The sequence below is a fragment of the Geotrypetes seraphini genome, chromosome 19 (genome assembly GCF_902459505.1).
Source record: "Geotrypetes seraphini chromosome 19, aGeoSer1.1, whole genome shotgun sequence".
In the NCBI taxonomy this organism is placed as follows: Eukaryota; Metazoa; Chordata; class Amphibia; order Gymnophiona; family Dermophiidae; genus Geotrypetes; species Geotrypetes seraphini.
The window spans coordinates 29,946,124-30,090,302 of record NC_047102.1 but is presented as its reverse complement, the minus strand read 5'-3'; the positions used below and the strand labels follow the sequence as shown (position 1 = coordinate 30,090,302).

At 43.0% G+C, this 144,179-nt stretch overlaps 2 protein-coding genes across 2 annotated transcripts; one reads left to right on the top strand and one right to left on the bottom strand.

The window, feature by feature from the left end:
* Positions 1 to 56,171: 56,171 nt before the first annotated feature.
* On the bottom strand, positions 56,172 to 62,791 carry LOC117352047 (histone-lysine N-methyltransferase SETMAR-like). The gene is made up of 2 exons (XM_033928059.1): positions 62,473 to 62,791; positions 56,172 to 57,738 (listed from the first exon to the last, which is right to left on the bottom strand). The coding sequence occupies exon 2, from the start codon at positions 57,563 to 57,565 to the stop codon at positions 56,513 to 56,515; it is 1,053 nt and encodes a 350-aa protein (XP_033783950.1). The 5' UTR covers positions 57,566 to 57,738; positions 62,473 to 62,791; the 3' UTR covers positions 56,172 to 56,512.
* A 130-nt stretch (positions 62,792 to 62,921) lies between these two features.
* Positions 62,922 to 143,626, top strand: RRAS2 (RAS related 2). Its single transcript, XM_033928060.1, has 6 exons — positions 62,922 to 63,218; positions 124,593 to 124,680; positions 133,022 to 133,124; positions 134,351 to 134,459; positions 141,557 to 141,675; positions 142,606 to 143,626. The coding sequence occupies exons 1-6, from the start codon at positions 63,117 to 63,119 to the stop codon at positions 142,688 to 142,690; spliced, it is 606 nt and encodes a 201-aa protein (XP_033783951.1). The 5' UTR covers positions 62,922 to 63,116; the 3' UTR covers positions 142,691 to 143,626.
* The last annotated feature ends 553 nt before the right edge of the window (positions 143,627 to 144,179 follow it).

Here is a 144,179-nt window from a genome sequence, read left to right as displayed (position 1 = left end):
CCCCTTTTTTTCAGCACTCTTTCCCCCCCCCCCTCTCCCCACTGGCATCTCAGGGCCCCATCTGGAGGGCCTTCGCGCATTCGTGGATGTCAATGTGATGACATCACACATGTGCGAGTTGTCACTGCGTCAACGTCCACCCACTTCCGGATGCCCTCGAGCCACCCCCCGAATTTAGTGTGCCACTGGCTCGTAAAGTTTGCGAGACACTCTTCTAGATGTTTCAGCTGATGTGGCTCCCTGTAGATAGCCAAACACAAAAGATGTTTCATAAAAACTCACTTGTATACCGCCACTACCGTTAAGTTCTATGCGGTTGAGGGGTACAGATAGGGATTGAGGGGTACAGATAGGAGTAGAGGTAAGGTTATAGGGACAGGATTAGAGGTAAATTACAAAATTAGTCAGAGACCACTGTTCAGGCAGTGGGCCTGATGGGCCGCCAAGGGAGCGGACCGCTGGGCAGGATGGACCTCTGGTCTGCCCCAGCGGAGGCAACTTCTTATGTTCTTATGTTCTTAACTGCCAAATGATTCTATAAAGAGATGCGTTTTTAGAGCACATTGAAACTGTTGACAAGAGTTAGAAAATGTGAATATGAGTCAGGTCCCCAATCCATGAAGCTGCCTGAAAGGACAATAGATGCTCCTGGAATTTTTTTATATTTACATCCCATAGCACATGGAAATGAGAATTAACGTATGAGATTTCCTGGAATGTTTGGAGTTCGCAATGATAAAAGATTCCATAAGATACTCTGGGATTAAACCTGTTAAAGCCTTAAAGCAAATAAAGCCCTACTTAAATTGAATCCGTGCTTCAACCGGAAGCCAATGCAATTGACGATAGAAATAGATGACATGATCATACTTCTTCAAATCAAAAATTAATCTAACTGCTGCGTTCTATCGGTCTTTTTATCCACCAATTAGGCTACAAGTTCAGGACCGATTATAGACAGAATGTGCCACTGGGGCTATGGCCCAACACAGCATCAGAAACTAGAGAGCTTGGAGGTGGGGGCCAGAGATTTGTTTGCTGGACTCCTCCCACCAAAAAGGTGTTCGGCTGCCTCTGTTCTCCGCCATGCATATATTAGTAGCCTGAGAGCTGAATAGAACAAATTTAACAAACACGGATCATCATAGAGCAGTCTGAATTTTAAAGGTTCTGCCATTGGCACCGGCACCTTTTTCATAGTAAACATAGTATATGACGGCAGATAAAAGACCTGAACGGTCCATCCAGTCTGCCCATAAGTTATACTCATCAAAAAATACATGATTAGATTAACTTGTCTCTCCTTTGATATTTCTAGGTCGTAGACTGTAAAGTCTGGTATAGTCCTAGGTTCCAAATGCTGAAGTTGCCATCTAATCAAGCCATTGTGACATCACTGCTGAGGTTGGCTCTTAGGCATTGGTGGAATAAGGCATTATGACATCACAATCTCAGCCCTGGAATGTTGCTACTCTTTGGGTTTCTGCCAGGTAACATAGTAAATGACAGCAGATAAAGACCTGAATGGTCCATCCAGTCTGCCCATAAGTGATACCCATTAAAAAATACATGATTAGATTAACTTGTCTCTTCTTTGATATTTCTGGGCATAGACTGTAAAGTCTGGTATTGTCCTAGGTTCCAAATGCTGAAGTTGCCGTCCCAGCTCACTCCAGCCTATCCAAGCATCCCGTTGTGTGCAGGATATCTAACGTAAAGTCTGGCCAGTAGCATCTTCCTGTTCCATATTAGTGGAGTTCCCTTTGATGCCCACCCCAGCCCATCCTACACGGGATCACCATATATGGGACACAGACCATGAGGTCCGTCCAATCCTAGCCTTAGTTCTTTGCTTTACCTCCTTCATTTTCTAATTAGAGATCCTCTATTTTTATCCTACACTTTTTTGAATTCCATCACCGTTTTCCTCTCTACCCCTTCCCTCGGGAAGACATTCCAGGCATCTGCTATTTACAACAACCTGAATTCAGATCTCAGATTGAGTGCATGGAGCATACATATATGCACAGTTCACTTTTTCTTACCATTAATGAGGAAAATATTAAAAACAACAATGAGAAATCGTGATTATTCTATATATCCCACGACTGTAATATATAATCATTAACACTTAAAAAAGGCTGATGTAATACCTCTTATAGAATGACTTATGCCTGAATTAACTTCTGAATGTAGAGTTTATTGGATTTTTATTCAGACCTGTGGAAATGGTCGTTCTTCCACAGAGCAGATACTTAAGACTACGGCTAAGAAATACAATGTGCTTCTCTTTAGAAATATAAATTATGAAATGTGCCATCAGAAAAGAAGTTACAGGAGCGAAAAGTTAATATGTAACAGTAGTCAAGCAAAAAATTACAGGAAAAAACATGGGGCCAGGTCAGACTTTATTACACTTTATCTGTAGTAAAATAATGGCTGGTTATTACAGTGAAGGAGAGAGAGGCATCAAAAATAATAATAATAATAACTTTATTCTTCTATACCGCCACAATCTTGCGACTTCTAGGCGGTTTACAATCAAGAGAGCTGGACATTCAGCGAAACACAATATGCAGATATACATAGGAAATACAGATAGCATAGACTTAGAATATAGAAATACAATTTGCTTAGCAAGAGTATAAGATGTACATTTTGGTAGGTAGTGTCCGAGCGGACCAGCTTGGAATAAGCCGCATATTTTAGAAAATAACAACGAAAAATAACGATATTATAAAGATAATAGTTTATATGTATCACAGTTCTGTGAGATTCAGATGGACTAAGGAGGTAGGGGTAGGGGTAGGGGTAAAGGTAGGGGTAGGGATTGCGAGAGTTGTCCTCAGAGACAGAGACAGAATCTGGCCTACTGGTTAACCCTTTCAGGACCATAAGGATCGTAGGCCAATTTTTGTGGTTTTGACGACATTTTTATGGTAAAAAGGGCTTGCAGATGCCAAAAAATTGATTTTTTTTGTGAAATATCATTATTTTTTTTTTTTTTAAATCACACTTCTGGCTTATGGACAGTGTGGCAAGTGAATCTTCTCGTCAATCTGGCAACGACGCTAATGAATGAATGTCGGAACCAGTTTGTTTACATAAAGGCAGTATCATATGGAATCCGTACATATCAAATTTAGAACTGTAGACTATCCCAATCAAAATTTATAGGATTTTAAAGTTATGGGACAAATATGTCCCATGGTCCTGAAAGGGCTACGTGCTGCCGAATATGATCAGTTAGCCCTGATCAAGTGATTTAACCAGCCAGGAGTCCCAGGAGCCACTTCTGGCCAGTTAATTTGCTTTGAATATCGATCCCTTTATTTATTAATGTAACAATCAAGCAGAATACTTATAGTGGACCCTATTTAATATTTAATCTTGTGTATTAAATATGAGTGACAAGTCGTGGTGAACACTGCGTCTATAAGTATGCAGTGAATACAAATTGTTTCATATTTCTTGGATAACTGATGCATAAAATGGTGCAAATATTTCAGTTCCAGCTGTAGGTAGGACACCTTGTTTATTGAGATTTCCATTTTTGCGTTTTCCTCTCAACTGTAAGCTTTTTCACGGGTGAGGCAGAGAACCTTGTGACCATTGGGGGGGGGGGGGGAGGAGGAAAAACTAGGAAGTGAAATCTAAGATAGTGCATCACACATGTATGCTATAAAAACACAGAGACATAAAAAAAATGTTTTATTCCTTGAATGGATGTACTGGAAGGGAGGGGGAATTCATTTTGCATTGTTATTGATTGATTGTAAGTGCTGATTCTGATTATTAATGTATGTATAATTTTATGCACTTTGTATTAGCTTTGAAAGATTACTGATTTGATTGTCTCTGTGAAGAAACCACGCGGTGGACTTTCTTGTCTGTTTAGCCTCATTGTAAGTTGTGTATTGTATTGCGATAGTTGTACGATTTGTTGTACTGTAAAAATTCCTAAATAAAAAGATTACCAAACCCCCCCCCCCACAAAAAAACATTGGAAACCATTTACATAATGGCAATGATTCATCTAAATATCGCATTGGCATGTTAATTGATGATCTTACAAATGAGGACAGATGACTGAATTTAAATGTGGATTCTCAGCTTCTGCCGAGTTCAGTAAATGATGCATCGTTGAATTATACACGGGTTTCACCTTTGAACAATTATCTGTCAAGTTGATTATATTTTTTAAGAACCCTTTCCCAGTAACGTACAGTAATGGTAATCAGTGGTTACTGGAATTTCAGGGAGGGAAAATGCTCTGTTTTGTGACTACTGTATTTGCTGCATGTAGGAAAGTCAGCTTCAAATAAGCGTTTATATCCAAGTCAATGATATCACAAATGGCATTGCACAAAGATACATTTTACTAAGTCCGTGGGTGGATGGGCTGTTTGTATGACGGGTAATTGCAGAGGCAATGAGCAATTGGTAGCTTCTTTGTGAAGGGTGGTGAGTGGCAGAGCTAGCACAGTAGGGAGCCCATCCATATCATCTCATTCTCTGGCTTCTCATTGTCTTCCTTCCCTCTCTTCTTTCTCCACCCTCTCCTCTGTCATCCTCTCCTTATGTAATAATAATGATAGACTTCATTCTTATATACTGCCCCACCGCAAAGTTCTAGGCGGTTCACAACAAAACAGACTGGACAGTCAATAAGAATACAAATCATAAGGAAATACAAAACAATGACTCAGATATCAATGAGTAAATTTATCAAATAAATAGGTTTTCAATAATTTCCTAAACAAGTAATAAGTCTGAGCCAATGGAATAATCTTAGCCAACCAATCGTTCGTTTTTCCTGCCTGAAAAGCAAGTATCTTATCCAAGTATCTCTTGTAGCAACAAGATTTTATTGTCGGATAAGCAAACAAACGATTGATCCGGGTAGATTTGGTCGTTCTATACAGTTCAAAATGAGAGGAGAGGTAAACTGGAGCTAGGCCGAACAATATTTTAAAGCAGACGCAAGCGAATCTGAACATAACTCTTCCCTCATCACAAGAGTTCAAGTTCAAGTTTACTTTATTTTGATGAATCGCCTATTTAAAACATTCTAAGCGATGTACAATTAAAAAACAAATTATAAGAGAACATACAATCATATTAGTAATACATTAGTAACAACAAAATAAATATTTGTTAAATAATTACCTAAAACAAAAAACATCTCTATACATAATGTTAAAAACAAACATGAAAAGAGGGAAAGGGGGGAAAAAGTTACAAATTTTTCTCTTGATGAAGACACACCTACTCTTCTGCTACCCCTCTTTCTCTACTGTCTGAAGTTGAGCACCTTGGCCCCGATATGCAGAAGTCCGCCATGCACATAAGTCTGCTTGGAGGCAGTCTTACATGCACAGCAGCTCATCCTCCGATGCTAAAAGGGTTCTCGGGGGCTTTTACCAATTGCCATAGCAATCACCGAGAACCCTACGCAAGGCCCTCTTTTACTAAGCCAAGTTTCAAGTTCAAGTTCAATGTAGTAGACATACCGCCAACATAAAACCAAAGTAAAAATCCAAGCGGTTTACAATATCATAGAAAAAAGGAGGAGGGAAACAAGCACAAACCGTTGACAAATATAGCCACTACAATCATCTATGAGAACATGGATTAATTACAATAAAATCTAGGGTATGGGGAAGAGGAAAAAAATTCATTGAAAGATGTTAAAGGTTTCTACCACGGCTCAGGGTGCTAAATGTTCCGACACTGGTCCAATGCTCATACGAATTCTATAAGTGTCATACAAATTCTATAAGCTCTAAGTATTTAAATGAGTTCTTGTGATTAATGTAATGTAATTTATTTCTTGTAATGTAATTTATTTCTTATATACCGCTACATCCGTTAGGTTCTAAGCGGTTTACAGAAAATATACATTAAGATTAGAAATAGGAAAGGTACTTGAAAAATTCCCTTACTGTCCCGAAGGCTCACAATCTAACTAAAGTACCTGGAGGGTAATAGAGAAGTGAAAAGTAGAGTTAGAGGAAAAATAAAAATAAAATAAACATTTTAACAAGACAGCATTGATCTAAATACTTTGGGAGGTAGAAGAGAGGAGAGAAAGGAATAGAAGCAGAAGGGGGAACGTCCATCTCTCAATGGGCACATTTTTCTGGGAGGTCTGGAGTTGCTGGTAGCTGTTTGTGCATCTGTTATGTGCATGTGCGTCCTGCACCTATGAATAGAATGTAGGTGTTAGGCGTGGGATAGAGAATAAGGGGACAAATTTGTCCCTGTCCCAGCAGGAACTCAATTTCCCCACTCCGTTCCTATGAGTTTTGTCGCTGTTCCTGCCCCATTCCTGTAAGCTCTGCCTTCACCGCACAAGCCTCAAACATTTATGATTTTAAAGCGTTTGAGGCTTGTGCAGATGAGGACGGAGCTCAGGCATTGGTGGAATGAGGCATTATGACATCACAATCTGAGCTCTAGAATGTTGCTCCTTATGATTTTAAAGTGTTTGAGGCTTGTGCAGATGAGGACGGAGCTCAGGCATTGGTGGAATGAGGAATTATGACATCACAATCGGAGCTTTAGAATGTTGCTTATCAGGATTTTAGAGTGTTTGAGGTTTGTGCAGATGAGGACGGAGCTTAGGCATTGGAGGAATGGGCAGGGGCAGGAAAAGAACTCGCGGGGACAGGAAAATGAGTTTCCACGTGGACGGGAAAAAATTTGTCCCTGTGTCATTCTCTAGCATGTGACCCACACTCACATAACAGATGGACAACAGCTAAACAAAACAAAAAACATTTAAATAAAACTGCATATGAGCTGTACTACGCCTGTATTTGCTGTATTGAGAGTTGTACTGGGCCTGTGCAGAGAGCATACAATGAAAGCAGTGCATGCAAATAGATCTCTTGCATATTCATTGGGGAAATCCTGAAAACCCGACTGGATTGTGGCCCTCAAGGAGGGACTTTGACACCCCTGTCTTAGAGAGAGGAAGAGATATTGGTTACTGTGGATGGGCAGACTGGATGGGCCATTTGGCCTTTATCTGCCATCATATTTCTATATTCTCAATGCATATGGTTCAGAACTTCCGTGAAGCAGTTGTGTGGGTGAGAGGCCAGCAGGAAAGTTTCTTATACTTTCCCTAAGATGATCTGCGACAGTCTTACTGTGTTGAGATATAAAGTGAGTATCCAGCTTGTGAGTCATGCTTCTCTTCATCTGATGGCTGTGTCAGAAGTGCTAATCAGGGGCTGAGTCTTGCCTGACTCAGATTTGAGCAAGCAATAATGCCTTGGTTCAGATATGGTTTAAAATCAGAGGAGACAACTTGTAAAATTTTGGGGGTGCTAAACTAAACACAGAAGCAGCAATTTCTATAAATTGATTCCTCATTTTAGGCCAGATGAAACAGCAGTGACAAGCCAAACATGAAGAAAGGACAACCAAGGGATCCAAATGTAAATGTCCAATGTTTGTTGCCTAAAGACCTGATGGCCGTGTCACTACTACTACTTATTATTTCTATAGCGCTGAAGGGTGTATGCAGCGCTGTACATTTTAACATACAATAGACAGTCCCTGCTCAGAAGAGCTTACAGTCTAATTTAGGACATTTCAGGGTTGGGGAGGTTATAGTGGGTCTAGGTATTTGACAGCAGTGAGTGGGAGTTAAGAGTTGAAAGCAGTTTTTTTTTAAAGTGGGCTTTTAGCTTGGATTTGAATATTGCCAGGGATGGAGCATGATGTATTGATTTAGGCAACCTGTTTCAGGCATACGGCACCGCAGGAAAGAAGGGACGGAGTCTGGAGTTGGCAGTGGAAGAGAAGGGTGCAGATAAGAGGGGCTTGCCCGATGAGTGGAAATCACGGGGGGGGGGGGGGGAAGGGGGGCATAGGGGGAGATGAGTGAGAGATATCAGGGGGCCAAAGTGGGCATGCTACTCACGCCCAGCAATATCAGGAATGAAACATCCTTACCCATATTTAGGACAAATCTAAAGACCTTCCTATTTAAAGATGCTTTTGCTCTCTAAGAAATCTATTTTAGGCAGTGCAGTACTTTACTCTTATCCCCTCTCTTTGTGTTGAGCCTTTATATATTGTGAGGGAGTCAGGGATGTGGTTATATCCGAGGGCCCTGGCCAATTAGTGACTAAACTACGGGGTCCAGGATGCATTGAGCTCTGTAGTTTAGAGCTCAACCCTCATCCAGCAGGTGGCGATGGTCTGCATGAACAGGCTACCCTGCTGAGTCTTGGGGTGGAACCCAGGCAGGAAGAGCTTCATATGCCCAGTCTGGGATGTTCCTGTGAGACGCCCTAGGAGAGGGTCACCTGTGGGAAGGTGAGAGCCTCCACAAAGAGACTTCCCTGAGCAGAGAAGGCTTAGAAGCCATGGGTTAAGGAAAACCCTGGGGAAAGCTAAGAAGATGGCTAAAGATTGCTTGAAAGAGCTGGTATGGTGAATGGTGTTGGGCTTGGCTGGATAAGAAGCCTGATGAATATATCGGAAGCTTGGACAGTCAAGGTGCTGGCTAAGGTAAGCCAATTATTATTTGGTTGTGCTGAAGAGCCTAACACTGCTGGGAAAAGAGCAGTTGATGTCTGGTGTGGCTGAGGTAAGCCATGCTGAGAGCTGATTAACTGTCTATAAAACAAACTTAACACAGTTTTGTTTCTTTGAGCCTTGAAGGAACAGATTCAGGTCTGGTGCACCAATAAAAGTGCTCATTATACCTTCTAAGAGTGTTTAGAAGTGTACAGAATATGTGTATGAATACAGAGAGGGTTCTTAGAAAACCTGGCTTGGAGCACTGTAAGTTCTGACAGTGTGATGGGAAAATGACCGCTCGGCCCATCATAATATATATGGTTTTTGAATATTGTATTTTCTCCCTCCCCCCATATGTTATCATGCTTATATGACCCAGTCCGATATCTGTCTGTATTTATTTATTTTTTAAAATTTTGCTTCATTTATTCTAAACCACCTAGACCAGGGGTGGGCAACTCCGGTCCTCGAGGGCCAAAAACCAGTCAGGTTTTCAGGATTTCCCCAATGAATATATATTGAAAGCAGAGCATACAAACAGATCTCATGCACATTCATTGGGGAAATCCTGAAAACCCAACTGGATTCTGGCCTTTGAGGACTGGAGTTGCCCATCCCTGGCCTAGAGTATGTAACGATAGGCGGGATATCAAATATAATAAACTTGAAACTTAAAAGGTACAGGGAAAGGGAAGGGGGCACACACGGGGTGGGGGATGGAGAATTGGACGGGGAGGAGTGACACCACTCCAGTGGATAGATTGAGACATCCGGATTTTACTTTCTTTGAAAACAATGGCAGTAAGGAGGACAGATTCAGATATTTATTTTGTTTTCTATCCCCTTTTCCCCAAAGAGCTCAGATCGGGTTACAGGTTAACATAAGTAATATACGGTTACATTACATTACATTACATTACATTCGGGATTTCTATTCCGCCATTACCTTGCGGTTCAAGGCGGATTACAAAAGGTTAGTTTAAGGACAGGATTACAATGAATTACAGAATTACAGAATTACAGAGTTAGAGAATTATAGAATTACAGAGTTACATAATTACAGAATTACATAATTACATGAATTATAATGAATAGCTAGATAGGTTAGATGTAGATCTTAAGGGCTTTTAGAGGTCGTGTTGTTATTGCTGTTTTAGGAATTTCTTGAAAAGTGTGGTTTTTATTTCTTTTCTGAACGTCTTATAGTCTGGGGTTGTCATCAGAAGGTTGGAAATCTGTTTGTCCAGTCTTGCAGCTTGTGTGGCTAGGAGGCCGTCATGTTGTTTTGTTCTTTTTACTTCTTTGGATGGGGGGGGTATGAATGGGGAGTGCGTTTTTCTGTGTCTGGTGTTGGTTGCTTGGATGAGGCGATTGTTCAGGTATGATGGGCTGTCTCCGTGTAGGGTTTTAAATAATATGCAGTAGAATTTGAATTGGATTCTTTCTTGGATTGGGAGCCAGTGTGAGTTGATGAAGGCCTCAGTGATGTGGTCGTGTTTTCTCAATGAATAGACGAGTCTTAAGGCTGTATTTTGGATTGTTTGGAGTTGTCTTATCGTATTTGCTGGACATGGGAGGAATAGTATGTTACAGTAGTCCAATATGCCTAGTATCAGGGATTGTACTATAAGTAGGAATTGTGTACTTTCAAAGAATTTTCGGACTTGTCTCAGGTTTCTCATGATTGCGAATGATTTTTGAGTTGTTTTGTTTATTTGCGGTTGCATTGTGCAGCATCTGTCTATGGTCATGCCTAGTAGTTTTATGGTTGTTTGGATGGGATATTTGGTTGCGTTTATGTCTAGTATGGTTGTGGTTTGGATCTTGTCGTTTTCTAGGAGGATGAATTTGGTTTTGTCTTGGTTGAGTTTAAGTTTGTGATTTTCCATCCAGGTTGTGACTGCTTCCAGTGTTTGGTGAAGTTCGTCCGTCATGGTTGGTTTGGAATGATCGTATGGGATGAGGATGGTGATGTCATCCGCATAGCTATAGGATGTTATGCCTAGATTATCCAGATGAGTTCCTAGAGAGGCAGTGTATAGATTGAAGAGGGTGGGGGATAGTGGAGATCCTTGTGGTACGCCGCAGGGGTTTGACCAGGATTCTGATTTTTCTTTGTTTGATTTTACGCTGTAGGTTCTGAGTTTTAGGAATCCTTCGAACCAGGCGTATACTTTATCTGAGATGCCTATTGCATCTAAGATCTGTAGAAGGATGTTGTGGTCTACTAGGTCGAATGCCGCCGATAGGTCCAGTTGTATGAGTAGCATTTTTTTTCCTGTACTAAGTTGTTGTCTAACGGTATCCATGAGGGAGCCTAGTAATGTCTCTGTGCTGAAGTTTGTTCTGAATCCTGATTGCATGGGGTGGAGTAGGTTGTGGTCCTCTATGTAATTGGTGAGGAGTTTGGCTACTAGGCCTTCTATAATTTTGACATATAGCGGAATTGAGGCTATAGGTCTATAGTTAGCTGGGAGGTTTTGTGGTGCCTTTGGATCTTTTTGGATTGGGGTGATGACGATTTCGCTGAGGTTGTCAGGGAATGTGCCCTCTGTGAGCGTGAATTGGATCCATTGTAGAGTTATGGTGCGGAACTTTACACTAGAGGTGGTAAGGAGATATGAGGGGCAATGGTTGAGGTCACAGGAGGCATGGCTGTATTTTTTGTAGAATTTGTTGAATTCTGACCATTGTATGTTTGGGAATTGAGTCCAAATTCTGTCTGCTGCGATTGCCTCTTTTCCTGTAGGGTGGATTGTGATTGGATTTTGCTTGGATGGGTTGAGGATGAGTGTGGCTCTGGTGTTGGTGATTTTATTCTTGAAATGTTCTGCTAAGAGGGTAGGTGATGGTAGAGGTGTGTTCGTGGTGGTAGTGTGTGGTTTGGTGTCTGTTAATTCTTTCAGGATTTGGAAAATTTTTTTGGAATCTTGTGTTTCTGTGCCTATGAGCTTGGTATAGTAACTTTTCCTCTTGTCTTTTAGTCGATTTTTGTATAGTTTGTTGATTTTTTTCCAGTCGGTTTTTGTTTGTTCTTGGTTCTTTTTTCTCCATTTTCTTTCTAGTCTTCTACACTGTCTTTTGAGTTGGAGTAATTCATTATCAAACCATTGGTCTGATTTCCTGCTGATTCTGGTTTTGGTTTGTAGGGGTGCCAGATTATCAAGGATGTTGGTGGATACATTTTTCCAGTGGGAGATGAAGTTTTTTGGGTCACTGTCTTGGATGGTTTCGTCTACCTTTGACCAGAAGATGGTTGGGTCGATATGTTTGCGTGAGGTATATGTGGTTTTTTTTGATTGAGGTGTGAATTTGGTTTTGGTCCAATTGATATTGAAGTTATAGATGTAGTGGTCTGACCATAGGGATGGGGACCATGTTCCGTTAGGAGTTTGGATTTCTTGATTGGATGGTTGGTGAGACATGAATGCTGCAATGTCCAGTTGATGACCTTTTTCATGCGTGGTTTGTGGGTTTAGGATCTGGAAGGATAATGCATTGAGAAAGGATAGACAGTTGTTTGCTGGTATGGAGGTTGGGTTTTCTAGGTGTAGGTTTAGGTCTCCTAGTATGAGGTTAAAATCAGCTGTTAGTGAATTTTGGTAGATGAAGTTTTCAAATTCGGGTCTCACTGTGGTCCAGTTTCCTGGTGTTATGTAGCAGAGCAGGCAGTTTAGAGGGTTTTTTTGTGTTGAGTTTGTGAGTTGGCACGCTAGGAAATCCATTTGTGGAGTGGATACTTTCTCGAGTATGTTTAGAGTTATGGAGTTTTTGAATATTATTGCTAGTCCTCCTCCTCTTTTTTTCTCTCTGCAGGTTACTGTTATTTTGTATCCCGGCGGGCATACTTCTTTTATTCTAGGGTCTGTGTCTGAGGTTAGCCAGGTTTCAGTGAGGAATAGGCAGTCAAGTTTTTCTGTTGTTATCCAATTTTTTTATGTTTTCTGTTTTGGGTCCTAGAGATCTGATGTTGACATAGGCACATGTAAGGGAGGTCGTGTTTGTCTGTGGAATGTAAGTTGTTTCCGGGTATATGAGTGTTGTTGTGGTTGTTTGAGGTTTTGTTTTCGGGGGTGTTGATCTTCTTCTCCAGATAACAGTGATGGGGTGTTGATTGTTGGTGTGGTGGTTTGGGTATCTTGGTGTGAGTATTCTTCTGTTGGGGATTTGGAAGTTGGTTGTGCTTGCGGTTGAGGTTGTGGTGGGCAGGTTGTTTGCTGTTGTATTCCAGCTAGAAATGAGGAGGATTATCAGGATGGTGGCTATTTTGTGTGTATTTCGGGAGGGCTTCATGTTTGATGTCAGGTTTGGAGTGTACGAGTTGTTAGGTAGAGGGAGTGGTTCTCTCTTAGAGACCTGGTTGTAGGGGGAGGAGCGGGGGATCTTTCGCTCCTTACCTTATAATGGAGGTAGGAGGTAGGCAGGCGGTCCGGTGGAGTGGTCTCCGGGGTGTAGGTGCTCACGTCTCTAAGGTCCACTGGTGCTCCTCTCAGGTGCTCCACGATTGTCGTGCGCCTTCGTCGGCACGCCGAACGGCGGCGCGCCGTTGGCGCTGTGTCTTTTTAAAGTATGTAGTCCTCCTGCGGGATCGGGGGGGCGGAGCAGGGCTCCCACGCCGGCCCGGTCGTGCTGGGAAATGGCGGGTGCTGGTGCTGTGTCTTTTTAAAGTATGTAGTCCTCCTGCGGGATCGGGGGGGCGGAGCAGGGCTCCCACGCCGGCCCGGTCGTGCTGGGAAATGGCGGGTGCTGGCGCTGTGTCTTTTTAAAGTATGTAGTCCTCCTGCGGGATCGGGGGGGCGGAGCAGGGCTCCCACGCCGGCCCGGTCGTGCTGGGAAATGGCGGGTGCTGGCGCTGTGTCTTTTTAAAGTATGTAGTCCTCCTGCGGGATCGGGGGGGCGGAGCAGGGCTCCCACGCCGGCCCGGTCGTGCTGGGAAATGGCGGGTGCTGGCGCTGTGTCTTTTTAAAGTATGTATTCCTCCTGCGGGATCGGGGGGGCGGAGCAGGGCTCCCACGCCGGCCCGGTCGTGCTGGGAAATGGCGGGTGCTGGCGCTGTGTCTTTTTAAAGTTAACAAGTTAGAATCTGCCATAGTTACAGTAGACGTTATTTTTGGAAACCAAGTTTTTATCCTAACTCAACACATACTAGGGATCTAATACAATAAACATAACACAGTAAAATCTTGGATTGCAAGTGTTTTGCAGGACAAGCAAAACATTTGATTAAATTTTAACTTGACATACAAGCAATGTCTTGCAATACAAGTACATACAGTATCCATGCGCCACATCACAGGGGAGAGTGTGGCGCAGTGGTTAAAGCTACAGCCTCAGCACTCTGAGGTTGTGGGTTCAAACCCCATGCTGCTCCTTGTGACCCTGGGCAAGTCACTTCATCCCCCCCATTGCCCCAGGTACATTAGATAGATTGTGAGCCCGCTGGGACAGATAGAAGAAAACTGCTTGAGTACCTGAATAAATGCACGTAAACCGTTCTGAGCTCCCCTGGGAGAACGGTATAGAAAAATGAATAAATAAAAATAAAATCATCACAACTGAGCCGATAGTTCTTCGCTCTCTGATGCTGCGGGAGTGTAGCGACTGTTCTAAATGAGCGAGGTCTTGCAATACAAGTACGTATAGTATTTTGTACGGAACGGAAAGGAACAGTGACAAAACTCGTGGGGATGGGACCGGGAAAAAATATGTCCCCGTGTCATTCTCTGACTCAGTGAGCAGGTAGCAGTACTAGGGCAAATCAATTACAACTCTATATCTTCCCCCCCAATGTCCTGTAACTCTCTGATGTGTAATCCAGCTGACAGGCCTACTGGTGAGATCAGTGCTGACAAATCTTATGCCTCAAGCTGTGATAAGCCCATTGGACTTGCACTGTATTTGCTTGTCATTCCTGTTCATGCCGCCTTCTTTGAACAATAAATATATCACAGGCAGAACAGCCTTAAGGCATCCAGAAACGGCAAGGAAAATTAGCAAGAGTGTGGATGAGCTATAGCTCTGTTTCAGGGTCTGTAGTACTGTATTCTGATTTTTTAGGTGACACAAACTAGCCAGGCACTGTAGCTTATGAAACATTCCCTAAACTAACTAGAGTTTATGATACTCTGAACGAACAATGGCATCAACGGCCATCATCTGTTGAGTGCAAAGCTGGTAGTCACTGATCTTACAGAAACAGTCTGGTCTGCAGCCAGGGATTCCAGAAAGAGGAACGTGAGAGGGATTTTTACAGGGAGGCTCCTTCCAGGCCTGAGTTCACACCAATGGCATTTGAGAAATGCAGCTGGAATAAAATGCTCCAGTGGCTCAACCTCCGTTGCTTCAAAAATAGTGCAGTGAATTCTAAAGACATCATGGAGAACGCCACTGACTGCAATCCTGAAATTCATCCTCTGAAAGGGGATACAATTTATTTATTCAATTATTCTTGATCTTGCTTGATTTATGAAATTACTTACTGTTGCACATTTCTTTGGAGCAAATGTTCAAACGTGGCCTTGAAAAATGGTTGTGCCAAGGTCACCAGGAAATGAGTGGGGAGAAGTACAAGGTGTATGATGACTCTCTTGGAGATGCAGCAATAGACTCTATGGGCTAGATTCACTAAGTCTACCGTGCATCAAGTTCCAACCACTTAGTCACCCCTTTGCGACCCAATTTCCCTCCGACCATATTCACTAACCTCTGTCCCGATCATCCTCCGATCCGTGCATGCAAATGAGGGGGAACGGCATTCAAATGTAGGCAGGCAGCGATTCACTAAAAAAAAAAAAAAACTGCAACACCGACTAGGCTGGCTGATCAACAAACAAGCGACTGCTGGGGACCAGTCGTTCATGTCGTTTCCAACTGCATCTCCTGCTCTCTGCCCTGAGTGCTGCCCTGCTTCTGCCCCGGCCTTCCCCCGCAGTGCAAGCCCATGGTTTTAACCCTTTTAACAGCTTACATAGGTCATTCTCAAAAGAAAAAAAGACCTTTTCTCTACTAGATTTCTGAATGTCTTTCCCAAAACATCCAAACTTCAACTTACACGTCCTATCGAAAATACCCCTCCATGGGTCCAACATTCAACACTCTTTAACCAGCCGGGAACGGTTCCCAGTTGGCCAAATAGCACATAGATGACTATCCACTTATATTTAGTGAAAGATCACCGGGGATCTCTCCTGCTGAAAATCCCATTTGGTGGATAGCCCAGTGACCAGCTATGTCATGCAACGTGGCTAGTCACCGTCAATATTCAGCGGCTCATCAGCTAAGTTCAGTGGCCAGATAGACCCACCTAAAATGCAGGCCTATCTTTGGCTGCTGGGACTTAACCAGCCAACTGATGAATATTAGCTTGGCTACTATGTCTCAGCCAGCCAAATGTAAACCAGGAATTCAGTGCCAGTTGCTGGATATGGCACCAGCATAGAATTTCTGGCTTCTCCGTGGACTCTGGGAGACAGCTGGCTATCTCCCACAGTCTGAATATTGGGTGTAGCTGGAGACATGCCCATGGCCCATCCATGCTCTGTCTAGGTGTACGCTGTCTTTGCAGTTACTAGGTCAGACGAATGGTCCAGCTAGCCCAGTAGCCCCCCAGTGGCCAATCTAGGTCACTAGTACTTGGCAAAAACCCAAAGAGTAGCAACATTCCATGCTACCGATCCAGGGCAAGTAGTGGCTTCCATATCTTTCTCAATAACAGACTATGGACTTATCCTCCAGGAACTTGTCCAAATCTTTTTTTAAACCCAACTATGATAACTGCCATTACTACATCCTTTGACAATGAGTTCCAGAGCTTAACTATTCTCTGAATGAAAAAATATTTCCTCCTATTGGCTTTAAAAGTACTTCCCTGTAACTTCATCGACTGTCCCCTAGTCTTTGTAATTTTTGACAGAGTAAAAAAATCAATCCACTTGTACCCGTTCTACACCACTCAGGATTTTGTAAACATCAATCATATCTCCCCTCAGCCACCTCTTTTTCAAGATGAAGAGCCCTAATCTCTTTAGTCTTTCCTCATATGACAGGAGTTCCATCCCTTTTATCATCTTGGTCGCTCTTATTTGAACCTTTTCTAGTTCTGCTATATCTTTTTCGAGATAAGGCGACCAGAATTGAACGCAATACTCCAGGTGAGGTCACACCATGGAGCAATACAGAGGCATTATAACATTTTTAGTCTTGTTAATCATCCCTTTTTAAAATAATTCCTAGTATCTTGTTTGCTTTTTTGGTCACCTAGGGCATATACAGTAGGCACCTGTCAATCAATGGTGCCTTTGATGTGTTTAAGTGGTGCATCCCTCTAGGCCCGAGCTTATAGAATTGTTCTGAAAGCATATAACTTATATGATCGTGAGCTACTAGTTTTCCATGTTGAAGCAGGATGAAGTACAGTAGTAGAGAATGACATGGGGACCAATTTTTCCTCGTCCCGTCCCAGCGAGTTCTTTTCCTGTTCCTGCAAGCTCCATGCTCACCTGCACAAGCCTCAATCACTTTAAAATCATAAGCAACAACATTCTAGAGCTCAGATTGTGATGTCATAATGCCTCATTCCACCAACGCAATCCAGCTTCAGAACCAACTTCAGCACAGAAACACTACTAGGATCCCTCCTGGACTCAGCCAGACAACATCTCAGCACAGGAAAAAAAATGATGCTCATACAACTAGACCTGACCGCTGCATTCGACCTGGTGGATCATAGCATCCTACTACAAATCCTAGATACAATAGGTATCACAGATAAAGTATACTTGTGGTTTGAAGGATTCCTAAAATCAAGAACCTATAAAGTAAAATCAGACACAGAAAAATCAGAACCTTGGTCAAACCCCTGCGGTGTTCCCCAAGGATCCCCACTATCCCCTACACTCTTCAATCTCTTTACGGCCTCCCTCAGCACCCACCTGGACAAACAAGGCATAACCTCCTACAGCTATGCAGATGACATCACCATTCTTGTACCTTTCGATCAACCAAAACTCTCCATGACGGACACAATACACCAAATACTAGAATCAGTAGCGACTTGGATGAAAGATCACAAACTGAAATTGAACCCAGACAAAACTAAAGTCATTCTCCTCGAAAACAACATAATACCAACCATAACCCAACATTGAAATCAATGCAATCAACTACCTCATACAGCCCACTCTAAAATTACTAGGAATAACAATCGACAGATGCTGCACCATGCAACCGCAAATCAATAAAACAATACAAAAATCATTCTCAGTCATGAGAAACTTAAGACAAGTTTGGAAATTCTTTGAGAAAATATAATTCCAGCTCATAATACAGTCCCTAATACTAGGCCTACTAGACTACTGTAATATTCTCTATCTCCCCTGCCCTTGCAACAATAACAAAACAACTACAAACAATCCAAAACACAGCACTGAGACTCATCTACTCATTGAAGAAACATGACCACATTACAGAAGCATATCTCGAATCGCATTGGCTTCCAATCCCAGCAAGAATACAATTTAAATTCTACTGTCTACTATTTAAGACTTTAGACGGAGACAACCCAAACTACCTGAACAACTGCCTCATCCACAACACCTCAACCAGACATAGGAAAAAGTCACACCCCATTCTCATACCCCCCAATTAAGGAGGTCAAACGGAAAAAAAACTATATGATGGCCTCCTAGCCACTCAAGCAGCCAAACAAGACAACCAAATCGCCAATCTACTGACGGCATCCCTAGACTACAAAACTTTTAGAAAAGAAATAAAGACCATACTCTTCAAGAAATCCCTGAAAAAGAAATAACACCGCAAGTTTCCAAATACCGCCACTCACTAAAGCCCCCTACCCAAAACAACTAGCCATACTCATGTCTTACTAACTTTGAAAATTACCAGATATCTTTTTGATATTATCTTTTTGTAATACATCCTTGATAATTCTTTTGTAATCCGCTTGAACCACAAGGTAGTGGCGGAATAGAAATCCCTACTATAATGTAATGTAATGTAATGTAATGCCTAAGTTCCATCCTCATCTGCACAAGCCTCAAACGCTTTAAAATCATAAGTGTTTGAGGCTTGTGCGGTTAAGGCAGAGTTTACAGGAATAGGGCAGGGACGGAGAAAAAATGTGTCCCCCGTGTCATTCTGTATCTTCAAGCCTAGAACACCACACAATATGTTGCGAGTGCGCCCTATCAATTGAATTATGCATCAGTAGCCTGGTGCCAGGTAATCCACCTTTTCATAACACTAACAAGACAGCTAAATAGGTCTAATATGGGTCAATATGAATGATCATTTCTTGTCAGTGGTTGGGATGTAAGCTTTTTCTGGGTTAAACAGTGTTTGATCTGTTGCTTCTCGTGTTATAAACACCCATGTGTGGTCTGATTCCCAGTGTGAAACCAGGGCCCCTCTGCAGTTTTCTTTCTTTGAAGACCATGCCTGACTTTTCAAGGATGTGTCATTATCAAGCCTTGCAACACTTTTGCATGAGAGGCAAGGCCTTCAAGGAGCAGAGTACAGAGGGTTCGCCCAGTAACTATGCATTTCTGAAAAGATTGTGATGAAAAATGAATGGAACACTATCTCTTTCTGAATAAATGTTATACCCGAGGTGTCCAAGCTTTTGGCTTCCCTGGGCCGCATTGGCTGAAAAAAATGTTTCTGGGGGCCGCACAAATGCGCAAACGCTGCAGCAAGACAGAGGAGGGAGCCGGCAAGACGGTAAACAGCCGGGGGAAGCAGAGGAGAACACTGCATCGCCCTCGACCGGGGCCAGACAAAATCCTTCACGGGGCCGCAGGTTGGACACCCCTGTGTTACACCATAAACTCAGCATGAGTCGGAGGGTGTAGATGGGCTGGAAGTGAGCTTTGACGGAGATTTCAGTCGTTGGAACCTAAGAACAGTACCGGGCAGAGCTTAGGATTCTTGCCCAGAAATAGCTAAGAAGAAGAAATAAAACCCAACAAATTTTTAGATTGAATCAGGTTGGGCAGACTAGATGGACCATTCGGGTCTTTATCTGCCGTCATCTACTATGTTACTATATTGTGTTACTACGTGCATCTTTACTGAGTCTTCACATCTTTCAGTAATTGTGCCGTCCCTTTAAACAGATGAAGATGGCATTGAAACTTGTTGGGATTCCATTTAAAAAATTTGAAGGTTTCTCTAGCACTTGGAAAAGGATTTTACAGTAACATAACATTACAGAGGAATACCTAACCCGACCATTGCTCAGTAAAAATACACCCGACATTAGGGTTTTCAGACAAGTTCTGCTGATGGGTAGAATACATTATCTGACTCGTTATAATATGTATGAATCTTGTTTCTTTTTAGTTATACACAGACTCTTGACGTTACGATCTGAAAGTAGGAAGACCTCAGTCACTGCATATCTTTATTTAAGGTTTCTAAAATCACTTATACTGCTCAGGTCCAAAAGAGTCAGTGAGGGAAAGAGCAAAGTTTCCAAGTTTATTTCATGTTTGAGATACCGCATTGGCAGGAACATCTATGCGGTTTATATTTCATTAAGGTAATAATCCTGCTAGACAAAATACTATTGTACTACTACTACTAATTATTTCTATGGCGCTAGCAGACACACGCAGAGTAAGAAAACAGTCCCTGCTCAAAAGAGCTTACAATCTAAACAGGCAAGACAGACAAACGGGATGTCATGGACACAGTTAAGGGAAACCGTTAATCAGCGGGCTGGGTTGGAAGGCAAAGGGAGTACAGGACAATCAAGCCATTGTGACATCACTGATGAGGTTGGCTCTTATTGGTGGAATGAGGCATTATGACCTCACAATCTCAACTCTGCTTCCCAAAGACTGAAACTCTTCACACTACTACTTCTACTATTAATTATTTCTATAGTGCTATCAGACGCATGCAGCGCTGTACAAAGTCACAGAGTAAGAAAACAGTCCCTGCTCAAAAGAGCTTAGAATCTAAACAGGCGACACAGACAAACAGTCAAGGGGAATGGTTAATCAGGGGGCTGGATTGGAGGGCAGAGGAGTAGGGTTAAGGATTGAAAGCTATATCAAAAAGGTGGGTTTTTAGTCTGCTTTTAAACAAGGGAAGGGAAGGGGCTTGACAGACAAACTCAGGTAATTTATTCCAGGCATAGGGGGCAGCTAGATGAAAGGAACAAAGTCTGGAATTGGCAGTGGAGGAGAAGGGTAAAGGTAAGAGCAGCTTCTCCAGGTGGTGTATAAGGAGAGAGAAGTAAGGAGAGATATTGAGGGGCAGCAGAATGAACACACTTGTAGGTCAGCAACAAGATCTTGAACTGTATGCGATGGCAGAAAGAGAGCCAGTGAAGTGACTTAAGGAGAGGGGTGACATGAGCGTAGCAAGATTGGTAAAAGATGAGTCGCACAGCAGAGGTTTGCACAGATTGCAAGGGGGAGATGCGACATTGCCGGATACCAGTTATTGTAAGAAGAAAAGGTTAAACAGAATCCTGTGGTGTAAAGAGACATTTTCCACATTGTGTCTAAGTTTGATTTTGGATGTTTCCTTCAAAACGTCAGGGCGGAGAAACATCCATTTTTGAAACCACTAGACGTTCGCTTTTTTTTTTTTTTTTAATGACCTATTTGGATGTCTTGGCTTTCAGGAAGTCCAGCCTTACGATGCCTACCTTTTTTCGCCGTTTTCCACCACAAAAACATCCAAGTTCACTATGTCCAAATCCAGACCATTTAGATGTGGGAGGGGCAGTGGCGTACCAAGGGGGGAGCGGTGGAGGATATAGCCCCGGGTGCACGCTCTAAGGGGGTGCACAGCTGGCTGGATCCGGAACCTCCCGTGCTGCTTCAAACAGCACTTCAGCGCAACTGCCATACTTAGAGCAGAGTCGGCAGCCGCGCTGAAGTGAAGAAGGTCCCGCAATGACTGGGAAGAGGTAAGTGACGTTGGGGAGGGAGGGGGGGACCGGCAGCCGCAGTCATCGTGGGATCTTGCCGCAACTAACTGCGTTTGCCGGCCCAGCCCCCTCCAACGTCACTTACCTCTTCCATCTGAGCAGAAGCAGTCAACGAGGGACCTTTGGGATGGAGAAAGAAAGGCGATCAGAGTGATATGGAATCACACTGAAGGGTGACAAAGGGGGGTCAAGGTGGTATGGGATCACGCTGAAGGGTGACAAAGGGGAGTCAGGGTGATATGGAATCACGCTGAAGGGTGACAAAGGGGGGTCAAGGTGGTATGGAATCACACTGAAGGGTGACAAAGGGGAGTCAGGGTGATATGGAATCACGCTGAAGGGTGACATAGGGGGGTCGAGGTGGTATGGAATCACGCTGAAGGGTGACAAAGGGGGGTCAGGGTGATATGGAATAACGCTGAAGGGTGACAAAAGGGGGTCAGGGTGGTATGGAATCACGCTGAAGGGTGACAAAGGGGGGTCAGAGTGGTATGGAATCACGCTGAAGGGTGACAAAGGGGGGTCAGAGTGATATGGAATCATGCTGAAGGGTGACAAGGGGGGTCAGGGTGATATGGAATCACGCTGAAAGGTGACAAAGGGGGGTCAGGGTGGTATAGAATCACACTGAAAGGTGACAAGGGGGGTCAGGGTGGTATGGAATCATGCTAAAGGGTGAGAAAGGGGGTCAGGGTGGTATGGATGCGTGGTGGAGGGAGAGAAAGGGGCAGATGCTGATGGAATTGCAAGGAAAGAGACATAAGGGGGAATGATACTGCATGGAATTGGGTTGTAGGGAGAAAAAGGGGGCAGATGCTGATGGACATGGGGGGAAAGAGAGAGAAGGGGCAGATGATGGAAGTGGGGAGAATGGGCAGATGATGGAAGTGGGGAGAAGGGGCAGATGAGGGAAGTGGGGAGAGAGAAGAGGGCAGATGATGGAAGGAGGGGGAAAGAGAGAGAAGGGGCAGATGATGGAAATGGAGAGAAGGAGAGAGAAGAGGGCAGATGATGGAAGTGGGAAGAGAGAAGAGGGCAGATGATGGAAGGAGGGGATAAATAAAAGGAGGGCACATGATGGGGGAAAAGGATTGAGTTAGGGAAATACTGGAGGGGGTGAGTGAAAGAGGTGGCGAGCTGTAGGTAGACAGTAAAAAAGGAAATTGATGAGAGGGTAGTAATAACGTAATTTAGATTGATGCAGAAAATAAATCGAAAAGGAAAATGAGGGAAGAAAGGGATTGCAGAAGAGAGGTGTGGGAGAGGGAAGGAGAGGAAAGAGATGCCAGACCAATGGGAGTGAAAGGAGAGATGGAAGGGGGAGGCATACAGTTTCTGGAAGGGGCATCAAAGGAGAGAAGATGCCATATAGGAGCAGAGAGATGGCAGACAGTGGATGGAAAGAAGAGAGTAACAAGAAGATGAGGAAAGCAGAAACCAGAGAAGACAAAGGTAGAAAAAAATTTTCTATTTATTTTTTTGCTTTAGGAGACATGTGTCACTGTTTCTGTGGTGTTGCATTGTATGCAGAGTCCAGCTTCTTGCTAGTTCAATTTAACCTTTGTCTGTGTATTTCTATTTTATCCCCCCTTTTACAAAACTGTGGAGCGTTTTTTAGCGCCAGCCGTGGTGGTAGCAGCTCTGATGCCCAGAATTCTATGAGCGTCAGAGCTGTTACCACCGTGGCTAAAATCCACACTACAGTTTTGTAAAAGGGGGAGGGGTTAGTTTGTGATGACATATTCCATACTAGGCAAAGGTGTTCTGTGTGTTCGAAAGACATGGTTTTCTGTTACGATTGATGGTGTAGGATTGATTTGTACTAGTCTGGCTTGTTTAGTTTTACAATGGGTGTATTGATGTTGTACTGCTCACTGCATATGTAAGATGCTGCCTTTTCCTAGGTACTCATGTGTGACATGTGGATTGTTACTAAAAATCATGTTTTTCATACAGATGGGGGGGTGCCAAAAAATGATGGGCCCCAGGTGTCACATATGCTAGGTACGCCACTGGGGAGGGGCCAGCATTGTAATGGACTGGCCACAAAGACATGCCAACTGAGCAGTGGGGCACCTTAGAGGGCACTGCTGTGAACTTCATATAAAGAGTGCCAGATGTACATCTCATCAAAACCCCCTTTATAATTTATGATGATCCCTCCCAAACTACCCCAAACCACCTGTCTACCATCCCAATCACCCTTATGGCTGCAGGTGGCACCTATATGGCAGTATAGTAGGATTTTGGTGGCCTCACACTTTCTACCACAAATATAGTGTTTAGAATGGCTTTTGGGCCTGGGTCCTCCTGGTTCACTAGCCTACCCCCCAGGCTACTTAAGACACCTGTATGCTATTCTAGAAGGCTTTCCCATAGCAGGTTCCTCTGTTCTAGAGACAGGTACTGTTTCATTCAGATCTTTGTGGGATTCATTTGGATATTTTCAACTTGGATGGTATTGTGGTCAAAAATGGGGAATAAACCTGAAATTGAACATCCAGGTGGCCAAGACTTCCAACTAGACGATCCCCCCCCCAAAAAAAAAAAAAAAATAAATAAAAATTGGGATATCCAGCATTTTTGAAAATGGGACCCTTCTGGAAGTCCAATTTTGGATGTTTTGTGGGAAATATCCAAAGTTGGACTTAGACCTCTTATCAAAAATGCCCCAAGAAAGTTTCTCCATTAAGCAAAAAATAATAGCAAATTTTAAGAAAAATGAAGGTTTATGTAATCGGTGGCTTTGAGCGACCCCCCAGGATGGGCTTTAAAAATTTTTTTTTTAATTATTTTCTGATCAAGCACAACCAAATTAATGGGAAAGACTTCAATTCACACCATTTTTCCAATGTTAGGTTTTTCTGGCCAACCCTTAAGTTAAGGTTCTTCATCTTGGAGAAAAAAATGACTGAGGATATAATAGAAGTGAATAAAATAATAAGTGGGGTGAATAGTTAAATAGTGCATTATTGGTTTACCCCCTGTTTACAAAACGGTGAAAGCAGTTTGTAGCGCAGGCCAGCGCGCTGAATTCTCTGGCTGCTCCCGACGCTCATAGGAACTCTATATGTGTCGGGAGCAGCACAGAGAATTCAGTGCTCTAGCCTGTGCTAAAAACCGCTTTCACCGTTTTGTAAAAAAAAAAAAAAAAAGGGGGGGTTCAGAGGAGAGCGACGTGACTGATAAAGGGTATGGAAAACCTTTCATACGCTGAAAGATTAGAGAAACTGGGTCTCTTTTCCCTGGAGAAGCGGAGGCTTAGAGGGGACATGATAGAGACTTACAAGATCATGAAGGGCATAGAGAGAGTGGAGAGGGACAGATTCTTCAAACATTCGAAGACTACAAGAACGAAAGGGCATTCAGAAAAATTAAGAGGGGACAGATTCAGAACCAATGCTAGGAAGTTCATCTTCACCCAAAGGGTGGTGGACACCTGGAATGTGCTTCCAGAAGGCGTGAAAGGACAAAGTACGCTACTGGGTTTCAAGAAGGGATTGGATGATTTCCTGAAGGAAAAGGGGATTGAGGGGTATAGATAGAGGATTCTATGCAGGTCCTGGACCTGATGGGCCGCCGCGTGAGCGGACTGCTGGGCATGATGGACCTCTAGTCTGACCCAGCAGAGGCACTGCTTATGTTCTTAATCTTTCAAACTACACAAAAACAAGAGGTCATGCCATAAAATGAACAGTCAAAAATACAGTAAGCTGACCTTCCTAAATATCCCATTGATATTTTTATCTTGCCCTTAATATAGCATGGAACAGATCTTAATGCCTAACTAGATAACTAAAAGTCTTTTCTATAAAGTGATAGGCATGAAGAAGCCAAATATAACTGTATGAATAAATTAGTTTATTAAATATTTGGTAACCCTATTAGTTTGCTACATAAAATGAACAGTCAGCAGATCAAAAGCATAATATTGAAAGTATTTGTTCAAAGAGCAGACAACCTGCAGGGACAACACAGCTTGATTACATATTACAGAGAGCCTATAAATGCTTATTGTGTGTCCCGTTAAGCAATGTCCAACCAATGCAATCATTTAGAAAACTTTAGAGAGGTCAGAGTTCGAGGACTTAGGCAATCGGCATTGAGCCATAGCTGTTCAAGTCCTTTCTCTTTAAAATTCTGTGTCAGAACATGCTGTCCAGCCAAAAATAATCCATGTAAGAAGAGGGACCAGGGCCAAAAGGTAATGACAATATTCCACAGCTATTGGAACAACTTTTCTAGGGGAATGGCATTCATATCAGTTCTAATAAGTTATCTGCTTTAGGTCTCCTTTTATCAAGCTGCGTTAGGGCTTTCTTATCGCTCATGAGCATCAGAGCTTTTACCGCAGCGGCCGGCGATTAAAAAAAAATCCTAATGCGGCTTGATAAAAGGGGGCCTTAAATTTACTACCCTATTTTCCGTGGTCCCTGCCTAAACAGCTGGATTTGCTGCATATTGGGAATAAAGATTAGTGAATTGTCTATCTTAACTTTTATTTTAAGGCAGGATGTGGATATTCTGAGGCGCTTCACTGAGCAGTGCCATAGAATATCCTCTCTGATTTCTGAGACATTGTGGGGTTACTGCGGGGATGGTCTGGGGGGTAGAGTCAGGATAGAACTGGAAGATTGGGAGGGGGGCTCTGTCAGTATTCAGTGCCGAAGCTCAGATACCTAACCAGACAGATAGGACTAACATAAGAATAGCCCTATTGGATCAGACCAATGGTCCATTAAGCCCAATAGCCCATTTTCATGGTGGCCAATCCATGTCCCTAGTACTTGGCCAAAACCCAAGAAGTAGCAACATTCCAGAATCCCAAAGAGTAACAAAAGATTCTAGAACCCCAAAGAGTATCAAGATTCCAGGCAGAATCTCAAAGAGTAGCAAATTTCCGGAATCCCAAAGAGTAGCAAGATTCCGGAATCCCAAAGAGTAGCAAGATTCCGGAATCCCAAAGAGTAGCAACATTCCTTGCTACCAATCCAGGGCAAGCAGTGGTTTCCCCCCTTGTCTTTCTCAATAACAGAAACAGAACATGGACTTTTCCTCCAGGAAATTCTCCAAACCTTTCTTAAAACCAACTGTGCTATCTGCTCTTACCACAACCTCTGGCAATGCGTTCCAGAGCTTAACTTTTTTCTGAGTGAAAAATTATGTCCTCCTATTGCTTTTTATGTCGTCCTATCTTTGCCTGATTCAGCATGTAGGTACTGGCACCCACATAACATCCGGGTTTGTTGACGACCCGAGTATTAGGTCCAGAGAAGAGCAACTAAAATGGTTAAGGGGATGGAGAAGTTGCCGTACAGTGAGAGATTGGAGAAGCTGGGCCTCTTCTCCCTTGAAAAGAGATAGGAGACTGAGAGGAGACATTATCGAAACATTCAAAATACTGAAGGGAATAGACTTAGTAGACAAAGACAGACTGTTCACCCTCTCCAAGGTAGGGAGAACGAGGGCACTCTCTAAAGTTAAAAGGGGATAGAATCTGTACAAACATAAGGAAATTCTTCTTCACCTAGAGAGTGGTAGAAAACTGGAATGCTCTTCCGGAGTCTGTTATAGGAGAAAACAACCTCCAGGGATTCAAGACAAAGTTGGACAAGTTCCTGCTAAACTGGAATGTACGCAGGTGAGGCTGGACTCATTTGGAGCACTGGTCTTGACTTAGGGGGCCGCCGTGTGAGTGGACTGCTGGGCAGGATGGACAACTGGTCTGACCCAGCAGCGGTAATTCTTATGTTCAGGCATGGCCTTATATTTAACTTAGTCCAAGGCTGTAATAGACTTTAAAGCTGCTGGCCGCTGTGAGTGAATAATGCCATCATAATGCCAGTCAGAAGGTTTCAGTTTTCATTGGCAAAACCAAAAGCTGGCATCATAAATATATCGGGCCCGTTAGTCAAAGGATTTATGCTCCTATGAGATTTAGAGACTATAGTTATTAATATGGGCTACCTATAGGGTGCAGTTTTATAGTACAGGTCCCATTTTATGCAATGAGACTTCTCTCTCCCTCTTTTACGAATGCATAATGCGGGTTTTAGCGGCAGTAACGGTTCCGACGCTTTGTAAAAGAGGTGGGCAAGGTAGCTAATGCTTATTTAATGCGCATGGTCTGTTTATGTGCGGGCTGTCCTATCATAATCTTAGAATTCTTTTTCCTTTTATATTTGTTGGTTTTAATATTGCAAACTACTTTGATCTTGTATAAAGCTGGGAGGTATAGCACATTTTACCCCCCCCCCTTCCTTTTTATAAAACCACGCAAGAGGATTTTAGCGCCAGCCGGCACGCTGAATGCTTTGCGCTGCTTCAACGTTCGTGGGAACTGTATGACCGTTGGAGCAGTGCAGAGCATTCGGAGTACCAGTCGGCGCTAAAAACCTCTTGCACGGTTTTGTGAAAGGAAGGGGGTAAGGTGGGCAATAATCTATCAACTATAACATGGGAAAATGGATTATCTGCCCAAGAAATGATTTCCTCCCAAAAATATTAAAAAAAATTAATCCACTAGATAGCCTGTGCAAACAGGCAAAATACCTCAAAGCAGTTTAATGCTCCACTGTGGCCCACCCACTCTGACAACTTCCTGTTTCTGCTGGGGCGGGCCATAGTAGAGAGAAGACTCCGGGACCAGCGGCAGGGTAGCTCGGTGAATTGCTACTCCTGCTCGGCAACTTTTACAACAAATTAAAGGTAGATTCTGGGTGGGGTGGGGGATGGGAAGAATGCAGATTGGGGAGAGATGTTGGACATTTCTATAGTAGTCTTTTCGCATGTTCTAATGCATGTTAAAGACTTAAAGTCCTTTAGTAAAAGAACCCTTAGCTAGTTATGCAGTGATTTCAAATAAATTTATAAACATGATTCTCTAAAGGTTTATTTTTTTCTTTTTTGATTGCAATAATGGCTTCAGGGGAAGGCATTAGCCTTGAATTGCTCTTCCCTTATCCATATATGTCCCTTACTTTGGCTTGGGGCATCTATCTATATGGACAAATATAGAGAATGACACGGTGACTGTTACCCGCGGTTAGCCGTGTGTAACCCGCCTGAACGGGGAAATAATTAACTGGTTGCCGCAGGTACGGGGACAAGGCCATTCATGGGATGTGGGAGGGGCATGAATTTGGGACAAAGGTTGGGAGACAGGGAGGGGGGACACGAACTCGGGACAAAGAAGGAAGAGAGACAGCATGAACTTGGGACACAAGGGAGAGAAAAGGAGAATTGTTGGGGATGAGTGTGTAAGTGAGACTCTCTGAGAGGGAAAGATGATGCACATGGGGAAAGGAAGAAAGAGGAAAATTGTTGGGCAGAGAGAGAGAGGAGAAATGTTGGATATGGTGGTGGAGAAGGAACAGAGGGACAGATTGAAGGGAATGCAAGGAGGAATATTGGACAAAGTGATGGAGGGAGAGGTGTGGCAAGGTGCTAGAGAGGGATGATAGAAGGAGAAATATTGGGCATGGGGCTGGTGGGCAATAGTGAGAAATGCTGCACCTGATCTGGGGGATGAGGGAGGGAAAAATGTTGGCTAGGCAGTAGAGAATATTATTTATTTTATTCTTTAATAAGTTCAATATAAAATCGTAACTATTTGAGGCTTGTGTGGATGGGATCAGATGGTTTGCGGGGACAGGGCAGGGACCTGTCTCGTGGGGACAGGGCAGGGATCTATTTCGTGGGGACAGGGCGGAGACAGGGACCGAGCTTGCGGGGACGGGGCGGAGACGAGGACTGAGCTTGCGGGGACGGGACAGAGACAGGGACTGAGCTTGCGGGGACAGGGCGGAGACAGGGACCGAGTTCACGGGGACAGGGCGGAGACGGGGACAAAATTTTTCCCCATGTCATTCTCTAGACAAATATATCTTGATAATGCATGCTATTAAGGTTCACCACTACGCAAATAAACGTCAAACTATGCAACATCCTCAAAGTAACATCTGTATTCCTTTCTCCTGGGCAAAATGAGATAAGAATGATAAATACAGACATCTATTTATTAAGCTCCTTGCACATGGTATATGTGGTCTTGCATCTGTGTACTCCAAACCCATGAATGTTAGAAAAGCCTGCGGCTTCTATGACATTTCTTCCTCCCAGTCTGTGATCGTAGGAAGATCCTGATAACTGGCTCTACCTCTGCTGCATTGACTTTGGTATGCGTTCCGATGAGGTGCAAATTGACCAGCTCTTGCATACATACAGTCCTTCAGGCATGTTTTCTCATTATTGTAGTCAGAACGGAACAAAGGACTCCGCATGTAATGGGGAAGACTGGGGTCATTATATGGGAAATAGAGACTGTAAGAAGAGGGTATGTTACTGTATAGTTTGGGGTTCTTATAGTCTTCATTTGGTACGGTCCCTTGAACCTCTGCCTTTTTTTCCTTATGCTCTGGAGTATCCACCCTGCAAAAAGAAACACGCTATTATGAAAGCTCATTCGTAAAGCCGTGAAAAAGCAGACAGTGCACTATGGGCTCCTTTTGCTACACCGTGGAACAGCTTCTTACCACGGGCAGGCCAGGTAAATGTTCTAAGGCTCATTTAATTCCTATCATCACGAACATCCTATCGCCGGCCTACAGTAAGAAGCTCTATCCCAGTTTAGTAAAACCCAGCTTAATCACACTACATCCATTCAGTAAGACACTTTGGTGCAATGTTCTTCCTAGCATAAAGGCTGCCATCTTTGACCTTGGGTTGCCATTGCATCGGTGGCAAGTTTAATTCCCTTCAGCGCATCACACAAATTGTTTAATTCCTAAGAATGACAATGGAAGAGGAGAAATCTGTTACCAGTACTAAGGCGTATTGTCCCGACTGTTTTCCCTGAAACAGAAATTGAGTATTCATAAAATAGTAACATAGCAGCTAAAGACCCGAATGGTCTATCCAGTCTGTCCAACCTGATTCAATTTAATTAAATTTTTTTTTTTCTTTTCTTAGCTATTTTTGGGCAAATATATTAATGACTGTGGATGTGATCTAGTGTGTGGTTGGGATGGACTTACAGAAGAGAGAAGCATCAGAGGTTCATTCGGAAGAGAGCAAACCCATGTGACACTGCAAAGCCCTCCAGATTAATTTTTACATCAGGACTTCCCAAACTTGTCCTAGGGACCAAGGGCGGCCCTATAATGAGATCAACCGAGGCGGTGGCCTTAGGCAGCAGGTTTCAGAGAGCAGCATGACAAACAGTTCACCAGTAACCTGCGCAGCAAACTGCCTTCTCTCGCCACTCCTGCTGCACTGCCTTTTGCTGATGTGGCTATCCATCTTCTGTGCAAATTTATAGCGTGCTCCCTCCAATGACAGCTCTTCTTCCTTTCCAATCCCGGCTTTCCCAGTCCTGCAGTTCTCCTTCCCTCAATCTGGTAGTTCTTTCTTTCCAGTCTCCCCCCCCCCTTTTCCCATCCGGTAGCTCTCCTTCCCTCCTGCCAGGTCTACCTTCACTAATCGTGTACTATCTAGAGGATGCTGGCGGCAGCTGTTCCCATATGTTGCCTGCCTGGTTGCCGTCTTTGGTGTCTTCTCTATATGGCATCCCACTCTCTCTGATGTCATTTCCTGTTTCCTCAGGGGTGGAACGCCATACAGAGAAGATGCCGAGCCCGCAGCCAGGCAGGCAGCATATCAGAACAGCTGCCGTCGGCATCCTCTAGATAGCACTTGATTAGTGAAGGTAGACCAGGCAGTAGATAAAAGGGAAGAGGACATCGGTAAAGGAGTGAGATGGGAAATGGAAAAACTAAGGAGTAAGAGCAAATTGAAAGTTGCTAATAAGGTAGATGAAAACTGAAAATGAGGAGTGAAAGGGTGAGATCTGAATGCACGGAGAGGGGCTGAAAGGAAGGGAGGAGAGAGCTTTAAGGAAAAGATCAGTATGTCAGAGACATGTATAGTGAGGAAACGGGACAAGGCAAAGAGGAGAGAGGTCACTGGAAACAGAATTTGCAGAAGATACAGAGGAAAGTAGAAAAGAGAAATTTTGACCAACATCCAGATAGCAAAGGTAGAAAATAGTGTTTATGTTGAATTCATAAACATTGTGTTATTTCTTAAGTAGGTGTGTTGGTATTTTAGGGCCTAGTAAAGAAGATGGGACTATGATATTCTGCTTTTTCTGTGCGGTTTCAATCAAAGTGGTTTACATATCTAGACAGGTACTTATTTTGTACTTTGGGCAATGAGGTGTTATGTGACTTGCCCAGAGTCAAAAGGAGCTGCGGTAGGACTTGAACTCACAACCTTAGGGTGCAGTGGCAGCAGCTCTAACCGCTAGGCCACGCCTCCACCACATGCACCTATTTGTAGCTTACTTCTGGGAGAATTTTGTGTCCCTGTGTAATGCAGAATTCTGCACAGAGAACGAAGCACAGAAAATTAGTTAGGTTTCTGATTCCCTCCCCTCACGGCAGACATCCAAAGGGCTCTCGTAGAACTAGGGTTACCAGACGTTCAGATTTACCCAGACATGTCCTTTTTTTAGAGGACTGTCCGGGGGGTGTGGGGGGGGGGTGCTATCTCATTTCGCGCCTCAGGCAGCAGATTGCCTTGAGCCGCCCCTGCTAGTGACCCCACAAATAGTTTAATTTTCAGGATATCTTGAGTGAATGATGTATGAGATGAATCACTGGAGATTCACCATATCCAAGTTTTAGCCATGCATGTTCATTGAGAATAACCTGGAAAACCAGACTGGCAGTGGAGTCAACGGGACGGATTTGGGAAACCCTGGGTTAGATATTTCATGCTGTCTCTGGGTCTTGGGTAGGGTACACATGTTTGAGGAATTTTCTGGTTCAGGGAGACAAAGGTTAGGTACAACAGATAAACGGGGGAGTCCTTTGGGACGCCCTCCATCAGCTGTGGGCCCCCTTCCCCAGGCAGCTCAAGACCCTATTCTTCCCCTCCCAATAGTCCTGCATCTCCCCTTCCCCTTCTTCCCCATTTGTAGTCCATCTCCATTTCTGCTCCATACCCCTCAAGGTGGTCAGCATCTCCCCTTTTCCTACCGTAGTGACTTACAGCAGCTATATTGCTTCTGACTTTTTTTTTTCTTTGCAGTAAAGTACTGTGCATGGAAATACACTGTTTACTAGGAAGTATGCAGGGAATTGGGGTATTTTCACTTGGGTAAGGATTGCCGTGTGTGTGCCTTCCGTTTTGGTATCTGAACATTTCTTATACAGGTGGGTGTTGGCAAGAGAGGACCTGAAATTCTTATCTTTGCTTGATTATTACAGATTGGTACCTTTTGTTTTCCTGTTTGTCCATTTGGGCTTTGGTAGATAAATGTGGCTTCTTATTAGTTTCTTCACCTTGTGATCCTGCACTTTTGCCAATTTTCTGCAGACCCCAGACTTTAAACAACTGATCCATGTTGTAATTGCCTCCGGAAATGCTAGGATCTTCAGGGATCTTCGGGTTCCATTCATCATTTGCATTCTTAAACACAAGGTCACATCTATAAGTACCTCTACGAGTTATCTTTGGTTTTTAAGCAAATGTTGAGGTAGGAATGAGTGGTTGATGCAGGGCAAGTTTTATTCACAAGAAAATTAAGTACATGCCTAGGGCCTAAAATAAAGAGGGAACTCAAACACTTTGCAAGTCTTCTCATGATAATGGTAAATTCCTGACAGATGTGAGAGATGGGGCCAGAGATGGGGTGCAAACCAGCAGTTTTAAGAGATGGAGCTCAGTGAGTGGCAAAACTACCAGTGGCCTCTAGCAGTAGACGTTCCCTCTATATCAGGGGTGTCAAAGTCCCTCCTCGAGGGCCGCAATCCAGTCAGGTTTTCAGGATTTCCCCAATGACTATGCATGAGATCTATTTGCATGCACTGCTTTCTTTGTATGCTAATAGATCTCATGCATATTCATTGGGGAAATCCTGAAAACCCGACTGGATTGCGGCCCTCGAGGATAGACTTTGACACCCCTGCTCTATATGGTTTCATGCCCTCCCATAGGCCTTCTAAATCCTTGGGTTTTGACCAGGTACTAGTGACCTGGATTGGCTACCATGAGAACAGGCTACTGGGCTTGATGGACCATTGGTCTGACCCAGTAAGGCTATTCTTATGCTCATATCTTCCCAAGTGCATAAACTACCACTAGAAGAACTAGATAGCTGCCTAAGGTACCAAAATTTGTGAGTGGCATGGCTAGAAGGATTCCTAGGTCCTGCCAGTCAAAAGGAATTAAGTCAGCAGGGCAGGTCAATGGACAGTGGTGTGCGGTCAGGGCATTCGCCCAACCCCCTAAAGGCCCTGATGCTTGCTCAACCAATCCAATTCAGAGCAGTACTGTCGGGGCCTTCAGGAAGTCTGCCCATGATCCCTGCTCTTTTTTTTTTATTTTTATTTGTTTGTTTACTTGAGGACATGTCCGGGGGTCTGGATGGCTTTTCATAACCCGGCACTTTTGTCCGGGTTTTAAAAAGCCTCCTCTCAATCACGTTGAGCAGGAGGCAATCTGCGCGGGTGTGGCGTGCATGACATCATTGCATCACACCCATGCATGCATAGATTGCCTCCTGCCCGACCAAAGCAGGCAGTGTAGGGGTGGTGGGGTAGAGCTAGGGACTGGGGGCGGGTCTTGGGTGTCCAGATTTTACAATCATAAAATCTGGCAACCCTAGTTTGACTGGTTGAGAAGGATGCCTTCTTAACAAATCAAACTGCATCAAGCAAAAAAAGTAAATTTTTTAAAATTTTTTTTAAAAAGCAGGGCTGTAGAGCTGGGGATTCACTGAATCCCTTGAAAGCCCTCACTGCACGTCACTGGCAATGGGATAATGGGCTGTGGCTCCCCACTACTCTTTCGGCTCATTTTTAAAGCAGGCTCCGTGAACACATTCAAGACACACGGTCAAGGGGTCATAGGTAGCCACAGCATATCTAGGACCGTTATGAGTAAGCTGTGGTCAGTGAAGCAGGGCAGGCGCCGATACCTTGGCATTGGGCCAGTCTTTTCTCACTGCTTGTCTGCCTCAGCTCCATCTTTCCTTTCCTCACCGCCCCAGCTATCTCATCTGGCCAAAGAAGACCATTGAATGCAAGGGTCAAGTCAGTCTGCATTCACAGGCAGCACGGTGGCTCTTCCCACTCCTGGATTCTATGTAGAAAGCAGGGCAGAAGAAATTTGGATTCAGATTAAATCATTTGCCTTTTCAAATCTGAGGTCAAGGCAAATTAGAAATTCAGGTATTGTTGGTAGGTTTGCGCCCCAGAGGGTTAACGGTTTTAGGGCTAGACATCCTAAAGTGTGCTAAGGTGTTAATTTGTGCCAACTCTGTTAATGCATATTATTAGTATTTACAGAGCAACAGGAAATGAGAGCAAATAAAGATAGGGTTACCAGTTTTTCTGTTTGGAAAATCCAGACCCCTAGACCCACTCTCAGGCCTACCCAATCCCATCCATCCCCGCCCTAGTTCCGCCTCATCACGCCCGCAATCCTGCCCCCCCCCCCCCCCCGTTTTTTTCTCATTGGAAAGCACATCTGTGCATGCGCAGATGCCCTCTTGCACGAAGGAAAGCTTTTCAAAACCCGGACAAAGAGCCGGGTTTTGAAAAGCCGTCTGGACATGTCTGGGGAAATCCAGATGTCTGGTAAACCTAGATAAAGACCATAAGGCCTATCCAGTCTGCCCATCCATAACATCTACTGCCCTTTCCTCTCCCTTGGAGATCCTCTGTGGCTGTTCTACTCTTTCTTGAATTCATTTGCACCACCAGGAGGCCATTCTCAATATTTACTAACCTTTCTATAATGGAAGTATTTTTTTAAATATCTTTGAATTTCCACCTTCATCTTATGCCCTCTCCCCTCCATTCCACAGCTTCCCTTTAACCCTTTATTTGGCATTGTTGCTCAGAAGCAACCTGTGTTTTCTATGGCTCCTATGGGAGATCTGCAATATCTCCAAATGCCCGTCACTTGGCACTGTTTCTCTCGTTCAACATAAAGTTATGTAAAGCAGCCGTTTCACCATCTTGCCAATTAAAGGGTTAATTGAAAGGCCAGCCTCCTGTGTTCTTATGCCACAGAGGTATTCAAATATCTTTTGGGTCCTTTTACTAAAGGTAACAGCGCGAGCTGGTGCGGTAAATACTCCGACGCACATAGGAATTGACTGGGTGGTGCGGCTTTGTAAAAAAAAAAAAAAAAGGGGGGGAGGGGGGGTTATCCTATCTCTCCTCTGATGATTTTCTTACAAAGTATGAATGAGTGCAGGTCCTGGGAAAGGGGGAGACAGTAAAAGAGTGAATGTGACCCTGTAGGATGGAGCAAGAGAAATGGCGTGCCTGGGGTCTTCGGTGGGGCCCCACAAATCTATTTTTGCTCAAGGTTGAACATAGTTTTAATCCAGCCCTGGGTTTGGGATACAAGATACAGAAATGTACTTTAGTACATTTTAAGCTGACATAAACCAGAGAAAATGCGTATGTACATCTGACCTTTAGAGCTGATATAATAAAATCAATTTAGAATTTTTAAGGAAATTGTGATGTCAACTTGTAAAGCATTAAGGGCATTAAACTGGTGGCTTGTCATGATCTATAAGCATTTTGGGTTACATCACCCAGCAGTGACTGTCTTTGGCTTTCCAGCTGCAGCATATCAAGAAGCCCTGTATATATAATAATCCAGCAAGGGACAGTCAGGCAATCAGACAGCTGAATTAACTGATATACTTTTCTCTTCCTGTCATACTTGCTTAGCACAGTACTGCTGGTCCAAGATGGAGTGGCCCTTAGCCACAAAGGGGCCAATATTCAAAGTGATTTAAATGGTCAGAAATGGCTCCTGACCATTGAAATTACTTATCCAGGAATAATATGGAGATTCAGCGCCTCTTAACCAGACAGTGCTGCTGAAAATAGAAACACAGAAACATGATGGCAGATAAAGGCCAAATGGCCCATCCAGTCTGCTCATCCACAGCAACCACTTTCTCCTCCTCTCCCTATTGGCTAAGGCTCTTTACACCTGCATTGTGATGTCATAGAACTTTATGGTTATAATAACATAGAAATACGATGGCAGATAAAAGCCAAATGGCCCATCCAGTCTGCCCATCCGCAGCATCCACTATCTCCTTCTCTCCCTAAGAAATCTCACATGCCTGTCCCACGCTTTCTTGAATTCAGACCGTCTTAGTCTCCACCACCTATACTGGGAGACTGTTCCACACATCTACCACCCTTTCTGTAAAAAGGTATTTCCTTAGATTACTCCTGAGCCTATCGCCTCTTAACTTCATCCTATGCCCTCTCATTCCAGAGCTTCCTTTCCAAATGAAAGAGACTTGACTCATGAGCAGCATTTATGCCACGTAGGTATTTAAAACGTCTCTATCATATCTCCCCTATCCCGCCTTTCCTCCAAAGTATACATGCCGAGCTCTATCATTATAGAGAAGATGCAGTATATAAGCTTAAGGTTTAGTTTAGTATACATATTGAGATCTTTAAGTCTGTCCCCATACGCCTTATGACTAAGACCACACGCTATTTTAGTAGCCTTCCTCTGGACCGACTCCATCCTTTTTATATCTTCTTGAAGGTGTGGCTTTCGAGAACTGTACACAATATTCTAAATGAGGTCTCTCCAGAGTCTTATACAGGGGCATCAGTACCTCCTTTTTCCTACTGGCCATACCTCTCCCTAAGCACCCAAGCACCCTTCTAGTGATTTTGTGGGCGGTTTAGGAGTAGAGTCAGCGCTTATGAGATATTCAGCATTTAATCAGATAAAGCAACTGAATATAGCCGACTGCATAAAACAAAGTCCTACCTTTATGCAGTTTTCCTTAGCTCAGGGGTGTCAAAGTCCCTCCTCGAGGGCCGCAATCCAGTCAGGTTTTAAAGGATTTCCCCAATGAATATGCATGAGATCTATTTGCATGCACTGCTTTAATTGTATGCTAATAGATCTCATGCATATTCATTGGGGAAATCCTGAAAACCCGACTGGATTTCGGTCCTCGAGGAGGGACTTTGACATCCCTGCCTTAGCTGGTTAAGTGCCAGATTTTGCACATAACCAGATAAGATTAATCTGGCAGCATGTCAATGCCAGGGGCTCCACATGGCCCAGCATTGCATAGCTAGGGATAAAGCCAGTAGCGGCTGAATATCGGGCACAAAAATGCTAAGAATGCTTAGAGATTCAACGTGCTTATCCCAAGCTTTCTTGAATTCAGAATCAGTCTTTGTCTTCACCATCTCCACTGGGAGGCTGTTCCAAGCATTCACCAACCTTTCCATGAAAAAGTACTTTCACCTTCATCCTATCCCTCTGCAGTTCAGAGCTTCCTTTCAATTGAAAGAGACTCACCTCATGCACATTTATATCATGTAGGTATTTAAACATCTCTCAAGTAATAAGTTAGCAACAAATCATATATCTTAAATATTATCAATATTACAGTTACAGTTTATTTGATATACCACATTTTTTTTGCCAGCCAGCGGTGGGTTTAGCCACAAGAAAAAAGCATTTATTAGCAACGTGGAGAAAAGGCCTCAAGTGCTAAATCAGAGTCAGCAATCAACATTGATTTCAAGCCGCTCGCTTCATATCGGCAAAAAAAAACAACAACAAAAAAACTCCACAAGATAATGTGAATTTCAACTAGAGACTAAGCCCACCACTGTGCACAGGGTTTAAAAGGAAAAATGTTTCACTCAGGGAGAGAAGGGGATACTGGAAGGCATGTTTGGGCAGACTAGATATGCCAAGTGGTCTTTATCTGCCCTCATTTTTCTGTTTCTTTTACTAAGATGATGAACTTGTGTCTTTCCCACATGCTAAGCCCATTTCTATCACATCTATAAAATAGGACATTTTTTTAAAAATTTGCAGGTCATCTGCTAATGTTATCATTACTGCGGCAACTGAAAATTAATTAATGGGGAAGCACTTACCACTTCCTGTTTAGGATGTGCTAAGGGCTCCCACGTAAACCCTGTGTTATCCAGTTAGCGTGCACTGTGAGTGTGCTACCTGAGTGTGCTTCCACACCCGTTCTCTGACCATGACACGCCACCTCCAAAAATAAATACAAAGAAATCAATAGTGCGAGATTAGCGCCCGCTAAGAGGCAAACTACCGCAAAACACTTAAATGCAGTAGTCCTTTTTTCCTGTGTTAATTATACGTTAGCGCTTAACGTGGATTAGTTAAAGCCTTATAATCCATAAACACAGCCAATCAATAAAAAATACAATTAACTATTTCTTGAATTGCAATAAAAGTAATCAGAAATAACAACAATCTATTAATACATCAATGCCATAAATCCCTGCAGTGAACAATGGGACATTCTCACTTGATAGCTGCACCATTGCTTTTAGGGTAGAGCTTGAGTCTTTGACTAATGGAACTCGTTCATAGATTTGGAAGAGCTAGAGAAAGGCTCTTACTTTTTCCAGATCCTTATCTCGTCTTTGCTGCTGTATGTCTTTAGGCAGGTGCCAATTTGATCTCCAATGCTCACCAAGTTCTGTTTGTATAGGTCTAGTGGAACACCCTGGGCTTGATTTCTCTGCAGCTTCATTTGTGCCAATTCATCCATCACAGATGCTAGGTGCTTCTTACACTGGAAAGAAAGACTCATTGATTGGCAGTAAATACATGAGAATGAAATAAAGCTATATTTTGGCACGATTACGTTCTTGGGTTCATAGTCAAATGCGCGCAAGATAACAGCGCGCGGACTGTCTTGGCGTTTTTGTCTGCGCGCTTTTGTCTTGCGCGCATTTGCCCTGTCACCATGTTCTTGTGCTCTGTTGACTTAGAGACAATGTTTATGAGTAGTTTTACCCTGAAGCTTTGCCCAGCTTCTCTGGGTTTCTTGGTTCGTTGATGACTCGGTTGTTTATTTCCATTTAAGAGCCCCTCCTAACCTACTTTAGTCCAATCATTGCACTGATATATCTTGGCTGGGGCCATGCCCCAGGGCTCCTGGAACCCTGCAACCATGGGCCTTAAATCCAGCCATTAGGTGATGCCATTGCATGATGACCAGAGCCGGTGCTAGGGTTTCTGATATTCCCTGCAACCTATAAATTGGTGCTTTCTTTTGCACCCTTCTTCTCCTCGTGCTTCTCAGCACTTATGATGCATACACCATAGCCACCTTGGAGATAGAGTTTCAGCACTAGAACCGGTTCATTCCATCACAGGAAGATGAAAAAGCAGAGGAGCCCAACAAAGAGGGAGCAGAGGTGGAGGAGGAGAATAGTGACATCTGTCTGCTTCCCATGGCTAGAAGATATTAAATTAGGAAATTATGAATGAAACGGGAGTCAGAAAAGGCAGCCATTACAGTTTGCCACTATATTTTTGAGTCGCTATAAGTAAGTGTGCCACTGTGAACTTCTGAGGTCTCTCCTCCCTATTCATCGGTTAAGTATAGTTTTCTCTTTTGTTCAAGTTTCAGGTTTATTAAAATTTGATATATTGCTTAATCAGATTTCTTTTTTTTAAAAAATTCTTTATTCATTTTAAACTCTTACAACAAGTGATTTATATACATAATATAACAAATTTCAGATGTCACTTGTAATTACATTCAAAAATTCTTATATAATAGAATAACTACCCCTATTTCTCCAATTTTCTTATATCATTTAATCAATACCCCCACCCTAACCCATCCCCTCCCCCATCCCTTATATTCTTTCCATGTGTTAAGATATCTGATCATTAGAATAATTAGTCAATGGTCCCCATATTTTCTTAAAGTTATGATAACTCCCTTGTTGTAACGCAAACGCCTTTTCCATCTTATATATGTGGCAAACTGAATTCCACCAGAATGTATAATTTAATTTCGTATAGTCTTTCCAGTTTTGAGTGATTTGTTGCATGGCGACCCCTGTCAATATTAATAATCAGATTTCTAAGCGATGAACATAAATAAAATTTACAACATTCAGTGGGTACAATATGCCAGACGTACAATAGACCTACAAGACTTACTGTGCCAAAAGGGAAGGAGGTCAGGAAATACAATATTTAATAGTAAAGAGAACACAAAAGGGAAGAACAATAGGTGGGTGAGTAGGAACTAGCAGAAAAAAGACGGGACAGAAAAAAGAACAGAGATAAAGAGATGGAATAAAGGGAGAAAGGACAAAGCAAGGAATAGTAATTCTGCAGAGAAAAGGGAAGTCTAATGGAATCAAAACTGCCTATCAAGCAGGATTAAAGATCAAAGGCATCTTGGAAAAGAAAGTATTTTAAGTTACATTTCCCCCTCCGCATTCACGGTGATAGGGAACAGCAAGGCAGCGAATAGAGAAAAACCGCAAATAACTTTTTGTATATTATTCACGGTTTTTCTGTAAAAAAAAGATGCAAAATCGCAAATAACCTGACCTGTTCCAGTGAAGTGCAGCTGGGAGCAGTGATTTTCTCTGTGCAATGCCGGGCAGCGATTTCCTGTGATGTAGATCAAAAAACTGCGAATAACCAAAACCGCAGAATATGGAGGGGTAAATGTACTTTTTTTTTAGGGTAAGTGTAATTTTAAATCTATCCAGGAAGCGTTCTTAAGTGGATGGGAAGAGAGTTCCATGTTTGTGGTGCCGTGCCTGAGAAGATGTTTTGTCGGCATGTGTTAATTATTTTTAGTGAGGGAACTGTTAATACATGTTGGTCATTGGATCGGAGTCTATCGATGAACGCTGGGGCATTAGAAAGGAGAGTCTTGAAAGTTAATAAATAAATTTTATAAGTTATCCAATGGCAACAGGGAGCCAGTGAGATTTCTTTAGAAGGGGTGAAACAGTCAAGATGGTATAGAAACAACTCTTGAGCTTTAAACTATCAAAACATAGCTCTAAGATGGAAGCAAGAAGAGAACTGTGTCTTATAGGCTCCAAGGAGAAGAAGGTAGGAGCTAGAAGGAAATAATGAGCTGTTACAGCCCACAGTCAGTGAAAAGAGAAGATTCAGACTATTTTAGTGAAAAGAGAAGATTCATAGTTTTCATAGATTTTGTTTTGAGTTCTTGTGCTCACCTTTTTGCTTTTGAAGAAATTATATATTGTGTTTTCCTTCAAAAAACAGATTTGGACAGTGAACTTGAGAGAGTACCTGAATGGTGAACAATCTGTGGCAGCCAGAGAAGGAAGGTTGCACCCACAGGAGGCAGGGCCCTGGAATTTTGCCCCTGTTCATTATGGGCTCCTTTTACAAAAATGCAGTAGTGATTCCTATGCGGCTAATGTGATGAAGCCCATTCAGTTGCTATGGGCTTTGTTGAGTTTGCCATGCTGGGAATTGCTAGCATGACTTTGTAATAGGAGCCCTGTATGCCTGGTGTTAAGTCCCCCTACCCCCAGGCCATTATCCCCCAAATTCTATAAAAGGCGCTCACCGCTGTGCATGCAAATTTGAGCACTTATCCAATTTGTGTGTGCAATTTAATCAACAAGTCAATTAGCTCCAATATTTATGTAAGACATTTATACCCCGCATATCCAAATAACTATGCTAACAATCAATTCTTGGCACCAAATGGCATCATGGTAGCCTATAAAGATGCATGTGGTACATTTTTCAGCCAAGACAAGGGCATGGGTGGGTCAGTAATTTGGGCATGAGGATTTCCAGGTTTCAGTTGGTGTATACTGTATACTCGCATTGAAAACTGGGCATGGATCCCAGTGCTAAACACTATCCTCTACATGGTACCCAAGCTGGAGCACCATTTGATATTTTATGAAAACTTGTCGCTTGAGTTCTCAGGAGTTAAAAGGGAAACAAAAGCAAATGAAGACAAGACTATAGGTGGTTTCACTCCTACAGATAAAGTTGTTACAGGGATTTGGGAAATGATTAAGTTGTACTATGGACAGAGATAATACCCCTGATGTAGGCACTTTAAGTAAACGGCGAAGGAACAATAAGCCACAGTGGTTTACTGCGGAGATCTCAGACCTCATCAAAGAGAAGAAAAAAGCATTCATCTCTTACAAACAATCGGGGAAGCAGGACTCTAGAGCAGACTACCTGCCCAAATCAAAAGCCGTCAAAACAGCAGTCAGGGAGGCTAAATTCCACAAGGAGGAGTCTCTGGCAAAGAACATCCAGAAGGGAGATAAATCCTTCTTCAGGTATATCAGTGACAGAAGAAAAAACTCAGGCGGGATTGTACGTCTTAGGAATCCGGACGGAGACTATGTGGTAAAGGATTCGGAAAAAGCCCAACTATTAAATGAATACTTCTGCTCAGTCTTCACCCGAGAAGCGCCAGGGCTTGGCCCTCAGCTACAGACAAGGGTTGGCTCAGTTGACCCGTTTAGTAACTTTGAGTTTACGCCCAGCAGTGTCTACGGTGAGCTGTCAAAGCTCAAGGTTAACAAAGCAATGGGGCCGGACAACCTGCACCCCAGGGTGCTTAGGGAGCTGAGTGATGTCTTGACGGAGCCACTGTCCGCGCTCTTCAACCTCTCCCTTAGTACAGGTAGCGTCCCGTTGGACTGGAGGATGGCTAATGTCATTCCACTCCACAAGAAAGGCTCAAAGATGGAGACAGCAAACTACAGACCAGTGAGTCTAACATCGATAGTGAGCAAACTAATGGAAACTCTAATCAAACACCAATTGGATAAGATCCTGGCTGAGGAGAATCTACGGGATCCCTGACAACATGGATTTACTAAGGGGAGATCATGCCAATTCAACCTGATCAGCTTCTTTGATTGGGTGACGGGGAAGCTGGATATTGGGGAGTCCCTGGACATCGTGTACCTGGACTTTAGCAAAGCATTCAATAGCGTACCACACCGCAGGTTGCTGAGCAAGATGAGTTCTATAGGATTAGGTGACACATTGACGAAATGGGTTGGGAACTGGCTTGGAGGTAGGCTTCAAAGGGTGGTGGTGAATGGCACCCCCTCCGAAATGACGGAGGTGATCAGTGGAGTGCCACAGGGCTCAGTCTTGGGCCCAATCCTATTCAACATCTTTATAAGGGACTTGGTAGAAGGGCTTCGAGGTAAAATAATATTATTCGCCGATGATGCCAAACTAAGTAATGTAGTGGGCAAATGCACAACAGACGAAGATTCAATGCCCGAAAACATGATGCACGACCTACTCCTAGTGGAGCGCTGGTCTAGGACATGGCAACTCAACTTCAATGCCAAAAAATGCAAAGTTATGCACCTGGGCAGCCAAAATCCATGCAAGTCTTATACCCTTAATGGCGAGATCCTAGCAAAAACGGTAGCAGAACGAGACTTGGGGGTAATCGTCAGTGAGGACATGAAATCTGCCAATCAAGTGGAGCAGGCTTCGTCCAAGGCAAGACAAATCATGGGTTGCATACGAAGGGGTTTCGTCAGCCGTAAGGCGGAAGTCATTATGCCATTGTATAGATCCATGGTGAGGCCCCACTTAGAATACTGTGTGCAATTCTGGAGGCCGCATTATTGCAAGGATGTGCTGAGACTGGAGTCGGTGCAGAGAATGGCCACCCGGATGGTCTCGGGACTCAAGGATCTTCCATACGAAGAACGGCTTGACAAATTACAGCTATACTCGCTCGAGGAGCGCAGAGAGAGGGGGGACATGATCGAGACGTTCAAGTATCTTATGGGCCGCATCGAGGCGGAGGAAGATATCTTCTTTTTCAAGGGTCCCACGACAAGAGGGCATCCGTGGAAAATCAGGGGCGGGAAACTACGAGGTGACACCAGGAAATTCTTTTTCACTGAAAGGGTGGTTGATCGCTGGAATAGTCTTCCACTACAGGTGATTGAGGCCAGCAGCGTGCCTGATTTTAAGGCCAAATGGGATTGGCACATGGGATCTATTCACAGGGCAAAGGTAGGGGAGGGACATTAGGTTGGGCAGACTAGATGGGCCGGCTGAAACATGGCCATGTCGGATTTTGGGTTCTCTTTTATCTACTTGATGTATTTCCTACTAGTTCCTTTTTGACATGCTTCTCTTTTAGGACCAATAAATTTCATGAATGTATCTAAAGGAACACTCGCTGAGAATGTTTGTAACCTCTCGCATCTTTATTTGCTTTCCTTAATGTGTCACCTTCCACGTGCTGGCCTTTATCTGAATTTAACTTATCTAAAAAATGCAGTGTCATTTCAGCTTCTCTCATATATCTGTTGTTCAAGTAATACTCTTTAATTTGCTAGATTAATCCAGAGGCATGAATAACTGGATTACTTACTTTTAGAAAAATCCCTTTGCATCTTGGACTCACAGCTTGATCAGCTGATGGTTCTCCTTCTGCTGGAGCTTTTTGGGAGGGTTTTGCCTTAAACTTACAAGAAAAAAAGGGACTTAAAAGCTGATAATACTCATTATTGTTACATGAGATCATTTAGAACTGGCTAGTGACGGGCCTGCAGATAGACTGTATACCTTTGTGTGTATTTGTTTGTATTCACACAAGCATGTATGTACTGGTATATCAGTGATGGTGGTGGCCTGGGCCCCACCACCTACTTTTGGCTCAGGCCCTCTCCACAACTAGAGTACCCTTTGACTGGTTGGTAGGAATGCCCAATCCCTGCCAGTCAATGAGATTTGTGGCTGGAACTGTCCCAATCTCCCTTCTTGCCACCGGAATCAGTGTGCCTTGTGCATAGGCAAAGGGGACCCTTGGCCAGTTGGTGCTATTTTGAATTTCAGAGCCATAGGGTAGGGGTAACTTGGCATTGCTTATACCCTAAAGATCCTGGGTGTTACTAGTTGGGGGTAACCATATCATACTATATACAGTAGTTTCTTATATCCTGCAAATTTCAATTAGAATTCATTGCAACTTACAATAGGGTTAAAGAACAATCTGTTGAGGTTACAGTAGGATTTCTAAAATCATGAGTGGATTTGAGAAAGGTAGGGTGGGTGTCCATGGAAAAAGAAAGATCTGTGGGGAAGGGGTTGTCAGGAGGTGGGATAGGAAGAGGTATGTTCATTTATGCCTTCTGGGTGGAAATTGACTTTCAAAAGGGGCCATTTAATAAGGATAAAAGTTCTCAGAATTGATATATAATTATAGCTTTTTTTTTTTTTTTAAATTAGAATAACATGAAGCTATAGCTAATTGCATTTTTTATCACTTTACAATATGCATGCCTTGCCTGTTCAATTTCTCTACAGATCTGGTTTACATTTGGTCCTATGAACTAAGCTTTTGAAAATGACTGGTAATATTTAACAGCTCTAGGAAATCCATGCTTGTGCCTGGTGTTAACTTCTTCCTTCAGGGTTGGCTCCACCAATGAGTGACTGTGTTATTCACACATGGTTCCTACTGACATATGTGACACCCAATGAGTCTGTGTATATGCCACCCCCATCACTTGGCATTCCTGTCCCCAGAGGATTTACAATCTAAGTTTGCACCTGAAACAAAGAAGGGTTAAGTGACTTGCCCAAGATCACAGTGTTAGTGGGATTTGAACTCTGGCTTCTCTAGTTCTCAGCCCACTGCCATACCATAAGGGCAGAAGAGGACTAAATTGGGTCTTATTTCAATTGTCAAATATATTTGAGTCATTAACATCTTAGTGTTATCAATTTTATTCAGATCTGCTTTGACATAAGTAAAGATGTTTTTTAGACAGCTCCATTACATATTGTTCACAATTGGATCCCTGAATGTACATCCATGTATTCATGGCAAGTGAGGAGACCACTAAGGAAAGAGCTTCAGACTTGGCCTTAAGAGACTGAATAATGGAAGAATGACCTTTTCCACTTCATTCAACCAATAAGGTCTCTGCAAGACTTCTTTGGGCAAGAGTACCTCCCTCTTGCTAATGATGAAATGAGACTACATTTCTGATCAGCTACAACCTCTCCCCCAAATCCATGTCTTTTCCTTACATGTCAGTATGTTCCCATTTTTCACTTACCTGCTTTTTTTTCACAGCTATGCTTTTTCCTCTTTTTTTCACATCACCTTGCCCTTCCATAGTAATACAATCTGGGTCTTTCACAGGAGTGTTATTGGGTACATAATCAGCCATTAGTCCCCTTCACCATAGAAGTACACTCACTTCAAAACTTCTGACCTTCACATCTGAGTCAATCTCTTCAAAACCAAACAATTCTGCTCTAGAACCTAGAGCTGGACCATGGCTGTGACATCACGAACAAACAGCCTAGTTCTTCAAACTAAATAATTCTCCCAGGCAAGGTGAAGCTGGACCTTTATGTTAGACAGATAAGAATTGTTGCATGTCATTTTAAGCTTGCTTTAAATATGAATTAATTTTTTACTACTTATCAGAAAATAAGATCACTTTTATGATCTTACTGATGCATAAGAATGAGAACAAATTAATATTGTCAGGATTGATAGTTATTATAAAGCACAAGTGGATTTCATCCCAACAAAATTGTTCAAGTGGAAGATTCCCTCCCCCTCACATACTGTGTATTTTGCTGCTTCAGTTCTCCTATGGATGATGCTACAGTGTGTGCTAAGAGAAACTTTTTCCCATGGCAATTCATGTGAAATTCATAGGTGTTTCTTATTGTGTATTGGTTATTAATTTTTATTCTGTAACAAAAGTTTATCTTTGCTTATCCTTTAGACTTTTCCCCATCATGAATATGGTAATTTGGCACAAATAGATGTAAGCTCTATCAAGCAGGGACTGTCTTTTACATGTTTGCATATGCCTAGGAGTGCTATAGAGATGGTAAAGAGCAGAAGTAGAAATATCCTTCTCAGGACTGATTTAATCTCACACATCTCTAGAGCCCTGGGTGTAGCACTAGTTATGTTCTAGGGTGGGAGATCCTCTTCTAAAAAGCCAAGGGAATGTGAAAAGAGGGGCCAGTGCTCCCCCTAAAGTTGCAGTCTGTTCTGCAATCAGAGTGCATGGTTTTTTGTTCCCTGATCACAGCAGCACTCCTTAACACAAGCCACTGTGCCTAATGAGAAATGTAGCCCTGACTCTTCTTTATTAAGAGTTACCTGGTAGAGTATATTATCTTACAGTAGTCTGTAGCATATTACCTGTTACATATTCCCGTGGGCCCCAATGCACATAACACATGCTAACAGTATTAGGAAATGACCTCCTGTATGCTTTGGAATCTTAGAAACATGGACTTTAAAACAAGAACCATTAGGGCCACCTAGTGATCCCAACTTCCTTCATCCCCCTAACACAAGCGCTGATTGCAACTGAAGTTCATCAGTGTTTATTTATCCCATGCTTTCTTTTCAAATCTGTTACTGCTTCCACTACTTCTAACGAACATGAATTTACATAAGAGTTGCCCTACTGGTTCAGACTGAGGGTCCTTCTAGCCCGGTATCCTTGAATGGAGGAGTAGCCTAATGACTAGTACAACAGACTGATAATCAGGTACACTGTTCAATTCCCACTGAAGCTTCCTGTAACTATGAACGTCACTTAATCCTCTGTTCCTACAAATAAATAATAAGTACCTGTATATAATATGTAAACTGTTTTGATTGTAATCACAGCAAGGCAGTATCAGATTCCATCCTCTTTCTAACAGTGGCCAGCCAAGGAGAATCCCAAAAAGTGGCAAGATTCCATGCTACTTAATCCCAAGGATAACTAGTGGCTTTTTCCAAGTCTGCCTTAATAATGGTTTATGGATTTTTTTTTTCTGCAGGAATTTATCCAAACCTTTTTTTTAACCCCAACATGAAAACTAAACCATTTAGAGCTACATATTTAGACAATCATTAGACAAAGCAGTTGGCTTAGCAGAGTTTAAAAAAAGCTTTGGATAACTTTCTAAAAGAAAAGTCCATAAGGTATTATTAAGATGGACTTGGGGAAGTCCACTGCTTATTCCTACGATAAAACAGAATACTAGGCTTGATGAACCTTTGGTCTGTCCCAGTTTGGCAACTCTTTTGTTTTTATTTACTTTTATCAGTAATAAATGACATCATGATGGACTGAAATGCATCATCAGTCTCTGTCACAGAAGAAACAATTAGACTAGCCTATTGTTTCACTCAGGACTGTATTGAGCTGGAATTGTGTCCAGTACCATATGCCTCTTAATGCTGCTTTTCCATCCACTGTGCTATGGCCAAGATGAGAAAAATAATGGGTGGTGTCCCCCCCCCCCCCCTAACATCTTTCTTGCACTCTGTGCAGCCACAATGCTCACCCAGTCCTCGGTATGGCCCTGGTTTCACTTTATCTTGTCCAAGGTTTGAATATTTAGCATTATTTTCTTAAATATAAATTAGTACACTCAATCCCTCCTGAAACTGAACAACCTGTTTGGTGGCGGCAGCAGCACAAGAGAAATGTTAATGCATTTGTCTTTCACTGAATCTGCTAGTCATCCTGCTGATCACAGCCAAAGAACATTAAAATACATAGGCTATTTTTCTCCTGATTTTATGAGAACTCTGAGATCTACCGTGACTCAGCGATCAAACTCTAAATGTTGTGAGATGAAGTTTTCAGTTTCAGGCATATGAGCACTAGCTGTGGATTTGTCATTTATGGATTCTGACTCAAGGGATGAGTTAATGGATTACAAAGCCAGACTATCTACTGTCAGAGAAATGATTGATTACAGGCCATCACTGATGATAATTAAAAAGAGATTATTGATTCCTGGTGAGACATAGAGAAGTGGAATCTCCACTGAAGACATTAACATTAAATAAGCATAAAAGATGAAAAACAACAAGGACACATGGGCTTATGGCAAAGGTGGAATAAGAGCCAGATTATGCATGTTAATCAGCTGTTGTGGCTGCAGTTCAAGAGTCAGATCCAGAGAAATAATCTCAGTTCCTTCTGTATAAAATGATAATGGGCATCAGGAAAAAAAGTTCAGAAAGGTTGCAGCCTCCTTCCATAATGAAATATTGTATACAGCAGACTCTCTTAACTGGAACTCTCAAGCAACCAGAAAAAACAATCTAAGAAATACTATTTTAATACTTTAAATAAAAAATGAAATAAAATCAATTTCTGGTGGTTAGAAAAGCAAAAAGACAATAAGAAGAGAGGCTAGCCAGGGAAGCATGAAATTTCAAACCGTTCTTCAGATATGTTAAAGGGAAGCAGCCGGCTGGAGAGGAGGTGGGACCGCTGGATGACGGAGATAGGAAGGGAGTGGTGAAGGAGAAAGAAGTGGCGGAAAGATTAAACATGTTCTTTTCGTCAGTATTTACAAAAGAGGATACATCCATCATACCGGAACCTGACCAAATCTTCAAAGGAGACCAAGCAGAAAAATTAACAACCATGGAAGTAAGCCTCAAAGACGTACAAAGGCAGATAAAAAAATTAAAAACTGACAAATCACTGGGCCCAGACGGAATCCACCCTAGGGTACTGAAAGAACTAAAGGAGGAAATAGCGGAACTACTACAGTAAGTCTGTAATCTATCCCTGAAAACAGGCATGATCCCGGAGGATTGTTAGATAGCCAATGTTACGCCCATCTTTAAAAAGGGATCGAGAGGTGACCGGGGGAACTACAGACCGGTAAGTCTTACCTCGGTCCCGGGGAAAATGGAGGAAGCACTGATAAAAGATAGCATTGAGGAGCATCTAGAAAGGAATAAACTTATGATAACAAACCATCATGGCTTCTGCAAGGGAAAATCGTACCTGACAAACTTATTGCACTTCTTTGAAGGAATTAACAAACGGATGGACAAAGGGGACCCCATAGACATCGTATACTTAGACTTCCAAAAAGCCTTTGAGAAAGTACCCAATGAACACCTATTTTAGAAACTGAAGAACCATGGGGTGGAAGGAGACGTACACAGATGGTTCAGGAATTGGTTGGCAGGTAGTAAGCAGAGGGTAGGAGTGAAGGGCCACTATTCGGACTGGAGGAGGGTCACGAGTGGTGTTCCGCAGGGGTCGGTACTTGGACCGCTGCTATTCAATGTATTTATAAATGATCTAGAAACAGGGATGAAGTGCAAAGTAATAAAATTTGCAGACACCAAACAGATGGGGCTAGGACTATAGAAGACTGCGAAGATTTACAAAGGGACCTGAACAAATTAGGGGAGTGGGCGACAAAATGGCAGATGAAGTTTAATGTAGAGAAATGTAAAGTCTTGCACATAGGAAACAGAAACCTGAGGTACAGCTATATGATGGGAGGGCTGTCATTGAGTGAGAGTACCCAAGAAAGGGACTTGGGGGTAATAGTGGACAAGACAATGAAGCCGTTGGCACAGTGCGCAGCGGCCGCTAAGAAAGCGAATAGAATGCTAGGTATAATCAAGAAGGGTATTACAACCAGAACAAAAGAAGTTATTCTGCCATTGTATTGGGCGATGGTGCGCCCGCATCTGGCGTACTGCGTTCAATATTGGTCGCTATACCTAAAGAAGGATATGGCGATACTCGAGAGGGTTCAGAAGAGAGCAACACGCTTGATAAAGGGTATGGAAAACCTTTAATACGCTGAAAGATTGGAGAAACTGGGGCTCTTTTCCCTGGAGAAGCGGAGACTTAGAGGGGATATGATAGAGACTTACAAGATCATGAAGGGCATAGAGAAAGTAGAGAGGTACAGATTCGTCAAACTTTCGAAGACTACTAGAACAAGAGGGCATTCGGAAAAATTAAAAGGGGACAGATTCAAAACCAATGCTAGGAAGTTCTTCTTCACCCAGAGGGTGGTAGACACTTGGAATGCACTTCCAGAGGGCGTGATAGGACAGAGTACGGTTTTGGGGTTCAAGAAGGGATTGGATGATTTCCTGAAGGAAAAGGGGATAGAAGGGCCGCTGTGTGAGCGGAATGCTGGGCATGATGGACCTCTGGTCTGACCCAGCAGAGGTATTACTTATGTCCTTATGTTAAGTGTAAACTTGGCATGCCACACCTGAGTACACCCATGCTTTGCCTACCACAAGTCCATTAGTTTGTCTTGAACAGTTTTAGGTATGGCATAGTATTAGTTAGGCCTATTTTTAATAGTAACTCTCAAGCAACCAGAAACTACATTTAGCCAGCGTCTATCAAGTCCCAAGGGTGCCAGTTAACAGAGCCTACTGTATCCAGAGAATAATTCAGGAGTGTGTTCAGGTGCAGAGAAGTACTCATACTATTGAATATTGTTTCAGTATACGCTGTGTTAACATGGTGTATGGAATTCCAATTATAAAATGAGATAATACTAAAAGACCAGGGACAGTATTTTTTAGTGTTCTCAACATGGGTAAATAGCTATTTGTATACATTAAAAGTCCCATTGGAAACTGTCACCTCCTTCATGTAGTTGAACACCTGTTGTAAGGTTCCACCACCAGCCTGCAGGTAGCTCAGTTCCTAGGGAAATTTTATCAGGAAGAATATCTGTCCTCCTACTAGCAGGGGTCAGTATGTCCCACCAAGCAGACCTTTAGCTGCCATCTATTTTATGGTTGCTACTTCTGCATGGGGCCATCTTATTCCTGGTAAATTTGTATTGAAAATCAGTTCTGGTTTCTTTACTAGAGCTTGCCGTACACATCCAGTGTTGCTGTGCTTTGGATTCCTTGTGCACTTGAACCTTCTATTTTCACCAATAAAGCCTTAGTGGTGCAGGAGATTTAGATCAGAGAATGACAAGGTGACAAAATTCATCACCGTCCCCGCGGATAACCACGGGAAACCATCTTCATGTCATTCTTTAAGAAAAAAGGGAAAAATCAGAGTATGAATGGCCACAATCACTGACCCACAAGCTTTGCTTTGAAGAATGCTGGTGTAGAAGGACTGTGGTTGAAATAGACACTAGAAAATGACATGGGATTTTTCCCGCGGTTATCCGCGGGGACGGGAACAGTGATGAATTTTGTCACCGTGTCATTCTCTAATTTAGATCCCGATTCCCTACCATTAATGCCCGTTGGACCCCAGCACTCCTTAGAAAAGCTAGTTTGCTGGCTTGTGAGATTTCCCCGAGTTGGAAGGCATGCTATCTGGGAAAGGGGAAGACACAAGAAAGAGTCTAATAATAAATGGAAAAGGTAAGGATATTCACCTTTAAATAGTTAAGTGTATAAGAAGTGAGATCCTTTTGTAGCGTACAGAGACAATTTACAACAATGTGCTTATTTTACAAAAAGAAAAAGCATCTATCTTTCTTCATAGAAAATTAGCATAACTGGGTGTATATGTGCTTTCAATTTAGGCATGAACACTTACATAGTATGTAAGATATGAATACATTTACAGAATAACACCCCTTAGGCAGATTTTTGGCATTTACATGCTTATGTACATAATTAGAGCATTATAACATTATCGTCATGTTAGTCTTATTTTATGATTGCACATGCACTTTCGTAGCATATATAGTTTTCTAATACTGTAATTATACTGCCAAATGAGAAAGATATATGTATTTGTGTGCAGCCTTTACATTTTTGCAGCCAGTTGGCCAATTGTCTCTTTTTCCCTGGTTTCCTAAGTCCTGCTTTCATCATGGAGTTACTGGGTCAGTACAAACTAATCTTATAGACTGCTGTACAACAGTGACTGTGAAACGGGGCAATACTGAAACCATAACGTATAATTATGTGAAGTGCTACTTTTGTATAATCATGAAGGGAATTTATTCCCAAGTTACAAATGTAGTTTTGTTACTGAATGAAAGCATTCTGTATTAACAAGCAACCTTCAATGAAAGAAATTTAGAAGAATGGCAAGTTAGTAAACTTTAAAGTGTAAATTAAAAAAAAAGAAAAAAATATTTTTTTCCCTCCTGGTCCTTAGCACACCACTGATGGAAAGCCTTCCAAGACTTTGGCATAAGAAGCATCAAGAGGACTACATCTGAAGAACTGAGCTTCAGCAAAGCTGAGCGTTTAAGAGCCAGGCTGGACAAACAAAGCGCTGTGGATTCTCCATGGGTATCAGACCCTGACTGAGAAGGTTGCCAGGGAGAGGGAGGTTGGGTTGAGCTTCCTGTCCCGCTGAAGACTGACAAGATTTTCCTGGACGATGAAGCCGGGATGCAGTGCTATCCAGCGGATGACCTGACCAACCAGAGGCCACGGAAGGGACACAAAGGAGCATGTGAGGTGGCCAGGGCTGAATGAAGGCATCCAGCCCTAAGTTTCCATGCTCTGTTCGATGACTGAAGAAGTGTCTGATGCTGGTGCCGTCCAAGGGATAATGGTGTGGAGACCATCGAAAGAGGAGAGACTCCCGCAGAAAGCACATGTGTGCACTGGCCCAGGGGACAGCCTCCAAGGAGGCTGCCATGGACCTCAACACCTATAGATAAAGCCAGGGCACGGGAGCTAGAAGGTTCGGGAGATCTCTGATCTGCTGCTGAATTTTAGGACTGTGTGGTTCGGGAAGAAACGCATGACCCTGCCAAATACTCCATGGTCTGAGACAGCGTCAACTGGCTCTGATTGAAGTTGACAATCCAACCCCAGCTCTATAGCAGAGAGATCACTGTCTCCACCGTACGGGCGCACTTGTGTCAAGACGGAACCCAGTTCAACCAGTCATCCAAGAAAGGATGGACCTGGACACCCTGCCGGTGGAGAAAAACAACTACAAGAACCATCATCTTGGTGAAAGGGCGGGGAGCTGTTGCAAGCCCAAAGGGAAGAGCCCTGGACAGCAAATTCTATCACAGAACATGGAAACACAGAAATTTGCTACTATTTGGGTTTCTGCCAGGTACTTGAGACTTGGATTGGCCTCCCCAAAGATGGTATACTGGGCTAGATGGACCATTGGTCTGACCTAGTAAGGCTATTATGTTCTTAAGCCACACAAAAATTTTCATACAAAGCTGAAAAAACAAAAACCCCTAACACAGAACAAATAAATAAATGTAGCAGAATAGAGACACCTTCACGCTCGCCTGCAAAAGGAAGAACTGGGGGGGGAGGGGTAGCAGAGACTGTGGAGAAGGAAGAGATGTTGAAAAGTTATGACTACTGTATAGCTAGATAAGACTTCTCAGTGCAAGAATAAATAAGCAAAATGTGCTTATTTATTCTTGCACTGAGCAGTCTTATCCAGCTATACAGTATTCAATTACTTTGACCTCCTAGCCTTCCAAGTTACGATAGAACATACACCTCCACTTAACCTACACAGTGGGAAAAGTTATGACTGACATCTTCTGCAGTATGCTCGTGAGCACAAATGGATAACCCTAGGCATACCATCCCTATTGCACTGGAAGTAAATATCTGGTCTGAAGCTTTAAAACACTATTCTGCTAGCTAGGTGTGTAGTAGACAAGTTTGACAAGCCCCTAGTTTGTACCCAAGACAATGGCCAGAGAAGTAACTTTATACAAATTCATAAAGAACAGCAAAAGAAGTACATTTGAATTTTGATTTCCTAAGTTGTCAATCTCCTGCTTTAATCATTAAGGGCTCCTTTTATGAAGGTGTGCTAGCGTTTTTAGCGCATGCACTGGATTAGCGCACGCTATAGCACACGCTAGCTGAAAAACTACCGCCTGCTCTAGAGGAGGCAGTAGCGGCTAGTGCGCGTGGCATTTTAACACGCGCGTTAAGGCCCTAACGCGCCTTCGTAAAAGGAGCCCTAAGTTTTTGGTCTTTAACTACTACTACTACTACTATTTATTATTTCTATAATGCTACCAGCTGCACACAGCACTGTACATTAAACACGCAAGAGACAGTCCCTACTCGAAAGAGCCTACAGTGTAAATTACGACAGGACACAGGGTGGCTCAATATATGGTGCTCATGAAGGGACAAAGGAATGAAGATGAAGAGAGGCTATAGAGGAAATGAGAAACAGATAGTGTATTACAAATTGCAAGCGTTAGGACCTAAACATTATGAATTTTTATTTAAGTTTTTAATTGTTTATATAATATTGCAGTTATGAACTTGCTAGTCTGTGTTCACTGTTTTGGTTATAATTATGGTTCAGTATGTATATCCTTATTCAAGCAATTGATTCAAAATATTTTATTATATTTATAACCTGCAAGAAAAGATAAAACATAATTGTAAAATACATAAAAGATAAATATTAAAAACAGACAAAACAACATATTACAATCCATATCTCAAGTATAAACATAAAAACAAACAGGTGCAGTTTTACCCCTTTTTTACAAATTCCGATACGGGCAACAGCATGAAAAACAATCCAGGGCCTTTTATGCCATAAAAGCCTGAATCAAGATATTTTTCTTCATTCAACTTTTTCAATTAAAAGGTTTCTGACCTAAGAAAACAAAAATAAATACAATCGAGAGAAATTTTTTTTTAAACTAAATATATATAACTCAATTCTCAAAATAATATAATCACAAAACAAGAGAATTCAAGTAGATTCAAAAATACATACAAAAATGATAAAAAAAGATCAATATAAATGTGTACTCAGTGAAATAAACATCAGAAATGCAATAGACAGGCTAAAAAGATGTTAAACATGTACATCATAGTTCAGAAATCAGACAATGGCTGATCTTGAACTTCAATAAATCACTTCAAATACTGTTTCTAAGGTGCTTAAACTCAATTCTCTTTCACCATCATATTTAACTTATTCATTATATGCATTATCCATCATAGCACACGCCCTCCCTACCTCCAATTAATAAACAGAGTAAAAAGATAAGAAAAATACTTATTTTAGCTGTTTTCTTTGATGTCCTCTCCTGATCAGGAAGGCCATAGTTAATGTGCCATGGCGTTCTGTCCTCTCTGGCAAACAAAATCTTGTGTTCCCCAGTCCCCAAATCTTCAGTGAAAATCAGGCCAAAATCAAAACCAGTTGAGATAAGTATTTTTCTTATCTTTTTACTGTTTATTCATAATTGGAGGTAGGGAGGGTGTGTGCTATGATGTACATGTTTAATATGGCATTTCTGATGTTGATTTCACTGAGCACACATTTATATTTATTTTATTTTTTGTATATGTTTTTTAATCTACTTGAATTCTCTTGTTTTGTGTTTTCTAATTAAGAAAACAACATTTTGGAGGGAAAATGAAATCTATTTTTCAACATAGTCTCCTTTTAACTCAATACATTTGCTCCAACGTTTTTCCAGACCCTTCATGCCTTCAGTAAAATATGAAACGTCTAAACTGGAAAAATATCTATTTATAGCATCTATGACTGCAGAATCTGAAGAAAATTTCTTCCTAGACAGCCATTTTTTCAGGTTCGGAAACAGAAAAAAATCGCATGGGGCCAAATCTGGAGAGTACGGTGGATGGGGAATTAGTTTGAACCGCAATTCATGCAATTTCACCATCACGATTGTTGATGTGTGAGCCGGTGCGTTGTCCTGGTGTAAGAGAACTGTCTTTTTGGACAAATGAGGACGTTTCATCTTGATTTCGGCACGTAGACGTTGTAGTAAGCCAGCATAGTATTCACCATTAATGGTTTTTCCCTTTTCCAGATAGTCAATAAAAATTATCCCGAGGAAATCCCAAAAGACAGTTGCCATCATCTTCCCAGCTGATGAAGCCATTTTCTTTCTCTTTGGTGTCGGTTCCTGTCTTGTAGTCCATTGTCTGGATTGTTGTTTTGTCTCAGGAGTATAGTGATGAACCCAAGTCTCATCCACAATCACAAAACGCCGCAAAAAGTCTCTCTCATTATGCTTAAAACGCTCAAGACATGTTTTTGAAATGTCCAATCGAACTCGTTTTTGGTCCATGGTTAGCAAACGTGGCACCCATCGTGCGCTCAACTTCCTCATGCCTAAATATTCGTGTAGAATGGTATGTACACATTCTGATGAAATGCCAGCAGCCTCTGCTATTTCATTTAGGGTCAATCGGCAATCTACCATCACGATTCGGTGAACTTCATCAACCATTTCATTGGTTGTTGCTGATTTTGGACATCCAGAGCATTCTTCTTTAACAGTGCTTGCCTGGCTACTACGTTTAAACTCAGCAGCCCACGCTTTCACCTTTGAAAATGAAGGAGATGCATCACCATACACTGTGTCTAACTCATATTTGATTTCAGTAGGTGATTTTCCCTGCAAATGAAGGAATTTTATCACAGCGCGATACTCAATTTTGTCCATTTTTTTATAAAGTGGACTTCACTTAAAAGGCTGACAAGATTAGACGTCACACTAACTTGAAAATCTAGCTGTAGACATTTGTCAACGTCATCTATTGGATAGCTGTAGAATTGTGATGCTAATCTTGCTCTTTACTTGGTCAGGTTGGAAACTTCAACTGATCCTTGTAAATTCTGAAATAGATGATAAAATCTATTAAAATGAATATTCTAAGCACACAGCAACAATAATTAAAAAAAAAATCTTACATACAGGGCAAAACAAATTAAAAACAATATGAAAATCAAAGTACAATATCAAATTAGCCAAGAAAAATAATTCATAGGTGAAAGGTTCATTTAAATATGTATGAAATGCTCATTTAGTGTACTTCTTAAGAGATGTACAACAGAACATGTCATAGCAGCAGGGCATCAGTATTCCTATTTAATTGCTTTAATTTTTCTTTTTACTTATATTGAGTATAACGTACATATATTTTGCAATATATAATTTCATTGTGTTACACTGTTTTATTGTGTATAGTAAAAGATTAGGCTAATATCTTTTCTAGTAGATAGGTGTGTCATTCTGGACTACAGGGTATTCCCAGGCCCACTAGCCATTGAGAAGGAATCCACTCCAGGTTTTTAATTCCTCCTCCTTCACCTGAGGGCTCTGCTGCCTCCTTCAGTTTGTACCGAAGCAGGCAATAACCCTACATAGGAACACATAAGAAGGAGGGGTATGGAGTGACTCCTGAAATACAGTGCTGTTCTGAAAACCATACAGATCAGAAACATTAATATAGTTCAAACATTCCCCAATGAGCTATAGCAAGTTTTACAAGTTTATTTAAAATTTGATATACCGCCTTATCAATAGTTTCAAGGTGGTTATACAATAAAATCAGGGAGAGGACAAATAATAACAAAGACATCGTCAATTAAAACACTGGACAAATAAGACAAAAGGACATACTGAAACAAATGGAAAAAGGGAGAACTACAATATAAATAAAGGAAAGAAAGAGGTTTAGGCAAATACAAAAGGTAAGGGTAACACATAGCAGTCCAACTTAAGTGGGCTTGAAAGTACATTATTCTTTCCTACCCTTGAGGGCTGACTGATAGCAAAATCTCAACTTTGACTTGAACCATCTGATTAAGAAAGTAGACAGGCGGAGAAATGACAGACAGGGCAGGGCTCCAGAATTACACACCTAGAAAGGTATTAGCAAAGTAAGAAACTAATCTCTTTTCCTAGTGCAATAAATGTGTCATTCTGGATGATACGGATATACAAAAGCGGTTTCTGAAATCTGAGCCTGCTCACAACACTGAGGGCCTAAATGCGGTGTCCTTACTTGCCGCCACATCCACTCTGTAACACTGAGAATGTATGAAGAGTGGACCAGGTTGCAGCCCTGTAAAGCTTTTTGGGCGAAAGCGCCTGAGTTTCTGAAAACAAAAAAGCCATGCTTCTAGTCAAATGTGCCTTCACGGAGATTGGCAACTGTTTGCCATAGGCAATATATACTTACTAAATGGCCACATGAATATGTCAGTAAATGGTGGCCTAGGACGCTGGTCTGCCGTGTCGAGCCTGACTGATGAGTACAAAAAGATGGTCAGATAGTTGGAACTCATTAGAAACCTTCTAGGTAACGTAGAAGGACTCTCCTCATATCCAACTTTTTCAGAATCTGATATTTCTTGTTTGACCCTGTGGGCTGGCTATCTTACTTCTTGATTGATACTGAAGGCCTAAACAACTTTCGGTAAAAAGATGGAACCATGCACATGGAGATCCCCGTCTTTGTGATCTTGAGGAAGGGCTCTTTGCATGAAAGAGCTTATAGCTCCAAGACTCTTCTCACTGACTTAATGGCCATGAGGAAAATAATCTTTATGGTAAGATCCAGCAAGAACGCTTCCTTAGGAGGCTCCTATGCAGCCAGACTGAGGCCAAGTAAGGTTCTAGGACAGAAACGGTGTTTCACCAGTGGTCTGAGCCTTAGCGCCCCTTTCAGGAATCTGGCTAATGTCCGGAGGAGACACCAAAGGAGCTCTATGTTCTCGGGACCAGAAACAGGAAAAACCTCGCCACTTGGATCTGGAGCAACAATGCTGCAAGATCCTCATCAAGGTCTGCTTGCAGGAAAGCTAACATCACTGAGATTGGAGCGGAGAAAGGCTTTGCCGCCTTCTTAAACGCACCAGTGCAGAAACATTTCCCAGTATCTGAGCTAATCTGGGACTCCTTAGGAAGTCTCCTTCCTAAGAAAGTCCCTGATTGGCTCAGATATCTCAGGCCCCTCCCACAGGAGGAGCCCAACGTGTCTGAGCACCAGGGAGGGGCATAAGGCCTTGTTGGCGAGAGAGGAGGAGCAGGAAGTGTTTTCAGTACCTTCTGTTCCCAATTTTTAAGGTATGGGACTTAGGGATCTTTCCTGGCAGGAGGGAGTGGGTATCCCTCCTGCTGTTTTGCCATGAGGCAGGGTGGGGAGTCAATCAGGATGGCAGGAGGGTGTAGGCATCCCTCCTGCTATCTTTTAGGGGTTTGGCTGAGGGAAATAGGGGGGCGGTGGCTCAGGGGTGCAGGCGCGGGGGGCTTTTTTTAATGGGACAGATGGTGCGTGTTTAACACATGCACAACATCTATGCCATTAAAAATATAACCAGAAGCCCTAACAGCAGTGACAGGAGGCTGCTTTCTCCGTCACTGCTGTAAGGGCTCCACGCATGTGCCCGTCTCTTTGGACCCCCCCCTCCATGTACTTCTACATCAGGGGACCCCCCGAAGGCTGGCATGATTCCCCTTTCTCTCTAGCGTCGTCTGGCTTCCCCATTGGCTTCCCAGTCTCACCTTCAAAGCTAATTATGACCTGTAGAGGATCGCCGGTACAGAAGTGATCCTAGCAGGCTACCGTTGGCCTCCTCCACACGTTCCCTTGCCATAACATCACGAGGGGTGGGACTGCAGCAGAGGGAACGTGCTCTGGAGGCCGACGGCAGCGTGCTAGGATCACTAATGGTGATCCTCTGCAAGCTTTAATTAGTTTGAATGCGAGACCGAGAGGCCAGCGGCAGAAGCAGGACGCCAGAGAGAAGGGGGAAACATGGCAGCCTTTGGAGGGGCCCCTACATCTGCAAAGCCAAGAGTACCCAGCGCTAGCGCCTATGCGGCACTACCTGACTGACTCCCTCCTCACCCCCAAAGCAGGAACAACAGCGGCAGTGGATGGCCAGCAAGAAGTACTGTTTAGGGACAGGCTGTTTGCTGCTAGAGTGCTGCTGCTCCTGATTTAGGAGGCCCGAAGGTATAGGGAGGAGGGTTGGTCATTGAATTGTGGAGTCTGATTTTTTAAGAAAATGAATTGATTCGAATAGGCGAATCAGGCAGACCCACACATGCAAAAGGGGGAGGTGAAACACAGCCAGCATCCTGAGATCTGCTGAGCCCACTGTAGGTGTCTAACAACCTGTGCTCAAGCCCTTGTGACCCAGTAGGGGAGCAAAGCTCCTAGGGATTTGGACCCCGAGCTCCACAACAGTTTCTGCAGGCTGGTTAACAGGTACCATACTGGGACTGGTCTGTCAGCTGCAGATCTCAAATCTGCGTCTTCTCCACACAGGCAGAGCTTTCTTCTTGATCTGGGATGCTCTGGAATAATGTAAACTGCTAAAAATCATGAAAAACCCGAAAATAAAAAAAAACATACAGAGCAGATTAGAATAACTCCTTCCTGCTCAAAAGCAGAAGGAAACTGAAGGGGGGCAGGACAGCCCTTTCGTGAAGGAGGAATAGAAAATCTGGAGTGGATTTTTTTTCTGCATGAATCACAGGCATAGGGAGAATACCCTATCACAGTGTTTCTCAACTCAGTCCTGGAGTATCCCCTTGCCAGTCAGGTTTTCAGGATATCCACAATGAATATGCATAAACTTGATTTGCATACACTGCCATTATATGCAAATTTCTTTCACACATATCCAGAAAACCTGAATGGCACAGGGGTACTCCAGGACTGAGTTGAGAAACACTGCCTTATCCTCACAGGGGTCTCAAAGTCCCTCCTTGAGGGCCTCAATCCAGTCGGGTTTTCAGGATTTCCCCAATGAATATGCATGAGATCTAGGTGCATGCACTGCTTTTAATGCATATTCATTGGGGAAATCCTGAAAACCCGACTGGATTGCGGCCCTCAAGGAGGGACTTTGAGATCCCTGCACCAGAATGACACACTTATTGCACTAGAACAGGGGAAGGCAATTCCGGTCCTCTACAGCCACATGTAGGCCATGATTTCAGGATATCTGCAATAAATATACACTAATCAAGGGTCTCAAAGTCCCTCCTTGAGGGCCACAATCCAGCTGGGTTTTCAGGATTTCCCCAATGACTATGCATGAGATCTATGTGCATGCACTGCTTTCAATGCATAGCCATTGGGGAAATCCTGAAAAAAACGACTGGATTGGGGCCCTCAAGGAGGCAATGCATGCAAATCCATCTCATATACAGTACCCCTTCTGCATTCGTAGTTTTAGTAACTTGCAGATTCGGTTATTCACTTTTTTTTTTTTTTTTTAATTAACGCTGCAACGGGAACTCACGCAGCTATTTTGATGACGGTTCTGCACTCCCAGGTAAAATCAGGGACGTGGGGGTGGGCCAGAACAGGCCCCCAAAAGTTATCCGCGAGCCAGCTCTGCCCCCTAACACACGCAAATATTGAGGGTCTGCTGTATATTCAATGTGGACCTACCCGGGTCTCTCGAGGACCGGAATTGCCTACCCCTGCACTAGAATAACTGTTATGAAGAAATATCTTTTTTACATGGTTTCTTATACTTAGAAAAGTACTCAAACCATAACCCCTAACCTAGCACCAAAAAGGAGCAAGTAGGTAGACTTATTATTACCTGGTATTGATGGTCCATGCTTTGTAAGCCCGGTCGGTTAGAAACTGTGAGGAGTTGGGCTTTTTCCCTCGCGACTGTTTAAACAGGAAAACGGACTCACGTGTTTTCGCTGGGAACTCGGGACCCCCCACGTGCCCCGCACGTCTCTCGCGGCGGACAGACTCCGAGGGCACCGCCGCGCACTCCGAGGCCGCTCGCGCCCAGCACACGCACGCGCGCACCCCCCTCTTAACGGACCAGTCTCCCGCGGCGGACGGACTCCGAGGGCACCGGCGCGCTCGGGGAACGCACGCACGCGCCCAGCCCCCCCGCCCCTCATAAAAAAAAAACAAACGGCCACCGGAAGCCGGCCGGCGCCAGCGAATGGCGGCGGCCTCCGAGCCGGAAACGGCGCTGCCGCCCCGCCCCGCGGCCCGGCCCCGCCCAGCTCATGAATATCGAGCGCCGGCTTAGCATAGCGGCTCTAGTCGGCGCCCCTCAGACGGCCATTTGTTGTGGTGGCGGCGGCAGCTGCTGCTCGTGCGCGGGGAGGGTTTTCCGCCTGCTGTTTGCTTCGCCGCGGCCAATTCCTCCGGTCCTCGCCTGAGACAGCGTCCCGGAGCCGGGAAGGGGCCTCCCTCGCCGCCTTCCTTCCTTAGCCCCCGATGGCAGGCTGGAAGGACGGCGCGGCGCAGGAGAAGTATCGGCTGGTGGTGGTGGGAGGCGGCGGTGTGGGCAAATCGGCGCTCACCATCCAGTTCATCCAGGTGAGCTGCCCTCGCCCCCTAGGCTCTTTCCCGCCCGGGGGGGGGGGCTTTAACTTTGAGAAAGCTCCGAGCCTCCCCCCCCCCCCCCCCCCCCCTCTTCCGTCTGAATCCGCTGAACTTTAACTCCCGCCTGCTGCTGGGAAGCTAAAGCGACCCTTCCGGGACCTGGCACTGATTTCCTCCCTAGTCTCCGTCCAGTTCGCAACTGGCCTTTGCTTTCAACCCTCGCCCCACCTTCTCGAACCGAAAGATCGGCGCTGCTGTGAGGGTTTGTGACGCCCCCCAGGGAGGGGAGCAAATTCTTTGCGAACTTTTTGTCTGCTGGCTTTTTTTAATCTTTCAATGTGGTGTTCAACTGTGGGATTAGTATCTTCTGGTTTTTGGTAGCTTTTAATCTGTTAAAAGACTATTAATACAGTTCTGGGCTGATCAGACTCGTAATGAACAGGATTTTATACCTTCCCCCCCCCTCCTCCAATGAATCAGAATATAGAGAAGATAGTTGGTGCATAATATTCTTGACTATGTGCTGGATATCTGTTAGATCAGTGCCAAAGGGGACGAACTGCCCTGGGTTTCAGGGTTGCTTTTCTAAATTTAGTTTGCGATGGATTGATTTCTAATTTGCTTTCGACTCTTCAAAGAATGTCTTCGCTATAAGTTGAAGGCACACGTTTTCTCTTGTGTATGCCTGCCTTCAGTGAAAATGCATAGTGACATAGCAAATGACAGCACATAAGTATCATAGGGAACTATCAAGTTTGCCCATTCCTTTCTAAAGCTTTCTTCCCTCCCTCCTCCCCCCCCCGGGATTCTCTCTCCTTTTTTTTCTCTCTATAGGTAGAAATTGCAAGTATGCACTGCATGGAATTATCTTGTTGTAGTGAACTTAGACATTCATAGTTGAGGGTTTAAATAAAGTTGAAGGATGAATAGTGACTATGGCCTGAGCACATTTTTTTTAATTTGTTCAGCTGTGGTTTCTATTGACTTTGGGAGCCTACAGTAACAAAACTTGCAAAATTTCAGACTTGTGTGATGTGGCATAGGTTAGAGCTGTGTCTGGCTCTGTGCAATCTGAATAGGCTGATGCTGTAAAAATATTGTATGGGTATCAGCAGATAACAAATAGTTGTGGAGAATGCATTGAAGTAGACAAGACTACAATATCACAAGAGGTCTCCAGTAGCTTTGCCCTTTGACAGGAGAGCACAGATTTTTTGGTGAGTGATAAACAGCCTGAGAACTCTGGTTTTGGTTTAGTTTTTAGACACAGGTTTGATAGCAAACTAGTTGTAGCATTCAAAGTTGAAAAGCACAAAGTAGGAAGTCTCATTTTGTTACTTTAACTTTTCTATTTCTCAAGACTCTGAATAGCTCCACTGTAGTGGTGGTGTAGGGGAGGGAGAGGCCTGTCAGTCATTGAAGCCAGAACATAAATCTGATTTAAAACCTTCATAAAACATCCTGGGCTGATCTCTCATTAGGTAGATTTCAATAACGAGAATACTTTTTGTGTGAATGCAAACCAATTTTCGAGCTTTTAAAATGCAGTCTTACATGCTTTGTGTTGTGCTTCCTCTTCAGTGTTTCTTGTGCATTGTTGTAAATAACTTTTGGAAGTTTGTTTTTGGTACCACAAAATGTTTACTTAAAATGATTCTCTTAGAGTGAAATAAGACAAAAGGCTTGTTTTGGCAAGAGGAAAATGACGACATGAAAATTTGTAATAAAAAGTTGCATAGATGAGTATATAAAAGTAATAAACATACAGTATTCTTTTCAGAGCTTAATTATATTTGGAATTTATTTTAAACCCATTTTATATGGTGCTTGCATGGATTTCCATATTTATATGCGTTTTATTTATTTATTTTTTTTTTTAATTTGGAGGTAGCTAATCTAATGTATCTCCCACTGAAATAAGGGATCCTTTTACTAAGGCACACGAGCCTTTTTAGCGCACGCTGAATGATGTGTCCATTATATCCTATAAACGCATTAGCGTTTAGCCCATGCATAAAAGGCTAGCGCGCCTTAGTGAAAGGACCCTTAAGTAATTGAAATGGAATACAGGACGGTGATTCTTTTAGAAGCTGACTTCTTCCGATTTATAGAATGTCAACAGTTAGATGGCATTAGCTCCCGAGGTGAGATTGGAGTCTTACTGTGCAATAAATGCGTAGAAAATTGACAACTATTTCATTAAAGAAAAAGTGACATGCACGTCCTGTATGAAGACATATTAGATTTTATTTTGTGTGATCGGCCGTCAAGTGCAACAGATCTAGTGAGTGTGCTCCCATTTAGAAAAATCTTTGCACCGTTATTATAATCATTTTTTTTTCTTGGTATAGTTGAGACTTGAATAGGCTTGAATGAGAGCTTCTAGTGTTGGGAGTTTATGGGAAAGTAGAGTTTTGCAAGGCTTGTGGAGCATGCACTGTATATGAGACGTGCAACGCTTTGCATTGGAAAGGGAGGACTGCAATGTTTATTTAAAGCTTCTGTATTGCTAACTAATGAAGGCAATTCAGAGCGGTTTACATGAGCAGCTTTGATGAAAATATGAACATTAACTTCAGTAGTGATGGCACAATGCATGAGCTATAATATGTCACAAAAAGTAAAAATTCTTTGAAATGGCTACAGTATTTCAGTGATTTTCAGTTTACAGGCATTGTTATAAGTAAATTAGTTTGTTTGATATTTAGTATTTTAGATGGCGTTGGAATCTTGGATGCAACAAATGCTGCGTTAATAGCGAGTGATGACATCACAAAAGCACCGATTATTTCTAGGCAAAACTAAACAGCCTGAAAGGCAATGTAAATGATTTACATACTTTTTAAATAAAATGACATTTGTGTATGTGTGGCTCTTGCCCATTAGATAAGTCTTATTCTTGCTTTTCACTCGTGGCTTATTGGGAGGAGTTCCAGAACTCCTAAGTGTGTTTTTATTTTTCTCCTCAGTTAAACTCGTCCTCTTGCCCCAATGTATACCATCATTGAAGGGGAAACGTTATCTAATGCACAGGTGTCAAACTCAAGGCCCGCCTGACTGTTTTATGCAGCCTGCGGTCAGATGCCCCCAGTGTTATCTTGTGGCCGGCTCCCTCCTCACAGCTGCAGTGAGCACAACGCTGCATGCAGTGGCTCTTCACGCATCCCGCGCCTCATCCAGGAGCATTCCCTTTGACGTTGCGACATCAGAAAGCTTCCAGTTCAGGCACAGGATGCCCAAGGAGCCGCATACTGTGCTTGTGAGTAGGAGGGAGCCAGCCACACGATAACACTGGGGGGCATCGGACCACGGGCCGCATAAAACGGCCAAGTGGGAGCCAGCCAGAAGGTACGACACCCACCTAAAGGATGCACAGCATGATGGAAGGGAGACAACAAAGGTAGGGGGAATGATTTTATTTTCAATTTAGTATTTGAATTGTCAATTTTGAGAATTTTAATCTGCTGTCTATTTCGCACTGCTCAGGAAAAATTACATTTGTTTGGTTTTCTCTGGGGATTGTACTGCATGCAGTCTTGAATCTTAGTGTTTTGGGTTTTGTTTGTATATATTTTTAGTTTGTGGTCCCGTATTTGCATAGGCGTTACCTGTGTTCAAGTAGGAATAAATGTTGAAGCATACAGTATGCTTTGTGTAGTTTAATTTTGTGGTTAACCATTATGTGTTAATAAGATTGTAATTGTGTGTGTATATATGAAAAATGAATGGAAAAAATGGTGTTATAATTAGTACTATTATGGGGGCATGGTCTGGGCAGAGGTTGGGTGGGGTCTGGCCCACGACTTAGCCTGTGTTTTGGATTTCGGCCCCTTAATGTGATTGAGTTTGACACCCCTGATCTAATGGGTCACTATTGTATATTTAGCTTTACATAGTCTAAAGAAGTAAAATTAGAAAAGACAGTAATTAATTGATATGTTATTTGAATGTTCTGATTTGTGCTTAAGATGCTCCATAATTAGTATGTATTCTCTCATTTGAATTTCAGTGCTATTAAGTGTATTTTTGAGATTGCTTCATGGTAGTCCTACTAAGTTTCAGTTCTACTGATTCACTTTACCTCATTGTGTGTGTGTGTGTGTAAAGTGGTAAAGTGAATCAGTAGAATTGAAACTTAATAGGACTACCATGAAGCAATCTCAAAAATACACTTAATAGCACTTAATAGTGTGTTTTTTAACAAAACCGCACTAGCATTTTTAGTACTGACCATGGGGTAACATCTCCAACACTCATGAGCGCTGCGGCCAGCGCTAAAAATGCTAGTGCGGTTTTGTAAAAGGAGGATAAATGCTGCATTTAAACAGTGTGTGTTTCTACTGGTCCAGGTCATTGTTGTTGTGTTTGTTTGTTTGTTTTTTAACTCAAAAATGAAAATTTGTGTACCCATCCACATTTTGCCTGTAAGTGATCCACATGGTCATCTGTTTAAATCATTACATACAAAATAAACATTTTATATTTGCATTTCATGTTTGAGGTGAAACCCAACCCAAAGGAGTCCTGACTTGTGTTATTTTTGGAGCAATTGTTTATCATCTTGTGAGTGCAGATATTTTCCTATTCATGTTAAAAGTGAAAATTGTTTTGTCTCTTGCTTTGATGCTATTATATACATACGGTTTTGTATGTGTGGTTTTGTATATACCTATGTAATGATTATGCAGGAATTTTGCTTGGATTATTTTCATGTGAAGTGTATATGTATATTGTCATTTTGAAATTAATCCTCACCTGTGGCCCTAAATGATTCTTTATTTGCGATGTTCATCTCAGCAAATTTATCACTTACCTCTAAATCCTTAAAGAGAATTAATCTCTCTGATTGGTTCTTTTTGCACTGGCTGACTAGAAACATGATGGCAGATAAAGGCCAAATGGCCCACCCAGTCTAACCATTATCTCTTCCTTTCTCTAAGAAATCTCCCGTGCCTATCCCACACTCTCTTGAATTTAGACATTGTCTCTATCTCCACTACCTCTTCTGGAAGAGTGTTCCATGCATCTACCACCCTTTTCTGTAAAAAAGTATTTCCTTAGGATTACTCCTGAGTTTATCACCTCTTAACTTCATCCTATGCCCTCTCATTCCAGAGCTTCCTTTCAAATGAAAGTCTCGACTCATGCACGTAAGTATTTAAATATCTCTATCATATCTTTCTTTTCCCGCCTTTCCTCCCAAGTATACATATTGAGATCTTAATCTGTCCCCATACGCCTTATGACAAAGACCACACACCATTTTAGTAGCCTTCCTCTGGACCGACTCCAACCTTTTTATATCTTTTTGAAGATGCAGTCTCCAGAATTGTACATCTATATATATAAAATCGGAGGTATGTGTGTGTGTGTATGTGCCGCGATCACGCAAAAACGGCTTGACCGATTTGAACTAAACTTGGTATGCAGATCCCTCACTACCTGGGATGATATGTTCTGGGGGTCTCGCGGCCCACCTGCACACGTGGGCGGAGCTACAAACAGTAAATCAGATTTCACCCATTCATGTCAATGGAAAAAATGTAAAAAGCTGCCATTCTCACTGTAATTCAAAAACGGCTTGACCGATTTGAACGAAACTTGGTATGCAGATCCCTCACTACCTGGGGTGATATGTTCTGGGGGTCTCGCGGCCCACCTGCACACGTGGGCGGAGCTACAAACAAAATCAGATTTCACCCATTCATGTCAATGGAAAAAATGTAAAAAGCTGCCATTCTCACAGTAGTTCAAAAACGGCTTGACCGATTTGAACGAAACTTGGTATGCAGATCCCTCACTACCTGGGGTGATATGTTCTGGGGGTCTCGCGGCCCACAACTCTATGTTGCTTGCTCAAGGGTGGGTTCACCCAAGAATTTATATGTTCTTGCTCCAGGAGGTGAAACTAAAAATGTTGTTTATAATCACGTTTTGCGTTAGTTGTATTGTATTCATTTTGTCAAATATTTCACATTATAATTTGAATATTGTACTTTTTATTACGCTGTAAAAAAATAATTTCATTCACCACTATAAAGTATCTTTATTTGAATCCATTTACAGTGTTATTGCTATAATTAAATACTCGTGCAACGCCGGGGCATCAGCTAGTAATATTCTAAATGAGGTCTCGCCAAAGTCTTATACAGGGGCATAAATACCTCCCTTTTCCTACTGTCTATACTTCTGTCTATGCAACCTAGCATCCTTCTAGCTTTTGCTGTCACCTTTTCAACCTGTTTGGCCACCTTAAGATCACCACATACAATCACACCCAAGTCCCACTGTTCTGTCATGCACAAAAGTTCTTCACCCCCCCAAACTGTGCCATTCCTTTGGGTTTTTGCAGCCGAAATGCATGACCTTGCATTTCTTAGCATTAAATTTTAGCTGCCAAATTTCAGACCATTCTTCAAGCTTCGCTAGGTCTGTCTTCATGTCATTCACACTGTCCGCTTTTCAGCAATATCACTTATAAAAAATGTTAAGTATAAATATAAGCCTTACATTGTTTATATAGAAAGGTGTTCCCCCCCCCCCTTAAAGTTTATGCATGTATGTCCTGCCTTTTCATGAAGAGATTTGCTTAAAGTATTTTTTTTTCTTTCTGTCCTGGTAGGCTCACAGTCTAACTGGTACCTGGGCAATGGAGGATTAAGTAACTTGGGCCAGAGTCACAGGATTAGGCTGGAATTAAACTTACAACCTCAGGGTGCTGAGTTATCAGCTCTAACCACTAGGCCAGTGGTTCTTAAACCTATCCTGTGGGACCCCCCTCAACCAGTTGGATTTTCAAGATACCCCAATGAATATGCATTAGGTAGATTTGCATATAATAGAGGTAATGGGCAAGCAAATCTGCCTCGTGCATCATTGGGGTGTCTTGAAAACCTCACTGGCAGAGGGTTCCCAGGACAGGTTTAAGAAGCACTGGACTGTGGGTGAAATACTCACGTGGATTAAAAATTGGCTGGCGGATAGGAAACGGAGAGTGGGAGTAAATGGACAATACTCGGACTGGAAAAGCATCACCAGTGGAGTGCCGCAGGGTTCGGTGCTTGGACCCGTGCTCTTCAATATATTTATAAACAATCTGGAAATTGGTACGACGAGTGAGGTGATTAAATTTGCGGACGATACGAAGTTATTCAGAGTAGTGAAGACGTAGGAGGATTGCGAACATCTGCAACGTGACAAACATGCTTGAGAAATGGGCTGCGACATGGAGGATGAGGTTCAACGTGGATAAGTGTAGGGTGATGCATTTCTGTAACAAAAATCTTATACACGAATACAGGATGTCCGGGGCGGTACTTTGGAGAGACCCCCCCAGGAAAGAGACTTGGGAGTACTGGTCGACAAGTTGATGAAGCCGTTTTTCCAATGTGCGGCGGCAGCGAAAAAGACGAACAGAATGCTAGGAATGATTAAGAAGGGGATCATGAACAGATCGGAGAAGGTTATCATGCTGCTGTACCGGGCCATGGTATGCTCTCAACTGGAATACTGCGTCCAGCACTGGTCGCCGTACATGAAGAAGGACCCGGTACTACTCGAAAGGGTCCAGAGAAGAGCGACTAAAATGGTAAAGGGGCTGAAGGAGTTGCCGTACAGTGAGAGATTAGAGAAACTGGGCCTCTTCTCCCTTGAAAATAGGAGCCTGAGAGTGGTGGAAAACTGGCATGCTCTTCCGGAGGCTGTTATAGGGGAAAACATCCTCCAGGGATTTAAGACAAAGTTAGACAAGTTCCTGTTGAACTGGAGCGTATGCTGGGCACAATGGACCACTGGTCTGACCCAGCAGCGGCAAATTATTATGTTCTTATGACTGGACCAGTCCTCCCTTCCATTGTTACCTGCAGAAATTAACTTGTTTGGATTTCTGTTTCAGCGCTATGTATCTCTGCAGAATGAATATTTTTTCCCCTTCTGCTTCTTGATTTCTTGGTGGTCCTTGAAATGGTATAGTAGTCTTCTGAGGAAAAAAAATTTGAATTAGTTTTCCAAAGAGGAAGATGGAAAAATAAGGGTAAAAGACACTTCCAAAAGTGTATGTGGTCTCCAGACAGAAAAGCTGAAGGAAGAATATCTACTCGAAAGGGTCCAGAGAAGAGCGACTAAGATGGTTAAGGGGCTGGAAGAGTTGCCGTACAGCGAAAGATTAGAGAAACTGGGCCTCTTTTCCCTTGAAAGTAGGAGACTGAGAGGGGACATGATAGAAACATTCAAGATACTGAAGGGAATAGACTTAGTAGATAAAGACAGGATGTTCACCCTCTCCAAGGTAGGGAGAACGAGAGAGTACCCTCTAAAATTGAAAGGGGATAGATTCCGTACGAAAATAAGGAAGTTCTTCTTCACCCAGAGTGGTGGAAAACTGGAACGCTGTCATAGGGAAAAACATCCTCCAGGGATTCAAGACAAAGTTAGACAAGGAGGAGCAAAAACATAAGCAGTTGTTAACTTTGGTGGGCAGAAATAACAAGGTGGACTAGATAGGATTCAAATGTCAGCCATAACCTTTATTATTCCAGGACAAGCAGGCAGCATATTCTCACATGTGGGTGAAATCATCCACAGAGCCCTGTAGCGGACAGCCTCGCAAGCAGACTTGCTTGAAGATTTTCAAGTTTGCGAGTGCTGCACCGCGCATGCGCGTGTGCCTTCCTCCCCGAGTCAGGGTGCATGTCTCCTCAGTTCTTTGTTTTCCGTGGAGCTGAGAAGCCCTGTTACTTAGCTCTACTGTGTTGCTAAGTGCCTTTCTCGCACCGCGGCTTTCCTTTTATTTCTATTGTGTGGTCGGTCGCTGTGCGGGCGTGTCTTAAACCCCCTTCCCCCACAAAACCCTTTATTTTCTTTCTGTTGGTTACGTCCAGCGAGTTAAGGGCTTAGGCACTGCCATCAGTCGTTGTTCGACTGCGACTCATTTGTCTATGTCCCGGCCTCTTACCGGGTTTAAGAAGTGTAGCCAGTGTGGCCGGGCCGTTTCCTTGACCGACCCCCATCGTTGGTGCAACAAATGCTTAGGACCAGAACACCGTCCTGAGTCCTGCCCATGCTGTGCTACCCTTCAACCTCGGGCCCTTTGCAGACGTCGTGTCCAGATTATTGAGCTCTTTGGCAAGTTTCAAGTTTCAAGTTCAAGTTTCAAGTTTACCTTTATTTGATGAATCGCTTATCAAGACATCTAAGCGATGTACAGTTAAAAAACCATCAGAGTGTGGTAATACAATTTGGGTTACAAGGTCACTTAAAAGACAGACATACATTTAATTTACTAAATTCACTTTTAGGACAAACGAAGATTGACAAACAAGAAAGGGTGGGAAGGGAGGGAAGAAATTACAATCTTATTATTTGTTAGAGTTTGACATCAAAGGATAAAAACAAATTAGGTAGTAATGGGTTAAGAGAAAAAAGAAAGAAAAATACAGAAATCTAGAAGGACAGTGTTTTATAGGTCAAAAGCGTCCTGGAATAAATATGTTTTCAAGTTTTTCTTAAATACTACATGGAACAGTCTGCGGAAAAGGCCTCACCCTAGGCCTCAACTCCTGGGGCGACCTCGATGTCGAAGGCCTCGTCTGCTGTGTCTATTAAGGTTCCGTCCTCGGGTAAGTCTCCTCTTCCTTCTCCAGGTACGCTACCTAAGAAGCCTCCAGATGAGTCCAGGCAACGAGTGCAGTCGTGCCAGCCTCTACGAGACCTCCATCCAAGCGTGCCTCCAAACATAGGGAATACTCATCCTCGAGATCGCCCTCATTGGAGCGCACTGCTGCACCTGTACGACCAGATCCCTTGGTCTCGGTGCCTATGTTCGAGGACATGCTGAAAGCCATCCTGACCACTGAAATTACCTTGGTCTTGGCTCAGCTTGCTCCTGCCTTGACCCTGCTTCCTGCGAGTCAACCTGAGCATTCCATTGAAGCGCCTCGAGAGAAGCCTTGTAGATCTCGACAGCTGTCCTCCAGTGACTCTTCTCCTCATCCTTCCAGGCCCGAGTTTCCTGACAAGAGAGCCAAACCTCGATCGAGGCTCCATTTAAAACATGCCTCGACCTCGAGGCACATGCCATCTAAGAAAAGCAAAGAGTCTACTCTACGGGTTAGGTTGTCTCCCGTACCTCGAGTATCGAGGCCCATCGAGACCCCTTCGAAGCCCAGGCATGAGTCTCAACCTTTACAGACTCCTACACCTCCTGCGTCTCTACATTGAGGCAGGTCGAGGACTCCTTCCTTGAGGCCTTTCATGGGAGATCTTCCTTCACCTATCTCTCTGAAGCATGACTCGAGGTCATCCCTTCCTCAGACTCCTGGATCTTCTCCTTTGAGGCTTCTGAAGCGTAAGCATTCTCTGACTCCACCAATATCACAAAGAAGAGCCTCTTCAGTAACGCTTATGTTGGATACAGATATGTCTTTTCGATATTCCAGAGAAGCCTCTCCATCCTACTCGGCAGCACCTAGATCACACTCCTCTTCACCTCCTGCGGAGGCATCGGCTTCTAGGACGTTATCTTTTACAAAGTTCATCTTTGATATGGGTACAGTTCTTCAGCTTCATCTCCAGTCTGAATCCAAGTATATCCCTGAATATTTAGCCAAAATGGAGCTTCCTCATCTGCCCAAAGAAACTTTAAGGCTTCCAATGAATCCTGTATTAAAACAAACTTTCATCAGGAATCTGGAGACTCCCTATTCCATACCAGCTATTCCCTCTAAAATGGAATCTTGCAAGGGAATTGAGAAGGCACAATTATCTCATCAATCCTTGGTTGTGGAATCCTCTCTAAAGAAATCTAATCCCTCCAAGGTCTATGCTGCTGTTCCTCTGGGCAGAAAAGGATGTACCATGGATAAGTTTGACCGTCGTCTTTACCAAAATTCCATGATGGCTAATAGAGTCCTCAATTATAATTTCATCTTCACGTCCTACTTTAAGTACTGACTTGGCTGTCCATTGCCTGCCTGCGTTCAAACAACTGCAAGAGACTTTTTCTCAAATTCACCTTTTCATGCTCCAGGCCATTTATGATGCCTTTGAGTTGTCATCTAGAGTGACTGCCTTTGCGGTAGCAATGCATTGTGGATATGGATCCCAAATTGCAAGACCGTCTAGCTAATTTACCTTGTCAAGGTAATGAGCTTTTTGACGATACCATCGAAGCAGCTACCAAGCGTATTTCTGAGCATGAGCAATCTTTTGCCTCTCTGGTGGTGCAGCCTAAGCTTAAGGCTTCATCTGCTAAACCTTATAAACCACCTCCACTGCGTTACCCTCAAAAGTCTACTCCAGCTTTTTCCAGGCCTTCACCTAGAAGACAGCAGCAGCAACAACAACGTCAACAAAAACCTCAGACTCCTGCTGCAGCTAAGCCAACGCAGTCTTTTTGACAATCTAAGTCTGAGCATAACATCCACCTGCATCCATCACACTTCTCTTTTGCCCATAGGAGGTCAACTCCATTACTTTTACCAACAATGGGAGCAGATTATATCAGACCTCTGGGTTCTCACCATCGTTCGGAAGGGTTATTCACTTCAGTTCATTCAAGTGCCACCAGATCTCCCTCCAAGAGTTTCCTTCCAGCATGTCACAACTTCCTTCTTCATAATAATAAAAGCAAGTGGAATTGTCCAATAAGAAAAGGTGCAACAAATAAAAATGTCTTTCAACTCATCTGGACAATCAGGTAATCCTTTATTCTTCCAAAAATACTCGAACCGACATGTACATGTTTCGGCCCTACGGCCTGCGTCAGGAGTCTATAGGTAATGTATAAAATCATATAAACACATATAGAGATTTAAAAACACTGTGATGATAAAATATACAGAGATAAAAACATTACGCACTTAATAAATGTAAAAATTAAAGAGAAAACAGCAATATTCATATAAAAGTTTCTTTAGCCAATACAAAACAACATATATTTTAATAAAACGATATATAAATACAAATATATAGTAACTAATGTCATATAAATTTATCATATAGATATCATATAAATTTAAAATCAATCATAACAAAAAAATATCATATAAATTTAAAATCAAACATTATTTAGATATCATAACAACGCGATCTGAATATTTTGTATATTATTAATAGAAATCAATATATTATTACTAGAAAGATTAGTTATAGATAACGAATCGACCTATAAAATAAGGTGATCGAAAGTCAAAAATTAATCAATGTGTCATCCCTGGGAGTCAATGTATTGTTATCAAAAAAATAAAAAATATATAAAAAAATATATATAGAAGAGAGAGCAACAGAATATATATATATTGCCACTAGAAAAAATATAAAAAATATATATTAATCAAAAAATAATCAATATGTCATATAATCCATAAGTGAAAGACAATAAATATATCTAAATACTAAAAACAACCTATAATATAAAATTTAATAAATATAATATGGAAATGTAGAACCAATATATCAACGTATATCTATGTAAAAAGGATATGAAATGACTACAACATATTGAATGAAAAACGGGATACAAGAACACTGCAATACCTTGAGGATCTTTGGGTATAAATAACCACGTGTATGGACCACTCTAAAAAGCTTTATATATCTAAAAAAGAAATTGTAAATCTACTAATTAATGTATAACAAAAAGAAGAAATAGAAAAAATGAGCCGGTAGGAAAGTGTCACAAGTAAAGATGTACCATAAAAACTAGCATTAAAATGTTATGACAGTCAAACATAAGCCTGTTATGCCCCTATTAAACAGTGTATAACAAAAGAGACAGGGAAAGTAGTAAAAAAGAACCGGTAAAACAGTGCCACAAGGTATAACAGAAGGAACAGGGAAAGCTAGTAAAAGAGACAGGGAAAGTAGTAAAAAAGAACCGGTAAAACAGTGCCACAAGGTATAACAGAAGGAACAGGGAAAACTAGTAAAAGAGACAGGGAAAGTAGTAAAAAAGAACCGGTAAAACAGTGCCACAAGGTATAACAGAAGGAACAGGGAAAACTAGTAAAACAATGATCCGATAAAAAAGTGCCACAAGGAAAGATAGTGAAAATTAAGCCGGTAAAAAAGGCCACAAAATGGAAACGTACCATGAAATCTGACATAAAACAAAATCTATGGTGCCACAACCCGATAGCCACTAAACATAAAGAGCAAAAATAATACTGTGAAATCTGACATGAAACACGGTATTATTTTTGCTCTTTGTTTAGTGGCTATCGGGTTGTGGCACCATAGATTTTGTTTTATGTCAGATTTCATGGTACGTTTCCATTTTGTGGCCTTTTTTACCGGCTTAATTTTCACTATCTTTCCTTGTGGCACTTTTTTATCGGATCATTGTTTTACTAGTTTTCCCTGTTCCTTCTGTTATACCTTGTGGCACTGTTTTACCGGTTCTTTTTTACTACTTTCCCTGTCTCTTTTACTAGCTTTCCCTGTTCCTTCTGTTATACCTTGTGGCACTGTTTTACCGGTTCTTTTTTACTACTTTCCCTGTCTCTTTTGTTATACACTGTTTAATAGGGGCATAACAGGCTTATGTTTGACTGTCATAACATTTTAATGCTAGTTTTTATGGTACATCTTTACTTGTGACACTTTCCTACCGGCTCATTTTTTCTATTTCTTCTTTTTGTTATACATTAATTAGTAGATTTACAATTTCTTTTTTAGATATATAAAGCTTTTTAGAGTGGTCCATACACGTGGTTATTTATACCCAAAGATCCTCAAGGTATTGCAGTGTTCTTGTATCCCGTTTTTCATTCAATATGTTGTAGTCATTTCATATCCTTTTTACATAGATATACGTTGATATATTGGTTCTACATTTCCATATTATATTTATTAAATTTTATATTATAGGTTGTTTTTAGTATTTAGATATATTTATTGTCTTTCGCTTATGGATTATATGACATATTGATTATTTTTTGATTAATATATATTTTTTATATTTTTTCTAGTGGCAATATATATATATTATGTTGCTCTCTCTTCTATATATATTTTTTTATATATTTTTTATTTTTTTGATAACAATACATTGACTCCCAGGGATGACACATTGATTAATTTTTGACTTTCGATCACCTTATTTTATAGGTCGATTCGTTATCTATAACTAATCTTTCTAGTAATAATATATTGATTTCTATTAATAATATACAAAATATTCAGATCGCGTTGTTATGATATCTAAATAATGTTTGATTTTAAATTTGTATGATATTTTTTTGTTATGATTGATTTTAAATTTATATATCTATATGATAAATTTATATGACATTAGTTACTATATATTTGTATTTATATATCGTTTTATTAAAATATATGTTGTTTTGTATTGGCTAAAGAAACTTTTATATGAATATTGCTGTTTTCTCTTTAATTTTTACATTTATTAAGTGTGTAATGTTTTTATCTCTGTATATTTTATCATCACAGTGTTTTTAAATCTCTATATGTGTTTATATGATTTTATACATTACCTATAGACTCCTGACGCAGGCCGTAGGGCCGAAACATGTACATGTCGGGTCGAGTATTTTTGGAAGAATAAAGGATTACCTGATTGTCCAGATGAGTTGAAAGACATTTTTATTTGTTGCACCTTTTCTTATTGGACAATTCCACTTGCTTTTATTATTCTGTTTTCTGTGGATTTGTTTCCCCTGTGTTTTGCACAACTTCCTTCTTCTCCAGGAAGCTCAGGCTCTTCTTAGCATTCGAGCTGTCGAGGAAGTTCCCCTCAACTAGCAGGACACGGGCTTTTATTCCCGTTATTTTCTAGTACCAAAGAAGACGGGGGATTTGCGACCTATTCTGGACCTCAGAGCCCTCAACAAATTTCTGGTCAAAGAAAAGTTTCGGATGCTTTCTCTTCCAACACTGTATCTCTTGATGGATCAAGGGGATTGGTTAAGCTCTCTAGATCTCAAGGAGGCTTATAGTCATATACCAATTCATCCAGCCTCTCGCAGATTCCTGAGATTTCAGGTGCGGAATCTCTATCTTCAATACCGAGTTCTTCCTTTCGGACTCGCCTCATCCCCCAGGGTCTTCACAAAGTGCCTCGTAGTGTTAGCTGCAGCCTGGCGGATGCAGGGCCTTCAGGTGTTTCCATACCTAGACGACTGGCTCATCAAGACGTCGTCTCCAAAGGAGGTTACTGTAGTGACCCAACGGACTATTATGTTTCTCCAAAGCCTAGGATTCAAAGTCAACTTTCCCAAATCACAGATGCATCCCTCACAAACTCTACAGTTTATTGGTGCCATACTGGGCACACTTCAGCTCAGAGCATTTCTGCCTCAACCACGTCAAGATGCTCTTATTCATCTTTGCCAACAAGTGTCTTCTCTGTCGATAATCTCAGCGAGACAAATGATGGTCCTGCTCGGTCACATGGCCTCTACAGTTCACGTGACTCCTTTTGCTAGACTTCACCTTAGAGTTCCTTAGTGCAGTGGTTCCCAACCCTGTCCTGGAGGAACACTAGGCCAATTGGGTTTTCAGGCTAGCCCTAATGAATATGCATGAAGCAAATTTGCATGCCTATCACTTCCATCATATGCAAATCTCTCTCATGCATATTCATTAGGGCTAGCCTGAAAACCCGATTGGCCTGGTGTTCCTCCAGGACAGGGTTGGGAATCACTGCCTTAGTGGACCCTGGCATCTTAGTGGCGACAGGATTGCGATCCAATTTCTCAGCACATTACAGTAGCTCCTTTGTTGAGACAGTCTCTCCTCTGGTGGATGCTCTCTTCCAATCTTTCCAGAAGTTTGCTATAACACACACTCCTGCATCAGAAGGTCCTCATGACAGATTCTTCGACCTACGCTTGGGGGGGTTCATCTCGACGGTCTCCGTACTCAAGGCCATTGGTCCAGCACGGATCGTCTTTGTCACATCAATCTGTTAGAACTCAGAGCAATTTTCAATGCTCTCAAAGCCTTTCAACATCTGCTACACGACCACGTGGTCCTTGTTCGGACGGACAATCAAGTGGCCATGTATTATGTCAACAAACATGGAGGTACCGGATCCCTCTCCCTTTGCCAGGAAGCTCTCAAGCTTTGGAATTGGGCAGTTCTTCACAACATCTTCCTCAGAGCTGTCTACATTCAAGGACAACACAATTGTCTAGTGGACAAATTGAGTCATCTTCTACAACCCCACAAATGGACACTCAATTCCTCCCCTCTCCATCAGGTGTTTGCTCAGTGGGGGGACTCTGCAGATAGATCTCTTTGCATCTCCCCACAACAAACTGCCTCAGTTCTGCTTCAGGATATACTTTCCTCACCGCTTTGAGGCAGATGCTTTCCTTCTGAAATGGCCTAATCAGTTTCTCTATTCGTTTCCTCCATTCCCTACGATTCTCAAGACTCTTGTCAAACTCAAGGAGGATCATGCCACCATGATTCTGATAGCTCCTCGGTGGCTCAGACAACCATGGTACTCCCTTCTACTTCAACTCCAGGGAGCCTCTACTTCTACCAGTTTTTCCCTCTGCTTACACGGAGTCAAGGATCTCTGCTTCATCCCAACCTGCAGTCTCTACACTTAACAGCTTGGTTCCTCTCAACCTAATTGCCTCTTTCCAGTTCTCCCAATCTGTACAGGACATTCTAGATGCTTCTATAAAACCGTCCACTAGACAGTGTTACACCCAAAAATGGACTATATTTTCTACTTGGTGTGCTTGCTACTCATCACAAGGAGCCCCAATCTACCGCCTTATCTTCAGTACTAGGTTACCTACTACACTTATCTCATTCTGGCCTCAAATCCACATCTATTTAGAGTCCACTTAAGTTTTATTGCTGCTTTTCATCAGCCTATTGGAAGGGAAACCCCTTTCTGCCCATCCTGTGGTTTCCAGATTTATGAAAGGACTTTTCAATATCAAACCACCACTCAAACCGCCTCCTGTAGTTTGTGATCTTAATGTAGTCCTAGCTCAATTAATGGAATCCTCCCTTTGAACCAATAGATTCAGCTCATCTCAAATATCTCACTTGGAAAGTGGTGTTTCTCATTGCCCTCACGTTTGCTCGAAGAGTCAGTGAGTTACAAGCTTTGGTTGCTGATCCACCTTTCACTGTTTTTCATCATGACAAAGGTGATTCTCCATACTCATCCTAAATTCCTTCCTAAAGTAGTTTCAGAATTTCATCTCAATCGATCCATTGTTCTTCCAGTGTTTTTTCCCAAGCCTCATTCTCACCCTGGAGAAGTTGCGCTTCATACTCTGGACTGCAAATGTGCTTTATCTTTCTACTTGCATCGCACTCAACCTCGCAGAACTGCTCCTCAACTTTTCATCTCCTTCGATCCAAATAAGTTGGGGCATCCTGTTTCCAAGAGAACCATCTCCAACTGGATGGCTGCTTGCATCTCTTTCTGTTATGCAGGGTCGAGTCACGGGTCATAAAGTTAGAGCAATGGCAGCGTCTATAGCTTTCCTCAGATCAACTCCTATTGAAGAAATCTGCAAGGCTGCCACTTGGGTCCTCAGTTCATACATTAACCTCTCATTATTGTCTGGATACTTTCTCCAGATGGGATGGCCATTTTGGCCAGGCAGTTTTACCACATTTATTCTCCTAAATTGCCAACACTTCCACCATCCCTTTCTGGTTAGCTTGGAGGTCACCCACATGTGAGAATATGCTGCCTGCTTGTCCTCAGATAAAGCACAGTTACTTACCTGTTATCCAGGGACAGCAGGCAGATATTCTCACAATCCACCCACCTCCCCTGGTTGGCTTCTTAACTAGCTATCTGAACTGAGGAGACGCGCGCCCTGACTCGGGCGGGAAGGCACATGTGCATGCGTGGTGCAGCACTCGCAAACTTGAAACCTTCAAGCAAGTCTGCTTGCGAGACTGTCAGTTATGGGGCTCTGTGGATGTGGCATCAACATGTGAGAATATCTGCCTGCTGTCCCTGGATAACAACTGTTACGGTAACTGTGCTTTTTGGTTCGCTCCGGAGCTGGTTCCTTTTTTATGCTTGCTTGCTCTGCAGTGGAGAAGACCAGAGGATGCTCTGAAGTTACCAGCACATAATGCAAATGTTTTGACTTTTCTCCTGAGAAAAGGACTGTTGTTCGATTCCTCTTATCTGAACTGACTAATACAGAGCTTGTAGAGAGAGAACTCTTATGTCTTAGTATTACAGATGGTGGTTTTTAGTGCTGGTTAGAGGAGGGGGAGTTTTTGGTCATATTACAGGAATTTTTTACAAAATATTTCTATACAAGCTAAATGATGAATTTGGAATATCCCATGCGTTTAACAGTCATTAAGCCAATGAAAATGGATATATAAGGTCTCAACTGTGGCTAAGAAACTGGACCATACAGAATACTAGATAAGTAAGAGAGTGACAAAAAAATCCCTGAAAATATTTTTGCAAGTGATTTAAGAAACTGAAGTAAACATTTGTCATCATAGAAATTTGAACAGAGAAAAAATACCTCAGGAAAACCATTCTCACTTTAATTTATTCTTAGTCATTAAAATACAATGGTACATTAAACACTTAAATTTCAATCGCCAGATTTATTTGGGTCTACATGAAAACCCAGAGCTTATACTGAAGAACATTAATGGTTTTGAGCAAACAAGTGTTAAGCTATAAGGGAACTATTCTCTGGAACATTCTGTGGTCAGGACTGTATTTCACATACAGCTGTTAGGCCAGCAATGTTTCTTGAGCAGGCCGGTTAACCCCCCCCCAACCAACCAGAAACCCTCCCCTGCCCCCCCCCCCCACAACAAAAAATCCCCAAACTCCTCTCCCATATTCCCTCTTTTTGCAGAATTCAGTAGTTTGTGAAATAATCCAATAGCACTTTCAATTTTATTGTAATTGCTGTTTTCCTTGCATCACACCAATACTGCTTCATTGATATTGTCTGTTGCAAAATGTCTAAAAATAACAGCTACTGTCAAGGGAACATTTTGTCTGTCCATATGTAACGTTTGTGTCTGCGTAAATTGAACATAAACATTGAGGAGTACAGGGAGTACAGCCAACAGCAGGGCAGTGGATTTATTTTAAGTTTTAATTATGTGCTTTTTCTGACTCTCTGCACAATATGTAACCTAGAGGCCCTTTGACTAAATTGCGTTAAAATGGAGTACTGTGGGATGCGCTTGGGTCTCCTGTGATAAGTACCAAATGTGCATGCACTAAGGCCCTGATTCTGTATAGGACGCCCGGGAGAGGTGTCCTATTCAGAATCGGCCTACACTAAACCCCGATTCTGTAACCGGCGTCCATGTTAGATGCTGGTTAGAGAATCGGGTTAGATTAGACACGGCCCGCTACACTTATCGCGGCAAGGGATCTCTCTGCCGCTATAAGTATAGCGGGCCACGGCCCCCTGTCCGATCGCAGGCAGGAGGGTGCCCAAACCCTCCTGCCAGAAGATGCCCCCCCGACACTACCGATCGCCCCCCCCCGACACTACCAACCCCCCCCCCGACATTACCGATCTCCCTCCCACCCCAACACTACCGATCGCTGGCAGGAGGGTGCCCAATCCCTCCTGCCCGAAGACGCACCCTCCTCCCCCCGACAATATCGATCGCTGGCAGGAGGGTGCCCAATCCCTCCTGCCCGAAGACGCACCCTCCCCCCCCCGGCGCTAACAGCCCCCAAACCTCCACCCCACCAAACTAACCTTTTTTTAAGGCCAGACGAGTCTTGCCCGTCCAGCCGGCAGGCCCACCTCGTCGAAATGAGGCGGGCCTGCCCCTTCCCAGCCCATCCCGCCGAAGCCTAAGGCCTGATTGGTCCAGGCTTCTAGAGCCTGGGCCAATCAGGCCTTAGGCATAGCGGGTCCACCCATCCCCACTTATCTAAGGCCTGATTGGCCAATCAGGCCTTAGACTTAGTGGGGATGGGCGGACCCGCTATGCCTAAGGCCTGATTGGTCCAGGCTTCTAGAGCCTGGGCCAATCAGGCCTTAGGCTTCGACGGGATGGGCCGGGAAGGGGCGGGCCCGCCTCATTTCGACGAGGCGGGCCTGCCGGCTGGACGGGCAAGACCCGTCTGGCCTTAAGAAAAGGTTAGTTTGGTGGGGGTGGAGGTTTGGGGGTTGTTAGCGCCGGGGGGGAGGGTGCGTCTTCGGGCAGGAGGGATTGGGCACCCTCCTGCCAACGATCGATATTGTCGGGGAGGGAGGGTGCATCTTCGGGCAGGAGGGTTTGGGCACCCTCCTGCCAGCGATCGGTAGTGTCGGGGTGGGAGGGAGATCGGTAATGTCGGGGGGGGGGGCGGTTGGTAGTGTCGGGGGGGGGCATCTTCTGGCAGGAGGGTTTGGGCACCCTCCTGCCAGCAATCGGACAGGTGGCCGCGGCAGAGAGATCCCTTGCCGCAATAAGTATAGCGGCCGCGTCTACTTACAATGTAGACCAGCATTTTGCCGGCCTACATTTTAAGCGTTTCTTCCTCTACTAGGGAGACGCGTAGGGACGCCTAGGTTCGCCTAAGGCCCTTAGGCGAGCTTAGGCGTCTTGCGGGTCTCCCTAGGCTCCCAGAGGTGCCTTCAATATAGGCGGCCTGCCTGGGGAGCATTTTTTTAAAAAACGTGCATCCCGATTGGCTGATTAGACAGCTGTAGGACGCCTACAGCTGCCTAAAATCGGGATGCACTTTGGAGAATCAGGCCCTAAGTGTGTACTAAAAAGTTTTAATTTTGGGGAGATCCTGAGGGCAGAGATTAGGTGTTCCTGGGCTAATAGAGCAAATCTACATTAGTATATGCTAACTGGTTAGCATGTGAGCCCTTGTGGCCTAATTCTATATAGGGCACCTACATTAAGCGCCGCTAGGCACACTAATCAAGGAAGCTTAGTGATGCCTAAATTTGGAATCTACATGCAACTTTTTCTTTCTTTTTTTAAAAATTGGCTTAATTGTCCTGGTAATTTACCACCAGTGTTCGGCCAATCAAAAAAAATTAGTATGAGTTCCGTGTAGAACTCTTGGTACAGCTAGCGATGCCTGCCTGAAAAGTAGGTGTGGTTAGGGGGCATTGAATAGATGTGGATGACATGGGCGTCCGAGTTGGGCACCGGTAAAATAGGCCAAGTAAAACCTGGCTTAATTACTGATTCCTACGCATGCCTAGGCACTGCTAGGCGGGATTTTATAAGCGGCAACTAGTGATTGATTGATCGCCATGCCCAGCGATGCTTATAGTGTATGTGCACTTAGGTGCCATTTATAGAATCTGGCAATTTAATGCCTACAAAATAGGTGTCAGTAAGTGCTTATATGGTAACTTTTTAAAAAATTTTCTTTCTTAATGCCACTCACGAATGTCATATATAGTGAAGGCGTTCCTGGCCACGCCTGTAGCTCTGAGGCTTGTTTTTGATAAAAGGACTGTTTAACTTAGGTGAAGCCTACTCTCCCTAATGTCTAAGTTAACTTGTCAGAGTAGGTGTTTGATGTAGTTTATTTAGCTGACATAAGTTACCTTGTGTGTTGTGCAAATATATAGTGAAGGACCAGAATATATAGAACACTACAAAAAAAATCTTTGATAGCAGATATGTGACTACGTTACCATTAACAGGATCAGTACTTCACTCACTCTCAAACTTAAATTATCCTTTCCTTCATTAAAAGGCATTTCCTGCGCAGGAAAACTAGGGACCTCCCTCCCCTTCAGACTCACTGTGCTCTGGAACAACCTTACTTCCCCCATCTCTCCAACTCTTCCGCAAACATCTGAAAACCTGGCTGTTTTCAAAAATGTAATACTTACCCCATCTTTGGCATCGTAAGACCCCCAAACATCCTTTCTCTATACCCTTTAACCTTCATTGGAGTTCCTTTCTCTCTCAACTCCTGTAAACCGTGCCGAGCTCTACGATTGTGGAGATGATGCGGTATATAAACCTAAGGTTTAGTTTAGTTTAGCATTAATCATCATCAATCCTGGAAATTGTAAAAAAAAAAAAAAAAATTGGGAACTTTTACTTCCCTTATTTATATTTGTTTTATATATGATATAAATTATCTGAAAACTTAACTATCATATATATGATCTGAGTTACTGATAATGGTAACGTAGTCACGTGATCTGCTATCAGAAAGACTTTTTGTAGTGCTCTATATATTCTGGTCCTTCATTTTATATATGTCATCTAAAGAAGATTGAGTGCAGTAAAGTGAGACGAGTTTGAACTAACACACTAATGGCAACATTAGCCCATGGCAATTACTACAAAAAAATGGAAAATTAGCCACATCACTGCTGTGGAGAAATGGCCTTAGTGTATGGGGAAGGGGGGAGAGCAAAGGCGTACTAAGCTGCAAAAATAAAACCAAATGGTTTTAAGACCCTTTATTTTCCTGCCCAAGGTCTCAAGGGGAGCCTCCATGAGATTTGATTCTTGGCCTGCGGCTCTAAGTACAGGAGCACTTGTTGAAGGAAGGACTGGCAGCGGAGGTTCCTGCCTCTCAAAAGTGAAGATTGTGGTGGAGAAGTTATCTCTCCTTCCTCTTGTCCTCCCAGCCACCCAGACCCACCCACTCCCCCGGTGAAACATGCCTTTGTGCAAGTCTTATGGCATGCACTTTTCAACTTGTTTTTGTTACCGAGTTGTCATGGAGTTACTGGTTCTGTCAGACTGTTAGCAAACACATGTTGCTCTGGCCTGAATAGTTTTAATGTTCGGTAACATGAGTGACAAAAAGTTAATACTTGAACAAGAGCAGTTCTGTGCTATCATTTCAAAACTTTGCAGTTTGGCAAAGCTCCATAGGCCGCCCTGTGTATAGCTAGAGTTGAAGCCTCGATTATCGATACTGCTCACGTACATGAGACTTCTGGTGATGTCACGTCTTGGTATGATGTTAGTTTTACATCATTTATTAAGTTGGGTGAAGCACCATTCAATTAATGCAGTAAATTCAGAAACAGTTTCTTGAAAGTGAGATACGGCTGTTAAAGTATTACATTGGTTTGAGGGTCCATTTAGTTAATTGATCTGGTTTTAAGCATACTGGGCTTAAGAGTTAATTGTCCACTTCTGACTTTCACACAGTACATATTCAGCCAATCGGATTGCCAATTCCTTGGTGCGTAAGTAATAGACACTTATAGGATGGGAGAATAAGTTGACAGGCAGGATACCTTTCTTTTTTTTTTCTCTACTATTAAGTTGGTCAAAATTTTAATATGGTAAAGGAGAGCGATATTTTTTAAAATATATACTAAGATGATTACCATCATACATGTGCAGTGAACCACATTTGGAACTGAGAGGCGGAGCCTTAAGTTAGAGGAAGCAGAGACTTAAGAGGATCCAGTTTTCCCTTCCTCTCGGTTTTTCCTATTTTTGTTCTTTCCTTTACAATTATTGTACTTCTTCCCTCCTGTGTCAGTTAGACAAGGTCCTTCTCGTATGTCTCGATTTCTCGTTTTCGTCCTTGGTTGTCCTTTTTGCCCTATTTGATGCTTACATCAAATTATTTTAAAAAAATTTTGTAAAACCCTTTGAATACTGGTAAGGCGGAATACCAAAATCAAATTTTAATAAACTTGAAACATGGCCTATTTTTGTTGCTTTGAGGTACGCTTGTGAATTAAGTATACAGTACATGAAGCACTTTGTATTCAAGATCACTATATAACTCCTGATGTGGGCACACTTGCTGAAAAGCCATGAAGGGCCCTTTAATAAACTGTGCTTCCTCTTAATTTAAATAAAACATTTTATTCTTGTATACCGCCCAACCATTAGTTCCGGGCGGTTAACAATCGAGAAGAACTGCACAGGTCAGTGAAGCATACATGTAAACAGGTTAAGAAAATAATCATGATACAAAATTATCAAACAAATAGGGTTTTCAACAACTTTCTAAAGACATGATATGATTCGAGTTTGAGGAATCAAAGAACTTAACCAGGAATTCATCTTTCCTAACTGGAAAGCGAAGGTCTTATCTAAAAATCTTTTGTAACGACGAGCTTTTACAGATAGAAATATAAACATACAGACGTTATGAGTATTTTTATTTGACTTACAGATTTTGAATTGAGAGGATAGGTATCATGGAGCCAGACCAGATTTAAAGAGAATTCGCGCTTCAAATGGCAACCAATGTAGTTGGCAATAAAAAGGACTCATATGATCATATTTTTTTAATCCAAAGATCAGGCGCACAGCCGTATTCTGTATTACTCGAATGCGATTTAAAGTTTTCATATAAGATGCTAAATAGATGATGTTACAGTAGTCAAGAGCAGATAGAATCAGAGATTGAACTAATAATCTAAAGGAAACAAAGTCAAAATACTTTTTTATAGTTTGAAGTTTCCAGAGGATTGCAAAGCACTTTTTTATCATCGGATCGGTATGATCTTCTAACGTTAAATAGCGATCTAATGTCACCCCTAAGATCTTAATTGAGGTGGCTATATCAAAATTCTGATTGTTAATTTGAAGTTTTTTGTCTGTAATGCTTTCGTTTGGACTTGCAAGGAAAATTTTAGTTTTTTTTCTGAATTAAGCTTAAGTTTAGATTTAAAGCCCCACCTTTCAGTTAATTTGTGGCCCACTGCAGTTTTCTTCTGCGCTGCTTGGTCTATGTTGCAGACTCCTTCTTTTTTATCTGTGAAGTTAATCATAGCCAAGATTGAGACTTGGGGAGCATCATATATGGATATTGTAGAATCTATTAAATGAATGCCTTGCAGTTCACATGGCTTAAGGATACATTTTGGCCACATATTTATATCCCTTCATGTCATCTATATAGGGGACTAACAGGAGTATCTTCAAAGATCATGCAGATGGTTAAGCCCACATATGTTCAAACTTCTCCATGAACAAATTGGCCAAAGGAAGGAGCAAAAAGTTGCCCCTGTACCCGAGATCTGCTGGCAAATGACACATCAAACTGAAAATAATTTAAGGTTCCTTTTACTAAGGCGTGCTAGCTGTTTTAGCGCACGCTGACGCCTCCGTAGAGGATGCATTAGTATTTTTCATTTAGTGCGGGGTTAGCGTGCGCTAATCTTCAGCGCATGCTAAAAACGCTAACGTAAAAGGAGCCCTTGGTCAAAGCTACTTCTGTCAACTGAATAAGAAATTCTGAAGAGACCACCATGGGGCCTGAGCAATGTTTAAAAGCCTCGTATGCCATATCCAGGGCCTGGTTCTGTGTTTTATTGGACTAAAGAGAACACACATCCATAGTAATCAAAAATTGAACATTTAGCATATACTCTCATCAAAAGTAACAAAACTGAGTTTTATTTTAAATATGATGTACCCAGTGGGCCTAGAGGGTTCACAAACTGCTCTTTCTAACAGAGAACCTCTGGTGGAGACAGTAGGGTGTCCAGGTGGCTTCACAGGATCCTTATAGACTTTTAGGTACGGAGGAAAGAGGGAAAAAAACGAAACAACTGATTTGTTTGATTTCTTTTTTTTTTTTTTTTAAATCGTTGTAAAGATTTTCAGGGCTGTTAGAAATCTAATTATTATGCCAGCCCATATAATGAGCTAAAGTAGGCAAATATGCACAAATTCAAATAAACTTGGGGATATATTTCATCAGATCAACATTTCCCCCCCCTCCCGCCCAAATTTTAAATCATTAGTTAACTATCTTCAAGACTGTCAGAATTAAATATTCTCAAAGCAGTGTCAGTGAGAACAGCTTTCACGATATATCTTCATCGGTCCAAATTATTAATCAAAATATTGTTATCAGATTCAGTATTTTTTTACCATCTTTATCAAAACATTTTCACATTTAACATTCGCTCTGCTGTGGTTTTTAATATATCAACCAACGTGAATTCATGTTTCATCCCAACGGGCAGTTGTAAGGCAATATCCCTCGTGTACTACGTTTTGATAAATATGGTGAAAAAATATTGAATTGATATAATTGAATATTTTGAATTTATGTAAAGACACTATATCTAATAATTTGAACTGATGAAGATACATGGTGACAGCTGTTCTCACGACTTTGACCGGGCCGAGTGGCGTACCCGTCACATATCGACACCCTCGGTTACCTGCTAAAACCAAACACAATCATACACAGTTCTTAAAATACGTGACCAGGTCTTCCCAACCTCCTGGTTGACCCGGGAACCTCCCTGGACTCCGTCTTCTCAAGTCCTTCGTCAGACCCTCCATTGGCCCTCTCCATTTCTTTGAAAACTGAAAATGTTTTTTGTTTTTTTTTCTAAAGGCGGAGCATGTTGCTTATAGGACACTTTGCACTGCAGCCTTTTCACACTTTTTCATTAGATACATTTCAAGGACCCGAGGGTTGCTTGTGTTAAATTGCTGCCTTTCCTCTTGGTTCTTCCAAAACACTCGCTGTTGCTTGTTACCCTTTGTTCCTTAAACTTCACGGCTCTTATGATCCAAGTGTATAGTTAATTATTCATACATTCCCTGTCAGCCAAACGTAGATAACTTGATAAAATTTACATTAGAAGAAAGTGATGTGATTTCTGGGTTCACTTACATCCAATAGCTTGTAAAATTCCTTACTCCAGTACATTTTGCATTCTGCTGTCAAAATACAGTTTAAAAAGCATTAAATAAGAATCTGTGTTTTTACTACTCTACACAACTGACTTTACACTTTTGTAAAATTGTTCTTTTTGAAATACAGTAAAACCTTGGATTGCAAGTAACTTGGTATGCAAGACAAGCAAAACATTTGATTAAATTTTAACTTGATATACAACAATGTCTTGCAATATAAGTATATACAGTATACACACATCACAGCTGAGCCGATGGTTCTTCTCTCTCTGACACTGCAAGAATGTAGTGACTGTTCTAAACAAGCAAAGTCTTGCAATACGAGTACATACAGTATACATGCATCACATCATCACAGCTGAGCCGATTGTGGCTCTCTTTCAGACGCTGCAGGAATGTACTGACTGTTCTAAACGAGCAAAGTCTTGCGATATGAGTACATACAGTATACACATGTCACATCATCACAGCTGAGCCGATGGTTCTCTCTCTGACCCTGCGGGAGTGTAGTGACTGTTCTAAATGAGCGAGGTCTTGTAATGCAAGTACGTATAGTATTTTGTATTAAAGTTTTTGGGTTGTGGAACGAATCGTCTGAGTTTCCATTATTTCCTATGGAGAAATTTACTTTGACGAGTGCTTTGGATTACAAGCATGCTTTTGGAACGAATTATGCTCGCAAACCAAGGTTTGACTGTACTTGAAAAGACAGCCTTAACTGAATATTCTTCACACCCTTGACTCTGTAGCTGTTAAGGGGCTTCTGCCAACTGAGTTTTTCCAAGATAAATGGCTACCAACCTTGCATGGTCGGATGATGGGGACTTTGTCCATTTTCTTCCTCCTGGCAGGAAAACTGCAGCTCTTTCAGATTTGCCTTTGTTTAACTTATTGACCTTGTTATCGCCGTTCCCCAAAACTGCTTAATTTTGACTCATTAGTGTGTGCAGATTTACTGTGCTTTAGGCGTCATTTGAATTTGTTGTTGAAAAATGAATTTCCAAGTAGTACTAGAATTGTTCTTTCAAATTGTGAAGTGAGAGATTGTCGATCAGTGAAACCAGCTCCTGCTTAAACACATCGAGCAGGATGTGAAGACGTGCAAAGCACTTTACCTAGATGTAAAAGTCAACAAAGATGACAATTAACAGAATACACTTGTAATTCTCCTTTTGAAAGCTATGCTTCCTTCCCCAATCAGTGGAATCGGAGGATAAAAAGCTTTTTTTAAAAAAAAAAAATATATATGAATAAATTGTAGGTTATATTAAACCATCAATGTGTGTGCTTCTCAGAGCTGTAAATAGTTGTAAGAAGGTATGGGTGAGTGAAGAAATGTGCTTTGAAGTTCTTTTCAGTCGGGACATGTCTAGTTAAATATCTAACAAACTTAATGAGGGGCTAAAGAATGATAGAGACATGGAAGTGAAATTCCTGGATGCCTCGTCTTCCAGTTGGCTCCAGTTTAATTCCTGATGCCTGTCCAAGAGTTTACAGCTACAGGGAGGTGAATAGCACAGTGTCATGGCATGCTGCCATCCCAGTCGGGCTGCCAGGAAACAAGCCGAGAGGCAGACATGGTTGTTGGTATGTTCTCTGTATTTACTCAAGTATTGTGTACGTTTATAGGACGTAAAGGGAGTGCTTCATGAGTGGGTTTCTTGACGCTCTTGTTTCAGTCCCAACTTGCTCTTGGCTCTTGCCCTGTCCTATATTCTGCTCTGCTTACTGCTCCAGTAGCTGCTGCCTCTCTTCAGAATCTGTGGCTGCAGCTTCTTCCCTATCTTTAGAGAAAATCAATTTGCTGTAGACCAGACAGTGTTTCAAACTAGGCAAAACCTAATCATTGGACCATTGATTTAACTGATTTGGTCTGCAGAAATGTTCCTCCTACCTATTTTTCTTGTAGTGTCTCTCAATATATATTTTTTTTCTCCTTAAAAGAGAATTTCCATTGGAAACTTGCAAGGAATAGTAGTCTGATGATTAAAGCTGTAGAATGAGACCCAAATAAGATGAGGGTCAGACCTCTTCACCCATTGGCGCTCGTTGGGACCTTAAGCAAGTCACTTAATGTGCTTATAGTTATTAGGCCCCATTGATTATAATGGGGCTTGCGACTAAATCTGTAAAATCGTCATGTACTAATATCTTATTCTTTCCTTTTTTCCCTGCGAGTCTCACTTTGATTGTTTTCCAGTTATATTAAAATTCACGATAGGAATGAAACCAGAATTCATCTAAATCAGGGATGTCAAAGTCCCTCCTCGAGGGCTGCAGTCCAGTCGGGGTTTTCAGGATTTCCCCAATGAATATGCATGAGATCTATGTGCATGCACTGCTTTCAATGCATATTCATTGGGGGAAATCCTGAAAACCCGACTGGATTGCGGCCCTCGAGGAGGGACTTTAAGATTCCTGTACTAAGGTAAGGAACAGAACAACTACCGGTAATACCTATGCAAACAAGTCTTCCCTTTTAACTTCTGGCTTGTTAGCCAGTGTAGAAAATGTGATGTGTAACTTCATTTGAGAAATTTGAACTAAATTTAATGGAAAATAAAATATGATTTAAATGCTCATTTTTTTTCTCTTTAGGGAACTGTAAGATTCTGGGATATACACTTGAACATGTCATGCTCTTGACCACTGATTCAAGCTAAGCTATGTGGAATGAGATGGTCTGAGGTCAGCTGAAGGTTATAGTGGATGTGTTCACTTTGGCTGCCGTCATGTTCCTATGAATGTGTAAATTCTGCTGACTTGTTAAAAGGCCATAGTACATAGAGTGATGGTTTTCAGGGTTTCCTCTCATTTTTCTTGTTTCAATTTCTGTTGGAAACTTGCTTCTCGTCAGTTTTTGCTTCAGATTAGGTGGCTGCTGGAAATCTAGAATTGGATAAGCAGGGAACATTTGTGTGTGTGTATATGTGTATATGTATATATATATGTGTATATGTATATATCCCAATATTCACCCCCAACAAAAATAGCATGGTTTAAATACTTTATTTTTTTAGATCTAAGAATTTTTAAATAAAAATTGAAAGTGACTTTCATTAAGACATACATATTTGTAAATAGAAGATGTGTTTTTGCTCTATACCTTTTTTGGCTTTTTCTTAATTTCTAGAATTCCTGGAATAATGTCATGTCCTAATGGCATACAATTAAATTACTTTACTAATTAAATTTTTTAATACTTTTCATTTGCAATTTCAAATACATTCAATCGCAACTTATCATTTATGACAGTAGAAATTAGGGAAAACAAAATGAGAAATTACTTATAAAGAAAAAGTGAAAAATCATTCACCCACAATGTTTTAAGATAAAAATAGCCAAGAACAGGGGGAGGGGTGGAAAAAGGAACAAATGAAAGTGTTGTGTTATTTTCTATCTTAAACTAGCATATCTCAAGCCATCTCTTTCTGTACTGGGTTTATCTTGTCTGTACTAAAATATTTCTTTTGACACAAACTCCAAGAGTTAAGTTGGAGCATATAATTCTACTACTATCACTAATTTCTATAGCGCTGTTAGACATACGTAGCTCCATATATCAAACATGTGACAATCCCTACACAATAGAGCTTACAGTCTACAAACTACAACACAAATGCAAGGAAAACAGCTAAAAGCCAGGGCTCTTGGACATAGCTCTAGGAATTCCTGATGCCATTTGCATAGCCTTTGACAAATCAGGAGAAAACTCCCCCTCACTGTGACCCCTAAAACAACTCGGTGTCAGGTCAAAAGCGCGCCGGGACAAAGGCGCGCCCAGACAATTGAGCGCAGCGCGGAGGCGCGCCCCGCTCAAAATGACTATTTTTAGGGCTCCGACGGGGGTGTGTGTGAGGAGAACCCCCCCACTTTACTTAATAGACATTGCGCCGCGTTGTGGGGGGTTTGGGGGTTGTAACCCCCACATTTTACTGAAAACTTCACTTTGGTTACAACTCCCCAAACCCCCCATAACGCCGGCGCGATGTCTGTTAAGTAAAGTGGGGGGGGGGGTTCCCCAACAAAACCCCCCGTCGGAGCCCCTAAAAACAGTAATTTTGAGCGGCATGCGCCTCCGCGCTGCGCTCAATTGTCCGGGCGCACCTTTGTCTTTCGCGCCGTTGGTCTTATGAACCAACAACTCATGTATGGAACAAAAGGAAAGACTAAGAACTGCATTACCGTCCATCTCGACTAATTTAAAATGTAAATGGAATGTTTGGAAGTTAAACTTCGTTGGTAGAGTTCCATAATCATAGATGCATGACCAAACGTGTACTGTTTCTTGTATTAGCCCTCCTTGCAGAGTACACTGATGAATCTTTGAATGTAAGAATAGCCATACTGGGTCAGACCAATAGCCCATCTAGTTCCACAATGGCCAAACTGGCAGAAACCTAAAGAGTAACAACATGCTACTGATCCAGGGCTTCCCCCATGTCTGTCTCAAAAGCAGACTGGGCTTTCTTCCCGAAACTTGTCCAAACCTTTTGATTTTAAACCAGCTACATCAGGGGTGTAAAAGTCGATCCTCGAGGGCCGCAATCCAGTCGGGTTTTCAAGATTTCCCCAATGCATATGCATGAGATCTATGTGCATGCACTGCTTTCAATGCATATTCATTGGGGGAAATCCTGAAAACCCGACTGGATTGCGGCCCTCGAGGACCGACTTTGACACCTGTGAGCTACATTGACCACTCTTACCACATCCTCCTGACAATGCATTCCAGAGCTTAACTATTCTCTGAGTGAAATCATATTTCCTCCTATTTGGTTTTAAAAAGTATTTCCCTGTAACTTCATTGAGTGTCCCTTAGTCTTTGTAATTTTTGATGGAGTAAAAAAATCGATTCCCTTGTACCCGTTCTACACCACTGAAGATTTTGTAGACTTCAATCATATCTCCTCAGTCGTCTCTTTTCCAAGCTGAATAGCCCTAACCTCTAGTTTTATCCCTTTTATCAGCTTGGTTGCTCTTCTTTGAACCTGTTCTAGTTCCGCTATATCTTATTTGAGATATAGTGACCAAAATTGAATGCAAACTCAAGGTGAGGTTGTACCATGGAGCGATAAGAACATAAGAATTGCCGCTGCTGGGTCAGACCAGCGGTCCGCTCATGCAGCGGTCCCTAGGTCAAAGACCAGTGCTCTAACTAAGACTAGCCCTATCTGTATATGTTCCGGTTTAGCAGGAACTTGTTTAACTTTGTCTTGAATCCCTATAACAGCCTCAGGAAGAGCATTCCAGCTTTCCACCACTCTGGGTGAAGATGAACTTCCTTACGTTTGTACGGAATCTATCCCCTTTTAACTTTAGAGAGTGCCCTCTCTTTCTCTCTGCCTTGGAGAGAGTGAACAACTTGTCTTTATCTACTAAGTCTATTCCCTTTATCTTGAATGTTTCGATCATGTCCCCTCTGTCTCCTCTTTTCAAGGGAGAAGAGGCCCAGTTTCTCTAATCTCTCACTGTACGGCAACTCCTCCAGCCCCTTAACCATTTTAGTCGCTCTTCTCTGGACCCTTTCGAGTAGTACTGTGCCCTTCTTCATGTACGGCGACCAGTGCTGGACCAAGTATTTCAGGTGAGGGCATACCATAGCCCGGTACAGCGGCATGATAACCTCCAACCTTCTCCAATCCCCCTTCTTAACCATTCCTAGCATTCTGTTTGCCCTTTTCGCTGCCGCCGCCATTGACTTGTCAACCAGTACTACAAAGTCTCTGTCCTGGGTGGTCACTCCAAGTACCGCGATCCACAAAAGGTTAATTTGGTTGAGAGAAAAAACTATATTAAATGATATCGAATGAAGGAAAAGATCTCAGAATTGCCACTCCAAGGATCATAATACTATCATCCATATAAGGAATTGTGGCGTGGATATCTTTCATTGATCAAAAACCTTCATATTTTTATTCATATAACTTAATTCATCATTCTTCCAAAATTGTTAGGGATGCTGAGGGGAAGATTCTCAAAGCCTACTGTGCCTTTAACGATGGTCGCTAAACTGGCTCCAGCTGGTTTAGTGTGGAAGTATTCAACCAGCCAGTTCTCAAAAGAACATGGTCTTTTCTGAGCTTTCTGGCAGACTCCAACTCCGCCATGCAAATGTGTTACAATGTCGTCATTAACATTTAAATGAGCACTCTGGGCAATTCTCTATTATTGCCGGGTGATTCCCTAACCTCACCGTCCTACATTTGAGAGCAAACTTTTCCGGCAGATCTGAGCTCTCATAGCCTTACTTTCTGGTCAGTGCCTGAGCGCTGATTTGGCTCAGGCATTGACAGGAAAGTAAGGCTTCGATAGCTCAGATCTGCCGGAAAAGTTTGTCCCATTCCCTGCCGCTGCCATTGAGCAACCACCGTCAACTTGCCCCCCCTCCCCGCTGGCAGCATGAGGGGTGCCCATTCCCTCCTGCCGCCACCATGAAGGAACCCACCTGACACCCCCTGGCAGCGGGAGAGATTCTCACTCCCTGCCACTGCTGTAAAGCACCCCAGACCCTCCTCTCCCCATGTAACAGGAGGGATGCCTACTCCCTCCTACCACTGACATCAAGCAACCCTTCCCCTGATTAGGCATCCCACCAGCCATTGTGAACAAGGTAGAGGGGGTGGGGGGTTGAGGTCACAATGGCGAGAGGGAGTGGCCATCCCTACCACTGCCGGGGGGGGTGTTGCTTTGCGGGAGGGAGAGGGCATCCTTCCTGCCTATTTTCGGTTTAGTGGTTTGTTTTTTTGTTTGGGGGGTTTTCTACGCATGTGCCGATCGCTATTGCCATCAATTAGCACATGTAAATTTAGCAACCTTCCGCAAACCTCATTTGCATGTGCAATTTTTTTTAAGAATTTGACTCGTCTTTTTGAAATTCTTACAGCAGCAGCTGTGACAGCGGCCAATTGGATTTTACTGCAAATATTTGAGAATCTTCCCCTAAGTGATCAGAACCTGTTTTTCTTGCCCTTTTGGCAGGTGAGAATTGTTTGTGCTCTCTTAAGATGCTCTTCATATGCTGCTGCATATGTACAATGATATCTCTCCTTTCTTCTCCTCCACCCCAATTCTTCCTATTTCCATTCTCTTCTTCACGTGTACAGCATCTTTCCTCCCCTCTCACCCATCCCCTTGTCCAGTATCTTTCTATCCAAACCCCTTGTGCATCGGAACCCTTGCAGTTTCTATCCCTCCCATCCCCCATGCAGCATCTTTCTATCCCTCCCATCCAGCCGTGGCGCTGTCCCCCCTCACAATGACACATTACATTGAAATCCTCCTTCAACTGGGGTATGATGGTGTTTCACGTGTAAACTATCCTTTTGTATACTTGTTCCCTCCCCCACCCTATTTTAGAAGGTATGTGATTAGTTTTTTATTTTAGACACTTATTCTCCCCTTTGTAAAGCGCATCTACAATTTATAGTTTGCGTTTGGTTTACAGTACAGGTTCTGTTTATAATCGCGTTGCACTTTATGGACTAAAGCAGATACCCTGTGCCATTATATAAGCACTAAATGTTGCCATCAATATATCTTAACATATATTTCTTTATATATTTTTTCAGCTATAGGATGGTTTTATGGCAGCAGTATATTGTGCCACATTAGCATAACATATCACTTTGCATTGTTGCATTTATCCCTTTAGTGGGATTGTTTTTTGTACTTTGAGTTTGGTTCTTCTTTTAACGTTATGTTCCCAGTAGCTCTGTTCCTTTTTACCACATAGCAGAAAAAAGTGGAATTGTCCAATCAGAAAAGGTGCACAAATCACAGTGTCTTTAAACTCATCTGGTTGATCTTTATTCATCCAAAAATATTCCACCCGACATGTACATGTTTCGGCCCTAAGGCCTGCGTCAGGAGTCTACAAATCATGTATAAAAACATATAAATACATACATAAAAAATATATAATAATAAAACATATGAGCATTATCCAGAAACAGCAAATTACATATAAATGTTTAAAAACCTGAATATATAAAAAAATTCTTTAATCAATATAAAAATAGACATGAATAGTAACTGATGTCATGTAAATTTTAAATACATGCGTGAAATAAACATAACAAATGATATATAAATATTTATTGTCAAATTTTATAATATCAAAAAAGAATCAGAATATTATCAATAAAAATCAGTATATTATCAATTTTATTACTAATAAAAAATTAAAAAATATTATCAATAAAAAATTATTATCAATAGAAAAAATTATTATCAATAGAAAAAAACAATCAGTATATATTATCAATGAAGATAATAAAAAGACAATAAAAATGACAATAAGAATAAAAAATGGAGTGTGGAATTTAAAACCATATTAAACCAATAGAGCCAATGTGTACTTAAAAATGAATGCGTTATATTAAAAGGAACAATTGCCGATATTAGAAAAGGTGAATATAAAATGACTGAAACAAGATAAGTAAATTGAAATGTAAGAACACTGCAATACCTTGAAGATCTTTGGATATATAATCAAAAGTATGGACCACTTTAGAATGCCGTTAATGTCTAAAATAAAAAACGTAAACAACTATAAAACACGAGTGAAAAAAGGGGCCTAATGCAAAACCAGCCATGTGAAAAAGAAATACCAGAAAAAGAAATACCTCGAGCTAACAGAACTAACCAAAACAACATTGTGCCACAAACTAATAAAAATCAAAATCATGATCAAAATAAGGGGGAGAAAAAAAGTGTGAAAAAAAGTATAACAATCAAGAAGAAAGGGAGACCTTACCAGAACGCCGTCGTATCGCTACTTGCTGTAAGTCAAAAAGTGAAAAGGGTCGCAAAGACGCTGTAAATAAAGAAGCGCCAAAAAGACGTGATGACGTCATCAGAGTCTGAAGAGAGAACTGAAACGCTCAGAGAAAATAACCAAAAAATGAATAAAAAATATATAAATAAAAATAGATTAAACATCATATTAGAAACAGACCTCATGAAAAACTGAAAAAATGAACAACATATAAAAAAGAGGTTTTTGACATCATATGAATAATAAATGATTGAACATCATATAAACAGACATCATATACAAAATAAATAAATAAAATATAACAGGAAAGGTGAAAATCATCACAAAATAAAAATAAAAAATAAAAATGAAATGGATCTAATAATAAAAATAAAAATAAAAAAATAAATAAAAAATAAGAGAATAAAAAATAAAAAAATAAAATATAAAAAAATATAAAAAATCTACAATATGAAAAAAATATATATATATGAAAAATATATATATATAAAATAAACTATATTAAGAAATAAAAAAATAAAAAGTAAAAATGAAACACTGATGAAAATATAAATGATATTTTCATCAGTGTTTCATTTTTACTTTTTATTTTTTTATTTCTTAAAATAGTTTATTTTATATATTTTTTATATATATATATTTTTCATATATATATATTTTTTTCATATTGTAGATTTTTTATATTATTTTTTTATTTGTTATTCTCTTATTTTTTATTTATTATTTTATTTATTTATTTTTTATTTTTATTATTAGATCCATTTCATTTTTATTTTTTATTTTTATTTTGTGATGATTTTCACCTTTCCTGTTATATTTTATTTATTTATTTTGTATATGATGTCTGTTTATATGATGTTCAATCATTTATTATTCATATGATGTCAAAAACCTCTTTTTTATATGTTGTTCATTTTTTCAGTTTTTCATGAGGTCTGTTTCTAATATGATGTTTAATCTATTTTTATTTATATATTTTTTATTCATTTTTTCATTTTTTGGTTATTTTCTCTGAGCGTTTCAGTTCTCTCTTCAGACTCTGATGACGTCATCAAGTCTTTTTGGCGCTTCTTTATTTACAGCGTCTTTGTGACCCTTTTCACTTTTTGATTTACAGCAAGTAGCGATACGACGGCGTTCTGGTAAGGTCTCCCTTTCTTCTTGATTGTTACACTTTTTTTCACACTTTTTTTTCTCTTTGTTCTCCCCCTTATTTTGATCATGATTTTGATTTTTATTAGTTTGTGGCACAATGTTGTTTTGGTTAGTTCTGTTAGCTCGAGGTATTTCTTTTTCTGGTATTTCTTTTTCACATGGCTGGTTTTGCATTAGGCCCCTTTTTTCACTCGTGTTTTATAGTTGTTTACGTTTTTTATTTTAGACATTAACGGCATTCTAAAGTGGTCCATACTTTTGATTATATATCCAAAGATCTTCAAGGTATTGCAGTGTTTTTACATTTCAATTTACTTATCTTGTTTCAGTCATTTTATATTCACCTTTTCTAATATCGGCAATTGTTCCTTTTAATATAACGCATTCATTTTTAAGTACACATTGGCTCTATTGGTTTAATATGGTTTTAAATTCCACACTCCATTTTTTATTCTTATTGTCATTTTTATTGTCTTTTTATTATCTTCATTGATAATATATACTGATTGTTTTTTTCTATTGATAATAATTTTTTCTATTGATAATTTTTTATTGATAATATTTTTTATTTTTTATTAATAATAAAATTGATAATATACTGATTTTTATTGATAATATTATCCCAGGACAAGCAGGCAGCATATTCTTAACACATGGGTGACGTCACCGACGGAGCCCTCGGTACGGACCTTTTAACTAGAAGTTTCTAGTTGGCCGCACCGCGCGTGCGCGAGTGCCTTCCCGCCCGACGGAGGAGTGCGTGGTCCCCAGTTTTTTCGTTTCCGCGGAGCGAAGAAGACGCGTGTATTTTTTCAACGGCCGTTGAAATCACTTTTTGCCTTCCCGCTCGCGCTTTTGTTCTAAATTTTTCTTCCTCTACCTTCGGGTTTCCTTTTTCTTTGAATTGCAAAAAAAAAAAAAAAAAAAAAACTTTGATTTTTCTTGTTTCTTTCGTTTTTGCCCCGGCGGGGCCTGTTGCCATTATACAGGCCTCGGACTTCGATTTTGCGGAGGCTATCTTCCCCTTCATGCCCCCGCAGGTCGGTTTTAAGAAGTGCCAGCGGTGTGCACGCCCGATCTCCGTTTCTGACCCACACAATTGGTGTTTGCAGTGCCTGGGTCCGGAGCATCGGGCAGATTCCTGCACCCGCTGTGCCACTTTACAAAAACGTACTCTTAAAAACCGAAGAATCCAGCAAACCCTGCTCTTCGGCTCCGAGTCGGCGATGGATTCATCACCTTCAACGGCGGTACCGCAGAAATCGGCACCGTCAAGCTCGACACCGACCGATCCCGCATCGGCGCCACTGGCGCCAGGTAAGCCGGCTAAGAAGCCTTCCTCTTCCCTCGAGCGCCCTCCAGCTACGGTGTCGACACCGTCCATACCGGCATCGCACCGGTCCCGTAAACGCTCCGCCCCGATAACGGTGAGTGCCTCGTCATCGGCCTCCTCATCACCGGGGCGTGGAGCGGCATCCAAGGAACCGAAGAAAAAGAAAGCGGTTCCGATGCCACCCCTAGATGACCGTATTTCGGCCATTCTACAAACTCAGCTTCAGGAGCAGTTGAAGAAACAGCTTGAACAACTGCTACCCTCTATCCTGGCACCGCTCCTTCCGGTACCAGACCGGCCCGAGCCCCGCACCGAGCCCCCGGTGTCCACTCCTTCGGTACCGGTAAACACCTCGATGCCGATCCTTTCGGCCCAACAACTTCCTGATGATCCTGTGGTTCATTCTCAACCCACAGTGGATCCTACTCGGCACCAGGCGGTACGGCACTCTTCTCGGGACCGAGAACGACGCCGATCGTCCTCCCCTGGTACCGTTTCGGTGCGCTCTGGTAAATCTTTGTCCAAGACTCGCCACACCGCACCCTCCACCCCGGTGTCCCGACACGCACCAGAGGTCAGGGATCCTGATTTATGGGAGGAGACTCCTCTCGGTACCGAGGAGGATCCCTCCTCATCTGATGAGGAACCATCGGCACCTGATGCCACCTCTAAACCTGAGCAATCCTCTTTTTCTAAATTTCTGAGGGAAATGTCTGCTGCTCTGTCACTTCCCCTTGAATCTGACTCCAAAAAGTCCCAAGCCTTTTTAGAAGCCTTAGACTTTGAGCAACCTCCTAAAGAGTTCCTCAAGCTTCCCGTACATGACATCTTACGGGAGACATTCTACAAAAACTTGGAAAATCCCCTCACGGTACCGGGAGCTCCCCGTAAACTGGACAACCTTTACCGTGTCATCCCTATTCCAGGATTCGACAAATCTCAATTGCCCCATGAGTCCCTTCTGGTGGAATCCACCTTAAAAAAGACTCAGGGCTCCAGTGTCTATGCCTCTACCCCTCCTGGCAGAGAAGGTAAGACCATGGACAAGTTTGGCAAGAGACTTTACCAAAATGCCATGCTTGCCAACAGGGCAAACAACTATTCCTTCCATTTTTCCTTTTATCTCAAACACTTGGTCCAACAGCTGTCTGCCCTCCAGAAGTACCTACCTGAGCGCAAGGTCCCGCTATTCCAGCAGCACATATCTGGCCTTCTCCAAATGCGCAAGTATATGGTCCGCTCGATATACGACTCCTTCGAGCTCACCTCTCGGGCCTCTGCCATGGCTGTAGCCATGCGTCGCTTGGCCTGGCTCAGAGTCTCCGACCTGGACATCAACCACCAGGACCGCCTGGCCAACGCCCCCTGTCTCGGGGATGAGCTTTTTGGAGAGTCACTGGATTCCACCACTCAGAAACTCTCTGCCCATGAGACCAGGTGGGACACCCTGATCAAGCCGAAAAAGAAGGCCCCGCCTGCTCGACCCTATCGGCCTCAATCATCTTACCAGCGGAGGTTCTCAGCCAGGCCACTCAATCCGCCTCCCCAACAATCTCGGCGACCCCGTCAACAGCAGCACCATGCCCAGGCTCGGTCTCAGGCCACTCAACCCTCCAAGCCTCCTCAGCCTGCTAAACAATCTCAGCCCTTTTGACTCTTCTCTCCAGGGCATAGCCAGTCATCCACCCTCGCTGCCTCTTCCACAGCCTATCGGGGGTCGTCTCACCATCTTCTCAAGCCGTTGGGAAGTCATCACGTCGGACCAGTGGGTCCTCAACATCATCCGCCACGGCTACTCTCTCAACTTCCAGACTCTGCCTCCGGACAACCTTCCCGTAGAGTCTGCTTCAACCTCATCTCAAACCCCCCTCCTCCTGAGGGAGGTTCAATCCCTCCTCCTTCTCAATGCCATCGAAGAAGTACCTCCAGATCAAAGGGGGCAGGGATTCTACTCCCGCTACTTCCTGGTACCCAAAAAGACGGGAGACCTCCGTCCCATTCTCGATCTCAGGGACCTCAACAAGTGTCTGGTCAAGGAGAAGTTCAGAATGCTCTCCCTTGCCACGCTCTACCCTCTTCTTTCTCAACACGACTGGCTATGTTCCCTGGACCTCAAAGAGGCCTACACTCACATCTCCATCAATCAACATTCTCGCCGCTACCTGCGTTTCCAGGTACTGCACCACCACTATCAGTACAAGGTGCTACCGTTCGGCCTCGCCTCCTCACCCAGGGTCTTCACCAAGTGCCTTATAGTGGTAGCGGCCTTCCTCAGGTCTCACAACCTCCAGGTGTTCCCCTATTTGGACGATTGGTTGGTGAAAGCACCTACGTCTCCACTTGTGCTACAGGCTACTCATCACACCATCTCTCTCCTCCACCTCCTGGGGTTCGAGATCAACTACCCCAAGTCGCATCTGCTTCCCACCCAGCGACTTCAATTCATTGGAGCAGTTCTGGACACCACGCTAATGAGGGCTTTTCTCCCCTCCGATCGCAAGCAGACCCTGCTCCATCTCTGCCGTCAGGTACTCATGCATCCCTCCATTCCTGCTCGACAGATGATGGTCCTCCTGGGTCACATGGCCTCGACAGTGCATGTCCTTCCTCTGGCTCGTCTCCACCTTCGTACACCTCAGTGGACGCTCGCCAACCAGTGGTCACAGACTACGGATCTTCTTTCTCATCCCATCTCTGTGACATCATCTCTTCAGCAATCTCTCCAATGGTGGTTGAACTCCTCAAATCTTTCCAGGGGTCTTCTTTTCCATCTGCCCCCCCACTCTATGATCATCACCACAGATGCGTCCCCCTACGCGTGGGGAGCTCACCTGGGAGATCTACGCACCCAGGGACTTTGGACCCCACAGGAGCGTCGTCATCACATCAATTTCCTGGAACTCAGAGCCATGTTCTACGCCCTCAAGGCTTTCCAACATCTTCTCTGTCCTCAAGTCCTCCTCCTATGCACAGACAATCAAGTCGCCATGTACTACATAAACAAGCAAGGCGGCACCGGATCTCGCCCCCTTTGTCTGGAGGCTCTGCGCATCTGGACCTGGGCCACGGACCGCAATCTCTTTCTCAGGGCGGTCTATATCCAGGGCGAACAGAACTCTCTGGCCGACAATCTCAGCCGCATCCTTCAACCTCACGAGTGGACGTTGGACCCTCCGATTCTACTCTCCATCTTTGCTCGATGGGGCACTCCGCAGGTGGACCTCTTTGCAGCACCTCACAACCATCAGCTGCCCCAATTCTGTTCCAGACTCTTCTCTCCTCACCGTCTGGCCCCGGATGCATTCCTGCTCAACTGGAGGGATCGGTTCCTCTATGCCTTCCCTCCACTTCCTTTGATGTTGCGGACCTTGTCCAAACTCCGCAAGGACAATGCCACCATGATCCTCATCGCCCCTCGGTGGCCTCGTCAACACTGGTTCTCCCTTCTGCTTCAACTCAGCTCCAGGGAGCCCATTCCTCTTCCTGTGTTTCCTACTCTACTTACACAGCAGAATCAGTCTCTACTACATCCCAACCTGTCTTCCCTCCACCTGACAGCTTGGTTTCTCTCGGGCTGACCTCTCCGGAGAATCTATCTCAACCGGTCCGCCTCATTTTGGACGCCTCCAGGAAACCGGCCACTCTCCAATGTTACCATCAGAAGTGGACCAGATTCTCCTCGTGGTGTCTCCGGCATCAGCAAGAACCCACCTCTTTGGCGGTGGAAACTGTCTTGGAATATTTGCTCTCGCTGTCCAACGCTGGCCTCAAAACCACCTCCATCAGAGTCCACCTCAGTGCCATCACTGCGTTTCACGAGCCTATTCTCGGAAAACCCCTCACGGCTCATCCTCTGGTTTCAAGATTTATGAGAGGGCTCTTCAACATCAAACCGCCTCTCAAGCCTCCTCCCGTCGTCTGGGACCTGAATGTGGTTCTCTCTGCTCTCATGAAACCTCCGTTTGAGCCTCTTGCCACAGCTTCATTCAGGCTTCTTACCTGGAAAGTGCTTTTCCTAATTGCCATCACCTCTGCCAGGAGGGTTAGCGAACTGCATGCACTGGTTGCCGACCCACCGTTCACTGTTTTTCACCATGACAAGGTTGTTCTGCGTACCCACCCTAAATTCCTTCCCAAGGTGGTCTCAGCTTTTCACCTCAACCAGTCCATTGTGCTTCCCGTCTTCTTCCCTAAGCCTCACTCGCATCCTGGAGAACAGGCGTTGCACACGCTGGATTGTAAGCGTGCCCTTGCTTACTACCTTGATCGTACCAGAGCTCACCGAACATCCCCTCAGCTCTTTTTGTCTTTCGATCCCAACCGTTTGGGCCGTCCTGTCTCCAAACGGACACTTTCAAATTGGCTTGCTGCCTGTATTGCCTTCTGTTATGCTCGGGCCGGTCTCTCTCTGGAAGGATCTGTCACGGCCCACAGAGTCCGAGCTATGGCTGCTTCTGTGGCTTTCCTCCGTTCCACGCCCATCGAGGAAATCTGCAAGGCGGCCACTTGGTCCTCAGTTCACACGTTCACTACTCACTACTGTCTGGATGCGTTCTCCAGACGGGATGGACACTTCGGCCAATCTGTGTTACAAAATTTATTTTCCTAATGGCCAACCATCCCTCCTCCCTCTCTGTTAGCTTGGAGGTCACCCATGTGTTAAGAATATGCTGCCTGCTTGTCCTGGGATAAAGCACAGTTACTTACCGTAACAGGTGTTATCCAGGGACAGCAGGCAGATATTCTTAAGTCCCACCCACCTCCCCGGGTTGGCTTCTTAGCTGGCTTATCCTAACTGGGGACCACGCACTCCTCCGTCGGGCGGGAAGGCACTCGCGCACGCGCGGTGCGGCCAACTAGAAACTTCTAGTTAAAAGGTCCGTACCGAGGGCTCCGTCGGTGACGTCACCCATGTGTTAAGAATATCTGCCTGCTGTCCCTGGATAACACCTGTTACGGTAAGTAACTGTGCTTTCTGATTCTTTTTTGATATTATAAAATTTGACAATAAATATTTATATATCATTTGTTGTTATGTTTATTTCACGCATGTATTTAAAATTTACATGACATCAGTTACTATTCATGTCTATTTTTATATTGATTAAATAATTTTTTTATATATTCAGGTTTTTAAACATTTATATGTAATTTGCTGTTTCTGGATAATGCTCATATGTTTTATTATTATATATTTTTTATGTATGTATTTATATGTTTTTATACATGATTTGTAGACTCCTGACGCAGGCCTTAGGGCCGAAACATGTACATGTCGGGTCGAATATTTTTGGATGAATAAAGATCAACCAGATGAGTTTAAAGACACTGTGATTTGTGCACCTTTTCTGATTGGACAATTCCACTTTTTTCTGCTATTTTGTACTTTGTGGATTTGCTTCCCCTGTGTTTTGTGCTCCTTTTTACCACATTCCATGAATACGTTAATGCAACCCCAATTAATGTTTACTTGAGCGCTATAAATGTTTGACATGACTGTTTCACTGTCTTGATTGTTCAATGATACTGTTTAATATATTTGTTATGTTTTCAGAGAACGGAGTTGTAGTTTAGAGAGTTTCCCTGACCCCCTCCTTCAAATGTATTTCTATATAGGGCTATTGCCTGCTTTGGTACAAACTGAAGGGGAGCAGCAGAGCTGTGAAGTGAAGGAGGAGGGATTCAAAGTTGGAGTGGATTCCTTCTGCATGGCTCGTGAGCACTTGGTGGTTACCATCTGTCCAGAATGACACACCTATCTACTAGAAAAGATATTAGCAAGACAATAACCTATTCTCTTTTTTTACTGAAATCCTGTCTATCCTCTCTGCTTTAGCTCTTTTCATAATGCAAATTTTAAGTTGAGTCTGATCTTGTGGCACAGTATGCTGAGTGTGTGTCTAGTCCATTAGGGCAGACAGGAGTTGGTGCTTTCAACCTTGGGAGGGGAATGTAGACAGCTGTTGCTCTGGTAACTTCTTCACAGGGGGTCAGTTTGTGTTCATTATTAACAAATAATATTTTGTCAAATGAAAGCCCATTCCTACTTCTGACCTGAACTGGTGGCTGCTGGAAATGATACTGGGCTTGGTGAATAGTGTAACAAATGCCATGCCATGGTATGCTCAGAGTTCTTGTTTTCCACTTTATTTCCAAGTAGATTCAAGATAGATTACATTTCTTATATTCTGAAGCACCTCTTAATTATATCGAGGGGTGAGATTAAACACTGCAAAAACATTTGCTTTGAGAAAAGCTAGCTGTGTAAATTTTGGATTTTGAGGTACTGCCTTATCCCCTTTGCTCTCTTTTTAGAGGTGTGTGGACTCGTCGTTGTCGAGCCCAGTGATTTAGGGCCCTCTGACATCTCGGTACGATCATGCTGCAGTTCAAAGAAAACAACCTGTTTTTCTCTCTTAAGGGTTGGACTGCTCTTCAGTGTGGTTTCCAAATGTGCACACGAGCTTGGCAGTCGGTATGTTGTGCAGGGTCTGTTTCCCTCCATTGAAGGTTTTCACCGCAGCAATTAGACCTTGCAGAACGACTCAGGAGATGTTAGTAGTTAAGCTTACCTCAGATGTGTTGTGAAACGGACGCCTTAGCAGAAAGTAAACAAACAAGAAGTTAAAATAGGCGTTTGGTGTGTGTTGTGCTCGCTCTCCTGCATTAGTGAAAGTACCCTATACCAGTGGTCCCCAACCCTGTCCTGGAGGACCCCCAGGCCAATCGGGTTTTCAGGCTAGCCCTAATGAATATGCATGGAGCAGATTTGCATGCCTGTCACTTCCATTATATGCAAATCTCTTTCATGCATATTCATTAGGGCTAGCCTTAAAACCCGATTGGCCTGGGGGTCCTCCAGGACAGGGTTGGCATAAAATAGTGTGACAGTTTCCAGCGCTCGCTCATATATTTGGATGGCAAGTTGGATTGTGGTATAAAACGTTAAATTGTCAAGCTTTTGTTTTATGATTGGATTCTTTCCATATTTGACATATTGTGTGTGTGCATTTTTTTTTCCTGCTCAGATTTGTTTTGCTCTCTGTACTTCAGCCTAGTTAAAGGTGCCCCATTAGAGAAGGGAAAACCCTAAAAAAAAAAAAAGTTTGTAACTATTGCTGGTTTTGTCCCAGTTTGTTCTTGCTGTCGTCTTAATACCTTGTTCATCCTTCGCAGACAGTTATCTGACTTGAAGGTTCTGAGGGTTGTGTAGAACAGTAATCCATTCTTCCTTACGAACTTTAAAAAAAAAAAAAGAGGCCGACTGAGTTCCGGATTTGGATTCGGGACTGAAAGCCTGGGTTTAGGTTTCGGCTGAAAATGCCTGTTTGAAATGGTATAATACATTTTTGACCAAATGTACATACTGTGTGAGGAAAAATTGGTGAAACATCTGTATCTTGGAGATACTGTGGTGTCTCAGAGTTTGCCGGTCTGTCTTAAGCCCTTTCTGAAAAATATTAATAGACTTGGAAGTGTATATCTTATTTTATGCAGATATTTATATATTATGTCATTCATTGAGTTCATTTGATTACACATTGCAAAATCTAAAGTTTAATATATCTATTTCATCAGCAAAGCCTGTAAACAATCTTGGATTCTTGACGGGACACACTTACATAATCTAGACCAGGGGTCTCAAAGTCCCTCCTTGAGGACCGCAATCCAGTCGGGTTTTCAGGATTTCCCCAATGAGATCTATTTGCATGCACTGCTTTCAATGCATATTCATTGGGGAAATCCTGAAAACCCGACTGGATTGCGGCCCTCAAGGAGGGACTTTGAGATCCCTGATCTAGACTGTCATAATCCCAAAGAGCTACTAAAATGCATACCAGCTGATGGACTGAGAAGAGGAGGAAGAGCAAAATTAACCTAGAGAAGTACACCCAAGAAAGATCTATGCAATGGAGGTTCTATCTGGGAGGAGATGGAAGCCATTGCAGTCATTTGAAATCGATTAAGATAGCTTGTTGCTTGGTGTGCAAAGGTGCACAAAAGGAACTGAAAGAGCATTAAATCTGTCCAATTAATCTTTTAGGTTCTTTGGGGTTTTATATATGTTCCTCTAACCCAGGGGTAGGCAATTCCGGTCCTTGAGAGCCAGAGCCAGGTCAGGTTTTCAGGATATCCACAATAAATATGCATGAGATAGATTTGCATCTCAAGGAGGCAGTGCATGCAAACCCATGTCATACATAATCATGGTGGATATCCTGAAAACCTGACCTGGCTCTGACTCTCAAGGACCGGAATTGCCTAGCCCAACGCTGCCTCTTCATCTCTTCTTTTTTTTACTTTTTTTTCATATTAAGGTATCTAATGACCCTGTTCCCGACATTAAATATCAATGTTTTAGTGTCAACTAATTTTCTCCACCTTTTCGATTCCACAATGAGTCATCCATATACAGGGTTGGATAAAATGCACAAATTCAGTTGTCTCTCTTGGACATATCATTGAATTCCTGTCTTAAAAGATGTGTTCATGCTGCTAGTCCTGGAATTGATTGATTGATTGATTGATAAATATGCAGCTTTTTTATTTCTGTTCCTACAATTGTTTTCTAATTTTAAAAGACTAGTTGCTATGCAAACTAAGTTCAGAAACTAGACCCGGAAACGAATAAGGGGAAGCACCTTGTTGGAAACTCCCCCCGTAGTGACTGGAGTGAGCTTAATGTACACATTCTGCACAGTTGTCTATAAATATCTTTGCTTTATCGTTTGATTTCTCATGAATGAATCTCTGTAGTAAAAATCCAGCATGGAATTGTAATATGCTGTGCTGCCATTAAAATAGGACTTAAGTAGCCACACTTTTTAAAAATGTATTCTTTAAAAAAAATCTTTGTATACATAATGGGTTTTTTTGGGGTGGGGGGGCAAACCTAGTCAGAATGGTGTAAAGACAAAATTTTATTAAAGAGAAGCAGGATAAACAGTAAATATAAATACAATGGCAAAACAGATGGGATTAAACTACTTAAATCTTTTCTAGAAGATATGAAAAGATATGCTTTTACTAAATAGCTTATTTTCTGAGGATCTGCTCATTTACATTTATCTGTCTTTTATTTTTTTTTTAAACTTCTGTAGGTAATATTTTGTAAACTGTTTAGGCTTTAGACGGTATAGAAATTTTTAAATAAAATCTCAGATTACTTGTCCCACCAAACAGCAACTGCCCTAAAAGCCTTTTCCTTGCAGTGCCTTTTTTTATTACATCTTTACCTAGGTATAAGTCGAGACTCCCATTTTTTCCCTCCAGAAAAGAAGGAAAAATGGTTGACTCGACTATGTCGAGAGGCTTGATATTCAAGTGCCCTACCCTGCCAGGATCTACACCCAGCGCCCCCCTCCCTCCAATGTCAGGCTGTGCACCTAGCCTCCTTTCCTCCGTCCCCTGCCAGGCTGTGCTCACAGTCCCCTTCCCTCCCAGGCTCTCTCCCCTTCCTGCCCTGTTTATCGTACCTCCTCTGTCGCTGGAATCCCTTGTGGTCCAGAGATGTAGCGGGCAGGCGTGAGCTTTTCGCTGCTAACCTGATTGGTCGCTGCCGCGCGTGCCGGCTTCAGCCGTTGAGCAGTACCGCGCTTTGGCGCTAAGCGGCTTCCTGAATGGCTCTCGATCCCAGGGCAAGCAGTGGCTTCCCACATATCCATCTCAGCAGAAAACCGACGTGCAAAACTGGATAGATTGATGTTAAAAAGTGCCTGTGGAAGGCATACTGAGAATAATTTTAAAAGGCAGCGTCTCATTCTGCAGTGACTGAAATTGGAGGTGCTACTCGCCCTTTTTTTAATTAACTCCACTGAATAAATAAAAGTCAGTCACTGTAAATAGTGTATTTTATGTTTTCTGTAATTTTGTAAATGTGCTGAAATTTTTAAAGAAACATAGTTTGCGCTGGTGGATAAAAGGCCTGCTCAGCTTTTGCTAAACATCAGCTTTGCTATCCCTTCTCCTCAGGACAAATTTTAGTGTTCTTTTATACATAATGTGTAGTTGGCCATATGCTGACACTAGGGTGTTGCGAGATATACAATCGGTGCCATGTTTCTAACATGGAATGCTTGCTAATGCCAGAAGAAACATAGAAACATAGAAAGATGACGGCAGAAAAGGGCTACAGCTCATCAAGTCTGCCCACTCTACTGACCCACCTCATTAAGTCTGAGTGCTAATGACCTAGTTCCTTAACTCGACCCTCGTAGGGATCCCACGTGGATGTCCCATTTATTCTTAAAGTCGAGCACGCTGGTGGCCTTGATCACCTGCACCGGAAGTCTGTTCCAGTGATCTACCACCCTTTCTGTGAAGAAATACTTCCTGGTGTCACCACTAAATTTCCCTCCTCTGAGTTTGAGCGGGTGCCCCCTTGTGACCGAGGGTCCCTTGGGAAAGAATATATCGTTTTCCACCTCGACACGACCTGTGACGTACTTAAACGTCTCAATCATGTCACCCCTTTTCCTGCGCTCCTCTAGGGTATAGAGCTGCAGTTTGCCCAGTCTTTCTTCGTATGAGAGACCCTTGAGTCCGGCAACCATCCTAGTGGCCATCCGCTGGACCGACTCACCTCAAAGCACATCTTTCTGGTAATGTGGCCTCCAGAATTGCACACAGTATTCCAGATGAGGTCTCACCATGGTTCTGTAGAGTGGCATTATTGATTACTATACTGTAAAAGCTTTAAAAAAAAATCCCACACCTAAACTCCCCCCCCCCCCACTACTTTAGGATACAGAAGGGAAAAAGCAGTATTACATAAAAACCCATTTTTTAAACAATAGATAAATTGAAGTTCTTTCTTATGAAAATGAAGAAATAACCTTTGGTGACCTTTGCAGGAAAGAGGTACTTAAGCTTCTACAGCAAAAATAATCATTGGTCAGAAAACTCCATTAACTCAGTTAACCGCGGTGTATTTTTCAAAAACTTTGCATTATTCATCACCATTTTGAAGAGTTTTGATTAGAAATGGAATTGTCTAACTGACGACGATGAATTTTCCTGTAGAGGCTGGGTCCCTGTATAGGTCACACAGAGGCCCTTTCTCTATTTCCTTATAGTAGGACTTCGCTTTGGGTGAATCACTTCAGAAAGGTGGTTAATAAATCCAAATCAAATAAATAAATTTATGTATTGCTTACAGGAACAACTGTGTACAGTATTACGTATTTGGTTAAAAAAAAGAAAGGTTTAAGCATAAAAGCTTCCCCATTTTGTATCTGGGGCTTCAAGATAAAGCACAAAATATTTTTAAGCTTAATTCCAGTTCCATACTGTCCTTCCCACTATTCCAGGCCAATGGGATAGTTATAACCATCAGGTGGAGATGGAAACAACGAAAATCTGCCTGATATAGGTTCCTTCCGACCCCCACAGCTCCTCAGTATTTTCTGTATCCAAGCAGGTGGATGGTCATAACTATTGGCTCTGGTTCTGAATAGACTTCTTCTGGTCCGGTTTGTAACTGGCTCCAAGTTGAGCTTTGCAGCGTTGGCCTGAAGGGGTGCAAGCTTGGTGGTGCCAGTCTCTGCCTCCTGTCCCTGGATCCTTTTATTTCTTCCCTTCAGGATGAGCGCAGGACTTAACAGCCTCAAAAATAAAAAATAAAATTTTTTAAAAAATTGGCTTCTGGTTTTATTAATGTCTGCTTGACCTGCATTGTTTTGAATGATGGCCTTAAAAAAAAAAAAAAAGGCAGTTTAGCTTCAGGCTGAAGTGGAAGTTGAACACTTGAGCTTCCGGCTGCCATTTGGGGCTGTTCTGAGTCAGCCCGGGGAATCTGCAGGCCAGTGAGATGGTTTCCCTGATTAGTTGGGAGGTGCAGGCAGCTGCCTCAGTGAGGTAACGGTTCTTTGAGGCTTCCCCATATCAGTTTCAGCAGAGTCTGTGAAAAGGTGCTTGCGCTCTGGTGTGAGGCCTCGGAAGTGCCAGTGTAAGGTGGGGAGGAGCCGTCTGATTACCCAGGAGGCTGGAGATGCCGTGGTTTCAGATCAGGCAACTGAGCAGGATTTGCGGCCTTCCAGTTTGAGTGCTTCAGTGGCTGTGGTTTCCATGCAGTGCGATGCAGGAGCCTTTTTGGCGCCCCGTGGCTCAGAGGTCCTAGCAGCTCCTCTGCTTGCTGAGCCCTTGATGGGTCCTGATCCTGCTTCCTCGGGCACTTTTGGCATGACTCAGATGCAGGGATCTGTTTTCCACAGAGTTCGTGCTGATTTTGCATTAGGCTTTCCTCATGAAGCAGGCTCAGATGGAAGCCTTGGATCCTTTTTCTGGCTTTCCTGTGGTACAGGAGGGGGTCTCTGGCTCTGGCAGGGTTTTCAGGTTCTTCAACTGCTGGCCCACTGGTCCTAAGCTTCATCGGTTGAGCCTTCTGGGGGATAGTGGCAGGGATGCATCACCATCTCTGCCTGCTTCGTCTGCCTTCTCCTGTTTAGAGGATGTTTCATGCGAGTCTTGGGACCTTCTCCCGAAGAAGGTGATGACGCTACTGTCTTGCACCTGTTCCAGAAGGAGGACCTGCAGTCTCTCATTTCAGAGGCGTTGGTAGTGCTATTGATTGACCCATTTGCCGCTGGTACTCAGTCTTCGCTGATGAGGGGTCTGCAGGGTATGTTCAAGGCCTTTCCCATACATCAAGATATCCAGGACCTGATTTTTGTGGTATAACAGATGCCAGATATGGGTGTGAAGGTGGGCCGAGCAATAGCTCAGCTCTACCCGCTCTTACTGGAGGTTAAAGAGGGGTTACAGGTTACAATCTTGCTGGTGGAAGGGGGTATTGCTCTCAAGGACCTGCAGGATAGGATAATTGAGCATGCCTGAAAGCAGGCCTTTGAGGTGGCAGTTTTGGGTCTACAGGCCTCAGTATGCTGCTCTTTCGTGGCTAGAGCATGTTTGCAGTGGTTCCAGCAGGTGCTGAGTTCAGACTTGCATAGATGGAAGCCAATTTGACCTGTCGGGCAGATGGGATTTATGAAATGCTCCGAACCTTTTTCTAGGGGTATTTTGCTTTGCAGTGGTGACCCGCAGGCACCTTTTGACTGCCTCACTCACGGCTGGTGTGTTTCTTGGTAAAAGTATTATGTTGGAAAGGGAGAGTGTTCTAGTACTGTGGAGAAGAACTATATATTCAATATGTTTTACTACCTGTGTTTTCACACATTCGTTTGTTGATCTATCCATGACCGTTATGTTGCGTGGGCCAAACTTCATGTACATTGAAGACGAGGATCTGTTGAACACTGGTTCCACAATATAGAGCATGGAAGAGGAGTTGACCGGTTGTATGTGCATTGTTTTGAAAGCCAATCACTTGTTTAGTCATTTTAAATGTTTTATGATTGATTCGATGCAGTTGTCTCAACATTATGGTAATGGGAAGAGTAAACTTTGCCTTAAAGAACAACAATGGATATGGATATATCATTTCAGTAAGGTGTGGCCCTACTGGAAAGGGTAACTGATAAGACTAGTTACCCTTTCTAGTATGTCTGCTCAGTCTCATACTTGCCGCATACGGGGATCGGAGGCTCTTTTCCTCCATTAATTAAGGGTTAAATCAATTTTGAGCTAATCAGTAGCGGGAAGCAGAATTTTCACAGTTCTAAGCTGATTTATAGAGTTAAATAGTGAGGCTCCCCAGGGGTCTGTGCTGGGACTGCTGCTTTAAACATTCCCATCTCTAGATCATTGATTAATATAACTAGTGAGATGATTAAATTAGCTGAAGACACAAAGTTAAATCGTTTATCAAATCTTTCCTTTAACAGTTAAAAGGAAAGATTTATAGACTTTGCAAAATTGTCATTTCTTTAATAAGACATTCCTGCACCTGAACCAGAAGCCTTCTCTCTGACGTCGCATCATCGGAGGGAATGCTTCTGGATGAGGTGTGGGACGCGCGAGGAGCCGCTGCACGCAGCTCCGTGCACACTACGGCTGTGAGGAGGAAGGAGCCGGCCATAAGGGGGCATCGGACCGTGGGCCGCATAAAACAACCAGGTGGGCTGGATTTGGCCCGTGGGCCAACAGCATCACAGGCTTTATCTTGACTACCTCAAGATATTGAACGCTTGAGTGTTTGGAACACCTTTGATAGATGACTACACCAAAGTATATGTGTTTAGTTATTAATTGAAGTATGTTATATTTCTGTTTTCCACAATGAAGTGCAGATACTGAAGATTCATTTAATAAAATACTACTAGACTTTTTGCATAAAATGTCTTTATTAGTGTTTTATCATTGTTGAGTGTGAAAACATAGCTATAATACCGAGAAATTTGCTCGATCAAGCAAAAATAGCAAATTTTAAGAAAAACGAAGCTTTATGTAATTGGTGGCTTTGAATGACCTCAGGATGTGCTTTAAATGTGTTAAAGTTATTTTCTGATCAAGCACAACCAAATTCATGGGAAAACTTCAGGTCACACAGTTTTCCCAACTTTAGGTTTTTCTGGACAACTGTAAAATCTCATGCATAGTCATTGGAGAAAACCTGAAAATGTGACTGGAATTGTGGCCTTTGGACAGAGGGGAGGAGGGGGGGCGGGAGGAGGGGGGGAGGAGGGGGGCAGGCCAGAAGGCAAGGCACAGCATGGAGGGAGAGAGACAATGGTAGGGGGAATGCTTTTATTTTTTAATTTAGTGATTGATTTGTCTGTTCAGGAAGAAATGCATTTGTTTCTTTTCCTATGGGGTTGTACTGCTTGCAGAGCCTTGCATCTTAGGGTTTGTTTGTTTGTAAATGTTAGTACTTTTAGTTTTTGGTCCTGCATTTGCATGGTAGGAATGAATGTTGAAAAGCATACAATGTGCATTGTGTATTTTAATTTTGTGGTTAACCATTATGTGTTGTTAATTCAATTATATTTTGTGTATATATGAAAAATGAATGGAAAAAATTGTTACAATTAGTACTATTATGGGGTCTGGGTCTGGGGTGGAGATTGGATAGAGATAGGCACGACTTAGCCCAGTGTTCTTCAACTGTCGGTCCACAAAATAATTATTTAAATTCCCGTCGGTCCATAGGTGTCAAAAGGTTGAAGAACACTGTTTTAGACAATCTCGGTGCATGATTATTGTAGCTGTTTAGAAGTGTGTTACCGGGTAAAGCTTTGGATTGTTGCCCAGAAATAGCTAAGAAGAAAAAAAAAAATTTAAATTGAATCAGGTTGGGCAGACTGGATGGACCATTCGGGTCTTTATCTGCCGTCATCTACTATGTTACTATGTATGTTACTATGGGGAGGGGCATCACAAGCTGGCCTAGGTTCAAAGCTGAAATCTGTAGTCTGGGGATATGGTTTCTACAGTCCCGTAACACAATTAGTGGAGAAGGAGCAACAGAAAAAATCTTGAGGTGTTATCTTGGCTCATTGGTATAAGAACATAAGCGTTGCCTCTGCCGGGTCAGACCAGGGGTCCATCGTGCCCGGCAATCCGCTCCCGCGGCGGCCCCCCAGGTCCATGACCTGAAAGTGTTCCCTACCTAACCTAAAATATCCATACCCTATTCGCTCAATGTCCTGTAAGGTAAACCTCTATCTGTACCCTGTTATCCCCTTCGCTTCCAGGAAGTCATCCAGTCCCTTTTTGAACCTCAGAATTGTACTCTGTCCTATCACCTCTCCGGGAAGCGCGTTCCAGGTGTCCACCACCCTCTGAGTGAAGAAGAACCTCCTTGCATTCGTTATGAATCTGTCTCCTCTCAGTTTTTCTGAATGACCTCTTGTTTTAGTTGTCCCTGCTAGTCTAAAGAATCTGTCCCTCTCCACCTTCTCTATGCCTTTCATGATTTTATAAGTTTCTATCATGTCCCCTCTCAGTCTCCGCTTCTCCAGGGTAAAGAGCCCCAGCCTGTCCAACCATTCGGCATATGAAAGGTTCTTCATACCCTTTATCATCCTCGTTGCCCTCCTCTGGACCCTCTCGAGTATTGCCATGTCCTTCTTGAGGTATGGCGACCAGTATTGGACGCAGTATTCCAGATGTGGGCGCACCATTGCTCGATACAGTGGCAGGATAACTTCTTTTGTTCTGGTAGTGATACCTTTTTTGATAATGCCCAACATTCTGTTTGCTTTTTTTGAGGCCGCTGCACATTGTGCCGCCTGCTTCATTGTGTTATCCACCAATACCCCCAGATCTTTTTAGATGTGCTGAACTAGCTTGCATTGCTGTACCCTATCTGGGCAGACTAGCAGACAAAATACAGTGGCTGTTTCTTCAATAGCTCTTGGTGGTTGAAAAGCTGGCTTCAGAATGTACGTTGTATTTCTCTTGATCTTTTAAGCTAGGATACGCATAAAATCGGATTAAGTCATAAAAATGTTTTCCCTCCTGCCCTGGTTTATGTTTTGAATGGCCATTTGTTATTAAATTAGACCATCAGGGTTTTGTTTTGTTTTTAATAGCACATTTATGATTGAAGAACATTAACTAATCTGATTTACAAGCAGAGATTCTTACTCATCTTTAAAAGATTGTTTTTTCTAAGCCAAGTTTGTAATCGGCGTTTCCGGCTAGTTCTGAATCAGACCGACTTGGAGGACTCTCTGGACTTTTTTACAGCATTTTTTTTTTTTAATTTCTCTCCTCGTAAGTGGTAATTTGATGTACAGTATGAAACAACTTTAGACACATGATATGTAGCCAACTGACTTGCACAGGTGCACAGAGAGACCATGGAATAAGAAAAGGACAAAGGCGCAAAAAGAAAAGCCTAAATTTAGGAATAAAATATAAACAGAAAATGGATTTATAATGCAAGCCATACCACAGGTTAGAAGAATGCCATTAACATTTTTTATTTAATAATGCTTTAAAAAAAAATGATTTTATTAGGGTATAGGGAATAATGATGATTTATTTTTATATACCGCCTAACCAGCAGTTCATAGCGGTTTACACAATAGGTTCTCAGCATACAATATAATATCATACATAATAAAATTCTAAGTAACTAATACAAGCATTAAAACTAATAAATAAAAAAACAACAAAATAAACTAAAAAAGTATAGATTAAAAGTACATTATAACTACATGATAATATGAAAATCAGTAATGGATATTATATTGTATTATATGTATATTATATTGTACTAGTGTTAAAGCCCGTTACATTAACGGGTGCTAGAAAGCAGCCCCCTTTCCCTCTCCCCCTCCAGTTCCTCCCTGACTGTCTCTCTGTGACCCCTTCTGCCTCCCCTCCCCCAAGCAAAGCTGTCTACCTCCCAACACACCCCTCTCCCAAAGCAGCCCCCTTTCCCTCTCTCCCTCCAGTTCCTCCCTGACTCCCTCTCCGTGGCCCCACTTCTGTTTTCCCGCCCCCCCAAGCAAAGCTGTCTGCCTCCCAGCACACCCCTCCCCCAAAGCAGCCCCCTTTCCCTCCCATCCGACCCTCCCTTCCCGCGGTGTAGCTGGCTCCCTTAGTCCCTTGCCACCCCCTTCCTGCAGTCCCGACAAAGGTCCTGACTCCAGCAGCGGCCGCAGCACTCTAAACACGCTGCTTCGCGGCCTTCTACTGGCCTGATTTGCTCTGCCGTGTCGGGCAGAACACATCAGGGCAGTAGCAGGACACGAAGCAGTGTTTAGAGTGCTGTGGCCGCTGCTGGAGTCAGGATGTTTGTCGGGAGCGCGGGAAGAGAAGAGGAGCGGCGGCAAAGGACTAAGGGAGCCGAAGGGAGGGTCGGATGGGAGTCTGAACGGGGGTTCGGGTGTGCCAGGGAGAGGGGCAAAGACGACGACGATCTTTACAATTGGGGCCTTGACTCGCTTAGTTCTGACCGAAGTTAGTTTTAAGTTCTAAGCTGCGGCAGTGGCTTCTCTCACGATCCCTGCCTGCGTCGGAAGCCTTCTCCGACGCAGGTGCGGCTCGTGAGAGGAGACACCGCCGTGGCTTAGAACTTAAAACTTACTTCGGTCAGAACATTACCTTGGGTTCCACGATCGGGTCCTGTTTGGTCTGCCACTGCCTGGAGGAGCTGAAGAGCGGCTGACATCCGCCTCGGGGGTGGGGGGGGTGGGGGGGGAGGCAGAGAGAGAGCTTTGCGCATGCGCACTCCTACCTGCGGTGCCCTACAGCGCATGGAAAACAGAACACACAGATGGAGTGCGCATGCACGGCTAGCGTTTTATTATATTAGATTGTATAGTTTTCAAGAGAGACACGGGGACAGAATTTGTCCCCGTTATCAGAGTCAACCGTGGGAAACCATCCCCATGTCATCCTTTAAGGAGAGGGAAGAGTCGGAAAATGAATGGACTCTCAAGCCTTGCATTGAAGAATGCTGGTATAGAAAGGACTGAAGTTGAGATACACTAAAGAATGACATGGGATAGTTTCCCGGGGTCCTTGTGTCATTCTCTAATGGGATGATTTTTTGACTGTACAGGAAAAAGTAATAGGATCTCTTAGGGGTGTAGTTATCAATGTAGGCTACTTTTAAGATAAGGTATTTTTAGTGCAAGGTCTCTTTGAATAAAATAGGACACTGCTAAAAATAGCATAGCTTTTATGGTAAAATACCCCATCTTCATGGTAGCCATGTTGATAACTTCTTCCCTTAGATGTCTCAGATTGTGCTGTCTTTCGGGCTTCGAGTCTTATGGTGACAATGTTGGCTTTCCTCCCTACTTTAGGATTGCTTTGCTACATCCCACTAGTCTCTGGATTCATCTGTCGCGGATGCTAAGGAAGGAAAAATTATGTTTTCCTGATAATTTTCTTTCCTTTAGTTGCAGCAGATTAATTCAGAGTCCCACCCTGTCTCAAATTTTTTCGGTATTCTGTGCAGATTTTAACTCTTTAATTGGCAGATGGTAAAAATGGCAGCTTTACGTAACTTGATGTTGAACGAGAGCAACAGGGATCTCCCGTAAGAGCCATAGAAATGCATGTTGCTTCTGAGCAACAATGCCGACTAAGGGTTAAGATACCAACTACTTTTTTTTTTTTTCTGTCGGTATTTCTTTATCCATTTTTGGGTGTGTGTTCGCATGGTTCAGCTGTGTGGGAAAGGAGTTTACTGGGTCAACTTTCTGATGCTTTGTGAAGAGCGAAGCTGGTTGGCCAGGAGGCTGCGAGTCCAAGAAGGCTAAGGGCAACTCTGTTCTCTCTATCTCCACCTGTTGGTAGATGGATGTAATCCCACTAGTCTGTGGATTAATTTGCTGCGACTAAAGGAAAGAAAATTATCAGGTAAGAGCATAATTTTTCCTTTTCCATTAGAACAGTCAAAAACCGTGTAAATTGAGGGGGGTCTTATTAATTGCTAAGCAACAGTAGAACCTAATTGCTAATGTAATAACTGATCCCAATCTTATTGTAAGCCACAATGATTCCTTGCTGATAATTGTAGGATATAAGAAACTATATGGTATGGTAATCTCCAGTTAGTTGGTGTTCAGAGGAACTGAAAATTGTTCTGCTATTCCTGCGAAGGCAAAATATCCTTCTGGGATTTATTCATGTAAGATGAGAATTGGCCCCAAATTAAGCAAAATGTGAAAATGGTAGTGGTTTCCAACCAGGAATCTAATCTATAGCTCATGGAGCCCCCCCTTCTCTTATCTTTAGACCTAGCTAGCATGGAGCTTTAAGGTTGTCCATTTAAATATCTTCTGCTCTCTAGTACGAGTGTTGTTTGGCAGTATGACGAAAACAAGGAAGAAAGTGCAGATGCGATGTACAAGGCACAAAGTCTTTATTGGTAAAAATATAATGTAGCAATTCAAGTAGTGGTTCTCATATGTCAAGAGCCAGGACCCGACAAGGTCTGTTTTTCGGAAAATAGTCCTTCCTTGGGGGGTCCTATGGGGAAATTGTAATAAGTTGAGATATGTAATGTGGAGTAGATGTGAATTTGAGTGCACACTAAAAAGTGAGTGTGAAGATGAGTGAATTGTCAGGTGTGATAGTAAATAAAGGGCATTACATTCTAAGCATATGAATCTACAGTAAAAGTGGTGACTTCGGTGTGTTTGAGCAGTAACAGTGACATCTGGTGGCTAGATAGACCAATCACAAGTATTAATATTTGCAACTCTAGAAAGTATGCTGTGAAAAAAATATTTTTATCTTATTTAGCGTTTTGGATTGGGTTTTTTCAACTTTTTTATTTTCTTTGCTCTTAGCATCTTCCTTCCCATGCTGTCTGTGCAGCTCCTTTGCCCTGTATCCTGGCATAAAGTGGCTGACCAGGTTATTAAACTCCAAAAAGTCCAACAGGACAGAGAACTCGCGGGTATAAAACGGTGCAAAAGGAAGTGGGACCGGACAATGAATACTCCACTGAAGAACACTGATGTAAAACCAACTTGTTTATTTCAGAAAAGGACACAAGCAGAAGCTGTGGGCACGACACAGCACTGTGTTTCGGCATCTGAAGAACGCCTGCATCAGGGGTCACTAAACGTAAAAACATAACATATTAAATCCCATAAAAATGGGATTTAATATTGTTGTGTTACGTTTTTATGTTTAGTGACCCCTGATTAAGACACTGTGCCATGCCCACAGCTTCTGCTGAAGGAATCTGGGACTGGTTTTCCTAAGTGTTAAACTAAGTTTTCTCTTTAATAAAATGCTGAATTATGTTTAGCTGCAGACCTAACTTATCTCATGTTCTAGCCTGCCTGCACTGGGTGTTAGCTAGGACATGGCTATCTCAGCATAAACGACATGTAACAGAAAGACTGCAGGGCTTAGATAAGTGACCTGCTAATGAAAGTGACCTTTCACTGCTTGTGTCCTTTTCTGAAATAAACAAGTTGGTTTACATCATTGTCCGTTCCCACTTCCTGACCAGGTTATTAGCCATGGGATTTGTGCACCAAAGGTAACCTGCTTAGAATTTACACATATAGGGCTTCTTTTACTAAACTGCGATAGTGTTTTTAGCGCGCGCTAAACCCGCGCTATGCGGCGAGAACTAACGCTAGCTCAATGCTGGCTTTAGCATCTAGAGTGTGCTAAAACCACTATTGCAGCTTAGTAAAAGGAGCCCATAGTCTATAGTTTACTAGGAACTTCATATTCCTAGCACATTTCCGTGTTAGATAGATGTTATTTTGTATGTTGAGTGAAGCTGGCACAATGGGTATAAGGTTTTTTGTTTTGTTTATTTTTTTATATTCTTTCTAATCCAATGAGACAATTTTACTCCTTTTTATATAATTGTTTCTATTGGGGGGCAAAATAATGTTCCAAAAATATAAGATTGAGATGAAATTTGTTATAGGGAAAACTAATGATTTTTGAGTTTGAAAATGGGCTAGATTGGGCCAGGGCTTCAGAAGAAATAAGTACTGCGGCCCCCCCCCCAAAAAAAAAACAAAAAACCCAAAAACCCCAAACAAACCAATGGCACAATGTTTCTGTGGGAAGGGCAGTTCAACTTATGTGACATAGAAAGGAAATGATCCTTTCATACGTCTTCCTGGTCTTCCCCATCACCTAAATCTAATTTCCGCCCCAATAACCTGCATGTATATCACACTCTAACATGTGCACGTCACACACCCCATAATATACAGTACAGTTGGAGAGAATGCATTGTGCTTTCCCACTTGCTTGCTATAATAATTATGTTCATCAAAATGTACTTTATAATTTACACTGCAAGGCTGAAGGGATTCCTTACATCATTGTTTTGGAACCATTCCTACAGCATATTTAAGTAGGTAATAGAAGGCATTTACAGTATAGCCAGATGGTGGGACATACAAGTGTAAATTTCCACAATGGCATTTGTATGTTGGAACTCTGAACCTATTTTATAAAGATACATAGAGGTCAATACTGTCTCTGTAAATTGGCCTCTTTTTGGACTTCTGAGAGCGTAAGAACATCTGCCTCCTTAGAACTGAGCATCTTTAAATTGATCATTTATTATAAAACCATGCACTCTACAACAGTGTTCTTCAATGCAAGACTCAGGGGGGCAGTGTTCTTCAATGCAAGCCCCTGGAGATCTCTGGAGCGGTCCTCGTTATTTTGGCTTTTTTCTGGTACTTTGCCTTTTTACCCAAGCTCATGAAATAAATTGGAGGAAGAGCCACATGCTTGAAGGACGAGGCATTTCTCAATAAACAATGTATTGGAAATGCCAGCTCCTTGAGGATACACCCTATAAAAAGCTTGAAGGTGGTGGGCTGGTAGGGTGGGTATCATTAACACAGGCTCATCAGCTGTGTTAATGGCTTGTATGGGAAGATATTTAGTGGCTATCCTTTGGCTCATTTGGATACAAAGTGGCAAAATTTAGTGAAGACCACTGCTGGACAATGTCATGGACAGTGATGTGTACAGAATGTGAAACATCAGTAATCAAAATGTAGAACGTGGCACATTCTTTGGTTAAAAAAAAAAAAATACAGTAGAATCTTAGTTAACCAATATTCAAATAACTGGCAAAAAAAAAAAAAAGTCTCCCACGCTCCTAAGACAACATCCAAAGTGGTGCTCCAGCCCCAATAACCTCCCTCCATCCCCAAAGGCATCAACAGCAACCACAAATCTTCCTCCAGCTCCTGAAGCTTCGCAGAAGCCACAAGTCTCTCTCCCTCTGTTCCCAAAGCAGCAGGCAGCCAGTCCTGACAATCTCCTCCTCCTCATTCCTGAAGCAGTAGAGCTGGTCCTGACAGCTCCCTTCCTCCCTAACTTCCTAACTGTTTCCGAAGCAGCAGAGCCAATCCTGACAAATCCCCTCCCTCTATCACTCACCTGATGTTGTAGTGGTAGCTGGCGAGCAGAGGAAGTGCCAGTAAACAGGCAGCTTCTGGCCAGCCCTGGCAGAGCCTTTCCTTTGCTGTGTCACTTTGACGGCCCTGCTGAGGCTGGTCAGAAGCTGCCTGTTTACTGGCACTTCCTCTGCTCGGCTGCCGCTACAGTGTCGGTCAAATGATTAATTGATTGATTTGATTGAGGGAGAGAGGGGGGGTCAGGACCGACTCTGCTCTTTGGGAATGGCGTTAGGGAGGGAGGGAGGGGGTTGTCAGGACTGGCTCTATTGCTTTGGGAATGGAGGGAGGAAGGTGGTTTTTTAGGACTGGCTCTTCTGCTTCTAGTAAGGCAGAAAGGGAGAAGGGGGAAGAGAAAGTGACTGGGGGAAGAAGATGCTAGACTTACAAGTGGGAGTGGGGGGTTGATAGAGTGAGGTGGGAAGGAAGATACAACTATTTTTCCATTAACTCTCAAATAACCAGAAACTACAGTTATCCGGCATCCACCAATCCCCATGGGTGCTGGATAACTGAGATTCTGAAATAACTGAAATCCCTTTTTGTTTCCCAGGAATTCTGAGATTTTATGCTGGTGCTAAAGAAGGTCTTGCATTAATTTAGGTGTACAGATTTGGCATCTTAACTCATTTTATGAAGTTTCAAGATGTCCTAATAATAATGCTATATTAACTATGAATTTTCAAGATTCATGCTTGGCTTTTGTTTCTAGATCTGGATGTACACTTAGCATAAATACTTTTATGCATCTCATGTTTTAATGTGGTGTGTTTTCTTTCTTACAGTCCTACTTTGTTACGGATTATGACCCAACAATTGAGGATTCGTATACAAAGCAATGTGTCATAGATGACCGAGCTGCAAGGCTGGACAGTAAGTATGCAAGCCATGCCAAATTGTGAAATGTTTCCAGCTGAACAGAGTTTCCAGTCAGCATGTCCTTGGCCATATTAGGTATGTTTTCAGTCTGCAGTTCTATGCAATTAAAGGCAAGACTAGCCGAACACTCCCGAAATGAGCACCGTCCCGATACACAAGCTCTCAGCTCCAGAATTAAGCCGTCCGCCGTCCCGATAAATGATCGTGTACGCGCACGTCACATGTAAGCGTGAACGTTTTCTTTTCCCTAGTTGCTAGTCTTCATAAGAGGGATTAGCACTGCCACAACATGGGGGACATTTGTAAAAGTGGTGAAAGGGGAGAAAAAGAAGCAAGATTGCACAGGACAACAGGTGAAGGGTAAAAGGGTTGGGACTTGTATACCGTTCTTTCTGTGTGGTATTGCAATCAAAGCGGTTTACATATTTTAGACAGGTACTTGTTTTATACCTAGGGCAATGAAGTGTTAAGTGACTTGCCCAGAGTCACAAGGAGCTGCAGTGGCAATCAGGCTCTCGACCTCAGGGTGCTGAGGCAGCTGCTCTAACCACTAGGCCACACCTCCACTCTGTGTGCATCCCTGTGTGGGTAGTTAGTTGATTTGACTTAGATGTAGATTTGAAGACAAGTCATGGCAACCATGATTGGTCTGTTAAAGATGCTTAGGCGGGTGGTAAATTTATGCATAGAATCATATGATGCTTTCCTGGAGCTGGGGTACCAAATACCAAGCGGGGAACCATTTTCCTGCTTGAGGATCATACGCTCAAGTTGCAGGTCCAGAAGAAAGCTTTGTGCTTAAGAGATCCTTTTGGCCTGAGACTGCTTTTGGCTCTTTAGATCCATGTCTGCGATTCTTCTAGAGGTGGTGCTGTGGTTAAGGGTCCATCCATTTTAGAAGGAATCTGTTTTTCCAGGCTCTCCAATTGCTGGGATTTGATATTTATTTTTGCTCCTAGAGACTCTTCAGAGTCTAGTTTGGGAGTGCCTCATCAATCATCTGCTCCAGGGGAGTTCCTCTGGATGCTCCTGGAATGGGTGTTAGTCACCACAAATGTGAGGCTCCAGAGTTGAGGTGGGACTTATTGTCTGGGCTGCATTATACAAAGTTGGTGACTCCATTGGGAGGCCTTTTGGTTCATCAATCACTTGGAGGCAATGGCCTTGTGCTGACACTTGCTGTGGGGGAAGTCAGTCTGTATGATGTCCAACATCAAGAAGCAAGAGTGTGGCGGTGGTACTGGAAACTAGTTGAGCAGTTATTCGACTTTCCATGCTCTTGAAGAGACGGAAAATGCGCAGGTGGATTTTCTCAGCTGGAAGGAGCTCAACCTTGTGGATTTCTGGGGTATCTGATTTGATCTAATGACATTCACGCCAGAAAATGAAGTTCTTCCTCCAGTCTTCAGTCACAGGAACGTGTGTAGGTTGGTGGGAACAGATGCCTTAATGAAACTCTGGCCACTGCAGGAATTTCTGCATGCATTTCCTCCTTGATGATATTACCCTGATTGCCTCGGTCCGCTCTGGCAAGTCTCTGTCCAAAACCCGCCATGCCGAGCCCTCCACACCGATGTCCTGCCGTGCGCACCCCGACATCAAGGACCCAGACTTATGGGAAGAATCCCCACACGGTACCGAGGAAGACGCTTCCTCGACAGACGAGGAACCTTCAGTGACTGATACCGTCTCAAAATCTGAACAGTCCTCATTCACCAAATTCCTCAGGGAGATGTCAGCTGCTCTTTCCATCCCCTTAGAGTCCAACTCTAAAAAGTCACAGGCCTTTCTCTATGCCCTAGACTTTGAGCAACCTCCCAAAGAATTCCTTAAGTTACCTGTACATGACATCCTACGGGAAACTTTTTATAAGAACTGGGAGAACCCCCTCACTGTCCCTGGGGCCCCTCGCAAATTGGATAGCTTGTATCGGGTCATTCCCATCCCAGGGTTTGACAAGCCTCAATTGCCCCATGAATCTCTCCTGGTGGAGTCCACTTTAAAGAAAACTCAGGGCTCCAGTGTCTATGCCTCCACCCCTCCTGGCAGAGAGGGAAAAACTATGGATAAGTTTGGCAAGCGCCTTTTCCAGAATGCAATGCTGGCCAACAGGGCAAATAATTACACCTTTCACTTCTCCTTCTACATGAAGCATCTGGTGCAACAACTCTCCGCCTTACAAAAATACATCCCTGAACGTAAGGTACCTCTTTTTCAACAACAAATTTCCAGTCTGCTCCAACTCCGGAAATTCATGGTGCGCTCCATTTATGACTCGTTTGAGCTGACCTCTCGAGCGTCTGCCATGGCTGTTGCCATGCGGCGTCTGGCCTGGCTGAGAGTTTCTGACCTCGACATTAACCACCAAGACCGCCTGGCTAATGCACCTTGTCTTGGTGATGAACTCTTCGGGGAGTCCCTGGACTCAACAACCCAGAAACTCTCAGCTCACGAGACCAGGTGGGACACCCTGGTGAAGCCTAAAAAGAAGACTCCGCCTGCTCGCCCCTACAGACAGCAGTCTTCTACCAACGCAGGTTCTCGGCCAGACCTCTCAACCCGCCTCAACAGTAGCCTCGCCGACCTCGTCAACAGCATCAAACTCAGGCTCGCTCACAGTCTCACCAACCTGCCAAGCCTCTCCCTCCGTCAAAACCATCTCAGCCCTTTTGACTTTTTTCTCCAGAGCATAGCCAGTCTCCCACCATCATTGCCTCTTCCTCAGCCTATCGGAGGTCGCCTCCAACTCTTCCTCAGCCGTTGGGAGGTCATCACATCAGACCAATGGGTCCTCAACATCATTCGCCACGGCTACTCTCAACTTCCAGACTCTTCCACCAGACAATCCTCCCATAGAGTCTGCTTCTCACTCCTCCCAATCCCTCCTCCTCCTGAGGGAGGTCCAATCCCTCCTTCTTCTCAATACTATCGAAGAGGTGTCCTCAAACCAAAGGGGTCAGGGATTCTACTCCCACTACTTCCTGGTTCCCAAGAAGACAGGAGACCTCCGTCCCATCCTCGATCTCAGGGACCTCAACAAGTGTCTGGTCAACCAATTCCTCTATAGTATTTTTGATTATTGTAATTTAAACCACATTACTCATCAGACTGCATTCCAATTTCTTTTTTAATTAACGTATTTTTCACTCCATAAGACGCATCTGACCATAAGACGCACCCTAAATTTAGAGGAGGAAAACAAGAAAAAAACCGTTATGAACCAAATTCTCCCTGCCAGGCTTTGCACCCTCTGGTAGTCTAGTGATAGACAGGGACAGGGCACAGGGTGGGCAGGGACAGGGCATAGATGTCAAGGCAGATGACTTTTTTAAAAATATGCAATTCCACCTCAACAACTATAGAAAAATAGACAAATATAGGGCAAAATATAGACAGCAGATATAAATTCTCCAAACTGACACATTTTGATTACTAAATTGCAAATAAAATAATTTTTCCTACCTTTGTTGTCTGGTGATTTCTTTCTTTCCTTCCTTCCATCCTCAGGCCCAACAATTGTCCCTTCTTCCCTCCCTCCTATGTTCCTCTCATTACCTTTGTCATCTTCCCCCTCCCCCCACCTCAGGCCCAACAATTGTCCTTTCCTCCCTCCTGTGTTCCTCTCACTGCCTTCCAGCCTGTCCTCTTCCGCCCCCCTGTGCCTGCTTTTAATCCCGGCGCTTCCTTCGCTGGATGCTGTGGCAGTGAGCCCTCCCCCCCCCCCCCCCCGGCAGTGAGCTTCCCCCTCCTCTACCTGTTTTTAATCCTGGCGCTTCCTTCGCTGGACAGCTGCGGTAGGGAGAGGCAGAACGACAAACAAGGCAGGCGCGCCATATGTTACATGTATCTATTAGGTCAATTACATTAGTTTTTTTGGTTTGCCATTATGTACCACAGCTTCTCTTGGACTGAAGTTTACTTTCTCATGATTTATTGCTTAAACACAATTAAAATATTTGGTGACTGGCTTATTGAGTAGCAAAGACCTGTTTTTGTAGCCCGAGGATACAAGCATGAAGGTGTTATATGTTGGACCTCAGTGAAAGAAACAACTTTTTCTAAAGAGTAAAGGGGATGTGGTTGAAAATATTACAGAAATAAATGATGTACTCAACAGAGGAGACTTTTAGTGGCTGAGCTGAACAGATGAATGCTAAATTAGTACCTTGCTATACTTACTCTGGAGTTACTTCACTGCTAACTTGTACTGAAATAATGAACATTTTGTGAACTTGGTCCTTGAGAATTAACTTTCCAAGGTTGGGTGCTGTGGCAGATGGGCTAAGCTTGGATGCAAAATTTGGAATAGTGAATTAGCAGTCCAAATTAGAGAATGAGAGGGGGACAAATTTTTCCCCATCTCTGTGGGAACTCATTTTCCTGTCCTGTCTCAGCAAGTTCTTTTCCTGTCTCTGCCCTGTTCCTGCAAGCTCTGTCCTCATCTGCACAAGCCTCAAACACTTTCAAATCATAAGTGTTCGAGGCTTGTGCAGTTAAGGTAAGAGTTTACAGGAATGATATTAATAATAACTTTATTTTTCTATACCGCCATAGTCAAACTGACTTCTAGGCGGTTCACATAGAAAGAAGGCTGGACAATCAGCGAATTACAAAATGCAAGAAGAAGGATGTTACATAGTAAACTGGAGAAGCATGAATATATGAGAGAGGAAAGATGTTACATAATACATTGGGGTAGAAAGGGAAAGAAATGGGAATGGGACAGGGACTGCGACAAAACGGACGGGGCAGGGAAATTCCTGAGGGACGGGGACAAATTTTCCCCTGTGTCATTCAATAGTCCAAATCCTGCTCTTTGACTTACATGAATCACTTTGATTCAGGTGTAATGAGCCTGGAGGTGGTACAAGGCATTTAATCCCCATGAAATGCCTTGTTTTGCCTATTTTTAAGTATGTTTCACAAAACAAGAATGCCTAAGGGTCAGTCATCCCTCTGCATGGATTCACTAGAGGCAGATCTTGTTGGACAAATCTGGCCATTTTCTTTGACTGCGTGACCAGAGAATTGGATAGAGAGAGAGAGAGCCCTAGATGTGGTGTATTTAGATTTTAGCAAAGGCTTTGACAGTGTTCCACATAGGCTTCTAATTAATTGAGTGTCCTCACTATGGGCCCTAAAGTGACAGACTGGGTCAAGAACTGGTTGAGTGGAAGGTGAGAGAGGGTAGTGGTTAATGGAGATCTCTCTGAGAAAAGGGATGTTACCAGTGGCATGCCTCAAGTTTCAGTTCTTGGACCTTTTCTTTTTAACATTTTTGTAAGTGAATATTGCTGAAAGATTTGCCTCTTTTGCAGATGATACCAAAAATCTACAATAGAGTAGACACCTCTGATAGTGTGGAAAACATGAGAAAGGACCTAGTGAAGCTTTAGGAATGGTTTGAAATCTTAACAGCTAAGATTTAATGCTAAAAAATGCAAAGTGGTGCATTTGGGCTACAGAAACCCAAGGGGTTTAGGGGTGAAGAAGTTTTATGCAAGGAAGAGGAGCAGGACTTGGGTGTGATAGTGTGTGATAACCTTAAGGTGGCCAAACAGGTTGAAAAGGTGATGGCGAAAGCTAGAAGGATGTTAGGGTACATAGTATGGCCAGTTGGAAAAAGGAGGTATTGATTCCCCTGTATAAGACTCTGATATACAAGTCTGGAGACCGCACTTTCAAAAAGGTATAAACAGGATGGAGTCTGTTCAGAAGACATCTAAAATGGTTAGAAACATAGAAAAAGATGGCAGATAAGGGCCGCGGCCCATCTAGTCTGCCCACCCCAATGACCCTTCCCTATTTAACTCTGTGCAGAGATCCCATGTGACGATCCCATTTCTTCTTAAAATCAGGCACGCTGCTTGCCTCGATCACCTGAAGTGGAAGTCTATTCCAGCGATCAACCACTCTTTCGGTGAAAAAGTATTTCCTGGTGTCGCCGTGTAACTTCCCCCCCTGATTTTCCATGAATGTCCTCTTGATCTTTGTAATAAGGCGTTTGGGGACAGACTAAAAATCTCAGTATGTATACTTTGGAGGAAAGGAAGGAGAGGGGAGATAAGATAGACATTTAAGAACATAAGCTGTGCCTCTGCTGGGTCAGACCTGAGGTCCATCATGCCCAGTAGTCCGCTCACGCGGCGGCCCATCAGGTCCAGGACCTGTATAGTAGCCCTCTATCTATACCCTTCTATCTACGCATGAGGCAAGTCTCTCTTTCAAGAGTGAGAGGGCATAGAATGAGGTTGAGGTGCTAGGAAATAGTTTTTTTTACAGAAAGGGTGGTAAATGCATGGATTAGTCTTCCAGTAGAAGTGAGTAGACATTGTGTCTGAATTCAAGAAAGTGTGTAGCAGGCAAGTGGGATCTCTTAGGACAGTGTTTCTCAATACATGGCTGCCACCGAGAATATTGCCTGCTCGCCCACCGAAGTTTCCACCCGGCCCCCTCCACCGAAGCTGACCCAGAGGGCTTCCCTCCAACGTCAGAACTGAGGAAAGCCTTCCGGGTCAGCGGGGGTGGGAGGGGTTCCCAGTTACCACCTCCTGCCTTCAGCGGCTCTCGTTGCAGGGATTCACCCACAGGCAGCGGTTCACATGCTGCACGTAGGTGACCCAGAAACCACCTCTCCAACGTCAGAGTTGAGGCGAGGTAAATACTCCAACACTGATAAGAATTCCTATCGTCGGAGCATTCACCTCATCAGCCTGTGCTAAAAACCTGTAGCGCCATTTAGTAAAACCCGGCATAAATGTTTTATTTGTTAGAACAACATAAGAACATAAGAAATGCCATCACCGGATCAGACCCTAGGTCCATCTAGTCCGGCGACCCGCACACGCGGAGGCCAAGCTAGGTGTTCTCTAATGGACACCTTGTTCACCCGTGTCCCTCAATGTGATTTGCATGAAGATATGCATCCAACTTGCCCTTGAATCCCAGAATGGTGGTCTCTGTCACAACCTCCTCCGGGAGAGCATTCCAGGCGTCCACCACTCGCTGTGTGAAACAGAACTTCCGGATATTAGTCCTGAGTCTGCCTCCCCTAAGTTTTAGTCCATGACCTCTTATTCGAGTCACTGTTGACAATGTGAATAACGAAGATTCTTGCTCCATTTTGTCGAAACCTTTTAGTATTTTAAAAGTCTCTAAAAGGTTTCGACAAAATGGAGCAAGAATCTTCGTTGGATGCACATCTTCTTGCAAACAAGGTCTCTTAATTTCAACAGAAAATCAAATTACTAGTTGACCATTTGCTGTGTTGTCCACCTTTCACTATCTGAGACCAAGGAAGCCAATAAGATTTCTGTACTAAACCCACCCTGAAACCTGGATTAAGAGGAATGTTGCATGAAGTAATGGGCAGTGTTTGTTAAAATTCTGAATCTATTGTAGCAAAACTGTCATATTAGCTAGTAGTTGATCAGAATTGCAATCAATTTTTGGGTCATTTAGCAAAAGTATCAATAGCATTTCCCCTCTTAAAAAAAAAAAAAAAATCTAGGGAACAATTTTAATTTTAGCATTTTGCTGACAGTCTTTCCAACAGTAATTCAAAGCAAGCTGCATTAAGGTACAGTCGATTTTATTTTCCTGTCCTCGGAGCGCTAACGGTATGCACCTCAGGCAATGGGGAGGGGGGGGATTGAAGGGTTTGCCCAAGGTCGGTATGTCAATGGGATCCCAAAGAGTTGTTAGTTATTTGACTTGGTAATGATTTTAGGAATACATATTTGAGCACTCTACTACATAAAGATAGACATTTCCCAGTCACTGCTCCATTAATTTGGAACTCTCTTCCTCTATACCTCAGAGCAGAACAAAACTTGAAGAAATTTAAAAGTAGCTTAAAATGCTTTCTCTTTATAATTGATTTCTTACATATGTATTTACTTCCGCATTACTTGTCTCCCTTCCCTATTGTATTTTTCCTTTTATGTATTCTTTTGTAATAAATTGTAGTTCTTCCCCTTTCTCCTAATGTTTTCATGTCATAAGTATGTCTCTTTTTTGTTGTTTAATGTTTAATTATTTAATATGTTCATCTCCTATCTATTTTAAAATTACTATGTACAACGCTTCGTACCTCTGGCGAAGCGTTTAATCAAAATTTAAATAAACTATGAAGACCCCCAAAGCTTTAAGGAAAGTCGTTTTACAAACTGATTACTTACATCTTCTGAATTTTGGGTGAGGGGAAATGAAATATTGTAGGTTACTAGAAGTTGGAGAGAGAGAAAGATTAATTTATCATGTGGATTCTTTTCAGTTTTTTTAGCCATAAGTATTTTGCCACCATAGTTGTTAATAACCTTTTTCTTCTTTGTAGTTCTGGACACAGCCGGACAAGAAGAATTTGGAGCAATGAGAGAACAGTACATGAGGACGGGGGAGGGCTTCCTTTTAGTATTCTCTGTCACTGACAGAGGAAGGTAGGGCCTGCCAGGTTTTATTATATGTGTTTGTGGGGGGGGGGGTGTTTTTTGTTTTAAGTAAAGTGCATATGCCAACAGAACTGGGTTTTTTAACAGATTAGAATAGAAGGAAGCTGCAGGTAAGTGTATGTTATCAAGCCTAAATATACACTGGTTGGTTAATGTAAAATCATCCTGTAGGATAATGCAGCCATCTATAATAGCACAGGAATTGAACAAAAACCAAAAGGCTATAAAATTGTAAATAAGCCAACATTTTTAGGCTCTCCTTTCCTTCCCTCCCCATATCACAAGTATTGCTCACTAGGCAGTCTAAAGAGAGTTTAAAAGGTTTTGGGGTTTTTTTTGTTTTTGTTTTTTTTTTACTGCATAATCGTATAACAAGGGAACCCAGAAACACTCAAAATGTCTACAAAGTTATTAATGATCCTTCAGAGGGGATCATACATTTGATTTCTCCACATGTGAATCTCCAGCAGCTCCATGTAAACCAGTGGTCTCAAACTCAAACCCTTTACAGGGCCACATTTTGGATTTGTTGGTACTTGGAGGGCCGCAGAAAAATTAGTTAATGTCTTATTAAAGAAATGGCAATTTTGTGTGAGGTAAAACTCTTTATAGTTTATAAATCTTTCCTTTTGGCTAAGTCTTAATAATAATATTGTCATTTATAGCTAAAGAGACATATGATCGAGAAACTGTTTTATTTGACTTTTGTGATTATGATAAACATACCGAGGGCCTCAAAATAATACCTGGCGGGCCGCATGTGGCCCCCGGACCACGAGTTTGAGACCACTGATGTAAACCTATTGAATCGGAGTGCATGTCTTAACTACGAGAGGCTTTTTGAACAAAGATCTCCTCATGATCCACAGATTGTAAGGTAAGATCAGTAATAAAGTTTAGGAGTTGCACCTCCACGGTTCTAGTTATGGGCTCCCTAAGCATATGCTCTTAATTTTCCCTTCCTTCATCCCCAAATTTTTGTATCTCTTGGGCTAATTGAAAAATAATCTACCCAATATATTCAGAGCAACATAAGTGGGCTGTTGCAAGTGATCAGTAAATGACTTCCACAGGTTAAAGTGTTGTATCTTATTTGTCTGGGTTTGTACTAAAGCTTAACTTAAGTTGATGCTCATGATTGTGGACAAGGGGCAAGTGAAGCTAGAAGGCAGCATGAACAGCATATATGATGATTTATTCCCCTTTATTTTCAGCTTTGAAGAAATCTTTAAGTTTCAAAGACAGATCTTGAGGGTGAAAGACCGTGATGAGTTCCCGATGATTTTAGTGGGCAACAAAGCCGACCTGGACCATCAGAGGCAGGTAAAAAGGGGCTAAAATGGATGCTGCTATCTCTTGCAAAGAAGTAAATATAGAAACAAAAAAAGAAATCCAAGAGTTCCACAAGAAGCAATAAATGCAAAAGAATACAGTGGGGAAATACTAGGCTGACACACCTGGGATAGGACGGTTTGTTATTCAAAGCAGAAAATTGGACTCGAGCCAAGCTGTGTTTTGGCTAAAGCTTTCATCAAGAGTCCACAGTACCTAACTCTCTAATCTCTCCACTGTAGTTCCTCTCTCATCCTTCTTCCTGTAAACCGTGCCGAGCTCCGCATTCGTGGAGATGGTGCGGTATATAAACCCAAGGTTTAGTTTAGTTTAGTTTAGTTTAGTTTAGGGGAGCCAGCTCAGAAGCATCCATTTTCCAGCAAGTGTCATAGATCTCTACAGCATTAAGACATAGAAACCAAACAAGAAACAATCACCTCTCCTATCTTGGTAGAAGACCAAGCTTCCTACAAACTGTGAAAGAGACGCCTATACCAGAACCTGTACTATCAAGATTTTAACAGCAGATATAGCCAATCGACTTTCCAAACCATATGCCGTAATCATACGCCTACACAAACCAAATTATCTGAGTCATGAACCCCAATGAAATAATATAGTCCTTGGATAATGCCAAGCTCTTCTAAATTGTAAATTGCATTGAACTCCTTCTGGGGTATATTAGCGATCCATAAATACTAATGTAATGTTGGGAAATACTGGGGAGCCAGGGATCATGGTATGTAAAAACCTATATAGTTTGGAAGTGGAAGCTCCCTGTTGGAAGCTATGCATGACGGGGGATTAAATTCTGCTACAATTGCTACCCCTTCTCACTCCGGAAGGGAAGGGTGCACAAGCTAATTTTTAGAAAGTGTTTCTGCAAATAAACACCCATTTACCTGCGGAAAGAACAGTATAAAGATTCACACTGAGGGTTTTCTGTGCATATCATGGGTGTGTTAAGGCACAAAATCAGACCATAAGACCACATTGGAAGCCTTGACTTTTTTTTCTGTTTATAGGAATGACTGTACATATTCAAACTTTTCCATTAGATTATCTCAAAACAATTTATATCATCTCTAAAATATTGCAGTTAACATGGGTTACTTCAGTGGCATATTATGTGAGCATGAGAGTGCTAATACTTCATTTCCATAGCAAAGCAGCAGATGAATCCAGAGACTAGTGGGTATAGCTCACATCGACCAGCAGGTGGAGATAGAGAACTGATTAACAGTTGGCCTTAAAGGCTGGTGTTCCTTCAGTTAATTCAGTTTTGCTCTATCTCCCAGCAGGGTTGGAGCTATCCTTCTAGCTCCGGGTCTCTGCCTGCTGCAGGGTAGATGGAGGTGGTGTTCTGTTAGGATTCCTCTGTTGAGACTAGTTCTCTTCAGTAGGTGGGGGTGCCTGGCTGATTGGTGCCGGCTTTGGGAGGTACACCTGGGCCCTCCCAGGTCCCTGCTCCACCCTCCCCTCCGTTGGATAGAGGGGTTCCTTTCCAGGTGCAGGATAGTGGCTGGCTGCTTCATTCCAGTATAAAAAAAAAAAAAAAAAAAAAATTTACAGCCTGCCTGCTAGTACTGAGCCGGGCAGTGGTTAACTCGGCTTCCAGTACGTTTTACTAACGATGGCCTGGCTTCGGGGGTAAGCGGCGGACCGGGTAAGTGTTAGTTTTGCCTTGTTTGAGTGGAGTCGCGTTTCCCGGGTGCCGGGCGTATTAGTGGGCGGAGTCGTCTTTCGGCGGCGTTCGCCGCGTGTGTTCAAAAAAAAAAAAAAAAAAAAAGAAAAACCCCGCGTCGGAGCTTTTTTGCAGGCCGAGGGGGGATGGCTGAAGAGGCTGGTCAGATGTGTTCGCGCTGCGGGAAGCGCCGAACACGAGCGGGGCCGTGCTCGGCCGGGTGCTTGGAAGCACCGGCAGACGACCCGTTTTTGGCGGCCTGTGAGGCGGCCATGTCCCGGGTACGGGACTCTTGCGCCATGTCCCCGCCGCTCGAAGTCGATGCAGGGTTCCTGCAGGACTCGGCCACGGAGGACAAAAGTGAGGCGGCGGGGGAACAGGCAAGAGCGCTGGTGGCCGGCGCGGCCCCTCCCCTCGGCTCGGAGCAGGGCGGGGGAGTGCCTCCTAGCTGGGGTGCATTTTCGCCCGAGTTTGTTTGGTTGCTCCATCAGGCATTTCAATTGCAACGCTCGCAGCCTACCCAGCCGGGGCTGGGGGCCGGGCAAGCCCTTGCGGTACCCTCTACCTCTAAGGGGGGGGGGGGGGACAGAGGATAGAACCTCGGCAGGGGCAGCAGGATCCCCGGGGCAGTTGCAGGGGGCTAAGAAACGCAGGCTAGGGTCTGCGGAGGCGGCGGATATTTTGCCCAGATCTCCTTTCTCCCTGCCTGAGTCATTGGAGGAAGGGGAGCTCTTGGAGTGGGACGCGGAGAGTATCCCGGGTAGGGAGGGGGATGACCCTACGGCTATCCGGTTGTTCCATAGAGAGGAGCTTTTTTCTTTTATTACTAAAGCTTTGCAAAGTTTGAACATTGCTCAGGAAGATGCCACGGGGTCCGGTAACCCCCTGATGGCAGGTACCCGTAGGCCGTCTAAGGCCTTTCCGGTCCATGAGGCCATGCAGGAGCTGATCTCGGCGCAATGGGAGACGCCGGAGGCCAGTTTGCGGGTGGCAAGGGCCATGAGGCTCTTGTATCCGGTCGTTCCGACCGAATTGGACAGGTTTAGATTGCCTAAAGTGGACGCTCTGGTGGCAGCAGTGACTAAACGAACTACCTTGCCGGTAGAAGGGGGCGTGACACTTAAGGATGCACAGGATAGGAAAGTTGAAGCTTCCCTAAAGATGTCCTTTGAAGTGGCTGCAGTTACCTTACAGGCCGCGATCTGCAGTTCTTACGCGGCGCGAGCTTGTCTGCAGTGGTCCCAAGGGTTGACCGATAATTTGCTGGAGTCTGGAGGTTCTATCCCTTCGGAACTGGCTGATTTGGAGTCCGGCTTGGCTTATTTGGCGGACTCCTTGTATGATATTATTAGGGCGTCTGCGAAACGGATGTCTCTGTCTGTGGTTTCCCGCAGGTCCTTGTGGCTCCGTCATTGGGCGGCCGATGCAGCTTCCAAGCTACGCCTGGTGAGACTTCCATTTAAAGGGGGTTTATTGTTTGGAACGGAGTTGGAGAAACTGGTGAAAGATTTTGGGGATACCAAAACGCAGCGTTTGCCGGAGGACAGGGCTAGGCCTCCGGTAAGGGCCGCATCGTCTAGGCCGCGTTTCCGGGATGTTAGGCGGGCCAGGGCTGGTAAGCCTTTTTCCAGGTCTGCATCTGGCCCGTTTTCTGCTTCGAGACCTCGGTTTCAGCAGAGAAGTTCCTTTCGGACGGCGAGACCCTCTTCCGGGCAGTCAGCCCGTACCCCCGCCAGTCGCCCTCCACAATGACGGGGGCTTGGCTCCCTCCGCCCTGCCCTTAGGGGGTCGGCTTTCGGCATTCCGGGCGGAGTGGGCCAAAGTCACGTCCGACCAATGGGTATTGGACATTGTTCGCGAAGGGTACAAATTAGAATTTGCCGCTCCCGTCGTAGATTCTTTCTTGGTGTCCCCGTGCCGTGGTGCGGCCAAGGGAGCCGAGGTCCGCAGGACTCTGCAGGGGCTGCTCGATCTGGGGGCGGTGGTACCGGTGCCCCCAGAAGAGGTAGGCCGCGGTATCTATTCCCTGTACTTCATTGTACCAAAGAAGGGGGGGTCCTTCAGACCAGTACTGGATCTCAAAGGGGTCAACAGATTCCTCAGCGTGCGCCATTTCCGAATGGAAACGGTGCGCTCGGTGATTGCGGCGGTGAGACCAGGAGAGTTCCTCACGTCTCTCGATCTCAAGGAGGCGTACCTCCATATTCCGATATGGCCTCCGCACCAGCGGTATCTGCGGTTTGCAATTCTGGGCCAGCATTTTCAGTTTCGGGCTATGCCCTTTGGCCTGGCGACGGCCCCCCGCACGTTTTCCAAGGTCATGGTGGTGGTAGCCGCTTTTCTACGCAAGGAAGGGATTCGGGTACACCCTTACTTGGACGATTGGTTGATACGCGCCTCATCCCGGCAGGAGAGTCGGGCGGTGACGCAGAGAGTGATCTCTCTCCTTCAGTCGTTGGGGTGGATTGTCAACTTTCCCAAGAGTGTTTTGACCCCTTCGCAGTCTTTGGTGCATCTGGGGGTAAGGTTCGATACGGCTCTGGGGAAGGTGTTTCTACCCCAAGATCGGGGGGAGAAATTGCAGGCTCAAATTCGCCTCCTGCTCGGGGCACCCAGACCTCGCGTCTGGGATTATGTACAGGTGCTGGGCTCCATGGTGGCGACTCTGGAGGTGGTTCCCTGGGCCCGGAGCCACATGAGGCCCTTACAGCGGTCTCTGCTCTCTCGCTGGTCTCCAGCTTCGCTGAACTACAATGTCCGTCTCCAGTGGAGTCCTCGAGCAGCTCACAGCATGCGCTGGTGGCTCCAGGACTTACATCTTTGGAGGGGCATGCCGTTGGCCACTCCGGATTGGGTGGTAGTGACAACGGATGCCAGCCTGCAGGGCTGGGGAGCCCACTGCATGCAGACGTCGGTGCAGGGAATTTGGTCTTCCCAGGAGGCTCAATGGCCCATAAACTTGCTGGAGTTAAGAGCGATCCGGTTAGCGCTGCGGGCGTTTCAGGCCCGAGTTCACGACAGACCGACCAGGATCTTGTCGGACAGTGTCACGGCGGTCGCGTATGTCAATCGGCAAGGGGGGACCCGGAGCCCGCAGTTAGCCGAAGAGGCAAGTCAGTTGTTTCGATGGGCAGAGATGCATGTTCCGCTTCTATCGGCGGCACACATTGCAGGGCACGAAAACGTGCAGGCGGACTTCCTCAGCAGAACTCTTCTCGATCCGGGAGAATGGGAGTTGTCGGCTCGAGCGTTCGACCTGCTAGTCCGTCGTTGGGGGTTGCCAGAGATGGATCTCATGGCCTCTTCCCGCAATGCGAAGGTGCCTCGGTTCTTCAGCCGACGCAAGGATCAGGGATCGGAGGGGGTGGACGCATTAGCTCTCCCGTGGCCTCCGAACTCCCTTCTTTATGTATTCCCACCTTGGCCCATGATAGGGCGGGTGTTGCAACGCATCTCTCGCTTTCGAGGCAGAGTAATCCTGGTAGCTCCGGATTGGCCACGGCGGCCGTGGTACGCAGATCTGATGCTGCTGTCGGTAGGCGAGCAGATAGCGTTCCAGGTAACTCCGGACTTGCTAACTCAGGGTCCAATATTAATGGACGATCCGGGCCGCTTTGGTCTTACGGCCTGGCTATTGAAAGGGCAAGGCTGAAGAAGAAGGGCTATTCAGAACGGGTGATTTCAACCCTGCTTAAGGCTAAGAGGATGTCAACGTCAGCCTCCTATGCGAGGGTCTGGAGAATCTTTGAGGCATGGTGCGGAAGACACGGAGTTGCGCCTTTCCATGCTTCTCTGCCGGCTATTCTTGCGTTCCTGCAGGAGGGCGTAGAGAAAGGGTTAGCATATAACTCTTTAAAGGTTCAAGTGTCGGCCATTGCCTGTTACAGGGGCCGGGTGGCTCGCTCGGCTCTCGCATCACAGCCGGACGTAGTGCGTTTCCTCAAGGGGGTTCAACATATCAGGCCGCCGGTTAAGCGAATTTGTCCTACTTGGAACCTTAAGCTCGTCCTTGGGAAATTGCAGGGAGCACCTTTTGAGCCCCTGTCAGCGGCCACGTTGAAAGATGTCACACTAAAGACAGTTTTTTTGGTGGCGATGGCTTCAGCAAGGCGAGTATCAGAGCTGCAAGCACTTTCTTGCAGGGAACCCTTTTTGCGTTTTTCGGAGACTGGGGTGACGGTGCGGACGGTGCCGTCCTTCCTGCCTAAGGTTGTTTCGTCCTTTCATGTGAACCAGAGTTTGTTCCTGCCATCCTTCAGGAAAGAGGATTGGGGGAAGCGTTTTTTGTCGGTACGGCTACTGGATGTGCGCCGTATGCTTCTCCATTATTTGGAGGTGACGAATGCTTTTCGCCGGTCGGACCATCTATTTGTCGCGTTCGCGGGTAAAAACAAAGGGATGGCGGCGTCTAAAGCGTCCATTGCGCGTTGGGTCAAGGACGCTATTGCTTCGGCGTATGTGTTATCAGGGAAGAAGGTACCGGAGCATCTTCATGCTCATTCCACTCGGGCTTTGGCTACATCTTGGGCGGAGTCCGGGGGGATGTCATTAGAGGAGATTTGCCGGGCGGCCACTTGGTCGTCAGGGAATACTTTTTCGAAGCATTATCGGTTAGATGTAGCGGCCCGTTCAGAGGCGAGTTTTGGCGCTGCAGTGCTGGCGGAGGCGGCATTGGCGTCCCACCCAGTTTGAGTTTGCTTTGCTACATCCCACTAGTCTCTGGATTCATCTGCTGCTTTGCTATGGAAGGTAAAATTATGGTCCTACCTGTTAATTTTCTTTCCTTTAGAAGCAGCAGATGAATCCAGAGCCCCTCCCCAAGTGCACGGGCTGGGTGTAGGGTGTTTATGTCATTAGGGTAGCCGGGGCTATAGTTGGTAAGTGTATTCTTTCAGGACTGAAAAAAAAAAAAAAAAAAAAAAATTTTTCAATTACATTAAAATATCAATGGTATTCAGAAGAGAAAGACATATTTGTTACTGGAATGGAGTTTGTGGCTGCTCATTCTCCTTTCGGGATGCTTGGGCAAAGTGCATAACTGAATTAACTGAAGGAACACCAGCCTTTAAGGCCAACTGTTAATCAGTTCTCTATCTCCACCTGCTGGTCGATGTGAGCTATACCCACTAGTCTCTGGATTCATCTGCTGCTTCTAAAGGAAAGAAAATTAACAGGTAGGACCATAATTTTACCGTATTTCATTGTGTTATAAGCAAGAACATTTTTGTTTTAAGCCATTTCTTATATTGACAATGAAAACCAAAAAAATAGTAGCATTAACATTAGGCTTTTGCCTAATGGACATGAGTTAATGTCCAAGATGGAAGACTGATGGGTTCCCACACTGAAGCAAGGTCTATCTCTTGTATTAACATGAAACTCATCTTAAGTGTTTTGATTTCAGGTAACACAAGAGGAAGGACAGCAACTAGCAAGACAGCTTAAAGTAACTTATATGGAAGCATCGGCAAAAATTAGAATGAATGTAGACCAAGCTTTTCACGAACTTGTCAGAGTTATAAGGTGCGTGGGAAGTGTGTATCAAAATATTTTTTTCAGGTTAAAATCCCTTTTAGAAATAAAATCCTCTTGAGAAGGGTGTTGCACTCTATCCATATGATATTAGAAGTGTACTCCTATTTATGTCCATATTGTAGAGTATCATTAGGTACATGTTGATACAGTGGGAACTTTGGATGATGAATAACTCTCAGCAGAAAGACTGAGGATGGGAGAGTGATCCCATCTGTCTTTCCTGCTAGATTGCACTGACCTGTTCAGGTGTCATTGTGGGGATGAGTGGAAGATTTTTCAGCTTTGTCAACTTTTTAGGATAATTTCCTAAAAGATAAGCCCATGGACCATTATCGAGATGGCTTGGGGGAATCCACTGCTTATTCCTAGGATAAGCAGCCTAGAATCTGTTTACTACCTGGGATCTAGCTAGGTCCTGGGTTGACCACTGTTGGAAACATGATACTGGGCTTGATGGACCTTCAGTCTGCCCCAGTATGGCAATTCTTATGTTCTCAAATGCCTGGAATCTTCTATGTTATGGAACAAAGCAAAAGGATATTGTATGTGAGCTTTTGAGCTAAATGGCAGGTCTAAAGGCGAAGAATGTTCTTAATTTCATGGATTTAAGTTATCACAACCTAGAAAGACTAAAAAGCCCAAATAGAAAGCAAAAAACACATGCTTCCTGTTTTTATTCTACTGCCTCATGAATTAACCGCAGGAGTGGGTTCATTTTTCCACCCTGTGTTTCACAATCGTAGCAAATGCTTTGATCTCTAGGTTAAGTACAGCTGTGGACTGCTGAACTGTTTTCACTCCTCTTTGAGAAATATCGTTAGGAACTTACATTGCCACTTGCTTTTTTTTTTGTTGTTGTTGTCGTTTTGCTCAATTGTAAGATTCTTTATTTATATTTTTTTTTTTGTATAACTGCAGAAAATTTCAAGAGCAAGAAAGTCCTCCTTCCCCAGAGCCAACACGAAAAGAAAAAGACAAAGGCTGTCACTGTGTCATTTTTTGAATGCCCCCAACTGAGTCAGCAATCAAGTGCCAGCTCACTCGACATCGCCCACCATTTTTACCTCGCATTTGATTTTCTTGTAGCCTTGTGTGTACGTGCCCTAAGAAGGGGTCACCATGGCAGCCTTAATCCTTGAAACTGGCTACATGTGGTCTTTGAGGAAGGCTTTGGTTATCTCAGGGCAAATTAAAATGAAAACTACTTAAAAAAAAATACCATCACCAAGGCTGCTTTTATACACCACAGTTTCATTATTAAGGTTTTTATTTTGTTTGTTTTGAGTTTTTAAAGATCTTGCGGTTTGTGCCATTCATCTACCAGTCAGACAGAGCTTGACATGGAGATTAAAAAAACAAACAAACCCCAACTTGGGACACAAGGTGGTCAAGTTGAGGGGTCATATGTGAAATTGCTAATTTTGTTGCGCTCGTCTGATGTTACATCAACTACAGTAAAAAGGGGAAAAAAATGCAACACAGCTTTAATCCAGTGCTTGGGACCGACTCTTGTCCCTCGCTTAAAGCCGACTACCAAGTTAATTTAGTTAGAAACCAATGCCAAGTTCAGTGCTGAGCAAGAGCGATGGATTCAGCTTATATTATTGCTGCAGTTTTTTGTCCCAGTGGCCAAAAACATGTACTCTTTATTTCCTAGATCCCGAAGGGCTACAGGGATCTTTATTGTATGTGTGGCCAAATACTTGGGGTCATTCTGGATTTAAGATTTTCAGCATATAGAGTTTAACAAAAATGTTAGCGGATGAAAAAAAAAAAAATCCATGTTTGTCTATCTTCCTTCAATTATTAGTACGTCTGGATGAGGGATTCAAAAAAAATTGTAGGGGATTTTATTTTATTTTTTTCCTTTTCATGTAATATAAAAAAGGTGGAACTACTCTCCATTGTTAAGAGATGATTAAATGTTTTTTGCTATATACTTTTATACATTATTTTCTTATCAAACTGGTTAACGAGTATTTTTATATATGTTTGTAAGCTGATATGTTTTCACGGCATAGCTCGTGTGTATTTAAAAATAAGTATTTAATTCCTAAAAGTCACTTATATTAGGTAAAAATCATAGGTTTTGGTTTCAGAACCAGAGTGGGATGTCTCATTTTGCCAGTTAGGTGAAGGCCGTGCCGAGCATCTGTGTACTTGACAAGTGTATCGAAAGAGAATATGGCTAAGCAAACTTGCAAACCACTTTCAGTATTCCTTATTGATCCCCCCCATACACACACACACACACCAATATATAGAAAATTAAGAAACATTATTTTAGTTAAGTTTGGCAGTAGATGATTTGGGTGGTTAGTGGATTTTGTTTGAAAAATTTGTTCCTTGATTTGAAATATCACCTCGCTCTGGTTGTGTGTTCTAACAATTCAATGACATTTTAATCATAAAGCATACACATGTATAGCTTCAGGTGCTAGAATTAAAAGATCAAATCCATCTCAACAGATGGCTCAGTATGGTGGCCCATT

Excerpts from the sequence above, each read along its gene's own strand:
- LOC117352047 (XM_033928059.1), bottom strand. The coding sequence starts at position 57,565 with ATGGACAAAATTGAGTATCGCGCTGTGATAAAATTCCTTCATTTGCAG.
- RRAS2 (XM_033928060.1), top strand. The coding sequence starts at position 63,117 with ATGGCAGGCTGGAAGGACGGCGCGGCGCAGGAGAAGTATCGGCTGGTG. Across the intron at positions 133,125-134,350 it reads TCTGTCACTGACAGAGGAAG|CTTTGAAGAAATCTTTAAGT; the intron begins GTAGGGCCTGCC and ends CTTTATTTTCAG. Across the intron at positions 141,676-142,605 it reads GAACTTGTCAGAGTTATAAG|AAAATTTCAAGAGCAAGAAA; the intron begins GTGCGTGGGAAG and ends GTATAACTGCAG.